The sequence below is a fragment of the Erigeron canadensis genome, chromosome 5 (assembly GCF_010389155.1).
Source record: "Erigeron canadensis isolate Cc75 chromosome 5, C_canadensis_v1, whole genome shotgun sequence".
In the NCBI taxonomy this organism is placed as follows: Eukaryota; Viridiplantae; Streptophyta; class Magnoliopsida; order Asterales; family Asteraceae; genus Erigeron; species Erigeron canadensis.
Genome location: NC_057765.1, coordinates 28,432,343 through 28,576,521, shown reverse-complemented (window position 1 = coordinate 28,576,521; position 144,179 = coordinate 28,432,343). Strand labels below are relative to the sequence as shown.

The window sequence follows — 144,179 nt, the reverse complement described above, 5'->3', positions numbered from 1 at the left end:
CTATGTAAACAGTAAGCATAAAGCTTAGTGAATATATAGAAACTAATAATGATAACAAGCTGCATACATATTAAACTTTAGGATTATTTACTGAAATGGTACCTAGACTATCCACCATATTACTGATTTCATACCTATAACTTTAAAATTACTCTCATCATACCCCCAACTTATCAATTCTGCACACGGACGATACCTGACCTGACGGGCGTCAGTTTGACCGTTAAGTTGGGGTATGACTACGGTAAATTTTAAAGTTTTAGGTATGAAACCAGTAATATAGTAGATAGTCCATGTGTCATTTATGTAATTAACCATTATTATTATTATTATTATTGTTATTATATTATTATTATTATTATTTCTTGTAAATCCTATTAATTTCTAATGGAAGTGATGTTTTTATTATTATTATTATTATTATTATTATTATTATTATTATTATTATTATTATTATTATGGTTGTTGTTGTTGTTGTTTTAACTACACAAAGTATTATTTAGGAATAAATAATTTTAAAAAGTACATTGATATTTTTTTTAAATATTTACTTTTATTTTATAAAAGAATACTTTATATTTATAAAAAATATTATAAATATTTAGTTTTTTATTAAAAACTATTAATCAATCAAATTATAGATCCATGATGATTTTATTTATTTCATATTTTTTTTTATTTAAAAAAAATAAATAAATCGGAAGTAGTACATTAACTTCATGTAAAACATTGATAAATGAACGTGAAGTCTTGAATGTATACCACCACATGGAGTTGATTAAATCTGTTTTGAGCTGATTCAAACCTTACATAGTAGTTGTACAGGTACTAATACAATACAAGAAATTATGATATTCTTTCTGGTTCACCCCTTTAAAAAAGGAAGATTGAAAAATATTTTTTATAAAAATAAAAACTTTGTACTAAAAATGATCTTTTATAAAAGAAAATATTATTTTATTAAAAAATAAATTTTATAAATAATAGTATTTGAAATATTAATAGTTTTTAATAAAAAATTAAATATTTACAATAATTTTTTATAAAAATAAAGTATTCTTTTATAAAATAAATATAAATATTTACAAAAAATAATATCAATGTAATTTGTGTAATTAAAAAAACAACAACAACCATAATAATAATAATAATAATAATAATAATAATAATAATAATAATAATAATAATAATAATAATAATAATAATATCTGGACTATCTACCATATTACTGGTTTCATACCTAAAACTTTAAAATTTACGGTAGTCATGCCCCAACTTAACGGCCAAACTGAAGCCCGTCAAGTCAGGTATCGTCCGAGTGAAAAATTGATGAGTTGGGATCAGTGCCGGTCCTGCTAATGGGCTATGTGGGCTCAAGCCCAGAGCAGCAAAACTGTGGGGGGCAACGGGCTTTTAGTTTATGTTAGTATATAATAAGTCCATGGTTTTCTATATTTCTGGCCCATATATTGCTCGGTAGGTATTAAACGAAGTTATAGAAAATTGAGAACGACAAAACTTTACAGAATATATCATGCTTACTTTTTTGTTTCCTCCTATTATTTAATTTAATATCTATATATATGCATTAGTTGAAAAAACTTTTGTTTGTCACTTTTCTAGCCACAAATTTTAATAATTTGTATAAATTGTTTGGTAAAAGGAACTTTTTTTTTTAAGAACTCACCATATAAATTAGTGAAAAAAAGGAATCATAGAACTTTTTTTAATATTTTTTTGACTTTTTTGGCTTAGTTTTAAGTGAAATCTATTTAGAACTTTTCATTGTCTTTTTACATTGCTTTGCATGTAGTTTAATATAGCACTACATTATTTAAATGTTTAGATTATGACAATGAAATTGGAGGTTTTACATAAAAAAGTACACGTAAACATCATTTTAGGTGATTTAGATGTTGTAATTTCAATTCAAAGTTTACCTCTCTAAATTGTAAACTTATAACTTTTTATTTACAAAATAAAATCAACGTACGTGGATATGAGACACATAAAAAGTACACCTTTATAAAAAATTGTGTCCTGTTATTTAAAGATTTTGAAATGGGCAAATTTTTGAGCAGCTAGCCCTAGGCATCTGAATTCTCAGGACCGGCTCTGGTTGGGGTATGATGAGAGTAATTTTAAAGTTATAGGTATGCAACCAGTAATATGGTGGATAGTCCAGATACCATTTCAATAAATAACCATAAACTTTATAATAAGACTTAATTGCAATTATATCAAATGCATAAATACATAGAGCCGCCTATAATGGATCCAATTCCTGCCAATATAATCTGTTAGTCTGCCATTAGTCTACCACTGCTCAATTACATGGAACTGACTACACGTATATAATCAACTTCCACATAATCATGACTGCCGGCTTGTCTAATTATGTTTGTTTGTATAAAATACTTTCTATATACTCACATGTTCGTCTTATGATCGAATATATATATACACGAGTACTTCCAAACTCTTAGCACCTAAATAAATATCACAATATCATCTCATTAACATGCTAAGACTAAATTTTCAGCCTAAATAAATTTTGGACAGTTGACTTTTAAAGTCAAAACGATCGCTTTCATCACTAGTTATAGCCTTAATACAAACTAGGCGATTTTTACCAAAATCAACCTTTAAGTTAGAACAAATACTTCCATTTAAACTTGTTCAACCCACCATAGTTATGAGTTAGCATCTACTTATCCCTATTTATCAATTACACATACAAACTCACTAGTTAAATTCAACTTTATATAAAATCTCTTGAAGAATCAAAATTAATGATTCTTAAATGTTTAATAACATCATAGGAGCAAAACCTATGATTGAATTTAACTAATTTCCTCATCTCATCCCCAAAATCCTAAAATCCTTTACTTTTTAACTATGAAAATCAAGAATAACAATTACCTTGAAATTATTGATGATATAAAATAGCGTGACATCATTTATTTTTACAAGTTTTTTAATTTTTACTTAAGGGTACATGTCTCTACATTCTATTTCAAATTCATTGTGACTTAAAAAATTAAAATGAAAATAAATCATGAACGTAATTTCTAGAAATTAATAGTAATCGTAGATTTATTCGTTTGCTATACAAAATATTAAACATATATATAAATTGGAGGCCTAATATAGTTATTATATCATCTAATATTTTTGATAATTAGCTTATCATTTTTCAAATCAATTAACATTAGCAAATGATTATTTATTGAAAAGCCTATAAAAAAAATCATAATAATACCCGGGTATCACCCGGGTTGATAAGCTAGTTATAAAACAAAAAGGCTTTTAGCACAAAAAATTTGAAATACTACCTTATTATAACTATAAAAGCTATATATATATATATCTACCAATATATATATAACAAGGTCCTAAATTCTTTTCTAAACAAATAGGAACCCTTGGATGGATTTCATATTTGATTTAGAACCATTAGATTAAATTTAATTATTTCAACTTTATTAAATGACGATATTAATACTTTCACTTTATATGATTAGACGAAAAATCCCCTTTAAATCTAAACCAAAAAATAAATATAATATTAAATGTGAGGCGTACATCAACTTTCCTTCCTTTATCATTATCTTGTGTAGTACCATAAATAAATTAATAATATTTAATATATATAGATGCCTACTTATATATTCTACGGCGATTTATAAATCTACAAACTCACGAGTATTATTTGCCAAGAAACCTTAAAAATCTATTTTATACTGTAATAAAATATGGATTGTTATCAAATCCATTATCTAATAAACACAATATTAGTCTTTTTCCTTTACATAATTAATATTTGTGTATTCAATTAGTATGAATGTATATTAATAAAATATACTCTTTTTGTTCCATTATAAGTGTCCTGCTTTATTTATTTACAGTTTTTATTTTAAACTTTGACTTTAAATATAATTTTCTGTATTATATAAACTTGATATAAGTTATATCTTAAAAAACATGTATAAAACACAACCAATTTATATACGAGTAACTTTTATTAAGTATTATCTTTTTCTTTTCTTTTTTCTTTTTTTTTCTTTGAAAGGTGAATTTCGCTTGAGATATTCATGTCGCGATTTGACAGTGGGAGGTCTAACATACGTTGTCTTAGTCGGGTCCGTGTTAAAGAGCCCCCTCAAAGGAGAAATGCTTATTTCAAATACCTCATGGGGGGTAAAACCCCTTACTAATCCGTCTGAAGGCACGACAATCAATATGGGTAAACCCTGCCTCCTCAGACTTGAACCTAGGAATACGTAAGCCAAGCCTTCATAGAAAGACTTCCTATGTACTTCCCAAGTCTTGAACCCAAGACCTTCTACTTGTAAGGCAAGTGCTCAACCACTTGAGCTAACTAGGAAGTACTTTATCAAGTATTATCTAACACAAATATAATTATTTAAAGTTAAAGTTTTAAATGTCAGACTTTAAAATTTTAAAAACATGACATTTTTAATGGGACGAATGGAGTATATAAAGTTGGAATAATAAACAATTTTAACATATGATACTTGTATTTTTTTATGTCAGTCTCATCAAAGTTAATATTAATATATTGTAAATAGACATATATTGTCATAAACTTTCGACTGACATCCAAGCTAGCCTAATTTAAGTGCATAAGTTGACTTGGCCTACAACTAAAAACTTAAACATTATTTGACATTGTTTGTTATCAAAAAAATCTAATTAATGACACTAGGACTCAACATGTATATCCTACTAAACAACTTCAATATGTAAAAACTTTTGAATAATTATATCCTCAAATTTTAACATGCCTTATCTATAACTACTAATTATGTTACTATGAAAACTTAATATGTTTAGTTTGTGCGTATTACGCGGAAAAAAAATTACATTATTATGTAACAATGGATATAACATAACAATAACATTATTAAAAAAACCTTAATACATAATTGGAAAAGTTTGGACTCTTAAATAAGTTTTAACTTAATATATAGATCTATACTCGGGAAGACTTAAGAATTTAAGGTTTTGGATTCAGGTCTAGGTATGTACAAAATGTTCTCTAGGCTGGAGACATGAGTTTTATTGGCAATAATTGAGTTTCCTTTGAAATTGAAGTTGACTTTATGAAGAGACGATGTCATTGAGCTCGGTCACTCAAAAAAATTAAAATGGGATACTACTAGCTGAAAAATGATGATACTACTATTTGAAAATGGTTTTTATAGTATATAAACTTTTTTTCCCAAGAACGAGTTAGTATTTATTAGTTAGTAGTTAGCATTCTAAACACCATAGTGACATCCAATTAGGCAGTATGCGGAGATCGAACCACACATGCCTAAGATGAAACCCAAGACTGTTGACCCCCCCCCCCCTAATAGTTTACTCCTACAACGTAGGAATTGAAATTCGAACCCTGTTAGATTTTCTCAAGATCTAAAATTTTATCAATGGGCCACCAACCCATACGTTTGTTATAGTTTTGTATAATAGTGATATAAAATTAACTACAGCTAAAAATGTTTATCTGATGTATTAATGAAATTTTTCAATAAACATATCATTCCATATATCTAACTAATAAAATAATTTGACATTCGCAATAAAGTTTACATTACAATTTCCAAGTCGATAAATTTACCCAGCTATCCCAAATAAGTATTCATAGTAAATGTCACATGCAATTATAGAAATATTTTTTTTTGCAAAAGTTTTTTTAAAATATAACTTATGTTAAAAAATATTATAGTTAAAAGAAATGAAATTGCGCTAATATAGTTGATTTTACATGTTAACTTTTAACTATAATTATGATATAATGAAAATTTAATATATTTATCTCGCGTATTACGCGGGAAAATAATCTAGTATATATATTTTAACATCAAACTAAATAAATTAATAATTTATAAAAATGAATTCAAAAATCTATCAAATTATATCTCTTCATAACTAAGTTCGTATAACTCATTATTTTAAATTTATCTAAAAATAAGACTCTTAACAAACATTCCAAATTTCCAACCAAACCAATAATTAGTTGTCTTCGTTACTTTTTTTGGTCTTAACATAATGTAACTATAACTTTTTTAATAGAAAATTATACTGTATTAGTTTAATTAAAATCTATAAAAGGTAAATGAGGTAAGCAAATCAATCCAATGGCTAAAATTAATTTTTTCTTTTTCATTTAAAGGTTATAGTTTTTTTTTAAAAATGAATTTAGAAGTCTCTATTATCATTATTGGGAGATATCACACTTTTTAAAAAAAAAAAACTATAAAAAAATACTATGGATTATAAAAATAGAAAACAAAGGTAGAAAGTTGTGAGGGGTTATGCACGAGACACTTTTCCACCCAAAGAAGTTAACCGTCAACAAATGTCTTCTCATTTTCAACTAACTTTCTACACTCAATATCTCACCTCTAGGGTGATGTACAATATGTCTCAAAATTCTGATCTATTTAAGCGACATTATGATTCCGAGAATAAAAGGTTCTGATTGAGAAGAACGTTTAATACCAGTCTATAATGATGATGAAGAATCGTTTGACCTATTTGAGCTTGTTTCCGGGACACAATTCATATCATCTTTTAAAGATGGTATAAATTGCGTCTTTTGTTAATAGTAAAATTGAGCACCATCTTTTACAAAAAGTTGTTTACCAAAGTAAATGTTGGATGGGATAGAAGAAGGGAAAAGATAGGAAAACATTCAAGGGCTAAAATTACTATTTTTGAACCCTTAATGGAGTTATTTTTAAGTTATTTATACTATATTATAAAAAGAACTAGATTATTGTCCCGCGTAATACGCGAGTAAATATAGTTTTATACTTACATACATCCAAAATATAATTTTTTTTAAGTAATAATTAGCGAATTAAAATATTTAATTTCACTTTATTAACATTTGATTTTTTGATCTTGAAAATTTCACAAACATTTATTGTATTGTTCATTAAGTTTTACTGATTCAATAAATTATTCAATGCCAAAAGTTATTGCTTATCCATATCATCACAAATATCTCGATGTCATTCGGATTTTTATGTCATGTCATGAAAAATGTGACACATGACACATTCTTTCGATAGTGCCAAGACATACAACCTTTTAAATTGAGTTGCAAGGTTGCCACCATTAAGCCAATGATCATTCCAGAATGTTTTCTTATTTTCACTCCTTCTTTAATAACATCTTAAGGGGTTAGCAATCAAGTGTGCCTCAAGGAATGAGGAACATATATTTGTCCATGTATTATTACCATTTGTTTTACATAGGAACACAAACTCAGAAACATGAATCACATGGATGATTTTAAACCTCATGGCATCCAAGTTTTGAACCATATGTCATATTCATGATATATAACCATGGATGGAGTCCGACTCGAATTTGGTACAGTGTAATCTTTTTTAATGGTATATTTGTATTTTTTTTTTCCTACAAAATATTAATAAATAAAGAATACATATAAACGTTGACTTTCTTGTCATAAGCCTTTTATTTGAAGTACATCACTTGGCTGTAAACATTAGTCTTGAGATAAACCTCTCTATTGGTAGAGTAAAAATTTTGAAAGTTTTGATTTTTAATAGAATAGGGAAAAAAACGTTTTTTTTTTGTTTGGGTAAATGTACACTACATTGATAATATAGTTGTATGTAAAAACGTTATTTTTTTTCAAATTCTTTTATAACAGTAATCACAATAGTCATGCATATTTACAAGCTAAATCATACATCATTAATTTCGATAATTTATTTTACTTTGTTAAAAAGAGCGCAACTTCTCCGTCACCACATGCTCCAAAATTGCTGATCAATGTTAAAAGTTGATGTTCACAAAGTTTTCACTCACCTAAGCTAAAATTGGCCTTCTCAACACTGTCGTTGATAATTTGACTAACCTGGACATTAGATATCAGGTGTTACGACATTATTAATATTCAATTTTACTTTATTATATTTTGAAATATAGCTTACTATTTTTATTAGTAGAAAACGTGGTGGTGGATTTTCCGGCAACATATTGAATAGAAATAAAGTGATGGTGGTGGCTATATATGGATCTGTACTTTTCATAGATACACACACATATATATACAATATATGTATGTATATATATAGATATGTATATACAAAGTTGAAAGATGAAAAAAGTAAAAGTGATTTAGATCTTTTCTTCCCATATATTCCCAGGATAATGTTCTTGTTTAAGTTATGTATAGATCTGAGAACGAGGATAATGTATTTGCAATTTTCGTCCCTAAATATGTTACGTTTTCCACTTTTAGTGCCTCAAATGTAACAAGGAAATGACGTTAATACTCTCACGTGTTTAGCATGTGCGTAAGTTAATGACAAAAAACGAACGTCGTCCAGATGAAGGACCTTGATTGCAAAATATTGCCAATTTCAAGGTTAAAATTGTAATTTTTTAACATTAAGGACGAAAAGTGAACAAACTGTCAACTTCAAGGACAAAAAGTGTAATTTACCCGAATCTAAATGATAAAACTTATTGTGTGGATCTTAATGGGCCACGTTACCCGCTAATATATATCGATATATCGATATCTCGATACAGATGGACAGATATATATATATATATCGATATCTCTATATATCCATTATTAATTAATATTAATATTCCGATTTATTTAGGGTTTCTTAAAGTGATAATCAACAACATGTCGTGACCGGTTAGGCTTGGTTGATTTTGTCAGAAAAGAAAACGGAAAGTGACCGTCAAAGGGTTGTCCCTTACAATCGTCCTAGGCTTATCAGAAGAGTCGACATATTATGGCTCCGATCACCAGGAGGAAGAGGTGCGATATTATATATATATATATATATATATTTGTGTATATGATTTGATTGATTTCCATGTCGAAGGTAAATAAAAAATTATCTGTTTTAAATGAATGTTTCTTTTTGATGTGAATGTGAATTTTGGTGAACAGAAAGGAGATGACTCCAGATATTGAGATTACAACATGCGATAAGAGCAGGTTCGGTACTTTGTGTGTATATATATTGATTTGATATAATTTGATTGATATTTTTTAAGTTAATATGAATTTTGGTGAACAGTAAGGCTGCTCTGGCATCATCAGATGAGAAGAAGCCAAAGATGCGGAAAACAGCTCAGGTGGGTATCTATTTTTCCAACCATCATTTTAGCCTGCCATAAGTACAGTATATATTTGATGATGATATTGGTTTTTTAGTTTCTGTTGCAAATATGTAATGGCTTGACAGAACACATGATTCAACTGTATATTTATATCGGTTTTGAAGTACTATTATTATGATAGTTGTTGGTTGATACTGAGTTTAACTATTTTACATCATTTTTACACACTTTGATTTGATGCAGGAGAAGAAAATAATCTTATGCGATAATCCAAGAGTCGACATGGCTCCGCTCACCAGCAGCAGGAAGAGGTGTGATATGTATATATATTTTTTTTATATGTATATCTATATATATGGTTTGATTTGGTTCATTTTATGTTAATAATGTGAATGTGAATTTTGGTGAACAGTAAGACGACCAAGGGTTGTCCGATAGTGCCAAAGAGGTGTTTAATAATTCCGGTGAGTATATATCAGTTTTTCAGCTATTTTTTAATTAGTATTAGAGATATTGATGATTTGTATTATTGTATTAATATCCCTTTTTTCGAGGCGTTACTAGTAATAATTATCTGCTACAGTAATCGAATGCAGAAGAAGGAAAGTTTACCAGTTGATGAGGAAAAGTTTGAATCTTTAGAAAGCAAGGACTCTATATTCGAACTCATCCCATCCAAAACCACGAGGCGTAAGATTGATGATGCAGGTACAGTTTCTTTAGTCTTATTATTATTATTATTATTATTATTATTATTAACTTATTATTATTGGTAATATATACACACACATACAGATGAGGAACAGGTAGTCACCAAGGATATTAATGTTCATATTAAAGCTCTCCAGAAACTTATTACCGCCAGTTTCAATTTCGTCCGAAATTATGAATTCTTAATCGCTTCTGCTAAAGAGGTGCTGCGCTTGCTTGATTGCTTCATCAAGGATACTGAGTCTCCGAAGTTCGACTGGGTGAGGTATGTTTCAAGCCTTTATTTGTGTGTTTGTTTTCTATATTATTTTCCTAGTATTAACCCCCATTTTACGAAAATAATACAAACTTTAAGAGAAAAAAAGTGTAGTTATTGCAACCTACTTTTTACTGAATTGATATTTTTATCTTTAATACTTTACCATTCACTTAACACTTCCTTCTCTGAGTTTTTATAATACTAATTTTTGTTTTGGGGTTATATTAGGATGTTTATTCCATTTTATCTTTCCCTTTAGCCATGGACATTATTTTTTGGAAAAATAAGATATTCTATAGTTTTTTATCCAACTTCTTGGTAAAATCTCGAAGCTTAAAGATAGAAAAGTTATTACCTTATTGATTTATGTATCTGTAAAAGGGTACATTGATGCATTACACTTTCTTTATACTATTAATAAAGTAAATTTGTCATCTCAAGTTGATATCATTTGAACCCATGTCTAATCTAATGAGTAATGCTTTATGGTTTATATATATATATATATATATATATATATATATATAGGATAGAGATCAAATGAGAAGGTACCTTAAGGAGAGAAGGGTGAGAAGATTCGTTTTTTATTTTTTTTAACTTGTTTTCTTGACTTTTATTCTTTTTTTCACATTTTTCATTCTCTCTTTAATTAACTTATTCCATATAAAAATTTTAAAAAAGTTTTTAAATTTTTTTTTTCCAAAGGGCATAGCCCGTAAGCTATAGGCGAAGCCTTTCGGCTTATGGCAGAGCCATAATAGCTAAGGGCGAAGCCCGTTAGGTAGATCACCCCATCACCGATCACCCCCTATGACCTATCATCCTCTATGACCTATCACTCCTACCCGCTACCCCTTATTAATATCCTGCGAAGCCCGTACAGTACCCTTACATGTATAACTCACTAACTCGGGTTAGAAATTTTTTATTTTTATTTATTTTTTAAAATTTTTTTATGGATTGAATTAATTTAAAAAAAGAATAAGAAAAGTGAAAAAAAGAATAAAAGTCAAAAAAATAAGCTAAAAAAAAATAAAAAATGAACCTTCTCATTTTAAAGTATAAACCAAAAAAGAACAGATCATGGTCGTTGCTTTCTAGAATGAACGGTTATATATTTTTTTAGGCAATTTAAGTATTATAATAATATTAAAATGGCAAAGATGGAAGGAACCCCGTGATGACCGTTGCATAGTATTCTTGGTCTTTCTTCTCCATATTTTCGTATTTGCAACTTTTTTGAACAGTCATCGATATGTGGAAGGATTGAGGCCTCAAGGAACATACACCTATCCCCCAGATGTAAGAACTGTTGTTATTAGCTGCTATGCTTTCTATATTTCGAATTGTTTGAAGTTATAAATGAAAAAGTGGATTATAACTATGATCCAACAACAATACCGTCAAACCCATGACGTATGGGCGAATGGATCTGGACACTCATACCTCTACTATATGTATGTATTTGTATACCTAAAGATATAGGAAATTATCTGTGCTCTGAGTCCCCATGTCACCTAGAAATATGTGACCTAGAAACATACAGCCATATAAAAGAATAAAGGCAAATATCTAGAAGCATAAGGCTCCTAAATCATCTAGAAGCATAGTAGCTTAGGGATTATGCCTATGATAGCATTAGTATAGTATTCTTCCAACCGTCTGATGAAATGTTGGTGTGTAAATCATAAGTATAATAACTTGGAGTTGGTCAAGTAGCACAGAAGCATAGTTTTTAGTTTGTTACTACTTTTGAGTTGTTTACCAGGGATTAAATCGAGGCGGAGGAGCAAAATTGTGGACTTCACTGACTAGAAACAAATTAATTCATTAAGAAATAAATCTTTATTGTATGTTTCAAAAAGTGTTTTATTACTTGTAAGTTGAAGGCTATATTTTTTTTTTCCTTACAATTATGTACGCTGCAATTTGGATATCATTTACCAGATTGCATATTCAACTGACTCCATATCAAATTTCATTTGATTTTGTTGTGCACACACCATTAAAAAGAGTATCATTATTTAACTTTTGGCATCAAGTTAATATTTGATTATTTTTTCAGGTTTCTGCCTATGAATGCAACCTTGCCAAGGGTGGTCGTGCAAGTGTTTATCCGATTTCTCCGATTTTTTATGAGAAATCTGCACCGATAGGTATTGATTTTCAAAATGAAAAAAATGACTGGTGCTTGGGCATCACAAGAGATGTTTGGATAGTGAAACCCATAAAAGCCTAGGTGGTTTACAAAAGGTTTAAACCATCGACAGCGTGCCCTTGGTAGATCAGTCCCTAGCGAAGGGACATGTTATGTATTCCCCTTTTTTAGTCATTTTCTTCTTGATGTGATGAGACCCATCTCGACTCATTATCAAATCAGTAATTAAATTTACCTAAATAAAGTTACAACCCTAATCCTTTACAAATTAGTAAAAGACATCTCTATGATTACCTAATTCTTAAAGCTTTGGTATCAATTAATGATGATAAAAAGGATGCTTACCGATAGTTTCTCGTATGTATGTCAACTTAAAGTTATGTCATAAATAAGATACTTATCATTTTCAATCTTCAAGTCGTATCATGATGTTACTCTTGGACCAACTATATACTAATACAAGTAAATGGATTTTTTATTTTATATCTTTGAATTTTGAAGCAAAAGCGATGCGATAAGCGAATGCTACAGTTGTTTTCTAATCCGCTGGGTGGTATTTGTAGAGTAATCATAATGTCATATTAGGATCTTATGCTACAGGATCTCTTCTGGTATTGTTTGTATATACGTGTGTGTGTGTGTGTATGCATGCATTGACCTGACCTGATATAAGTGCTCAAACCGGGCTCATGTGATAAAAAAAGCTCGAACTTCACTTGAAAGTTCAAACTCTTATTTTGAAACATTAACATAATACTTCAAAGTTCAAACTCTTACTGATTAAAAAAAAGCTCAAACTTAAACATAAGTGTTTAGAAACATTAACATAATACTTCAAAGTTCAATCTCTTATTGTTTAGAAACATAAACATAAACCACTTTAGGATCTTATTAAAAGTTATTAAATAATGTTACCTGAATTTTGACTCGTGTCAGCCTAGCCTTGACCGAGCTGTCTGAGTTTGACCAGAGTTGACCTAGGTCTAAGCTGGCGACCAATTTTAGTCTGATACAGCCTGACTCGACGCATGGGACCACCGATCCCTGATTCGATTCCAATTACTCAGCTGAAGTTGCCGAGTTTTGCAACCATGCATGTGAAAGGACTCTTTTAAATATGAACATACGTGCAAGTTTGCGAGTCTTGTGGTAACATCTATAAATGCACAAATATGTATACCTGCTTATATGAGTATGATCAAATAAAAGGTATTTTGAAGTAAGCATATTCTAGGAGTGACATTTGTCATATTTGTGCATCAGTTTTTTGTTGCAAGTACTGCCCAGTTTGTTAACATATGAGTTAGAATGTGGATGATAACTTGAGTTGTTTTCTCTTTTCAGATTGTATATATTATTCAAGTGACGGTCTTTGCCATTGCCCTTGTTTGAACATAGAAGAATACAAAATCTGGCGGGAGTTTGAAATGCTGGATGAGGGGAATGTATGTATATGATATCCATTTTTCAATCTGTTCTTCATGCTCAATACATGTCATTTATTACATATTTCATGTGTTTGGCAGCCTGAATCTCTAGTAACAAAGCGTAAGTTTTGCAAAGAGGAAGAAAAAAGGTCAATTGATCTTTCTTATCCCCTTGTTGGTGTTATTGGTGGCTTTGCGGTTGCTGCTTTCAACAAGGCCTGTGAGACAGTATGGACTCTTTTCACCTGTTTTCAACTTGCGGGGTGTTTTTATTGCTTACTACTTAACATATAAATTTTTTTTTGCTTTTAGTTCAAGAAGGTCAAACACAACCTCCATGATTTCGAATATATGGAGTGCAACTATGTGAAAGGTACCCAGGATTATACTTTCTACATGACCATAGAGGCCGTTGAAGAAGGGAATCTTGGTGTGTATGAGGCGATAGTTGTGTGTAGTAGGGATGGCGGATCGGACGCAGCTGAAGACGCCTGCCTAGTGCCGGACGTCGAAGGTGGTTGTAGAACATTGCTCAAGTTTGTCCTTACTTATCGTACACCAGCTGGTATGTAGGTTATTTTGAGTATTTTATGCCTTAATTTGCTTATGACATCCTTAGAACTCTTTTTTGTGCTACTAAGAAACATTGAACACGTCATATTTCTGAGAGGTTATTACACCAGTTTCAGTGTTTCCGAAAGTCTGAAATTCAATGGGTGAATGGGATCATATAAGTCTTATTATTTGTATTAATGTTTCCAATAGAACAGATTCTTCAATCAAACAGATAACTATATATTATTAGAGAATTAATACCTTTTTCAAGCCACCTGTATAAAAATATGCACCTGTTTTGACATTAATCAATTCGCCCCGCCTGCCAATATACCACCTATGAAAGTTACCACTTACTTTTTCTCATCTTTGTTTCTTTTGTGGTTTGATTGATACCTTATCTTCTTTCAGGTATGAAAGCAATGGCGTTATCTCTGTTTTCTCGCCTGAGATCCTTATGCAAAACTTTGAAATGTTAGTCTTCCATGATTGCTACATTGTTTTCCTTTACAAACGCTGTTATCGATTAATCATTATGCATTTTTTTTGATGCCCTTCTAAACAGTAAGATTAGGTGCTGGTTAAGTTTTATATTAAGAATGGGTATCTGTGCAGACGTGGTGGGGGAAAAAGAACATGAGATTTATCTGCAACAATGTTGTACGACTCGTATGCAACGTGGCATTGCCCTTTGGGAGATGGATTTGCTACATGCTTTTGATCTTTCTGTTATGAAAGGTTAAGATTCAACGTGATAGTACAGTCAATATTGTTGATTACAGTGGTTTTCTATATTTATTATATATTCACCCTCTAGACGAGAGTTATATTGTGTTGTTAACGCACTATAGGTATTCAGCAAGTGCTTTCTTTGAACCTTCAGTTGCTCTTTCTGCCAGATTGCACCCGAAGGAGTGTTCCAGGTTGCCCTAAGCTTACTCTGAATTATATTCATTGTTTGCTATTTTGTTGCTAAAGATTATAGATGGATTGTATGTATGGTAATCTTGTGAATGGGTCAATTTGTTTGTCTCAATTCTAATCTCTATCATACCCAATCATTTTGAGCATACTAATGATATTTAAGAAATCTATTTGTGTCCGTTTACTTTAAAAAATGACGAATTAAGTGTTTGTCGGATCAACTCCATGTGGCCACTACTGGCCTGTCACTATCAATTTTTATATCTTTCCACCTACCTTATTGCCACTCACTGTCAATTTGTTTTAAATTAGTTTTATCTCTTTACTATATGTTTCTAATAAATAAATATTCTGTAGATGATTGGTCTCTTCCTGGCATGTCATGCATGTTGCTTAGGAACAGTGGCAAGCCTTGTAAGGGTTATGACTATGACGCATACAGTCGGTGTCTCACGAGCATCTCACGAGCAGGTTAGTTGTTGATGGTGCTAAGTAGACAGGAAGTGTTGTAGTTTATCATAAATTTCAGGGGTGTTTGGCCTAGCTCTTATTTGAAAACTTATAGCTTTTTTAGCTTATTTAGAACAAAATAAGCAACTTAAGTGTTTATTTGGGCTTTTTTGGCTTGTGTCTTTGGGCTATAATAGCTAATTTTAAGAAGCCATGTTGACAAAGCTTATATAACAAAAGCCATGAAATCCAAGAATAAAGCTTTTTTTTTCCTCGTAAGCTAACCCAAACGCTAGATATTAGCTTATAAACTTTAGAGATATAAGCAAAAAGCTACTTCTTACTCATAAGCATAAGCCATTAAATAAAAGCTAGGCCAAACACACTCTTCATGCAAGTTTTTGATATTCATTTTTATTAGTGTGGTGGATTTGGTCATTGAAAGTGGTATGTGTATGATGTGAGTCGAGCTGTAAGCTTGTTGATCAAGTATGGATATATGGTGGCTCTATTTTGTAAATATTATTTACTTGTATGAACTAAGAGATAATATGTTACTTGTTGATTTTATAAGGGTCTTCTATATAGAGAGACCAAAAACATGCATGTACCAAGACCAAAAATGTTTTAGAGTTAATGACATGACAGTGAGGTGCTTCACTTTTTTGCCACAATGGTAGATGACTTATTATCATAATATTTTGAGCTCATTCCCTTATTCTTGTGGTAAGGGTTTTGTAAAATCCTCCAAAGCCAAATTGGCATTAAGGTAGCTGGTACTATAGATTATGCCTTTCTTATGATTGCTTTATGTTATACATCCCTTGAAATCTGCATATATGTTGCTCCCACAATGATTATCTTGTGTGACGATCTTAAACTTAGTGTTTGAGATGTCTCCATAGTCGTTGCTCTCACAATGATTATCCATCCATCTTAACCTGCAAATACTGAAGTTAATGATCTCAAGGAAAGCATCATAAATGATGGTATAAGGTCCTTCGCCATCATTTACTATCCATGTCTTCCCCTTTCATTGTAAAAATAGTTTATGGGTGTTAGTGTTGTATAATTTGCTTTGCTTCTTGTTATCAATCAATCGTATTGATGTTTAAGCCCCTAGTTTTACACTAGTTGGTTTCACATACTTGAAGAGCCTATGTCTTTTGTGGTGATGAGATTTATCTCCATTGAAAACAGTATTATTTGAAAAGTACAACCAATACTGTAGAAGTGCCAATCCTACTTGGCTACATTTTAATTTGTACTTTGGTAATTTTTTCATTCTAGTAACTATCACTTTTTGTGCCCTCAATGTAAGTAGGACTCTTATTTTGTTGTCACCTTGCCTATGAGGAGTTCCATATCTTTTTTACATTATCATGTTATCTTGTTCCTGGGTGCCAACTTAAATTTTCTTACCTGTTTGCAGCCAAAATTGGTCGTGGTGGTGGCTTTAGGAAAAAATGAGCAGATGTATGGAAAGGATCTTGAATAGCAGCTTTTGAAATCTTGTTAGATATGTTTACAATCATTTACTCTGATTGTGGTTAACTAATGGTCCTAACATTGTCCACGCTATTTATGTCCTCTTCTCAGGCATCGCCTCTTTGTTTAAACCCTAAACTTTATGTCAAAAATTGGCCGTGGTTGTGGCTTTGGGAAAAAATGAGCCGATGTATGGAAAAAATCTTGAATATCAGCTTTTGAAATCTTGTTAGATATGTTTAGTTTGATGAATACAATTATGAAATGACAATTTTTTTGGGACGGCAGAAAATATATGTAACTTCTGTAGTAATGGCAAAACGTATTAAGATTTGTACAAGTTCAATATTATTAGAGTTCGAACTTCTCAAAATGCACGGGTGGCAAAAGGGTTAAATAGAGATCCAAAGAGGTTCAAGAGTAAAATTATATATATTTACTGTTACCACAACAAAGATAAAAAAAATATACATAACTTTTGATCCACATGCATAGTTACTTTAATACACAAAACAATCTTAGTCTCTGAATTTAAAAGTTAAATTTAGCTATTTAAACCTGCGTTACTTTAATATATACAATTTCTTTATTTATGACATGCATTAATCATCTTTTTGTTTAATTTCAATTTCTTTTAGAATTAATTAGAGTAAAGCCCCGTGCGGCTAAGACAATTTATATCCTTTTTAGTTAAAGTAATATCTTCAATGTGTACCTCTGATTTGGTGGAAAAGAGTTTTTTTTATTTGTTGTGTATAGTGAGGTGAAAGAATCAGAGTACTTTCAGTTGCCATGTAACAAAAAACAAATATAAAATATATATAAAACATAAAAACTCGAAATTGTTGAAGGCCAAAGTGGGTACAATTATCTCAATTTAGTCAGATTTTACATATAATTCGAGGAAGATGGTACATTACACGATGAGTTTCAATCCATCTTCAACAGTTGTAGATAATGAACTAACAAGTTATACTATAAAAGATACACATGGTTCTTGTGAAAACAAAACTCTGATATATTTTAGTCGTCTGCATTTACATAAACCAAAAAAAGTGTATATATCAATATAGTTTAGTTGTGCACTCGATCATATCTAAATACTATCTAGATTTCCTTCTAATCATGCACCAACATAGTCTCACAAGCCATGGCGATGCTGAAGATTTTCTCCCACTTAAGTGTAGTCTTAATGTAGACATATATCGCCCCACATATTGTTTATTTAGTTACAGCCATATATATAGATAGTCGCAAAAACCACGATTCTTCTGCCATCTTTTTTTTTTAACAGTCTGTTCTTCTGCATCTAATGAGCAGTTATATATATTAAGGATATAAATGATAACTTCAAATGTAGACAGTTAATAATCGGTAAGAAAGCTCGAAAAGCTTGTCTAGCATTATGATGGTAAATGAGAACCGTTATAAATGACTCAGATAAATTCATGGTCGATCTCTAATTCTAATCCAAAACATATACAACTATAACCTATAGAACTAGATTAATACCCGGTCGTTGATCGGGTTACAAACAATAAATATATACTTAAAAATACACGAAACATGTTTAAATTTATATATGAAGATACAATCTATTAACAAACTGCATATATCCAACTTTCATTAGTATAACATAACACGTCATAAACCCAAGCATATAATAGTTGGAACACATTGAATTCTAGATTTTCAAACAAATAAATTGAAGGTGCAAGAATTGAAGTTCATAGAAAAGATATAAGACTATGTACTTGAAAACATTAACATTATTCTCACTTGATCCAAAACCAAATCATTTAATTTGTAAACCTAGCCAACCCGCCAACCCATTTTTATCGGGTCGACTCGGGTCTGGTCAACTTGAAAATTATGACTGGAAATATTATTCCGGGTTAGGGTTAGATGTTTTCAACCCGTCAACCCACCTGGATTTGACCTAATCAACAACCCTGTATTATCAAGTCGACCCTATACTATATGAGATTGAAATTTCTGACTTTAAAAATTAGTGAGTTAAGTTAAAGTTAAAGATTTTCAAACCGTCAATCTAAGTTGGTATTTACTTGATTAACAACCCTATATTTGTCATATAGGGTTGAACAAAATCTTTATTTAGCTTAAACAAAGTCTTATTAAAGAAAAACCATTTAAATAAACACTAATTGGAATTCTCTTAGTTTTGCTATACAAAAAGAAGTGGTGACGCAACTTGTTGCCCGTTTGACTTTTATTGATCTGTCTATATCTATCTATTTCAATTCAAACCATAAACACTATAAATGATTATACGTATAAACGGTTGTGGACTTGTGGTTCTTATTATATAAACCATAATAATGAATTTGAAAACCAATATACTTGTTTGGTTTTCATTATATCTAATCTGAAACTAAATAACAAAAAAAATCAAAACGGAATAATTTGTATTCCCATGTATGACGTAGTGACTTACCGTGTATAAGTTCATGAGGTGTATGTTTTGCCTATCAAAATAGTACATGGAATGGGAGAGTTCTTATCCGTTTTTTTTTTTCTTTCATTTGTTTGTATGCAATTAATCACAGAATTTAAATCTCATTGATTTTTAGTGAAAATAGTCCAAACACGTACCAGTGCATGAGATTTATGAATCGTCCTTAGCTCAGCTGAGAAACCTAAACAACCTTCAATTTTAATTTTTCATATCTTAACTATACTGTTATATTATCTATAATACCTTATAAAAGAAATGACATATTTTATATTAGGTAATTCTGCTTTTAAATTACCAGATTTGCCCTTGGACTTTTTTGTTTTTTTCTTTATGTAACTACCAAAAATCTCTAACAGACCGTTTTCCCCACTACTGCCGCCGCATTGCGCGGGTACCATGCTCGTATCTATATATTTATATCTATAACTATATCTATACAATTATACTACATTATAAAATATTTGTTTTCTTTTTTCCTTTTCAACTATCAACTAAGTTTTTGAAAACCCTATAATGTCCTATCCTTTATTCACTAATTTTAAATATTTTCACCTAAAATAACTATAATAACATTAACAAAAATATTTACAACATACATCCCTCAAATAACAACATTACACCCATTTTACATTAATTACGTTTACATCAATAACCACACCGCCACTGCCACCATTGTCGACTCCGCCGCCGTCGCCGTTACATATCGCCACCACCATCTCGTCGCCGCATCGCGTGGGCTTTTGGCTAGTAATTAAAAGAATAGACCCACTGTGGAAAATTACATGGTGGGAATTGTCTAAAATGTTCCTAATGATTAAATTTATTGTAAGTGCTTTATCTTTTAAAATATATCTATTAAAATTTACATCAATACGCAGCCTCTACCACCAACAATCACCCCGACCACCACACCGTCACCGCGTGTTAGTATTATCGTATTTGTATTAGTATTGTTATACTTATAAAAAATAGAGGTATTATTTCTAATTAAATTCTTTAAATATTAAATATTTAACTTAATTAAACACATACTCGTATTATACTATTCTCTATTTTTCATACAATTCTCAAACCTCACACAGACTTTGTGAAACACACAAACACATAGCACAAAACCATAAATGTTTTTCTTCAAGTTTTAGGATTTCATAAGCACTTTCAAAGAGCCCATGGTCGATGCCTGCCTCACAAACGACTCCCCACCGCCTATCATACAATCGCCGTCACTGGCTAACTATAAAATCACTGCTGCCCGTAGCTTCACAACTGCCATCGCCGACTGGTTTCCCAACCACCACCGACTGGGGCTATAAACGCTAGTACCACCACTCCATCCGCCGGCAACCAATGTAAATGCTCGGTGACCAACCCAATACTGCCGCCGACAACGGATTTCTTTTTTAGACTTGGTACAATCCATTATAATCGGATCTGAAATGGGATATTTGTTTGATTTTGGTACAATCTTTATATCCAATATTAGACCTATTGTGTTAGTGCTTCAGTTCTTGATTTGGAAACTAATTCGAAAGGTTTAATTTGTATAATCGGATCTGAAAGTCTAGAATTGGTTGGAGATTTACATTGTAAAATATGTTTAGTTATGAACATAGTGCAGTGCTAAGGTTTGATAAGCTAATGGATTCGGTTAGGGGCTGCCGGAATAAGTGGCTATTGGAATAGATTTCATATGGAAACGATGTGATTCTAAAGACGAAGGGGATGAAGAGGTGTTATAACTTGCGGTCAAACCATAAATTAACCCTAATTTAGTTTGACTTTTAGTTTAAAGGGTTGAAATTAATTTGATCATTAATTTGAATGGTTAAAATTAAAAATTAAGATTAATTTTTTCTGTCAGGGAACCATATATATATATATATATAATATGAAACTGAATTTGCTCAATTATTTCAATAGTTTTTCCAAGCGATACGTGGACAATTAACAATATGTTGGAAAGCTCAAAATATATATTTTTATGTTTAACATGGAAACAATGCCACCAACATATCTTATATAGATGTATTTAAAAAATTAAATAGCGGAAAAAATTCTTAAATCATGCTTAAACATTTAAAATCATAACGATAATGTTTGTATTAAGGTTCACACACAATCCCAGTTCCGCCACCATATATCCTCTTCTTTTTTTTTCTTTTTTGTAAACAACAAATAATATCTTTTTTTTTTCTAAGATGTGTATATCAGCTTACGTATATCAACATATCAGTGAAAATCTTTCATAATCTTTTCTTTTTCCTGTAAAAAAACCTCAAGAACATAAACTGAGGAACTTACAGATACCTTCACAAGACAACTTATCGATTGGTATATATACCCTTTTTCTTAACCAACAAAAAATATCTATCTTTTTTTCTTTTTTAACGAGATAAAGTATATATCTTCTTCTTACTACATAAAATTATTTTCCACCTGCATATTTTTTGTAAAAAAAACTTAATAATGGAGATGCGTGTTAAAATTGAAACTTCACACTTACATTATATAACAAGAAAAATACAAAATAGAATTAAATTTAAGTATATAAAATACATATATATTGATAGGGCCACACAACAATTTTTTATGGTTACGTAATTCTTGTTTTAGGTTTGGATGCTTCGAGTGTATATAAAATGTTTAGTGGAAACAAGAACATGCGTGTACCATTAATATTAATACTAGCTAATAACTTGACACAATTCCGTTCTAAAAAAAAAATTGACATAAGTAAACTAAAAAAACATAATTAAAACTACCTAGTCTCTTATTTTTATTATTTCTATGCTTTCAAGATCTGAGATATGGACATAACCAAATGTTGAAAATTTTATGAAATAACATAGAATATCCAAGTTAATAGATATGTTAAAAGGAGTTGAAAGAATAATTAACTAATGTGAGTGTGTCCCACATTGGTAGAAGAATAAACATTAAGTATGTTTATAAGGAGGAGTGTTGGAGTAATTATAATTCCTTATAAGGGGCTACACCCCAAGTGAGCTAGGAGGGTGCGAAGCACCCGACGCGCCCGCGCCCGTGCCCGGGACCGGGACCGGGGGCGTGGGCGATGAGGCGTAATGTGGCGTTTTGTTCTTGAAGGTATAATTCTGGGTTGTGGTTAACTCCGGCAGTACAATCTGCTTTGGCTGTTGTACCCTGGGAAACTGTCGGGTTCACTTGGGTGGCCCGAAATCAGTTTTAAGGGACCTTGGTTTAACCATATCCTCAGCCCGTTTTGCTTTTCTTTCTTTTTCTGTTATGTTCTTTATTTGTATTCTTGTATTGTTAACTATTACTTAATTTACTTGTAATTCGAATGTATCTTCTATAAAATTGTTGTTTTTACTGAATGGTGTCCAACACCAAATCCCCCATCCGCCCAACCTGTACCCCAGGTATTTTTCATGAGACAATAATCTTTTTCGTCATCCGTGTCGACGCCAACTATTAACATGGCATTTGCAACGACATCTTTTACTATGTGTCTAGGTTTAGGAGCTTGCGGAAGTGGATAAAGTGTCTGTTGAGTTGCATATCGGTCAATGAACAGAGAGCCGATTAGAGGGAGTTTTTTGGTTTCATCCCCGAAGTTGCTCTCTATCATAGCTCTAAACTCGGACTTGTCATGGTACTCTGTGACAGAGTCAGCATAATATCTCGGCGCATTTTGTTTATAAAGCTTAACCACGTCGAGAGCCCGGGGACGGCCTGATCCATGTAAATGGATAATCTTGTACTATTTGAAGCCCATAGGGCTCACTAAGAAACTGGCCAGCATTACTGCGACACCTAAGATCTATAAGTGTCTGCGGTGATAGTACCATTTTGTTTTTGAGAGGGTCATTCCTAAACTTCCGTCTATATTGTATTGACATTGATTCAGGAACATTTAAATCATAACAGATGCCATAATCCCTTTGGTTTTCGACATTTAGTGTTTCATCTTTTATGTCTATCTTCATTTTTTTTTGTTGCCGGTGGTGGTTGTAAAAAAACAATGGGTGGTTTGGTGGTGGTGGTTGTAAAATAACAAATGGGTGGTTTGGTATGGTGCCGTTGGTGGTAAAAGTGCTCATATATAAAGGAAAGGAATTGAAGAACAAATACAAATGAACCCATCTTTGGTTTATCGGTTACGTAATCCGGCCAGCTTTTCTGATTCTTATAAGAGATTTGCATATTTTGGTGAAAGAAACTAAAATGTTGATAGTATGCCAGGACGTTGAAAGAAACTAAAAATGGTGATAGTATCATGTCATGTTATATACGATTAGTATAAAGAGAAAATAAAGAGGTTATAACAAGATAGTGACCGGTCGCTATGTTGATGTTATGTTATAAAGTATAAAATGAAAATAAAGAGGCTAAGGCAAAATACTGACAAGATAAAATGGACAACATAAATATGCCATATGGATAACAAAATAAATTGAACCACTTAAGAAAGTTGTTTCTGTCATGTTTATAAAATTAAATGAGGACAAAACTTAAGGATAGTGACATATACATCTCTATTTCTATTGTTACATTAATGAAACAATTTTTTAAAACATTGCTTATAACTTTGTATAACTTTGTCAGGTAATTTTATACATTTGTATGAAATGTCAGGTGACATTTATAAGAATCAAATTGAGTTAAAAACAAATGTACTTTTAGAAAGTGTCATTAGTTTTATACAAAATAACGATATGATTTTGCAGGTTTTTATAAATTAAGTTTAGTAATAAATATGTTTTTAATAAAGTGACATTGATTTTATACAAAACAGTGATAGATTCGTATGATATTTTGATAATCTATTTATTATGTAATAAATATACTTTGTAATAAATGTTTCAACTATTATATATTTTGTATATCTTCTACACAAACATACAAACTAATCCAACCAAAAAAACAAAACTAGAAAAGAAGTTCGATAAAGTTGATCTTATAGTTTATGTAGATTGTTAGTGTAATTATTGTTTATGTATATTGTTCAATAGAAAACAAATGACAAATGAATCAGAATTTTTAACCGACCAGGTATGTATCGTCTTTCATCTTCTTTATATTATAGTTAGTGTAATTATTGTTTATGTAGATTGTTTTACATTATACATCAATAATACTTGTTTTATATTTATAATAACTATTCATTATTTTATCTTAATAATTTATATTATCATCGTAGTGTAATTACTTCTTTTTTTTAACTTTTAGGTGTTCTAAGATATTTGCATAATACTTGGTTGAACAAATATGAAGACAAGTTTGTGTCTATCAAGACAGACAGATATCTCAGTTTTGGAAATTCAACCACCAATAGGGTTGAGGGTCAGCATTCCAAAGTAAAGTTATACTTGGGTACATCTCAAGCAAGACTAGACACATTGGTTTCATTTATAGATAAGGTGGTGCTTTCACAATATACTTTAATCAAAGAAAGCATTGAAAGAAGCAGAATTTTTCAAAAGCACAAGATCAACCTTCCACTATTTCAAGAATTCTGGGGGCTTGTTTCACAAGTTGCTTTAGAAAATAATTTAAAGAACTTAACAGACCCGATGGTCTTGGTTTAAGTTTTGAGAATTGTGGTTGTCAGTTGAGATCGAGTCACGGCTTACCATGCGCACATGAGATAATATTGCATTTCAATGCAAATGAGCCTATTCCACTACAGTCTGTGGATGCTTTTTGGAGGAAGCTTGATCTTGAGCCGTGTATTGTTGTGGAAGATGTTGATCATGAATTTTGTAGGAAGGCTAATATTGATTCTTCAACAATTGGTGAACCCGAAAATCACAAAGATAACCGGGGACGTCCAAGCTTGAAAAAACCCAAACCCAAACCCAAACCCCAACCCCAACCCAACTTTTTTGATTTAAATGAAGAACCGGAAGATCAAGATCCAAATGCTTATATGTGTCTAGTTCCACCGTACGATGTAGATCCAGCCATGAACAATACAACTTTACACATTTAACCCTTCAAAGTTATAATAAAATCCATATAATTCACTAAGTCTGTTTTTATGACCTCACTCAAGTAGTTTGGCTTCCTGTTAAGTCTTCAACCTACTTTAACTAGGTCAAACATAAAAACGGTTCAATAACTATAAGCATATAATATCAATATATAGCATGATCACATTATCCAAGCAGATACGCAACTATCTAGTAGTTACTCAAGGCAAAACGAATAACACTAACAATCTTTAATATAATAGAATCCATACTAACATATGAACAAGTAATAAAGTCTTGCAAATAAGTAACCCTGACAATAATAACAAAAGTTATAAATAAAGAAGAAAGATCAAACAAAAAGGTATATGGCTAGTTGATGTTGAATCTTTTGTGTGTGTATATATATATATATGTGTGTGTGTGTGTGTGTATGTTTTAGGTAAAATAAACAAGTATTAAAGTAATACAAATAAAACAATAGGTTTCTCCACTGAAAATTATCGTGCCTCATGTATCTATTGCTTCGTGAAGCTTCGTGCTACAAATTAACCATAATCCAAGGGTCAAGATTTTGTCCTATATAGAGTTGGGTATTGTAAAACAATTATTAAAGTAAAACAAATAAGACAAAATCTTAATCCTTAGATCATGGTTAAATTGATGCACGAAAATTCACGAAACAATTGATGCACTATGATTTTCATGATGCACGGAGATTTTCAGTGAAGAAAAATCTATTGTCTTATTTGTTTTACTTTAATACTTGTTTTATTTTACCCCCAACCTATATATATATATATATATATATATGATAAATATGAACCAAAAGTGTAAAATTAATAAAAATAATAAAATCTTGTCGTTAGAGGGACTAAAGGTGTAATTATTTTGAAAACATTCAAGTAGCCGTTGGAAATTATTTTATTTATTTTAAAAAAGGAAACACATGAACGAGCTTCGTCCCCGGAGGGACAGATGAACCGAATTCGAAGAACGGACAACTCACACCTAACGGTGTGCACTCGTCCTCCAACATGGGACGAACGGACGGACGAGAACGGGGGTGTTGTGTGTCTTTTAATTGTCAAAATCACAGAGGATACAATTAATTAAGGGTTCTCATCTATATCCGATGGGTGATGATTAATTCTCCTAACTACATGGCCTAAAAATCCTTATAACAACGAGCTGATGACATGTGGAAAAATCAAAGGGCAAGATAAGGAAAGAGAATTAGTGGATAACACATGTCACCTTCTTATTGTATTAAGAGGATTATTATGTTATTTGATTAAGAGGATTTACCATTTTTCATTTCCGATTAATTCCAAATTAGCTCTATATATGTATTACATAATATTTCAAATTTTAGCAAAATAACCCTCTCGGACCACAATATATCTATATGTATGCGTATATTTCTATCTATATAATATAATAATATATGGTATTAGTATAAGGAAAATGTTTCTAAATATTAGTTAGTTCTCTTAAAGTATAAGATGGTGATTTGTGGATTTCATTAATTTTTTAATTTTATTTTTGACTTTTACATATATTTTCATTTATTAGTTAAAAAGATTTTTACATTATTATTTTAAAATGATTAATCTTTTCATATAATATAATGTGGATATCAGAGAGTTTGGTTCAATTCAATGAATGCTTAAAAAGTGATGCAGGATAAGTTTTAAAGCCTGACATATTCAAAAATATAAAGTTGATGCAGTTGAAAAAAAAAAAAAGAAGCCTGACATGTTATTAAAACAATATTATAAATATTGAAAAACAGTTCAAAAATATAAAGGGAGTTACTGATGTGATTTTCTTCAAACAGAGTTACTGATGTGATGGCTATGTCATATTATCATTATAAATATTATCAAACTACTTTCCGCGGCGACGTCGCCGCGGAAAGTCGAATAAGACAAAACTGGATGTTGACTATTACTGTTGACAGGAGATGTCTTGTTGATGTCGCCGCGAATAGTCTCATAAAGACAAAACAACACTGCAGATCAAACAGTATATTTTTAGTATATAAAGACCGAATTCCCATTCATTTTCAACATTCGCTTTCGTTTTCTATTGATCATTTACAACATTCGCAGGCGCTTTCGTTTTCATATTCAATATAAATATCCGTATGTATATATCTTCCTGCAATTTACAACATTTGTAATATAAATATCTATTTTCAGTAGCTTATTCAAAACAACATTCGCTTTCGCTTCTTACTGCAAGTCTTAATCTTCAGGTATATATCTATCTTATAATATAAATGTTTATATGTACATTTATAATATAAATGTTTATATATAGTATAAATGGTTTCATTTTACAAAATATATTCGTACATACACTTATAATATAAATGTTTATATATAGTATAAAAATATTAATAATACATATATATATTATTAGTAATATATTTCCATACTTTTTTCAACCTTTATATATCTATCTTACGTAAACATGTATCCATCTTACGTAAACATATATATATTATGGATATAGATATAAACATTATGTCTAGCCAACTAGCTACACCAACTCATTAAAAAACATCCCTTCTAAGTTAAATACTTTTGAATAACAATAAATCGAATTTATGTTTACTTTGTTGTATTTTCAATCTTTATTATAATGGAGTCATTTTTTACTTCGCTTCCAGCCAAAATATGATTAATGTTACCTGTAAATTGAAATTGTTTTGTTTTTGATTCAATCCTAGTCATTATGGAGCCAATTTACATATGATGTACTAATTTTCATTTATGAATGATTGTTTATTCAATTAAATTAAATCAATCAGTTATGTTGGTGGTTTTTTTTAATAAATCACGGTAGTAAATCATTAACCATAGTTATATTAAAATATGAAAAATCAATTGTGAATCATTGTGTATTTTGGACTTAATGTAAACAAAGCAAGAGTTGAAGGGTATCCTTACCGAAATAGATGTCGACTTGTTTTACTTGAATTGTTTCAGATGGATAGTTTGGAGGATATTTGGGCAGACCTAGAAAACGTACGTATTGAAGTGCCAGATGATGTGTTTGAGAGCCCTGATGCGGACGGGGATTTTGACTGCGAAGCTGGAGACTTAGAAACCGAGGAGGTGTTTGCTTCTGTCGAAGAACTGACGGAGTGGGCTCAAAGAACAGCAATGGGGTTGGGTTATGTTCTAGTCATACGGCGGTGAAACAAAAACAAGTTAAAGGTGGTCAATAAAGTGACACTAATATGTCACCACGGTGGACAACCCGATAAGAGGTCACTTGGGCCACCCAAACGGACCAACAACATAGGTTGTCCCTTTACTTTGGAAGGCCGGCCCGGGTATGATGGTGGTTGGAGAGTAACTGTAAAGGACTGGAGACACAATCATCATCCAACTACCGATCTGCATGGGAATGCCTACGCGAGACGGATGACGGATGAAGAAAAGGAATATGTGGGAAACCAATCGGATCGCGGTTTGTACCCACGTCAGATCCTGGTAAACCTCAAACTTGAATTTCCGGGAAACCTGACTCGAAGAGGAGACATTAAAAACTTTCTGAAATCGAGACGAAGGTCGGGCTAAGAAGGGCGTACTCCAATGCAGGTACAAACATCAAATTGGTGATTCTGTACTACGTTGTTGGAAGTGACATATTTACTATATCTTGTTCACTTTTCGCAGGTTATGTTCTCACTGCTGCAGGAGAAAAATTACTTTTACCAGTTTACTAGAAATAGTAAAAATGGACGGTTGGAGAACCTTTTTTTCATGCATCCAACATCAATGACTCTATGGCGCGCATTTCCCTGGGTAATTGAAATAGACTCCACGTATAAAACCAACATCTACAACATGCCGCTAGTTGAGATCGTGGGCGTGACTTCAACGGGTAAGACCTTCAGTTTAGCATATGCGTTTATCGTAAACGAGCAGGAGGCGAATTATCAATGGGTGTTACAATGTCTCAAGTCCACCCTTGTTGAAGGCTTTGTCGTTCGTGTCGTTCTAACTGACAGGGAGCTGGCCCTGATGAGAGCATCGAAGGTTGTTATGCCGGGAGCGAAACATCTGTCGTGTAGGTTCCACATATGGCAAAACATATCCAAACACTGCGAACCGACATTGCGGCTGAAAAAAGTAGACATTGAACGGCTTAACGTCTGGTGGAAAAGAGTCTATCAATCTCGGACTCTTGACGAGTTTAACTCTTACGCGAAGGAGTTAAAGAATAATCTGGCAGCTTTCCCAAGCGTATATAAGTACCTGAACGATAATTGGCTGTCCCCGTACCGAGAGTATTTTGTGTCATGTTGGGTCGATGAACACCTCAACTATCAGAACCACACCACAAACAGAGTCGAGGCCGAGCACCACCTGCTGAAGGAAGAGTTGAGGGGGAAATGCACGTTTACTAGAATCCTGCAATGTGTTGATTCTGTCCTTATCGGTCAAGAGACAGAAATAAGGGGGCAACTGGGGTACAGCAAGGGAACCTTGTTGTATATACATAACTACAACTGTATGAAGGCCCTGTTGGGAGAGGTTTCACATAAAGCTTTGGACATCATGGCTGGTGAAATCGTACGCTTAGACAAACAACTTCAAAGACAGTTAAAAAAATGCGGGTGCAATGTTCAGTCTAGTTGTGGGTTACCATGTGCTTGCAAGATTGCCGAGTACATGCAGCGTGGTTAGTATCTTTTATTACCTTTTTTTTCACTACTTCTTTATTTTAGGAACAACTCCTTGACACACAAGCTTAACATAAACTAAACATAAATTGAATAATGAAAATAACATAATTAATTTAGCATAAGGTTCCGTTTTCACACTGACTGACTTCGGTGCACATCAATCCCCACCGCTTGAATTCACCTTGTCCTCAAGGTGGAAGTCAGGATACGCCTTCTAAAAACGCCATTTAGTCTCCCAAGTAGCTTCTTTGCGAGGGAACCCTTTCCATTGAACTAAAACTTCTGTCTTGTTGCCCTTCTTCACCACCCTTTCCTCTAAGACAGCTTCTGGTTGTGGCTCGGCTGGTGGCAAGTCCTTTGGAGCAGCTTCAGACGAAACCGGCATGGGAGGATCACCTTAACATTTCTTTAATAAGCTGACTTGGAATACATTATGGATAAGGGCCTCTGGGGGAAGCTCTAACCGACACGCAATAGGCCCCACCCGTTCAATAATTTTATATGGCCCAAAAAACTTAGGCCCCACCTTGGTCGATAAACAAAATGCCACCGTTGTTTGCCTGTACGGTTGAATTTTAAGGTATACCATGTCCCCCACAGAAAATTCCACCTCACGCCTCTTTAAATCCGCTTTAGACTTCATCCGGTCCCTAGCCGCCATCAAGTTGGAACATAAGTCACGCAATAACTTGTCTCGATCAATCAAAAACTCCTCAATAGCTTGAACTCTAGTAGTGCCTGGAACATAGGTTAGAATCCGAGGAGGAGGACGACCATACACAGCTTCAAAAGGGGTCATTTTGGTGGCCGAATGAGTTGATGTGTTATAACTAAATTCTGCCCAACGAAGCCAATCAGCCCATTTTTTGGTCGATCCCCTGCAAAATAACGAACGTACTGCTCGAGGGTTCGGTTGACTACTTCCGTTTGTCCATCTGTTTGGGGATGGTAACTCGAGCTTAAACATAAATCTGTTCCCTGCAGTTTAAATAGTGCTTGCCAAAATGAACTAATAAAGACTTTAGCACAGTCACTTACTATGGTGGAGGGAATGCCATGCAACTTGACAACATGTGAAATAAACTTCTTAGCGACCGTAGCTGCAGTAAATGGGTGTCGAATTAGCACAAAATGAGCATACTTCGATAAGCGGTCTACAACTACCATGATGACAATGAATCCGTTAGAAGACGACAACCCTTCTATAAAATCCATACTGATGTCTTCCCAAATTCGGGTCGGAATTGGCAGAGGTTGGAGCAAATCAGCGGGTCGGAAACTTTCTGTGTTGAACCGTTGACATATGTGACATTCTTGGATAAATTTTTTCACCCTTTCTTTGATCCCGGACCACCAAAAACTTTTCTTTATACGAGCTAGAGTCTTGTGGAATCCAAAATGCCCTCCTTGAGGAGATGCATGACAATGTTGCAAGACTTTAGGAATCAGAGATGAAGTTGGGCTCAATAAAATCATGTCCCCACGAAACCAAATCCCCTCTCGCTGCACCATGTGAGAACTAATTTTTGTAGGCAAACACCCCGATAAATTATGGTAGTAAGTATCCTGCTTAACCTCTTGCTGCAACTCTGCCCACCAGCCCGCAGTCTCATGAGAAATGGCTAAGAAGTGCATCTCAGCTTGCCTCGATAATGCATCCGCCCCTCTGTTAGTCACCCCTTTCTTATACTCAACCCGGAAGTCATACCCCATAAGTTTCGGTAGCCACCTGGCTTGGGCCGGAGTGGAAACGCGTTGCTCCAATAGGTATTTAAGGCTGATGTGGTCCATTTTGACCACAAAAGGCCGGCCCACCAAATACGGTCTCCACTTTCTAACCGCTTTGACTATTGCAAGCATTTCTTTTTCATAAGTGGACCATGCCAACATAGAACCTTTTAATGGAGCACTATAATATGCAATTGGCCGACCTTGCTGTGTAAGGATGCCCCAATATCCACTCCACTAGCATCACATTATGACAGTAAAAGTCTTAGACCAATCCGGTAACCCTAAGGTTGGAGTGGCCGTAAGAGACTGCTTGAGCTGCTGAAAAGCATTCTTAGTCACTGAATCACACTAAAAGGGTTGTTTTCCCACCAATTTATGAAGAGGGGCTGCCATAGTACCAAATTTTTTAATAAACTTCCGATAATACCCTGCGAGGCCTAAGAACCCACGTACCCCTTTAGTATTCTTTGGTGTCGGCCAATCTAACACAATCTAACACAGCTTGACTTTGGACTGGTCAACTGCCACCCCAGAAGACGAGATGACATGGCCCAAATAATTGACTTTGGGCACCCCAAAACAGCACTTAGTTATTTTGGCAGATAGCTTATCGTTAGCCAAAATCTCCAAAACAGTAGACAAATGTTGCAAGTGATCATCTAATGTCCTTGAATAAACCAATATATCATCGAAAATGGGTCCGTAATAGGTCATTCATTAAACTCTGGAAAGTTGCCGGCGCGTTCGTAAGCCTGAAAGGCATCGTCACAAACTCATAATGCCCCTCTTGAGTCCGAAAAGCTGTTTTGCAAATATCCTTATCATGCACTCGTATCTGATGGTATCCCGGCCGAAGATCCAATTTTGAATAAATGGTTGCCCCGTATAGTTCATCCAGTAGCTCGCCAATGGCCAGAATTGGATATTTGTCTTTGATGGTGATATCATTCAAGGCTCGATAATCGACACAAAAGCGCCAAGTCCCGTCGCTCTTTTTAACTAGCAACACTGGTGATGCGAATGGACTATGGCTCGGCCTGATTAAACCTTGTTGTAGCAGCTCCCTGACCTGTTTCTCAATTTCTGATTTTTGGTAATAAAGGCTGGTGGTAAGGTCGAGAGCTTACCGGTCGGGCATTAAGCACCAACGGTATAAGGTGATCTTGGAACCAAATCGGTGGAAGACCCTTGGGTTCCTGGAAAACTCTGTCGTATCTCTTTAGTAACTCTTGGATGGCCAAGCAAGGAACGTGTCCTGTTGGGTCAGTCACACCAAACGGCTCAATCTGTAATAGATACGCTAACCCCCGTAAGCCCATTAGTTCGTTGTCGGGCACTGCTTGTGGCCTTAAGTCCTTGTAGGATATGTTTTGCCCCTGCTAACATGAACCCAATAGTAAGTTCCTGATAATCAATTTCCACCGGGCCCAAAGTCTTCAGCCATTGCACACCCAAAACAACAGAGCAAGCAGCCACAGGTAAAACCCAAAAATCTGTCGAAGTTGTATACCCTTGTATAAGGAGTGAAAGGTCTTTAACACGGCCTGGGCATAGCACCTTTTCCCGATTTCCCACTATAACCTCAAAAGTGACCACACGATCAATAACTAGGCCAAATCGGTCAACTAACGCCTGGTCAATGAAGTTATGAGTACTACCTCCATCAACTAGAACCACTACATCTTTCTTAATTTTGTCGGGCAATCGTAACGTTTGAGGGTGAATAGTACCTGTAATCGCCTGGAAAGAGACTTTGGTTTGGGTTTCATTGTAATCGGTGGCTGGTAACTCGTTGGCCGGAGGTGTCTCTTCGTCTTCTCCAATATCCTGTATCATAAATAACCGAGGCTTGGTGCATCGATGGCCTGGCGAGTATTTTTCATCACAATAGTAACACAAGCCTTTCTCACGGCGTGCTTTAGCTTTAGTGTTGGAGATTCTACGGGTAGGTGTGGCGCTTGGTAAAGTCAAAGTGTTAGCTGGGCCTAGGCCCAGTATTCCGGCTGAATCGTTGGAAGTTGGTCGACCCACAGAAGAAGTGGTAAAGAACCGGGTGGGCTGGGACTGTTTCCTAGCAAGGCCCAATTTCTCTTCCGCCATTCTGGATAGCCCCATCGCATCTATGAGGGATTTAGGTTTCTTCATCTTAACTTCCAATCTGACGTCATCCTTGAGACCCACAATGTAACATGTCAGTAAAATTCTTCGGAAAGTCCATCCACCTAATGAGACAACTTCTCGAATGACTCCTGATATTGAGCTACCGTCGTATGTTTTAGTCGAGAAAATGCTTCCGCCGGATTTTCGTAATCCGTTGGCCCAAAACGTGCCAACAACGCCTGGGAAAACTCCGCCCAAGTCACTGGTCCTTTGAGTTTGGTGAACCAATGGTGCCATTGTAAGGCGATACCTTCGAGATGGATCGAAGCCAAGGTGACCTGTTCCTCCAGAGCAACATTCTGAAATTCAAAATATTGGGAGGCCTGGTACAACCAACCGGTGGGATCTCCGCTGCCGAATCGAGGGAACTGAAGCTTGTGGTATTGTTTGGCCGCATCACCCGAGAGGATGAGCTTGCGACTGGAACCGGGCGCACCGTTGTTCCGTGCCTGCTTGATGGTTTGGACTTCCTTCATTGACTGCTGGAACATGTCGTTCACGTTTGCGAATTGATCTTGTGTCTCCTGCTGGAACTGTTCGAGTGTTTTCTTGTTGTTACGGGTTTCCATTGGATCACGACTGCTCTAATACCACTAATGTGGTCCGATCAATCAGATTCAATAGCCAGAAAATAAGAAGGAAACAGAGAGAAATTAAGGGAGGAGATTTGGGACAATTTTCTGAATAATCCATTAACAATCCAAACAATTACATATATAGGAAACCACACTTAACCACCACTCACGTGGAGGAGATCATGGATCACTACTCCTTCATTTTAGGAACAACTCTTTGACACAAAAGCTTAACATAAACTAAACATAAATTGCAATAATGAAAATAACATAATAAAATTAGCATAAGGTCCCGTTGTCACACTGACTGACTTCGGTACACATCAATTAGATGTAGGAAAAATGGGAGTATTCCTTGATCTTTGACAGCAATGAATTCCACTTTGCCTCCATAATTTTCAAGTGGCTTGCCTCCTCAAATGACGATTGCCAAAATCTTTTTGTATGTAGATCAATTCAAAGTACTTGGTTGTTTTCCTAACCCCCTCTAACAATTGGGCTTCTGGTGAAAGTCGGGAATTTATTGGTGTTAATGAAGCCAATTTGATTACAAGACATTGGCACCAAGTCATAGATAAATGCTTGTAAACTTTAGAACAGTTGCAATTTAACAATTGGCCTAAATTAAAACCCTCAGTTTTATTTGTATGCCTACCTATGCATCACAAGCATCCGACTTTTTTTTTTTAACCATCCTTGATCCAAGTCATTTTAAGGAAAATCTTTCTTTTTTCTTGATGAAAGCAACCAATTTTGTTCAAATCAGATCGATTTGGAACATATAACCTAGTCCCTTTTTATAATGATGATTTATTCAATGAGGAATTTCATCTTTAAAAAGCGTTTTAAATTTATTATCTTGTCCTATTGCAAACCCAGAAGAAATTGACATACATACGTACCACTTGTGTATCTTTCTTTTAATTTATACTTTCATGAATCAATGATCACAATTCTAAAACAACAATATCTCAAAATAGCAAGGAAAAGATGTGTAATTTTGGTGCAGAACAGAGGAGTATTCCAAAGCTGAGTCATTAAACCTATTTCAAAGCAATGTATACATTCAATTCAACCAGGCAACAACTCTTATCGAGAAAAACCATTAATGAACAGGACATATGGGCGTGTATTAAATCCAGTATCTATTTTTTATGTATGTATTTCAGTGATCGGGAACAATGTAAGCATTGTCTAAAATTCTAATAATATATATTGCTGCTGTTATAGAAACAAATAAAGAATTTAGTTAGGGATTTGTGCTTACCTTATTCAAAGAGATTAATAAATTCCAACTTAGCATCATACTCTCTTGAACTTATAGCAATAAAGAATACACAGACCATGTGAGATGAAAGATTTCTTCCCTGATTCTTCTTCGACCAACCCACCCACCATAAACTTTTGATGGTGGAAAAACCATTATATAGTTTGCAGATTCAATATCCTGAAATAGTTCCTGATTTCCTGGTATTTCTATTGAAATTAAAATTAGGAACAAAATAGATGGCTAAGTGGTAGAAGTTTTAGTTGTTGTATCTTAAGTTTCTTACTTTGCCTACAGTTTGCCTTCAGACAACGGTTTGGTGCAATTATGGTGTCCGATCAACACGCCCCTACACTCTCTGACGGTATGTGATCATAATAATTTTTCACACTATTATAATTTTTATGTATACTAAAATGCTATTCTTAATAGGTTTGTTCTTTATCGGATGATGCCAACGGTTTCAACAACTTCAAAAACGTTCATATAACACCGATACAAATTAAAAAACCTCCCAATGCTTTTGACAACATTGTCGATAAACTCAACGTCCGCAAAAAAATCCCTGATTATCGGTGCATGGAATGGATGGAAGGTACTATTTAAAACTACCCTTACCTAACTAACCCGACCCAAAATGGTTTGGGTTATATAGGTCACTTTATTCTTGTTTCAGTTGGATTGCTCGGTTTACCAGAACCCAAATGTGTTATATGGTTTGGGTTGCTCGTTTGAATAATTAAAGAATTTGGTAATTATATAACCCATGGCTATGTTAGTTTTTAATTTTTGAGAATATAGATGTGTTTTGTGATATTTGATATCTATCATAAACTATGTCACAAAAGTGCCACTAATAGAAGCTCCATTTCGTTTTTGTAATTCCTTTACTTTTCCTTTTTACTACCAATTTGGAAGCATTGTCACTCTCAAGTTACTTTACTTTGAAAAAGTTATGCTCCTTGTGTTTTTATAAATCGCAAGTTTTAAAATAATGGCATCTCTTTTTAAAAACTACGTGGTTTCTGCATCTTGCATTATGCATGCATGATTGCTAAACATGGCTACTTTTATTGTAAAAACACTCGAATAACCTGACCTGAATAATGAATGCTTGCAGATAATCGAATTTCAGTGGGAATCGGGCGGGCAGTACATATCTTCAACACCGAACAAGAGATATTTTTTTTATCCTTTTGAACATTTTTAACCGAGAATTCTACCAAGTTTCCACCTCGGTGTTTCCTGCGAAGTTTGTCATGTTTATTGTTTGTCACTATTGGAACATCTAGATTGGAAAGTGGTGGGAATTATGATACGAAGTAGTGTTAGTCGTATGTTGTCTTAGGCCCACTAATGGGCTAAATAATTCCTGAAGTTGTTATTAGATGGGCTGGACAGCCAGCCTTAATAATTAGGTCAGTTTTAGATTACTTGAGGAAGTATGTTGTCTTAGGCCCACTAATGGGCTAAATAATTCCTGAAGTTGTTATTAGATGGGCTGGACAGTCAGCCTTAATAATTAGGTCAGTTTTAGATTACTTGAGGAACAAGTATTAAACCCTAATTATGTAGCTTATAAATACTCATCTCTTGTACAGGTTTTATTATCACTCAATAAAAGAAAAACCCTAGTTGCCCCCCGTGGATTAGTTCACACACATACCGTGTGTTGTCAGATACCACGTTAAATCTTCGTGTTCTTTATTTTCTGTTTGATTTCCAGATTTCAGTTTTTTTTTTTTGTGTGTGTGTTAATAATCAGACCCGAGTTCCTAACAAGTAGAAGGCCACTTCCAGCCATGCTTACCAATAAGATCTGTGACTTTTGTAGCAATAGAGAAACCATCTTGAGCTATCAAACTCTTAGATGTGAATGTGCCTGACGGGAATTTGCACTTCGTTGATCAAACCACGCTGATGTGTCTCGTGCGTCTGGTGTGTCTGATCAACGAGAGAGGTCCTAAGATCACACTAAGTGTATGATTTAATTCTTCTCAGAGTTAACCATTTTAGAAGTATCTTTTATGTTTAGCACACATCCATTTCCATAATATTCTAGGAAGCCTTGTAGAAGGCTTATGTTTACCTACTCCAGTTGAGAGCGTTGCTTCTTTTATTTCACCATCTTGTAATTCTCTAATCATGTAATCACAATTTGCTTCTTTTATTTTTTTCTTAAACAATGCACGTGGTCTTTGGATCAAATAAGTAACCCCTTTTTTCCCCTAAGGAACTCCTCATAATAAGTTGGGAAGCAGGTACTACTTCACCTTCATACAATATTCCATTCACGTCCGTGTCCCTGATTGTCGGTGCGGGTTCAATGTTTTCTCCCTTTGATGGCTTTATGAAAATAATCTATATTACCATCCCCCTCTTTTAGCCATTGCAATTTTGATTGTTGCTTTAATAGTTGTTTTATGGTTCTTGGAAAGCTTTAAGATACAAAGTATGCTCGTCTCTAAGTGTGAAATTAATAGGTCTGTATCAAGTGCACGCCATACTTCATCAAGTTGTATTCGAAGCTTAGACACCCTTAAATGAATGTTTCCATGCTATCAGCTTAATTCTCTCATCGACTTTTTTCATATCCTTTAATTAGTTGACAACTTGATACATCATTTAGCCATGTTTTCGACAATTCCAAGTTAATTTAACTTTATCCTGAAATATAGTTTTGTTACTAAGCACGTTCATAAATTGAATACTTTTTGTTTTATGTTCACACTCGTTGAACGCTTCAGGATAGCATGACTGTGGTTAGAGACTCTGTTTGGGTGAAATGAAGCATAATAAATAGCTAAATCAGAATGGAATTTGTCATTCGCGGTCTGCCATAACCCGGGCTTGAACTGGCATTTGGTCTTTTACTCCACGTAAAATGCATGTCTATCCCAACACTATTAGTCTTTACACATTCTTTGAAATTGGCTACATAATTAAGGCTTGAAAACTTTCTCTCTAAGTTAGACTTAAGCAGAACTGGGCCTAAGCAATTGAGGCCCCGCCGCTCAGCCTAATCAATTAAGGCCTGCTGCCATAATAATCAAAAAACTCTGTAGCCTTTTAAGTGGGCCGATGATAACACAATACGCCAACACAGTCTCCTTTTCTGGTAGTAATGTCTTATCTTTTGTGCAGTCTTTCTCCATCATCTTGACAGGTATATATATTTGTAGATAGCACGACTTCGTAAAACCATAGAGGTAGCCAAATTTTTGCTATTCGTTTTTCTTCGAGAGTTTTTACCCATGATTGCTTTTTAGTTGACTTAAGAATTATAAAAAATCAATGAAATTGAAATTCTAACAATTGTTAAAAATTTGATCATTGTTTGAGAGAAAAATCACCCATTCAACCCATTGAATTTCAAATGTTAATCATCTTACTCAACGATTTTTAACTATTTGTAGGTGCATGAACAATATTCACTCAAGAAACGAAATCTAATAGGAGGGAGCAAGCATATACCGGTGAGGAGGAGGGCCGGCGATATTTTGTATTATAAGGTGGTCTGTTGTATTCTTGTAGATTTAAGTGGTTATGTAAAATAGTAGATTGTTAAAAATAACTGAAAATATAATATGGTGTATGCAGGAAGTTAATCGTAACTCAACCCACGAGGGTCCGGTGCTTGATGTTTCATATAACTCGACGCGGTATGTAAAGTGTTCTTAGAGCTTTATAGATACGGTTATTTTAATGTTAATTTCGCTGTAACATTGATACACAGGAGGCTCCTTGCAAGCTCAAGCACCGATTGTGTTGTCAGGGTTTGGAATCTACCGACTGCACGACGTATTAGAGATTATAAAAACCATACGTCACAGGCAAGTTCTATACACTATATGTGTTTTAAGATGGTTTGAGCTATTAATTAGTTATGTTTTTAAACTTCTCCAGGTCAATGCAGTTGAGTGGAATCCTATCAACCACGATTTTTTTCTTAGTGGTTCAAACAAAGAAGTAATACTGGTGACTGTCTTCTCTATTCTCTTGTAAATTGAATGTTTTATTAATGCACTTTAAAATGCTTTGAATGGTTGCTGAAGAAGAAAAGAATCAAATATATGTGAAAGGGTTGATATTTATTATTATCACGTATATGCCTCTATATATACATAATTGTTAAGCTGAAAATAAGGAAATACTACTTACTTCCCTCAATTATAGGGATATACAAAGTATCTTATTGATATACATGATATACAAAATAATTATACTACGGAAACAAATGTTAGGATTTGCTACACTCCCCCTCAAGCTGGGCTGTAGATATCTGCCAGTCCTTGCTTGCGAGTTAAATCAATAAATCCAGCCTTCGGTAAACTCTTCGTGAAAATATTTGCCACTTGTTGTGTAGTCGGTAGGTAGACCAGACATACATTGTTGTTATCAATCTTTTCCTTGATAAAATGTCTATCTAACTCCACATGTTTAGTCCTATCATGATGAACAGAATTATAATCAATATTAATTGTTGACTTATTGTCACAATATTGTTTTATAGGACCATCAACTGAAAGCTTCAAATCATCCATGTTATTCTGATTTTGCACTACTATGTACAACTTGTTGTTTTATGCTTCTCCATGTTACAAGATTCCCCCAGACATAAGAGCAATACCCTGGCATGGATCGTCCATTGATAGCACTACCTGCCCAATCTGCATCAGTAAACACCTCAATGTTTTTACTTACTCCTTTCTTAAATAACAATCCCTTGCCTGGTGTCCTTTCAAGTATTTGAGTATTCTATGAACTGCATCTAAGTGTTTCTTTTTTGGAGAGTTCATAAATTGACTCATGATACTTACTGCAAATGCAATGTCAGACCTCGTGTGAGAGAGATAAATTAATCTACATACTAGTCGTTGATAGGATTCTTTTTCTACATTCTGATCATCTTCCTTCAATCCTAGCTTTAAGTTCCACTCCATTGGAGTATGAGACGGTTTACATCCTAACATGCCTGTCTCCTTTAGAAGATTTAAAATGTACTTTCTTTGAGAAACTGTACCAGATTTGCTTCTTGCAACTTCCATTCCCAGTAAGTATCAACCGTAGTGTTAACTTCATCATTCTTCATTCCATTCATACGTGTCTACACCTCCCGCGATTAGACATGCTGCCTTTCTGTGATTCCAACATTTTCATCTTTACCTCATTCGGATCAACATAGACACAGTCTCACAAACACACACATTTCGGGATACATTTACAATTACGTTCGTGACCGGAATTGTAACTATATCCTTTCATACGTGTGCCCGGTAACCCTTCTATGCATCACCTACTTATAATCTTTGAAGTAACCAACATCAACTTTATTTTCAAACTTCGAATCCATGTCCTTTAACTAGTAGACTCGACTACATTGACTACCAATCACTTCGTTCAACTTCATATACATCATTATTCATCATAAACATTTCATTCAGCTATCACTTTCCATTTATCTTCATCCATTTCCATACACTTAAAGCATCACCACCACTAAAGTTGTAACACGATATTTACTCTTGACAAATAGGGGTACAATCCATAAAAATCTCTCCCACTTTATTACTTTATACACCGGTCAACACAAGAATGGTCATACAAACACGCTCGCGTCGTGATACGATTGCAACTATGTTCCAGACCATAATTGTAATGATATCCTTTCACGCGCGCGTTCGTTCCAACATTTGTGTATCACTCTTTTCCATCAACTCCTTTCACGTGATTTTCAGCACCCATACTACATCTCATTTCCATTGCGGTCCTTGTCACTATGCTTGTGGGTAAGACAACGTTGTTGGAATACCATTTCACCTAATTTCCCTCTTCCGTTCACTTCAGCTACTTCGCACATAGGTTGCATCACACGTTAATTAATTTCAGTTAGGGAAATGGCACATTATGTTTGAGACCGTCTATCGTAGCAACAGATAGTTTAGCGACGGAGAAGCGAGAAACAGAAGAATAAAGGCTAAAAACATAATCACATAACAATAAACATTAATCACATAGCCTTAATCCTGCACTCTCACTCATCTTAACCCGTCCTAAAGCATTTCATCTCAATGGCTAAGCATACCTACTTAAGCCTACATTGTTCCTTATCGGTTTAAGTCCAATTCCTATAGCATACCTATAGTCCTTGGTTCACTTAAACCATTTCTCTGATACCAACTTGTAACACCCGTCGTTTAAAAATAAGGATTTCCAAAATCTTTAGCCTAACGGCGTTAAAAGAAGCGGAATTAACTTTAAAAGTCCAAACCAGTAAAATCTGTTTGGTTTATTCATTAAATGGTGTTACTAGCCATATCATCAAAATAAGTCTAAATGGAAATCCATCGGTTGCCCAACATTAAACAACCGAGTACATTATCAGTACAAGTCATTAATATTTAAACATAAAGCAAATGTCTAAAGCGAGCAACCACTATGGGTAAACTATAGCTAGCTTCAAGATCATCTACCCATGCCTCACATCTTCTCACATCTACCTGCTCACTATTGTTGGACCTGAGGGCACAACACATTTAAAAGAGCAAGTGTTAGCTAACGAATTAGCTAAGTAAGATAACACATAAGTTATAAAACGTTTGTCCATTTAAAACATTATATAAAAGTCATATTAAATCGTTAAGGCAGATATCCTCAAACATAATATCACACTTACATATCATATCATCAACATCATTCATATTAAGATGGGTCATCCTAAATGTGCCTAGTAATCTTTTGCATCATCACATATCACATTTGAACATCTTTATAATTGTGACAAAAGTCACGCATCTCATATAACATATGCATCTCGTTAAGTGTGACATAAGTCGCACCCGACTAGATGAACCACCATTCAGTAGTACATCAATGTCGTTAAGGAATGGCAAGCCAATCCAGGAGTAATCCGTATGTTCAATGACAATGGGGCTGGTAAGACCTCCCGTATTACTCTTCACGTTGTACCATGTTGCAAGGAGCCACCCAAGCAACCACATCAACGCACTTAACCGGGCTAGGGCAAGTACGGGTTAAGCTTAACACTTTCACGTTAAATTTACGAGCTCGATTTCACATCACATATAGTTTAGGTGTTTACACAACCTAAACAATCATCACATATACATCATTACGTTTGGGCCCTTAAACGTGCACGTGTCATGGCAACTTAATAAGTCTAGTGAACTAGATGAACAAGCCATGTAATCATGCACATTTCACATATCATATCATCACATCGCATACATTGTTACATCACGTACATCGTCATATATCATTGCATATCGTATATCATTACAACATTGCATAACATTTATCATCTTAGATCGTACATCATTTCATATCATATCATCTATTAAGCATACATAACATCTCATAGCAATACGTATCATTGGGGTAGCATTTCAGGCTTTTATATGCATCTACATAGCCCATATCACCTCCCGTATAATCCCTAATACCCATAAGCAAACAAGATACCATTTGGGATGTTATTATATGAAAACTATGTTTTTGTTGAACCCTCAGCGTGTCAAAGTAGTGTATCTTATCTCGTAGAAGCACACAACAAATGATAACGTAAGTTACCGAGCTTTGCAAGTATTCCCGACTACCTATAATCATTAAACGACATAATGAGCTATCAATTACCCACTATTTATGGTCATGACTCAAGCCTAGATACCTATAAATATCACCCATGACAAGACTTGATGCATCGGAGGTTCGTTTAATACTTTAGAGCTTACATAACTCGATGGAACATGGAAATCACTCACTAAATTAACCTTTCTGTAAACTTGACATCATCCTCAACTTTAAAAAGCATTACCATTAGAAAGTAGACTCTCTCACGATTCCGTGGATAGCTTATTTCTCAAAAACGGAGTTACGGTTCAAAAGTTATGATCGTTTAAAAATGTTAACAAAAATCAGTCCCTAATGGGAGTTACGAAAATATGTAACTGGAGTTACAGGCATAACGGGAGTTACTAAAATATGTAACTGGAGATACAGTGTTGGTGTATCACAAGTTACCCAGCTAACGGGAGTTACACAATCGTAACGGGAGTTACGACGACCAGACGTGAAAAACAACCATTTAACCCCCAATAACCTAATTAAACACATCCCAAACGACCCCAAACCTTATGAACGACTCTTGTACCTCAAAATTCATCATTTTAAGACCATAATGATGCAATGAAATCATTGATTAGTCCATACTTGATTTGCATCACACAATTAAATGTTTTAGGTTAACGAATCAACCAAAACACTAGTTAAAGACATCAATTGATCCTCTAATGACCTAGATCGGTTATGGATCTGATTATCTGATTAAAATGATATAAAGTCAATGTTATTATACCTTTACTACCTGTAGATTACAAAAAGGATGCAAAAGGCTTGATCAACACACCCGAAAACGTATGAAGTCGCACAAGAATTGATCAAGGAGAGGAGGGACGGCCTAGGGTATGAAGAATGTGTTTTTGGAACTGAATTATGACAGGTATTAGGGTCTAATTACCCTTAAACCTGCTGTACACACTTTTCTAAACTTACATTCAAGCCCCTTCACTTCACATCTTTACATCTAAGGCTTAAACAACCTAACGGGAATACTTACTAACACTTTAATCACAATTAATCATCTTAAACACATTAACACATGAATCATTAAGGCTTTAAAACCTGACACATAATGCACATTAATCACACATAGACATTAAATCTCTTAGAGACTTAACGGACACGTTGTGTGGACTTAACGACTCAAGTCAACCATTAATTAAAAGTTCGGGATGTTACAAGTGGTGTGTGGAATGGTTATATGCAAACTCAGCTTGTGGTAACACCACATCCCACTGTCGCGGGTTCTTCCCTACAAGACTCCTTAGTAGACGATTTGTAACTTCGATCACTTTGTAGGTGATGGGCGCTGCTGAAATGAAGACGGGACCCCAGCCTCTTCCAAAGTGTTCTCCAGAAATGACCAGCGAACTTAACACCCCTATCTGAGGTTAATGATTTAGGCACGCCATGCAACTTAACAATTTTAGCGAAGTATATACGGGCAATTTGGCTAACATCATATGTCTTTGCACATGGCATGAAATGCGCCATCTTGGAGAACATATCAACCACTACCATAATAGAGTCTTTCTGTCTCTGAGTGCCCGGGACTGGAAGAGGGGTGTACAACCCAACATTAGAGTGCTGCATTTTTGCTATATGACTATGCAAGAAACATCAGCACTCATTTTAGGCCAAGAAAATCGCTCTTGTACCAGTTTTCGGGAATCTATCCCTCCCAAAGTGGCCCACCAAACCTCTCTGATAGTTTTCTAAGATGATAGCATCCCGTAGTGAACACTTTGGCACGCATACAGATTGCCTTTGAACCATTGTTGTTAAAAGCGAGCGCCCAAGCCGCCTAGGTGCAAGGCGAGGGCGAGGCAAGGGGTTCCCGCCTGAAAACCTAGGCCCAGGCCCACTAAGAATTTAGGCAGCAGACTCCTCTTTTCTATAAAACCCTTTGGTTATCAAGAAGCATATTAATAGTTTATATATTGTTCCGAATATCAAAATCAAATCATCCATCAGAGTATATCAACATCAAATCATCCTTCATCAACATATTCTCCCTTCAACTTCAAGCAAGTTTTCTTCTTTTTTTCGTAAAATTACTTTTTTCTTTTTTCTTTCTCAAAAGATTTTTTCAACTGTTTTGGCTTACTGCATTATGTTATATTTAGAAGGAATTTGCTAATTTGAATGTCATTTGGTTTGGTTTTTACTTTGGTGTGCTTTTTTTTTTCGGGCGTGCGCATTTTTTGCGCTTCTCGCCTTCGCCTCGTTTAGGGTCTTTGTGCTTTGAGTTCGCCGTCGCTTTTGACAACTAGCTTTGAACAAAAACCCATCAATCAACGAATATCTTTCCACTGGTGTTGTGTGGCAACGGCCCCATAAGTCAGCAAAGTCAGGGTCGTCTGGGTACAGCCCCCGAAACACTTCAAACCCTTCAATACTGATTTGCAAGGATGTAAGAAGTGTTCGCCGTCAACTTAGGGCATCAGCTACGGTATTGGTGGTGCCTGCTGTGTGTCGAATGACAAATGAAAATTCTTGTAATCGTTTGACCCATTTGGCATGTCAACTGTTGAGTTTGTGTTGCCCATTGATAAATCGAAGAGCTTGGTGATCAGAATACAATATGAATTCTCCCGGCAATAGATAATAACGCCAATACTCCAAGCTTCGAATAATCGCATAAAATTATTTACCATATGTGTTGTACTTTTGCTTTGCTTCATTGAGTTTCTCACTGTAAAAGGCTATGGGGCGGTGTTCTTGGCTGAGAACGCCCCCAATTCCATACCCCGATGCATCACATTCTACTTGGAAGGCCAACTCAAAGTTTGGTAATGCAAATACGGGAGCTTGTGTAACTCGTCTTTTTAATTCCTCAAAGGCAGTAGTGGCAGAGGCGTCCAACTGAACTTGTTTCCTTTTAAACAATCGGTTATAAGTGCTACTATGGAACTGAAATTACGAATAAAACGTCTATAAAATGACGCCAACCCGTGGAAGCTTCGGACTTTCTGGATCGATGATGGTGTCGGCCATGAGGTGATGGCCTCTACTTTGGACTCATCCATCCGAATACATAAATAGCCCAAGAACAAAACCTCCTTTGACAAAAACTGACACTTTTTCCTATTGGCAAATAGCTTCTGATCTCTCAAAATAGTAAAAACTTCTCTAAGATCACGAAGGTGTTGGTATGTCATGACTAAAGACAAGGATATCATCAAAATAAACGAGAACACATCGTCCAATCAACGGCTTAAACAACTCATTCATCAATTTCATGAAGGTGCCCGGGGCTTTTGAAAGACCAAACGGCATTACCATCCATTCATACAACCCGTCACGTGTTTTAAAGGTAGTTTTCCATTCATCCCCCGGTCACATCCGAATCTGGTGATACCCGCTGCGTAGGTCAATCGTAGAAAACACCGATGCTCCATGTAATTGGTCAAGAAGATCGTCAAATCTCGGTATGGGAAATCTGTATTATATAGTAATTTTGTTAACAACCGTGCTATCAATACACATCCTGTGGGATCTCTACGATGATGATGACGAGATGCTTCTCCACGAAAAGCCATAGCTTTAGTGGTCTCTGATACCAACTGATGCAAATCCTTTCAACTAAAGGTGGAACACAAATTCTCCAGAAAGCTCAAAGCCTAGTTTTCTTTATTCAGGAAAAAGTAACTCTAGAAAATACCAAATGTTCCATCGTATAAGCACAATAGTTCCCTTGAAAATAGCTAACCATAAGCTAATAATCATGGACAAGGAACAAGACTCAAGTTCTAAAAGATAAGAACAATTAGTTAAACTAAAATAACAATCTAAAATAATTGAGTGGGCCTCCTGGACCGGGCCTTAGACCATGTTATCTGCATCAAATCCATGGAGGGTAACTCCTGGCAAAGCTGAGTTTGGGATTTATCTACCTTTTGTGAATTTTTCCTTACCTAAACTTGGAGATTAGGGATGTCTAAGGGACTTTTGTTTGTTAATTCACCAGTGCCCAGATTAAGAGGATTGGGAATGAGCTCCTATGCAATTGGTAAGGGGGCAGTGGAGTTGGAACTTGAGGACGGAGGCTGTAGAGATAGTTCTGGTTCATGAGACTCTGTTTCTATTAGATTCTCCCCCTGAAGTTGAGTCGAGAGAAAATATGATTGTGACTCTAGGAATGTGACATCTTTGGACACAAACATACGCTTTAGGGTCGGTGAAAAGCACTTGTACCCTTCTTGAGTAGGTGAATATCCCAAGAAAACACACTTGGTAGACCTTGGATCGAGTTTCAATTGAATATGGTTATGAAGGTGTACAAAAGCTGAACACCCAAAAACCTTTAGCGGTAAGGAGCAAGAGGGAAAATTGGGATATGAAGTTTGCAAAATAGATATAGGAGTTTTGAATTTTAGGACTCGAGATGGAATTCTATTGATAAGAAATGTTGCTTTTTTAGGACTCGAGATAGGTCCTGTTGATATTAACGTCAATTGAATTAATTAGCCAGGCCATGACAATTGAATTGTTTGATTCCCATGTTTGATACATGGGATCATCTGATTTCGGCTTCTTCTCTTCTCCCGTTATGTAGGCCATCTTACCTTTTCCCCGTATAACCATGAGGATTGATTGAGACCACCGGCGAAAATTCTTTTCATCCAGTTTGTGATTTGTGATTTGTAGTGAGAGTGAGTCTCCATAGGGTGAGATCTGCTTAACGGTTTTGGATGAAGAAGAATCATCATCTTTGCTTGTCATGATAGACTCAAATAGCAAAGATGTAAATGGAATCAAAGCTGATCTGACAGCATCTAAATCTTGAAGAAAGACCAGGCCTTATGGCTCTGACACCATGAAGAAGAAAATAACCAAATATATGTGTATGGGTTGATATTATTATCACGTATTATGCCTCCATATATACATTGTTCGTAAGCTGAAAATAAGGAAAATATCATCTTCTTCCCTCAATCATAGGGATATACAAAATATCCTATTGATATACATGATATACAAAATAGTTATATTATGGAAACACATATTATATTAGGATTTGCTATAGTTGCAAACAGTTCTGGCCTTCTTGCTTGAAAAAATTTGCAATATCCAATACTCTAGTTATCTAATTTAAAATTTTTCTAAGTGGTTATACTAATTGAAGGGTATGGATGTGTTGGGAACGTTCCCATGTTTTTCTTTTTTATTATTTTTATTTTATATAAAAACTTGCTTAATGAACTTTGCAGGATGATTCAAGGGATTATGAACCCCCTAAAAGGTGGGCTACCAAGTCTGAGGTTAAAACGGTAGCATGGAATCATAGCAATCAGTATCAATTCATGGTTAGTAACTTTCCTGTGATCGATTCATAACCTGTTTGAGATAAAACAATCAAAATGACCTATATGTAAATAAATTTAACTTAACCAATATTGGTTTTATACAGTATGTACTGTTGTATCAAAACTAATATTATCAAAGCTAATTAGTAGATCCAAAAGTCATCTTAAATCACAATTTCCATCAACATTCACTATGAAACCTTGAAAGTAATAGCATCAATAATGAATCCATCTTTTTTGGTTAATATAAACACATGAAGCATCTTACACTTTACATATCTTAACACAATTTATTTTTCTATAAGACCTAGAAAATGTATTCGAAACAAATTTTAACTCTGGTTACCATATGTATGTTTATATATTACGGAGTAATTGGTGCATGTACACTATTCTTATTAGCAAGACTAATGAGATCCAGTTAATTTTTAATATACTCAATATTCATAAATTGTTTATGTAAACAAGGTGGATAACAGATTAAATAAGAGATTATGATGAACCCTAATCTGGCTGATGGGGTGGTGGCTGTGGTGGCTGGAACCCTAATCTAGGTGACGGTTGTGTGATATGTGTGAAACCTTGCTCCTGATACCACTTGTTAAGAATAAAATAATACACCCACACAAAGGAGAAAATAAGAGGATGAAGGACAAGAGAGATTTAACTTGGTATCTCGCACTAAAGTGTGTGAACTAATCCACGGGCTACAACTAGAATATTTTATTTAAGCTTTCTGCCTCTAATCTGTAAATGACAAATATATATAATACATAAATTAGGGTTAATAACTTGATCCCCAAGTTACCAAGCAAACTTCCCTAAATTAAGGGGCCGTCTGCTTTGTCTTAAACGTGTTGCCTGACTTCTAACTGGGCTTCTACCACCAAGTCTTCATAAACCCCAACAAAGTAGAATACCAAATATAATGGAGCACTAGCAAACTAAACATAGGAGGATGGGGTAAGAGAGTTCTTTCATTGATGTAATTAGCATTGGCCACTATTTATAGGGCTCTTAGTAACATTGTATACATTAATGTGATATAAGTTAAGAAAATGGATAGTCACATAATTAATGAAAACTACATTTATAGCAGCTTATGATAATTGTGAGTTTTTATTGTCAGATTAATTGTGCTGATGGAACTGCTTTAGTGCAAGATATACGGAATGGACCCCATCTCGCTGTCGGTGATGGAGATATCTCTGCCGTTTCTTACCATCCCACAAAGAATGTAAGCCTTTCGCTTAAACCTTTAAATTCTTTTTTATATAACTATTAACAAAAAAAACTTTTTCCACTAAATTCTCTTTCCAGGTGTATGCTATGGGATCACGAACGGGAATGGTAATTGAATTTTTGGATATTTATTACACTAACCATCTGTTTGAGACCGTAGCATTATATATTGGATTAATGTTATGTTTTCATTTTTCAATGACAGGTAAAGGTGTGGGAAGCTAATTCGAGTAAGGAACTACAACAAGTGAATCATATGTTTCGGCGGTCCGGAAGAAATAAAAAAGTATGTGACATATTTCCAAAATAAGATATTCTTTATCCTCCTTCGTGTTCCAATCCTTTGAAAATTAGCATCCTCATAATCTCTTGCATAATATCCTTTTTTTCTTATTTTTAATATTTTTTGGGCTTCTTCAGGCAAGGGAAAATATATGCATATCCTGTTTGTCATTTTCCCCTGATGGAGAAAATTTGGCATACGGCACTACCAACGGAACCTTTGGCCTCATCAAAGTGCAATCCTAAGTAAACTTACTTTTGATTAAATGCTTCTTTGTTTTTTTGTGTCCTAAGTAAACTTTACTTTTGATTAATTGCTATCAATGTCGGCTAGTTTATGAATGATTTTTGGTTTAGTTGTTAGTTGTTAGTTGTTACTATGTAAACAAATGTTATAGTGTTGTGTTGTAATCAACCGAATGTTAAGGATGAATGATTAGCTCTCTTATGTCTTAACCTTTTCCAAGCCTCTGTGACAGTTTTTCTTTCGTCCTGTCTAAATGCCCTAACATACCATTTATAAAAAAAATGACTACTGAGCTTCATATAGTGAACGAGGCAAATCCAAAGGCTTGCTCCATCCTTGTAGACTTTTTATATCTGAATGTTAGTAGCTTTAAACCAACCGTAGCCATCATGACATCGACAAGCTGATCTCGATACCTCATACGCTAAAAAGCTTCACATTGATTTTGTTTATTACGAAGTAAACAACCACTTTTTGCACCAGTTTAGAAACAATTCTAATCGATTTCTTCTTTGAATATGGTAGAACCCCGTTGATTATGAAATCCCAAGTTGAGAAATTGAGTTGAAGTTTAGCTTTACTCTAAATAGCGAACCAAACCTGTTGAGAAGAGTTGCATTTAGAAAACTGAGAAAATTACACTTTTAGTACCTTAAATTGGCAGCTTTTGCACTATTAGCCTCCAACTCAAAAAATTGCAGTTTTCATACCTAAAGTTTTGTGTTTTTTTCAGTTTTGGTACCACGTATATACGGCGTTAATTTTTTCCGTTAACACCCTCACGTGACAAACACCTGAGGGGTATATTAGTCTTTTGACCTCCTCTTTTTGAGAAAATTACACTTTTGATACCTCAAATTGTCAATTTTTTCACTTTTGGTACCTCAAGTAGACAACATATTTTTATTATACTCTCCAATTTTCATATCACACATTAGCATCTATCAAACAACACACACTCAAAAATCAACACACATTGCGATCATCCATATATCCATGTATACCTATATGGCTATATCTCTATACCATACCAAATCCAATACATAAACATGCGTAAATAAATTCAAATCTCTTATATGAATCATACACCACCAGAAAGGGTTACCGACTATCTCCTTCCCCACCAAGCACCACGACCTCCACCTTAGCTAGATATTCCGATCTAATCTTGTTTGTAGCAAATATATTCATCTGTAACAGATTCCGTTCAGATCTCGTTTGTACCAGATTCCAATCAAATTTCGTTTGTAGCATATTCCGATCGAGGAAGAGGGTAATTTAGGGTGAGGGGGTTTTCAATAATATGAAGAAAAGAGATCGATGGTGGGTGCGTATTCCGGCGACATGAGTTTTTTCCGCCCATCGATCCACCAATGCATTCGGTTCTTCCACCATCACCCGTAATTACACCAACAACATATAATATTTCAAGAATGGATACACACCATTGGGTGTTTTTTCAAGAGCCGTAAAAAAAAAAATCATGTGTGTTGATTTTTGAGTGTGTGTTGTTTGATATATGTTAATATGTGAGATGGAAATTGGAGAGTGTAATAAAAAAAATGTTTGTCAAAAGTGAAAAAATTGACAACTTGAGGTACCAAAATTGAAAAAATTGACAACTTGAGGTATCAAAAGTGTAATTTTCTCAAAAAAGGATGGGCCAAAAGACTAAAATACCCCTCACGTGTTTGTCACGTGAGGGGGTTAACGGCAAAAATTAACGCCGTATGAACGTGGTACCAAAACTGAAAAAAACACAAAACTTTAGGTATGAAAGCTGCAATTTTTTAAGTTAAAGACTAAAAGTGCAAAAGCTTCCAACTTGAGGTACCAAAAGTGTAATTTTCTCTAGAAAACAAATGGTTATGATAATCTTATTGTGTTTTATACAATGGGCAGTCGGCCTTGTAGAGTCTTTAGTCGCTAAATCATAAAAGTAAGTGTGGTTATCATATATCATGAGAAACTTCTCACATCTTATTTTTCTTGTAATGATTTTAGAAAATAAAAAAATAAACTGCTATTTTGTACAAAAAGTATAAAAAAGTTTAAATGTGAGAGTTTTTTCACTCGAGCTGGATGCGAGATGTGACACCCCAACAAGGCGAAAATATGAGGTGTCGAGAAAAACACAACATAACATGGGTATACATAGAGCAACGATCTAAATGAAAGAAAATGGTTACAACTTACAAGTGAACCAAGAATTAGGCATACAAATCATCCAATTCAAACATTTCACAACAAGTTAACCAATGCAACTAGTACAATCGTTTCAAAACAACAATTGTTCATCCCTCATAGTGGAGTATTTGTGTCATCGACCTCGAGAAATCATGCCCAATTAAGAAACCGCTAGCAAATGCGCATATTCAGATACATATCTAACATAAGATGCCCACTTCCTTGATTCCCATCCATATCTAGCCTCCAACTCTAATCTTGATTCCTAGCATTATCTAGGTTACATGAAATTTGTACTAAATCAAGTCAAAATCCACGGGTGTTACACAAGACAGCCTCATATTCACTTTCCCCTAATACAACTAGATTTATACCCGATAGGTGACCGGATTACACGGTAAACTTATACATGTATCACACGACTTATTATAAAATCGAGCATAATGTTAAGATAAACTCTTAACCCTTGCATTTTTGGCTAAAACATTTATATAGTCGGTTTGACATACATTAAGATTGTTAATACTTGACCTTACCTGAAATCCAACTTGAAACCGACCCGTAAAAACGGATTATGGTTGTGAAATATTGACCCACTAACTCGTCAGCCTGATTTTTTTATTGGAACCTTTTAAGTTAATAGACCAACCCGCCAACTCAAAAATGGTGTACTTGTTAAGCGTCCATATTGTGATAAAAACCCTATCGAAAGGCTTCATTTCTATGTCCAAATGAGTTATTATTCCAGAACTATTGGTACTTAATGAATCGTATGTTTATGCAGGTTCATGGAAGATGAGAGAGAGGGTAAATGGCATCAAGTAACTCAAGATGAAGTCCTATGAAGTTACAAGACACAAGGAAGTGATTCGGGAGTCAAACGAAGACGCACAAGAAGGAACAGCAACTCCCAGCCCCGCTGGCCAATCACCAGCGCCACTCCCGAAGACCCAGCACCGCAGGCAAGCCCAACCAGCGCCGCTGGGCAGCCCGGATCAACAACCCACTTAAATAACTATTTAAGCCAAACTAACCCTCAAAACCTAAAGAGGGATCCGATTAAGCAGCCCTAGCCGCCCACTATCAACCCTAGTTCGCAGTTGCAAATTCCCAGAAGGTTTTGGAGCTTCTAACGCCTTCCGATCTTCATCCGCGGTCTAGATATACTTTTTATTTTATTTTACTTTCAGTTTGGTAAACAATGTCTTTCATATTTTCAGACTTTGTTATTCCTTAAATAATGTCCGACTAGTAGGTTGAATACTTGTTTGGATCGATGTGATCATGTAGACGTTTATTGTTTTACTTATTTTGTTAAAATATGTTGGAGTGTGTTTTACTGTTTATCGTAGATCCATGTTTTACTAGTTTTTCATATTATTATTGGTTTTATATCCAAATATATTAGTTTAATTCTGATGGTTATTATGATCATACACTAGGACTAATATGCTATGACAGAAAACGACTAGTCGGTCTTTAAGTAGGAGTAAAAAGTGATTCACTTGTAACCGAGGGATCCAGAACCATAATATTTAGAATGAATAGAACATGATGCTTAACAATGTCAGCCGCGATCCTTTGACTTGGAAACGAGCACTGTGGTCACCAGAGAGAATTATTATCTAGCATGGCTTTAGAGCCGGGTAACTTAAAGATGAACTAGTAACATAAACTTTAGATCAATAATGCTTAAACAATAAATCTAGCGAGAATTTGTTTATAGGTTAGTGTGGGTCTAGCGACAACACTAGTAATTAGGCAAAGTAAATCTAACGAGAATCTGAGCCGTGATTAAGTTTCCAACAAACTAGAAAATAGGTAGAATAGTATTTGGTCGTATCATGAGATCGGAGATGCGAAACAAGTATTTTAATTTAATTACTGTTATTAGGTTTTTCCAATATTTTACGTTGTTTCTTCCGAACGTCCTGCCCCGGTAATACCAGATATTTACTTTTCAGTATTAGGAAACCGTGACAAACCCCCAAAACAAATAGAATTACATATATCACTAGATTAAGTAGTGCAAGCGTCCCTGCGAACGATCTCGTAGCTTACCACTAGACTACACTATATTGACTTGGTTCTCTGCCCATTAGTGAGTGTTTTTTGGATTGATACTTGTACAAAATATAAATTTAAAAGCAAAATAAAAACACACATCATAGGTTTTTGGCGTCGCTGCCGGGGACGTGACGCACTCTTAGTTTAGTAGTGTAATTTGATCTTACTTTGTGTTTCGACACGAAGTTGTTATTTTTCAGTATTTAGTTTAAGTCAATTAGGATTAGAATTCAAATTAGGTCAAATTAGGTTAAAATTAGGGTTTAGTTAATCTAGCTAGTATTTTCATCTTTTCTAAAACCAAAAATCCGAAAATATTTTCCCTTTCATTTTTAGTTTAAGTAGTTTAATATAGTTTTTTATTTCGTTTTTATTTTAGTGTGTTGATCTCTTTCTTGAGTTTTGCAGATTATTTAGGTAGTTGATGCGTTTGAGATCGGGAATGGTTGTAAGACGTGTTTCCACAAGCCTAAGTAGACTCAGACAAAGAAGAAGACTCAAAAGGTCAAACTCGACACCCGTAGGTAACTTAGCAAACCTTTTAAACCAAGAAGCCCCTTTAGGATCATCCGACACATCATTTGACACTATATCTCAACTAGACTCACCGAGAGGCGTAGTTGACGAATTTGATCGACCCATGATGGAAAGGACAAGAGTCGTTGCACCGACATAGGGATCGGCTATTATTCTACCAAACTTAGGAGATTCGTTTTCAATCAAAGGATACCACCTTAAGTTTATCCAAGACATCCAATATGACGACCGAGCCAAATCCGACCCCCATAAGCATGTAAGCAAGTTCACTAGTTTGTGCAAAATGTTCAAATACGGAGGAGATGTCACCGATGACAATGTGAAACTTAGCTTATTTTTGACGTCTCTCACGGGAGAGGCACGTGCTTGGTTTGATGAGCTTGATGAAGGTACCATCATTACATGGAATCAACTTCGCGAACAGTTCGTCTCGCGATCCTTTCCCCCAAGTTTAGCTAGGAAAATGCTTAATACAACATGTGTTACTAGATAAACGTAAGTAAGTTAGCATATTTTTATTTTGTGTATATAGTTCTTTTCTCTTTATTGGTAAATGACAATAGATGAATGAAACTATGTTTTTAACATTACTTCTCACCAGGTGGTACAAACGATTTTTTACAAACTCAAGGGTCTTTGCTCCCTGTAGATAAGATTTGGATCTTTTGCTTTCATGTATTAGCAAAACGACTAGTAAGCGTAAATTAGAAGTTACCACTTATGACATTGGAGAGAGAGCACGCAGTTGCCGTTCACATAGATATGCTTGTCACTTATTATGGGTTATAGCTACCTTGACAATGGTGACTTCCCAAGCGCCAAAAACTTCATGTGCGAAATCTAGCTTTAAAATTTATAAACACGATTTACCGAAAGACTGACTACTACACACTCACAGGCAGTGTACCTGATCGTATGCAATATAGTAAAAACTGGTAAGCCGAGATCGTTCATAAGGACTGTTTGTAAGCAATTGTCATAAGAAATGTGATTTAAGATTAAGGGGGGGGGGGGTGTGGCCGAATTGCCACGATGCAAAGTTAGTGAGATTGGTTAGTAATCCCTCAGGATTAATCGAAAGAAGATTTTGTAGTTTTAAACAATAGTTTAAAGGTCACCCAACTTGATTTCGCTCGACAACATGTTAAGATTGCACATTTGATGAAGTTCAAATTCAATTTAGTTGATTTAATAACCGAGACTCAAATTGATCTTCAACCCCGTACCCGTCAAGTTAACAACTTCATTTGACTCTCTTGTATAAACTAGTTCCATTATTAAGACCGGTACCCCGAGACGCCTATTTATAACTTCTCTAGTTCAACAATGGTTTTGGTCATTTCAGATAACAATTGTGTCTATTTATTGTACCCAACCATTAACCCGTTAATTCTTATTAATTAGTTTAAAGGTCACCCATCTTGATTTCGCTCGACAACATGTTAAGATTGCACATTTGATGAAGTTCAAATTCAATTTAGTTGATTTAATAACCGAGACTCAAATTGATCGTCAACCACGTACCCGTCAAGTTAACAATTTCATTTGACTATCTTGTATAAACTAGTTCCATTATTAAGACCGGTACCCCGAGACGCCTATTTATAACTTCTCTAGTTCAACAATGGTTTTGGTCATTTCAGATAACAATTGTGTCTATTGATTGTACCCAACCATTAACCCGTTAATTCTTATTAATTATTAATTACCTTCTACCGTACCCGTCATAGAACCAATCGCTTATAACCAAGCAATCAAAGTAATCTTACATAACCCGAGTTACCACTAAGATCATGCGAAGACTATCCGCAATTAATAATTAAATGACAAAAAATTAATAAATTAAGATCACGACACAACGTTAAATTAAATCTACTTAAATTATACAAAGAGTGCAATCTTTACATATTGTCTCACTCCATCAAGATGGATGAAAAGACGACTAGCCACTCATATTAAAATACGAATATCCAATCATATAAAGAGAATTCATTGTTACCGAATGATGATAAATGAAGACAATGAACGAAATAAATCCAATCGTAATCTTGATCTTCAAAGGTGGAAGAACCGATGAAAAGTCTCATTTTTGATCCTCAAAAACGGCTGGAAAAGATGGAATAGGGTTTTGGAATGTTTTTGCAAGCTATTTATATTTTCCCTAAACAATTACAAAATTCGTCCTGCACTGTGGCACAGTGTACACACTGCGGCGCAGTGTAACTGTTGACTGCTTTGACTTTGACCTTCGTTGACCGGATGGTTGCTGAACTCTAGTAGTACTGCAGCGCAATGTAAATGGCTGTGACGCAGTCCAATTCTCGTCCATATGACTGTTGCGCAGTCAAGTCACTATGGCACAGTATCTCTTAACAATTCCACCGTGGCTCAGTTAGTAAACTGTGGCACAGTTGAGTGTTGTACCACTCAAAAACTTCATATTCATGCCTTGTAAATCTTTCGTAAGCTCTCATATCACTTCAAAACGTCGTTTTCTTCAGAATCATGCTCAAGTACCTGTTAACACCTGAAACACTAACAAATACTATAAACGTACCAAATATACACGAAAACAACTCATAAACCTTACTTAAACAACTAACTAATCCGTGGAAAATGGGTATAAAATACGACATATCAAATCCCCCTACACTTAAGCTTTGCTTGTCCTCAAGCAACTCCAAGTTGAAAACAGATTAAACCTTGGCACATTATGGAACCACATTTCAGTAATCAAAAAGAAGCTCAACCACAAAATGGAATAAATGGTTAGGCAATTTTAATCTTAAATGAAAACCGGAATGTTTGACCATATTCGACTGATACACAAGCCTTAATAACACGACTAAGCACAAATGAAACGAATAAGTGATATTTTGCCTTTCCTACTCCATCTAACTTACTTTCGGGGTTGAATATTTGAATAATCACTCAATAGCCAAGTCATGATGCATAATCTTTTAACCATAGGCTTGTACAAGGTTCGCTCCTACATCGCCAAGGCACTCGCGCCCTATAACGTCTATCAGAAGAGGACTTTAAAGGGTTGTAACATAAGGTTAAACAGGGTACTTAAGCAAGGTAAGGAAATTTGGGTAAACAAATAGTGTTAACAAAGAACTAACACAACATTAAACAAAGTTTTCACATATAGTCTAGTCCAAACAAACCCATGTCATTAGTTGCCAACGGTCCAAATCCCAAGAAGTTCTCCCGACTCTACCCCCAATAGAACAATAAATACCGACACCATTGTGGTGTATACCCGTAGAATAACTCCTTCCTCCTAACTACCCATGTTGGCTTAAACAAACGTGCCAACTAAGAAAATTAAATCATAGGATATTGTATTTCAGAATCCTTTATTCGTTGGTAATAAAGATGTACCAACTAAACTCAAATGATTTGACAAAAAGTGAGAAATACCAACTGACAGCCCAAACTCTTTTTCAATTTTTTTTTCTTTTTCTGTGTTTCAATTCTTTTATTCTTTTTTTATATATATATATATTTTATATTTTTTTATTTTTTGTGAGCTACTTATACTCTGAGTAATTGGTATTCTCTTAATAATATTGAAACAATGACAAATCATTTAAAAATATGCTAAGATGAACAATCTAGACTTTATCCAAAAACCATGACGAAATCAAACTACCCCGATAAAATGAGAATATCTCAACCCGACATAATAAGACAAAACCCAAACCATCCACTAGCATAGGCAACCAATGACCCACCAGGACTTCGATTATCGGTAAGGCTAGGATAAGTGTATATTTGGGTGGATTTGATACAAAGAACAGACTAATGACAACATGTTTTATATTGTTTCTTGCACTAAAAGTGAGTGCAACATACGGGTTTTCAACGGGTGGTTCACTAACCAGTGTAGTTAGCGAGTAAGCACATTACAAAACATGCACATAGCAGATTTTTACGAACAAGGGTGAAACATACAAAGAACAAAGGTTTTATCCTAAATTTGTCTCTTCCTCATCTAGAAAACCACGGAACGATCAACCAGGACAAGTTCTAGAATCAACGCTATCACCGGCATACTCATAGCAAATGAAATAATCTGGAAATGGAAAATCAACCTCAAACTTGCACATCATAGTTCAGAGCTCTAAAAGAGACCCTTACTTCCGGATAAATCCAAAAGCCTATGAGAGGGATAAATTTACAAGGCTAATAATTCCAAAACCGTACACCTATCATACTAGCAATGAATCAATAATCTCACAATGTGGTGTTTTGGTGCTATAAGCATGCTAGCAATGTTATTAATCCAGAAGGGATTGCCACGTTAATCAGTCAAAACACATTCCACAGATTAAAATTTTGTACCAAGGGTATAGTTAAATTGCTCATTAATATCTATAATTAAGTAACAAAAGCAATTAACTACAAGGACAAGCATGCAAAAGTTCCAAAATTCCTCTAAAATACCCGATTTTTTCCTATTTACCACCCCCCCCCCCCCCCACACACACACACACTTAAGTTGGACAATGTCCTCAATGTCCACTAAACTAAGACAAACTATGGGAAATAGAGGAAAGTAAACAAAAAGAAAATCAAGAACAAGAAAAACTTGTCGGGTATGACGGGTGGTCCATGCTTGAATCATGCCAACAAGAAGATTGCGCTGAACTTACTGCCAGCATATGTATATGACAATCTTGCTATTCAACATGAACACGCGATTAACGGGTACAAATTATATAGAAAATCATGCAAATCACTATCCCTGCTTATTCGAAATGTAAATGAAAAGAAAGAAAAACACTAAGTCCCATCACCACGTAGGGTAGATACAACCAAACAAAGAAAAGAAAGTACTGAAATGGAAATAGTCCAAACAAATAAAAATGAAAGCCATCATAAACATTCAGACGGCACTCCTCATCATCATCTCTCATCATGCTAATCAGCTAGGAGGTGGGTGTCCTGGCATATCAACACCTGCGTCTGCATCTCCGCCCTGTGTACCTGCAAAAGAACCAAAAGTAACAGGATGCTCTGGTCCCCATCCCCCGAGATCGTGGGAAGGAGGCTGCTCAAACTGGCGCCCTGGTGGATAATAGAAACCACCAGTCCTGTGATCTGGTATAAAGATGCTGGGAGGCCCATAAGCTGGCAAGGGCTCAGGTAGGGTGAAAGTAGTCCCCCGATAAGTAGCCTCCCACATCGGCTGATACCTCTGCTGATCAAACATAACCCTACTCAAGCCAGAACCAAGCCATCGAAAATCCCGGTCAACTCTATTCTGAAACTGCTGCTGTGACTCCCAAATCAAGTTCACAGTGGTCTGTAAAGAAGTAAGGTCCAAAGAAGCAGGAGGAGCGGCGGATGAAGAAGGTGCACCAGCAGTAGTAGAAATAGTAGTAGCTCGACGCTTCGGACGTCGTGCTGGCTCTGGGGGCTGTTGTGGTGCATCCGCCATCTCCTCATCACCATCACCCTCAGGGACAGATCCACCAAATGGAATCAAGGCATGTAAATCCGGGTGCTGACTGGGTAAGAGCAATTTGTAACGGTTCAGGTCATTATAAGTGAAAGGCTTCATAACCTGCCAAGTCAAGTGAGTGTTCACCCTATCCTCAACACAACCAAAATCTTGGACCATTTTTGTAATGAAATGGCCACAAACTAAACCCGCATCTCGCATACCACGAGTGCCCATGTGCTTAGCCAAGACATAAGGGGCGCAAGCAGTCTTATATGGGTCACCCTCATCAAAAAACCTAAGCAACCAAAGATCTTCCAAATAAATTTTGTCCTGATGGTTAGACCGCTGGACAAAGAAATAGACCAACATCTTATGAAAGATCCTAAGAACGGGTGACTGAATAGTACTCGCCCCCTTAGCAGAGTCCCAAGTTTCTCCCCCAGAAAGCCTATGATAATAACCCCTCTGGTCATCAGCAAACCCCATACTATCCCTAGTAGCACCAATCAACAAATTCTTAAATGCAACATTATTATCTGTAGAAGCAATTTCTGAGAGGCTTTTATTGTCCGTCGCAATACAATTCTAGAGGCTGGTCGTGATGAAGAGAAGGCTTCATCAAGGTCGTGATGACGTCAGCACGAAGTCACTAGTTCGTGTGAAGGAGCTTAAAGCCCTCGAACGAGATTAAAGTCCAGCCCGTTTAGCAGCCTATATATAGAACACCTAGGTCTAGGGTTTGGATTAACGATCTTAGTTGCAACAGATTTCGTTCATAGCGCACGGGATAGAGATCTATACCCCGTGCCAGTCAGATGTATACTCAATTGGTGTTTGTACTCATATGATTAATGATATATTACGAGTTATGCATCTGTTCTTATCTCCTATTCCTCATGTAATTCGTGTATATATGTTCATGTTTAATCAGAAACCTCAAAGACGAATCTAAGTGGATTCCGCACACTTAGATGTTGTTAGATCGTGATTTAATCGGTCCAAACCGCACTTACAAGTGGTATCAGAGCCCTAAGGTTGATTACCAGAAAGTTTATGTAAAGAGGGAGTTTAACTTACAGCGTCAATGAAGTATGCCATGGCATCTCAGTATAAGGAAGTTCATCCTCAAGTCTTTCTTTGAAACAGCTACCATCTAAACTTTATAACAAAAAAAAAACCAAAAAAAAAAATTGATTGTCATCTACTCATCTCTTACGGAAACATACTCACATAATCTGTTAAAAGTTAATTAAAAGAGAGGGTAACTGTTGACAGTGAATCAAAGCTTGGTCACCTAAATGACCCATCCAGGGAAAGTCAATTAAACGGAATCCAACCCCCAAATGTAAATAAAAAGCAAATTCTGCTCAGTGTGTTCAACTCTTGTATTTACCCAAAGTGAAACACTTTGCAAGGAGAAATGAGCTCCAAGAATCTGGCCTATGGGAGGATCTACCCGTGTAGACAACAGCAAACCGTGACAAACAAGGTGATTCGAAACAAAAACAGACTTTATGGTTCTTTATAAACCGAAGGTACGGATGTAATGCCCTTGGAGTGCCAACACAAAGTCAATAGATAGGTGGGAAATAAAATGCTAAAAACTTGTATCACATATTTGTACACATATGCTGATCACATAGCCAAAATTCCTTATAATCAAATGTATGTCAGTTGAGCATTAACAAGAAGCTAGTAAGTTCCAACATCATTACCTTTCTATAATGTATTTCATACAATAATGAAAAAAAAGAAAACAACTCAGCACAGAGTTCTTTAAAGGGAGTATGGAACACAATATTCCATATCGTTTGGTAAAACTTGGCGAGACATCATTGCATAAGAGAAAAGGTTACAGGTAATAAAAAAACAAGCACTCCGATAGTTCAACAGAAGCCAGAAAAGAGAAATGAAGTATAATATCATATAAGCGAAATGTTCTGGCCGGAACTGTGCGGCATGTGATTCAGTAGTCCCACACAAGTGATAAACACCCTGCTAACTCAACCCCCAAAATGCTAACTCCATAACAGGTAAGACAAAAGTAACTCCGAAAATTTGTTTTGTGAATACTGATTATTATATATGGATCGTTATTGCTGTTATTAACGAGTGCAATAGTGCACAAGCAGAACCAGATACAGAGTTGTCCTCAATATAAGATATTAGTGAGGTTCACTTGACTCACAGAAAGGTCAACCTTAAAAAACACTTTTAGCTACTGATTTTTCATGGTTACTTTATTTAATGCCCTGGGCCATCAAAAGGTCGTCCTGTACCCAAGCCCAGTATTGTTCATTTAAGTATTTAACAATGTCATTGCTTTGCTTGACTGTGCTTCTATAGTAACACTACATAACATGAATAACTAAGATAAGGCACATGAGTCGAGTAATATCAAATACACTTATCCTAATATCATGTAATGACATCTCTTGCATGAAGCGTTTCAATGCTTGCCCTGTTCCCAAATGCCCCAAATACGTCGTATGAGCTACAACAATGTTGTAGTAGGTAAACTTGCAATTTTGATAGCTGAATGGTTTATGAGCCTTTTAGAGCCAATCCGGAAAAAGGCAAATAATCAGAACCTCAATTAAAAATGTATGAAACCCAAAGAGTGAGTGATTAAAGTAATTTGGAAGGAAGAATACACTCCAAGAGTACAAGCGACGGGAAAAATAACGCTTGCTTCTTTTAATCTTAGGAGAAACCAACAGACTTAAGAAATTCTGACACCAATATATGTTTTTCGGCAGGAAGCTTAAACGGATAAATGCTTCTAACAAGTCTACTATTCATAGGCAAATTCTATTCAGCTAGTGCTAGCTATCACGATGAAGACCTAATAGACAACCGATTTGGGGGTTACAGATCAACATTTTGAGAGAAGAAAGCATAACTTTATCACAGACCACAAAGCTAAAGAAATCCTACAAGTCAAAAAGTTGAGACCAGAACCATGCATCATGGTGATCAGCATTCAAGTAATTCAACATGAAAACACTCAAATTATTCAAAATTGCATCAAAATGCTGTTAAAAACCATCTACAAAACTGACAGGTTATTAACTATGCATGATTCTGCTTGAGCAATTAATTCACACAAACTGGATTACCAAGGAGCTAAATAATCAATGAACTCAAATCCAGCCATTAAAATGCCTTAAAAGTAACGCATATACCAACATGTCTATCCAAAACTAAAAACAATTTATCAACAATAAGCAAAATCAATTACAGAACTACTTCATTTATTGTATTTAAATGACCCTAGCTGACTTAAATCTAATGTGAAATGCATCAGCAGTATAAGTTGTACTTGCAGTAACATGGCCGAAAGTGACTTCTCTGTTATAACGCAATTAATAAAAAAGAGTTTAAGTAAACTTACAGCGTCATTGAAGTATGCCATGGCATCTCATTGCATAAAATTATGGTACAAATCCTTCATGTCTCCTTCAGTCAGGGAAGACACTCAAAGTACATCCTTAAGTCTTCCTTGTCATCTGAACTTTACAAAAGAAAATACTGATTTTCATATTTATAGAACATACACACAATTTTTGGTAACCATTAATTACAACAGACGGGAAATGGAAAGAATGAAGCTTTTGCACCTAAAGCATCCATCCAGGGAAAGTTAATTAAACATAACCCGGCCACCAAAGAACAGCAAAATTTATTCATGTATTGAACACTTGTATCCACCTAAAGGGAAATACTTTTGAACGACAAATAGGCTACAAGAATCTGAAAATCAGATACGAATTCAATATATAGGTAGGGAATACAAACTACTAAAAACTTCTAACATCGTTCATATTTATGCTGCAGATGGATCTGGCAGCTAAGATCCTTGTAATCAAATATATTTCCGGTTAAACATTCAAAAATAAAAATATAAATACAAACTTGTAAGTTCCAGCATCTTGTTACCTTTCTATACTGCAATTCAAACAATGATGACTAATAAACATCTCGGCACAGTTCTTTAAAGAGACACAATTTTCCCATTTGTTATATTCAGCGCGACATCATTAGGTACAGGCAATAAAAGCACAACGATAGTTCAACATACGAAAGCAAGAGAATCGGATTCTAATATTATCATGGACCACAAGACTAGTAACATTTTAATGATAGCCAAAATGCGGAGCTGTGCAGCATGCAATTCGATGATTCCAAAAATCTGAGTGCATAACACTAATTGAAATTGCAACACAAATGGTGTTAAAAAGCATCAAACATTTTATCAACCCAACTACATTAACTAATGTTTAATCATCCATAAGTAATAAATTTACATATATTAAAGCCACTAAATAATCAATAAATTCAAATTTTATCCAATAATCAGAGGACTTCTTAATCACAATTATTGGTAACGGATAGTCGGATATATATACACACACACACACATATGTATATAATACTGTAATGATAAATCATCATATATCTATATCTAATTAAGAAAGCAATATATGAACAAGAGACAAATTAAACTCAAAACAATTACTGTAATAACTTTCATTAAATGTATTAATCCAAAACCTTAACTTACAATTAATAAAAATCATTTAATTAATTATTATTATTATTACAAAGCATCAACAAGAGAATCAATAGCAACAGCATCACACATTTTGGATCTAACTGCCATAAGCTTCTTCCGTTGCGGACACCGCGGCGAGTAAAACCTAACCGGAAAAACCGGAAATTCGGCGTCACCTGTGGAGGCGTTTTCCGGTGAAGATGTAGGTGATGACGGCGTGGAGCGGTGGAGAGAGATCTGAGAAATATGTAATCGGAGATGGTGAGACCTGGCGGCGGCGGTGATTTTGGAGTCACGGAGTTGAGCTAGGGCGCCGGGACGGAGGTAGTTGGTGGTGGTGGTGGAGGAGGAATGTTTTCTGATGCGGCGGTGGTTCATGGTGAAGATAGGGTTTTTGATTAGAGAGAGAGAAAGTGGTGGTTTAGAGAGAGTGTGTGTGATGAAGGATATTTTGTGGGAGAGGGCGGGATTTTAAGGACAAAAGGAGCGGGAAAAAAGGTAATTTAATGAATTTAATTAAAATATATCCGGTTTTTTTATCTTTTGGTCAAAGCATCATTATTTTTAAAATTAATTACTAAAATGTACCTAACGTTTGTGTCATATTACTGGTTTCATACCTTTCTTTTCGAAATTACACTTATCATGCCCAACATATGCAAATCTCCACTCGGACCATACTGGAGGCTAACGCCGTCAGGTGACCGTTAAAACCTCCCCACATGACTGGTACGTGAGGGGTAAATATATAATATCGCGTTTCTTAATTTCTGAAATGGTACCTAACGTTTGCACGATATTGCTAGTTTCATACCTAATGTTTCTTAATTACTTAAATGGTACCTAATGTTTAGTTATTAATTTATTTATTTAATTTTGTATTTTTTTAATTTGTTTTATTTTTCTTGTATAAAAATTTTCCAAAACTTGTTACAATTTAATGAAAATAGTCATAATGAACTTATAATCAATAAAGTATCATAAAAACAATTTTAAAAAAATTTGCGAGGAAACAAATTAAAAAAACCACTAAAAAATAATACCTATTTTTTTTTTTTTGAAAAACTTCTGAAAATACCGCAATGGTAATACCATGGAATATACCAGGAATACCAGAAATACAAGTCAGTATTTACTGCGACACGAAGCTTAAAACAATGTTTTAAATACCGGTAAATACCGGCTGATATTTTTGGTATTACTGTTGCGGTATTTCCGAAATTTTTAAAAAAGAAAATTTTATTTTTAAAAAAAAAAATTATGATACCTTATTGCTATTTTTGGTTATTCGTGAACTTTAAAACTTATATTTTATTATGAAATAACTATTTGATATTTTTTTTGAGAGGATTATAGGTACAGTTTGACTATTTTCATTAAATTGTAACAAGTTTTGAAGAATTTTTATAAAAGAAAAATAAAACAAATGGAAAAAATACAAAAAAAAAAATTAATAATTAAACATTAGGTACCATTTAAGTAATTAATAAACATATAGGTATGAAACCAGCAATATCGTGCACACGTTAGGTACCATTTCAGTAATTAGGAAACGCGATATTACATATTTACCCCTCACGTGCAAGTCACGTGGGGGAGGTTTTAACGGCCACCTAACGGCGTTGGTTTCCGATATGGTCCGAGTGTGGATTTGCATACGTTAGGTATGATCAGCGTAATTTCGAAAGGAAATGTATGAAACCAGTAATATGGCGCAAACGTTAGGTACTATTTCAGTGATAAACTCTTATTTTTAATACTCCTTCCGTCCCATTTTAGTTGTCATGTTGACTAACTTTGACCGTAAATAACTTTGTTTGTACTATATGTTAGTTGATAAAACTTATATGGACGAAAAGTACATTAAAAAACTCAATCCATTCATATATTTTATATCAAGTTTTACATGACATAAACAAAATTATTTACGGTCAAAGTTGGTTAACATGACAACTAAAATGGGACGAGGGGTATGAGTAATGATAAATCATATTTATCATTTGAAAAATCATTATCAACCTTTTATATTCAAAGCTTAACATAAGTTATTATTTCATTAAAAAATAATAATAAAACAGGCCATTTAATTTATTTTTTGTTACTACTATTACATGAATCAAGTTTTGTTAAAGATTAATCACCCAAGAATTAGGATTCTCATGACTGGAAAAGTCGCTCATTTTTATAGTCAACTGTTCGTGAATCAGGGTTGAGGAACAAAGCAACCCATTGTGTCAAAACCCGACTGAGCCGCATCAAGTCAAGGTCAACACTATTTTAAGATGAACACGACAACAAAATAGTTTTTAAGTACCCATATATGACATATCCTAAAAAAAAGGAGACTTTCATCATTGGATAAAGTTTCCTTAGACTGTTGTTGATATAAAACCCACTAGTTATTACCATTCTTGAACTAATAAACCACCTATGGACTTCATTAACATATTTTCAATCAAATCTTGAATACAAATTATTAAAAAAAGAAAAGAAAAGCTGTACACATTTCAATTAAGTTTTGGTCAAAATACATTTTATTACTCTCAGCTTAGCTGATTAGATACTCTACCACCATCAATTATCAAATGTATAATATAATACCCTTAACTTGGTTAACAAGATCTTTTAGTCCTCTAACTGAAAAATTCTTTTCAAATTTTTATATGGATTAACTAATCTATAATATATATAACTAAAAGAGGGGGTTGGGGTACACTTGGCACCCCTAATCTACCTTCTTGAGTCTAATCCTCCCTCCTTATTAATCCTCAAATTTTTTAATATTAGTCTAAATTAATTTATAATTTTTGGTTTTCCATCACCAATTTACACTTTAATCCCAATATAAAACAATTAATTTACACTTTTTGGTTTCTCATCACCAATTTACACTTTAATCCAATTTTAAAATAATTAACTTACATTTTTTTATTTTTCATCACCAATTTACACTTTAACCCCATTTAAAAATAACTAATTATACCTTTTGGTTTTCCATCACCAATTTACACTTATAATTTCACCCAATTTAAAAATAGTTAATTTACACATTTCGGTTTTATTGGTAATTTATAATATAACTCACGTACGACAACAAAAAAAACTACGCTCAACTACAAAAGGGTTTTTCTCTTTATATACTTTGCACATAATTAATTATTATTATTATTTTTTAACATTGAATTCTTATGTTATTGTTATTATTATTTCGTTTAATTTAGTTTGTTATCCATTATAGATTCGTTATGGCTTTTTCTTCAACAACAAAAAATATGACCACATTAGTTCATCTTGAAAATCTTAATCCAACACATGTTAACCATCATTTACGACTTCGTGTTGTGCATGTATGGACTGTTTCGAAGTAGAATAACCAAAAGAAAATCAAAACGTTCGAGATGTTTTTTGTTGATGAATTGGTATGTATTTTTCAAATTATATAGTTTACACTTTTAAAATATAAGAAACTGTAATTTTTTTATTTAACTAAGGTTGGAAAAAAAAAGTACACTGGAATCAATATTTATATTGAGTTAATTTTCGTATGTTTCTTCTTTAGCTTTCGTAATGATTAACTTATGATATGACTTAACTAATCTAAATATTATATATTGAAATTTTTATTTGTAACATATATTAACTCTTAGGATCTACGATTATATTTTTCTATAACCTTTTACATATAAAGTCTAAATTTCCTATGAGTAGGTTGCTGATTACTTTAATATATTGACTTTGATTATTTTGATATCGTTTTGAAAGTAACTCATTAATGGTGTATACTTAAGATTTATGATTATATTTTTCTATAAGCTTTTAGATAAAAAGTCGAATTTTGCTATGAGTAAGATTATGATTATTTTAATATATCGACTATGATTATCTTGAATCTGTTTTGAAACTAGCTCATTAATGGTGTAATTTTTTAGCCATTGTTATTCTATCAAAGAAAAATGCTACATATTGAGATGGGTGTTGAATGTTTTAGTATGATTATTTAGCATGGTGGAACAATTCATCATTTTAGTTTGTGTATGACAGTAATATTTCGGATCTTATGAAGAGCATGATATCAATTTTAAATAATACTTTTAGATAAAACCCTTTGATACACGTTTATTTAAGATTTAACACAACGGGAGATGGCTTTGCAAGGTTTTTGGCTCGACTTTTATTTTTTTATCAAAAATTTGTTTCCCTATCTTTATTGCATTAGTTGATAAAATCATTTGATCGACGTTTGGAATGTCCTTGGTTGGGTTTTTTTTATGTAGAATAATTTTTCTAGATCTGTATGCAAATATGTTTATTCGATTCTTATTGTTCATTTGCTTGGGATTTATTTTTTAAAATTGGATTAAATACATAGAAACACACTAAGAGAACTTATCAGTTTCTTCCATGTTTTTTTTGCTATTTGCAGGGCACTACCATACATGGCTCGGTCAATGGTGAATGGGCGGAAAATTAGGAGTATTTTGATCGATGGAGTAGCTATTCAAATAGCAAATTTCCAAGTTGATTTCGGTATATTTATTTAATATATTTGAATTTCAATTTTTTAACTTTGATTAATATACTTTAAAACTAGTTGTCCATTGAACGAGCCTGAACACTAGTATTAAAATATATTTGATTAACCATAAGTAATTAAATAAAACAAAAATATATGTTATTTTAACACGATTATAAAATATTCAAACTAAAAAAATAGACTATTAAGTTATGTTATAAATAGGCATTATATTAAATCTTGTTCTCGCCCAGCCTTTTTTTTTTTTAAATCTTAGACTAAAGAAAAGGCTCATGAATCAGCGCAAGGAAAACCTCAAATTTCTGTATTACTTAATAAAAAAACACATGCCTTATTGGAAGTTATACAAGGAGATTTGTCTAATAATACTATTTTCACAACCCCCCCCCCTTTTTTTTCCATTTACAGTCATTCACACACACACGTAACCCTCTCTCAATATCTCCCTCCCTTTCTTTCATTTGCATCCTATTAACGGTACGCGCTGCAATATGCGGATACCATGTTAGTATTATTTTACTCATTGTCAAATATTGAACTTTGATCTCTACCAAAAAAGCAACAACTCTTTTAAATGGGCACACCTCACACTGGACAATTTCTAGTGACATATAGAGTAAATTCTGGTGTGTACATGATATAAAAGAAATTTTTTTGGACAAATAATTGTACTCGGTAAGTAGTCAAAATAAGGATATTTAACATTTTATTTTATTTTTACAAGTGAATTTTACCTCAAACGCGTATGATGTGTGCTAATCGCACAACGACAGGGTCCAGCACTCAGCGGATCTTAAATAACCTTTCTCACCATACCACCTCCTTTATTGGAAAATACCGTAGAAGAGAACCTACCAAGGCTCGAACTTGAGACCTTAACACATATGCTTCTAGTAGCATATAACTAAGTGCTTTTAAAGTAATTTTTGATAACAAATTTATATTTCTAGACCTCTTAACCATTATAAATATACACATATAATCTTTCATTTACATATGGAAGCACATAACTTATATCCATATCTATATATCCCTTATAATACGAATTGAAAATCTATTTTAAGAAATTTTAAGGTATTAGTATCTCAAAATGCAAACAACTGTATATGATTCTTATATCGTGTATCAAACTTCAATCATGTGCATTGTATGTAATGAACTTTTAAATTCTATGAATTGTATGTATCTGACCGATAAAAATATTACAAGTGACAAATTATATGGTTGTCACATATACGCGAGTACATACAATGTACATGATTTGAAAGTTCATTACATAAATGCACAGAATTGAAGTTAGATACATAGTATGACAATTCGTATAAAGTTGCTTACATTCTAATGTACTAATCTCTTTTCAATATCCCCATATTTGGCCCTAATTCACATATTACTTCTAAATCTATATTTCTAAACACAATCAGACAAACACCCTACCAAAATCTGACACACACTTACTTCTTTCTCTCATTCCTATTTACACACACGCATATTAATTCCTCCCACACTGTTTTGTATTATTATCACCGTTTAACTGCTGCAACGCATGAATACCAACCCTCGTATATTGGTTATTTCCATTTCTTAGAACACATCAGGTTGTCTCAAAATAGGTACATTTATTATGTCTATATAGTTTTAAAGATGTAAAATTATTATGAACAAATGATAATTTCAAAATAGTAACATAAATTGACTGCCTGCTGAGCTAGAAATCGTGCTTCGTTAAATCATTATTCATTGTAGTTTGCTTCCACAATTGATTGATAGAAGCAACTGAAGTAGCGGTGAGCAAAAAACTGAACTTCGGATCTTACCTCAATATTTTTGTAATCCTAGTAGTGAAAAATGATATCGAATCTCAAATGGTATTGATATCCATTTTTGATAGTTTTTAGTATCAATACGGTATACCGATACTGTAAAAATTCTGTCAACTCAAAAAAATCAATATCATATCGATATTAGTTCATATAAAACCAAAATCACTATCGAATCTTATTGATTTGGTGTGGCGCGATTCCATGTCCACTCACTCGTAACGAAGTAACTCTTATTTTACACCCCGACACAACATTACTTGGTCCAAGTGGTGTTCCTTTAATCTCTAGTTTAATATACAATGTCATCTGAAATGTTTTTTCTTTTTGCTTTTCCTTGCTTGTATTCCTAGCTCCTCACTAGTCTATACTCCATTATAAAACATATTGAACAACTATTTTAGGAAATTAAGCATTTTTTTCAGTATTCCCATAATACCGCTTACACCCTTACTTAAACATAAAACTCTTAATACTCTCTTTTCCCCATTCTTTCTAATCATTACACGCTCTTATTAACCTTCTATCACCCTCCGCGCCGCCCTATTTCTCCACCGTCTCCCTTTTATGTTGTCCTCGCCTTCTAGCCGTCGCAACGCGCGGGCACTATGCTCGTTTTGTATTAATAAGATTGAACGTTAAAAAAAAAACCCTTATTTTAACTTCAATTTTAGATTTTATTATTTTCAGATAAAATATTAGTGGTGAGTATGGGTCGGTTTAGGTCGATTTTTGTCTAAAACCGAAACCCGGACATATCCGTTCAGTTTTTAGAAAACCAAAACCATTGGATTCGGTTATTGTTCGGTTCGATTTGTCGGTTTTCTGGTTCGATTTGGCACGGTTTCGGTTATATATATATATATATTTAACATTTTTTGTTTATTATGTTATAAATTTTACTTTCAATTGTTAAGAAAAAAAATATGATAGACAAACTAAAATGTGGAGATACTTTATCATTACTAATTATATCTTTTAGGTGTCAAAATTGTTATAACTTTTATAAAACGAATTAATTTTATTGTATGTTTTCTAAACATACAATTTATATAGATTTGCACACTAAAAAGACAAAAAGTTTAAATATATTAACATATTTACAAATTATTAGTAATAAATACAAATGTAATATAATATAGATATAAAATAAATTAAAATATATTTGGTTCGGTTCGGTTCGGTTTTTTGCCATAAGAAACCGAAACCCGAACCGATCCGTTCGGTTTTTAGAAAACGAAAACTAAACCAATGGATTTCGTTCAGTTTTCGGTTTTTTCAGTTCGATTTTATCGGTTTTTTTCGGTTTTTGATTTTTCGGTTCGGTTTGTGCTCAACCCTATTAAAAGGAAAATGATTGATCCTCCTAAAACTTTAGCCTAATAATCTTCCTAATACCACAATATATGTCCTTTCGAAATGATCAAGTCATCTTCTTAACTCCCTTATAAAAGAAATAGCCTCTTTTTATTTTAGGTAATTATATATTTGAATTACCAGAATTACCCTTGACTTTTAATGTTTTGCCCTTAATGAATTATAATTTACATCGAATTATAATTTACATTCTAAACCTTTATTTAATAATTAACACTTTAAGTCCTTATCTTCTAAGAATTTATACTATCATAATTACATCAACCTACACCACTTGACACCGCCACCACCACCACCACCACCACCAATAGTACCATCACCGACACTAGACTGTCTTCCCCACCACCGCTGCCATATTGTGCAGGTACCATGCTCATTTTCTATATGAATTTTGATGTCATAGAGGATCTTAGTGGTATCTGATTATGGGAAATATGAATAGTTGAATACTGTAATGTTTATGAGTTGTGACGTGTGAGTTGGGTATGCTGGGCTTGTGTTTGTGAGTTGGGTATTTAGTGCTTATATATGTATTGGGCCATTTTTCAATATGTTGTAGCTTTGCAGGCAATAGATTTTAGGACTATAGTAGATGGAAAGAATTAATGTAATGTCAAATGTGTGCATTGATGTGGTTTGTTTAGTTATTCGAGTCACGCGAGCCCAGTAGCTTAACTAAAATGAATTTTATGAGTTTTTTAATTATAGGTTTTGTTTATTATGATCATACACCTCTTACCGCCACCATCATACATCGCTACCGCCGCGCACCACCATAAGCTGTCACTTCCATCACAGTTGCATCGTGTGGACATAACTTTAGTGTATATATATTTATACATCGCCGTGCATCGTGTGGATAGTAATTAGTAACCCTTCTAAACTTATAAATCTACAACTCCGTCGATTTACACATTTTGGAGTTATATATTTTTGGTCACACTTATCGGAGACAAAAATAATTCACTTTATATAAAGAAGATAGTCATCCAATGGAACCTAATCGTCTTTGAAAGGCTATGAAGATTAATTTTAATGCATATATGATCATATATACGATATACCAGCCTTTAGACGATATACCAGCCTTCAGACGATATACCAGCCTTCAGCCTTTGAAAAAAAAACAAAACAAAACCACAAAATTACAAAAGAGATTAAACTTAATGGATGACCATTCAATATATGTTACTCATTATTATCATTATAATAATCGATATAATATGATTTGATTCAATTGTTACACATACTATTTGCCAATGACAAACCAAGCATACAAAAATCTTGAGTGACACTGTTAGAAGTCGTGATAAAGGAAGCATGAGCACCATTTTGATCGGCAATACTTTGACAACGTGTAACTTCGTCTGAAGCAACCTTAATGTCATAACTAACTAAATCGCAATCGTCTTCATTCATACAAATTTGAAAATTAGTGATAACATTATTATAAGCGTCAATGCAATCTTTGAGAGATTTCAACACACCAGGAGGGCCTGTTTTCACTCCTCTAAAGTAATCTCGTGTCGTAGTTGAGTTTTTGGCTCCCAAGTCGACCGCGATCTTTGTAAGGGTCGTTATGCTATTAGCAAACTTGCTCCTGTCATCGGATTTCAAAACCTTAAAGCAAAAGTTAGAGTTGCTTTGTTTGCTACAAAATTTGTCAACCAAATCAAATGGTTTAGAAGAATCTGCATATGAAGAAGAGGATATCAAAATGATTGAGAAAATGATTAAAAGGTTTGTGAACGACAAACAAGGCATTATAGATGTATGTTTTCAAGAATATCAGTCTCTATGACTCGGTTTAACAAATCGTATGTATTTATAAGCCAAAATTGGAGCTAATGGCAAATCAATAAAATTACCAAAATATATGGTCTATAAATAGTATTAAAACTTCAACATCTAGATTGATGACCTTTACTTAACGAATATAATTTTCAAATGATTTTTACCCCTACTCTCTCAGGTGTTTTTAAAATCAGGATATATGACTCGATTGATAGAATGAGTAACAAAGTGAATGTATATTTATAAAATCCCAAATTGGAGTTAATGCCAAAATAATATCTTTCCCTAAATATATGGTCTATAATAGTATTAAAAAACTTCAACATATATTGATATTGATGACAAGTTGTATCGACACACAATATTATTAATTCAAGAAGATTTTCTAACAAAAATGGATGAAATTGATGGTGTTTCTTAAATTATCATTTTGTTTGATAAGATTTTAGGGAAATGCTAAATACAGCCCTAAGGGCTGTATTTAACGTGCATAAAATAACTTGTATCTTTCATATTAAAAGCCCACCCCTTGATTTTCATGGTAAATGTACAAATAATTTATGCACCTTAAACACATCCCTAAGGGCTGTATTTAGCAAACCCCAAGATTTTATTTTACATATAACTCTTAAATTAACGATTATTATTTGCACATCTAAAAATACAATGGACCATTATAGCTTAGTGGTTGAGCACCATCTTTATATGCTGGAGGTCTCGAGTTCGAGACATAAGAAGACATTTGAAAGTATTTTACAATAAAGTCATACAGTGAAGCAAGTTTGAGTCCTGGAGAGGAGACAGCCGTTGAAAGGATCTCCTCCCACTAGGTAGGTTTAGTTGGGAGTTTCTCCTCCAACTAGGTATTGAGGGTGGGGAGGCTCTCTAGAGCGGACCCGGTTAAGACAACGTAAGCTAGATACTCTGTTCCGAACAAATTATCCACACCTTTCAAAAAAAAAGGAGACGGGAGTGGGAGAGATGAGATTACTGGTGTTGCGGTAGTACAAGTGCACGCCGTTCTTTGGATGAAAGACGAGTAAAATCAAGAGGTTAGGAGATGAACGAGTTGTCATGGTCTCTCAATCCATCTTTACGGTCACTCATTTTATCTCTCATTCTCTCTTGTTTTTTTATTTTTTATTTTTTCAATTGAAAAAAGAAAAATTTAAATGGAATGAAGTAGAATAAGGAATGAAATATGAAAGATGGTGAGATGCGGGTATTTTTTGTAATGAGAGATGAAAAGAGATGCAAAATTTAAAAGAGAGTTTGAGGGATGAATGATAGGAGATGGATGCTATAAGTCATGTCTGTCTCAGAAATTTTCTAATATCCCAAATATTTATATTTATATTTGTACGCATGATACGAACCATTTTCCTAATTCGATTATGTTTAACGTTATCGATCTTCAAAAATGTAGCCCAAATAACCACACGATGGAGTACACTTGATAATTCAATAGAGAAATTAGATATACAAATTACATTTTAATAAAACGATTCTAGAATAAAAAATCAAACTAGATTATACCCCGCGTGAAACGCGGAAAAAACGTATAAAAAATTACATTTATACGTGTAAAAAGCTAGCAAAATGCTATAATAAATACTTAAAAACTATTTAGAAATGACAAATTAATAAATAAAATAATAATCATGAAATAAAATGGTTGTTTATTCATAAATCAACCATAGTATAAATATAATTTTAAAGACTAAAGTTTGACAACGGTTTCTCATTCACCTGACAAGTGTTTTTTAGTTTTATGTAATATTACAAATGATTATATTTTTAAAGATTATAACATATAGTGAATTGAAAGCTAAAACAGTTGGTCTAATGCATAGAGATAGTTAACTACGTATAGTTTAAAACTTATAAGGATTCATGGTATCCACAAAATAGTTAGATATGCAAATAGTAGTGGTTTTGTAGAAACTGATTTTATGCCTATGATCCACAAGCATGTAATCTCCTTCATTGAAGGCATCGATGTCAGCCATTATCGAATACAAGTTCATCTGCCATGATATTGTATATAGTGATATGGAAGCAAATATGTAATCTTTATTATGCTAATGTGTAGTTGATGTATAATATTCATACATTTTTCATATCACGATAATGACTGTTTGTCACAATATCTCCTATGAGCTATTTCGGCGCACTTAGCTCTAAACAATAAAAACCCTGTTTTTCAATCTTAATCATATATCATCAAGTGTATAGTTATCCTTCATAACATAAGGTTAATTTAAACCATAATCCAATACAAAACTATTTTGTTATTAATTATTTGTAAGAAAATCAAATACGGAAAATAAACTATGATGAAAGTTGTATCATAATATTACTTGACACAAATTAAGCAACTGGAAATATAATTACTAATACTTATTAGAAAATCAAATATTAAAAAAGTTATAAGATGGATCGACTTAGTTTTTGAAACAATCATTATTTGTTAATAAATCAAGAAAGCGTATTTTTATTAATAGATTAATCTATAAGAAGATTTAGAAGAAAAACAAATATGAAATCAAAAATAAAATTAAAAATGATTGTTTAATAAATAAATAATATGATTAGAAAAAAATATATAAAACATGCACCTAAACAACAAAAGATTCTACTCTTTTTTACAATGGTTACATTCGGCCTTTTTTTTATACCTAAATAAATATATTGAATTAAATTAAATTAAATTTATAAAAGGCAAATGACATAAGCAATTTGATCTAAGGGTTTTAATTAAATATTGAATTTCATCTAAAGGTTTAGATTTTTTCATTTCTAAATTAAGGTTTATCTGTTAGATATGGCCGGGGCCTTCTTACACTTTGGTGATTAGAGGACACAGATGTATTTTCTAATTTCTACACCTAAACAAACTAGCAAAAAGGATATATGTTTGAAACTTGTATTAGTCTTCCTAACATCAACTAATTAATTAGGAAAAATTTCATGTATGACACTAATAAGCTTCAAAATATCAAATATGTCTAATTAAATTTATAAATATAAAAAATGTCATTATTAAACATAAAATATATCAAACTTATTCAATAATTTTATTTAATTAAATTAAATGTTAAACATTATTAAAATTATAAATAACATTTGTAATTAACGATTATACCCTTTATTATAATCCAAATTTTGCATTGTCGTTCTTCTTTCTAATCCACACTTAATACATATATCGTGACAAACCAATGTGAGGATAAAATTATAATTTGTTAAGATCTTATGGCCTTGTTTACTTGTTTTTATTTTTGAACGGCCACCACCATATAAGGATTAAGCCATGCAATTTCTTTTTTCTCCCACATGATTTAAGAGCTAGCGAGAATAACCCCATTAATTTATCACTCAAAAAAGTCAGAACTTAAAATTTATGAGTAAACGAATGATGAAACAATCCTGGTATCATGTATTCATGTGTTGCCTTGTTAACATGTAAACTGTAACAAGAAAATTGATAGATTTATCATAATTATGCTTGTATAGTATATTATAAATATAATCTTAACTACCTTATAAAACATTTGGTCTTTTTATCTATATCTATATTATCTTAGAAAGGATGAGCATCTTTCTTTAAAAAAATATCCATCTTCTTTATTCACTAATTTAAACATCTCTACCTAATATACCCTTAAATCTCAACTACTCATTTTTTTTCTCTCTCCTCAAATTAACCACTCATTTTTTTATCTCTCATCTATAAATCATTTTATTCCTCTAATTCATTTAAAATCTTTAATCTCAAAAACCGTATATCAATAAATTATAAATTGTATGGGTGTTCTTAAAATTTCATGCTCTTTCATTAGATATGTCATTCGATATACTTTCGACGAATTTTTAAATCCGATGGCGAAACCCGTACAGCTAAGGCATTTGGCCATCACACTCTATGACTTATCACCTCCTATGACTTAGCACCCTCTTCATCTCACCGCTGTAACGCGCAGGTACTATCTATCGTTTTCTCAAAAAAGAACTTGATCTACCTAAACTACCCGTCTTTTTATTTTTTAATTTAAATATCTCTACCTAATATACCTATAATATCGTTAATGAAATTATTAATAACATAAATCTTTCAACCCTCAAATTAACTACAATACCTCATTTTATATTAATTACTTTAATATTAATAACCACACCGCTACTATCACCACCCGTCGTCGTTGTTGTCGCCACCAAAACCACCATTTGTCGCCGCCTCTACCATCACCGCACTGCCGCATCGCACGGACATATAACTAATAAAATATAATTTGTATCATGTGGTAAATTTATCAACTTAAGAAAAAGAAAAGATACCGGTTGTATTATTTCCTTTCTTCAATTAAATTTCTACTTAATCTCAAATTATTAATTCCTTTACAAAATGATGTTAATTTTGCCAAAAAAATATCCTTTTAATCTATCTTTACTCCCTTGCTAAAACAAATTGACCCTTATCCCTTTGCTAAATTCAAACTTCGAAACACTTTTATTGCCCTAAAAATTCAACATCCTCTTAAGTTCCACGTAATCTACACAAAATATCTATAAACCCTTATAAAGGGTATTGAGATCAAGATTTAAGCACTTTTTTTTATTCCCATAATACCCTCCTTAATTACATTGCCAATATTACCCTCGCCAAAAATTTAAACCCACAAAACAAGAAACCCATATCACAATCGACCGATCTCAAGCCTCCCTATCGCAACCCCTCTCTTCGCCGCCGGATTCAACACCATCAACAACCGCCATCTACATCCCCCCTCTCTCTCGTCGGATTCATCGCCCCCAACCATTGGCGCCGGATTCATCACCATCAATTAGGGTTTTTCTTTTTGTTTCTCTCACCGGATTCATCGCTACCGACCACCACCGCCGGATTCATGACCATCAACAACTAAATCACAACCCCTCTCTCTCGCCGGTATCAACAACCGCCATCTGCATCCCCCCTCTCTCTCGCCGAATTCATCGCCCCCAACCACCGTCGCCGGATTCATCACCATCGATTAGGGTTTTTCTTTCTGTTTCTCTCGTCGGATTCATCACCATCGATTAGGGTTTTTCTTTCTGTTTCTCTCGTCGGATTCATCGCCACCGACCACCACCGCTGGATTCATCACCATCAACAACTAAATCACAACCCCTATCTCTCGCCGGATTCATCACCAGCAACTGGTGGTAAAGTTAGTCATGCTTCTTTAACTAAAAGGACAATACTACATTAGAATATATAACGTGGTTTTGATCATTTTTTGTAAAGTGAAGTGATAATAGTATCACTAATTTTGATTAACTTACCACAATGTACAAGTTTTACAGCACACAGTATAAGCCAGTAATACGTAAATGTGGTAAATTTATCATTTGTTGTGGTACGGATATCAGTTCCCTTTTGTAACACATTGAATATATGTAATGACTTTATTGTTTTTAACTTTTGTTTCTCTGGATGACAATTAAATAGTAGCTAATGGGACAAAGTTGTTGAATTTATAGAACTAAGCCAAAAGAATCCAAGGTATCAGACTTACAAAATTTTTTGTTATATATCATTATCTTTTACTTTGTTTTAGATATGGTGTAGTTGTGAAGTTTCTAAGAAGTGATGTGCAACTCATGCCTATAATGGTGTTATATAAGTAACTTATCAATTGTTGCGTATAGAAACTAGGAGAAGGCTGTGATAGGGGGTGTCATTAGCTGCAAACTTTGAGTAGATAACCTTGGATAACATTGTTGCTTTTCCCAATCCATTTTGTGATGTCCTAAAAGTTACCCGCGTTGACCCCATGGTCACTAATTGACCGTGTGTTATTTTTGCTTTTACTGCGGGTAAGGCTGTTCACCTTACCTTGAATGGTAGTGAATGTATAAACATTGTAGTTTCAACTTTCATTAGATTGGTTGTTTTCTTTTTCGAAAATTATCCCTATAAGTCGCTAAAAATATTGTGAACCTAAACTTTTTAAAGAATGGTATATTGCAAAAGAGAATGTACTCTGCTTTATGATATGTATAAAGTACTAAAACTTACATATTAAAAATGCATTTTTTTAATTATTATGACCTAGAATAATTTCTTATGTGCAGGCCTTGTATTGTTGTTAAACCAGATTGTTTTGAAGGCAGTAACAACTATGGAGAGGTGTTTCATATGCAGATTTTGGTCCTTGATATAAAAGGATTGCGAATCATGGGTGTGCAAGTATTATGCTACTGGTCACAGGTGGTGATGTTTATAATGTGTGGTTCAAATTATGTTATGTAGTGTAACTTTTCATTTGAAGTGTGATATTAGTTTAGCAATTGTTGTTAGTGATAAGCTTTTATAATTGAGTTATTAGTTGTATATATATTTCAAAATTTGTATTATTTATCAATAAAAATAAATGAGGTACCATCCTCTTCCGGTAAAGAAAAAAAAAACAAATTACACACTTATGTTACATAATAACTATTTACTTTTCATTATAAGAACATTTTTGTAGGATTCCATTTACTATGAATCATGTATAAAATTAAATAGTACGGTGTAATGTACTGGTTTTTATGCACCGTGGCAGTAAGAGGTTATATGTCGGATTTTATTTTGTGTATTACATTTGTAACAGTTCAATCTACCTGCTTATTTTCAGGTTACTATGTTTCCTTCGCTTTGTAGAGATGAACAATGCCAAGGTCGTTGATGTTTCTAGCCTTCCTTTACTTCAGCAACCGTCTTATGTGATTATTTACTTCGTTTTGAAACTATTATTCTAATCAACTTTCATGTTCCTTTTGTTTGTTGTCGACATATCATGGTAATTTTTAGAACTTAGTACAAGTGCATGATTTGCAATTATCGTCATCATCTCATATCGCTCATGTTTTATATTGAAAATTGCCTTTTAGCCGCCCCAACGCGAGAGTACCAGGCTAGTCCTAAACAATTTTAACCTATATGACCTCCTCAAACCCTTTTGTTCAAAGTAAGTAAATAAACACTCAATGTCGTTTTTCACGGGTTTTGGGTCTCAATACCTCGACAGAGTATATGAGGGAGGTTGAGATGTAGACAACCTTATCCCTACCACGACGGTGTAGAATGTCTGCTTCTAAAATACCTCATAAAACGCAACGATGTTTCGAACCCTGATATGTAGTTAAAAACTCTCCATGCCTGAGTCCCGTGCAATTACTAACAATGTTATTGTAACTTTTAGTATTAACAACTCACATGCAATATCGTCGTTTAAAAAAAGAACAATCTTACACAAACTATTAATAACTTTAAACGTAACTAGCATGGTGTCCGCGCAATGCGATGGTGACCGGCGACGGCGGCGACGATGATTAGTGTAGACTATTGATGTAATTGTAACTGATATAACCATTAGTATAGTTATTACAAAAGTTGATTGACTCGTGTATTTATTTCATTTAAGGTGAAAACAAAGAAAGACATTTCACAATCATCATCATTTATCGTCAACTCGCAGAAAAACATTCAAAATTCGTCCCCCTCCCCCTTCCTTTCATATCCCACAAAACAATTCATCACAATTTCGACCGCAATGAAATTACCTTTATGTTAATAAGCACACCATCACCGTCACCGTTACCATCACTGCATTCCGCGGACACCAATCTAGTATATTATAAAGCAAATAACCCATGTCTAACATTTTAAGTTTCAACATTTATTTTTTTAAATTAATCCTTTTATCTATTATATATTTATTTAAAATAACTATAATTCTCATAGAGAATATTTCAGTTACTCGTTTTCCTCTCTCTCTTCAAATCTCAACCACTTATTTTTTTCCTCTTTCCTCTATAAACCATTTTATTTATCTAATTCATTCAAAATCTTTTATCTCAAAAATCGTACATTGATAAATTATAAAAATTATATGGGTGTTTTTAAAATTTTATACTTTTTCATTAGAGAGGTCATTCGATATCATTCGACGAATTTTTAAATATGAGGGCGGAGCCCCTACGGTAGATCACCCCATCACCGTCACCGCCGCCACCGCCATTACATCACCACCCCGCCATCATCTTTATCACCGCCGCAACATGCGAATATCTTTCTCTTGTGTACAATAAAAAGAAAGGATACCGTTCTCTTGTGTACAATAAAAAGAATAAAGTTTTTAGAATTAAAATCCTAGACTTCTTTAGTCAATTTTACATGTTATGTTTGTTCATTGCCCATGTATATCAAAATCACTCAAATAAAAATCTTCGTTCTTTATCATTGATGTTTAAGTTTCAACTACATTTGGTGCAGATATTTTAAATATGAACATGCCATCTAACATAATGCTTTAATCACTAAATAGCTGCATACAATAATTCTTTAATTGCCTTATTAAGATAGTCATTCTGGTTTTAAATTAACACTCATTTTCTTGGTCCATATATAAACTACTCCATGCCTTTCCAAAAAAAAATACGAGTATAAACTACTCCATTTAAAGCTCACTTTAATTTCAAATTTCAAAACATAAATATTGATTAAATAAAGTATATTATTACATGAAATAAAGACAAATAATTTCATTTTTATTCCCTTACCGCCCTCCCACTTTCATTTCCCGGTCACTACTCCACCTCCTGCACACAAAACAATCCACACACATACTTTCTCTCTCTAAAATAGATACATTTTTTATATCTAACACACCTTCTTCTCAAATCTGAGAGAGCTTCTGAATCACTCAAAAATAATGCTCATTTTGCTTCGTCATGTGCATCCTCTGACAATCTGACACATTCTATACATATATAATTTATATCTATATCTGTACATTTATACCTACATATATATTTATATGTATATATATATTTATTTAATCGTTAATTAATTTTGACCTGAGTTGAATCGGTCAATGGCAGCATCCTCATCAAGAGGAACAACAACAAACAGTTCATCAAATTACAATAACAACAAGCCTTCAAGTCCATTTTCATCATCTTCATCTTCTTCATCATTTAAGCAGCAGCAGCAGCAACAGAGTAGTGCAATTCATCGATCTTCATCTTCCGGTGCGACGTCGTTTTACGGAAACACGAGATCTGATACTCTTAATCGAAGTACTTCCGATTCGATGTACGGCGGAGGCGGCGGCGGTTATGGAGGAGGTTATCAGTCTGCTGATGACATGATTGATGAGCAGCAGATGGATGATGTGTCGAGACCGGCCGGTGGCGATAGCATTTCGGTTACTATTCGGTTTCGGCCGTTGAGGTAATTTAACTTGATTTGAAATTTTGAATTTGTTGTAGATCTTGTATTGGATTGATTTTATGTTTTTAAGATAATGTGGTGATGAATTTGGTGAATTTGTGGTGAATGTAGTGAGAGAGAATATCAGAGAGGAGACGAGGTTGCGTGGTATGCCGACGGAGACAAAATTGTGCGAAATGAGTATAATCCAGCTACTTCTTATGCATTTGGTACTAATTGACAACTCTCTTGATTGTTAATATAAATAGAAACGTAGTGGATTTGGAAGTTTAATAAATTTTTGTTGTTACTTGTGTGTTTTTTGTGTAATAGATAAAGTGTTTGGATCGTATGCGGAGACTCAGGACGTGTATGAAGTAGCTGCTGGACCTGTTATAAGAGCGGCTATGGAAGGCATTAATGGTAGTGTAAATCTAGATTCTAGATTGAATTTATAATCTTGATTATATTTGTTGGTTGATAGATTGTTTAGGGATAATATTAAATAAAGAATTTGGCGCAATGCTAGTTGGAGCTAATGTACGAATATGCTAATGCAGGAACTGTGTTTGCGTATGGTGTTACAAGTAGTGGAAAAACCCATACAATGCATGTAAGTATGGTTTTTAGTTCGTTGATATTGATTAAAAAAATATCGATTGTAATGCTTTTGTGGTTATTTGCATATTTTGACTGCATTGTACGCCATTGTTTGGTGTGTTATAAATAACATGCTGTAATAAGCTTATAGCTGATCTGTCCTTCAAATGAATATGATAGGAGCTTCAGGTCTATAGAAATGCATCCAATATATGCTGCTTATCAAAATGTGTAATCAATTCTACTAAATAATAATTATGCAAATGTAAAGCATTCTAATGACAACTTATGCCAAATGTTGTCTTTCTGTTGCTAATTGACTAGTACCAAACTATCAAATGTTGAGACTGAGATTGGTGTGCGGCCTCTTGACGTAGGGATATGATTAGAATTGGGACACATGTGAGATGGCTGGGAATCTGGGATGACACAGATTGAGAAGTTGGGGTAACTCACTTGGAAGTGGCTTTTTACTCTGCAAAATATATCCTTAGTCCTGAAGCATAAATTGGTTACAGAGTAGCTGTCTTTCTTGTTGAAATTTAGACATTGTGTAGAGTAAAGCATATACATACAACAGTTTCGACTGTTTTGTGAATAGGGAAGACATCATATTGCTGGAGTTTGAAAATAACTATAAGGAAGTGAAGTAGATTATATTCTAAACAGAAAATGGTAGTAAAATTTGTGGTATAATTTAGGGTTGCCGACTCCGATATTAACAGGATAAGGGGATTAGATAGAGTTGCCATTGTTTAATTTATTCGGTTTCAGAGCTTATAGTGGGTAAGTAGGTAACCTGCATTGGTAACGGGCAAGTATAGTAGCTGAAGTTTCTTTTTCAGTAAAACTTGAGTTTTCTGTTTCCTCTTTACATATTTTGTGATTTAATGTTTCACAACGAAACAAGCAAAGACGTACCCATATACGGTTAATGGTTTAGAATTTCTGTTTGATCCACTTATTGTGAACCTCGTATATATTAATTGATGATGGACATGGTACGAAGCAACTTCATGGCGATATAGTTGTTCACTTGTTTGTTTGACCCTTCACATTTATCTGTAGTTACTGTATGTTCAGTGTTCTTTATACTTCTTAATTGTCTTCACAGGGTGATCATAATTCTCCAGGAATAATTCCGTTGGCAATAAAGGATGTGTTCAGCATTATTCAGGATGTAAGTATATGTTAATTATTGCTTTTATAGTTTTGCAATCACAAGTTTTCATACATCATCTGCTTGGCCTAATATGTTGAAGGTTGACAGTTTATACATATTATATTTATGCATTCATGTCTATAGATACATAGATACGTGCATATACACATAAAAGCATGCATATACACACATTTTATGCGTAAGTCATTGTATACGTATCATGCAAGTTATGTATTATTTATGCTTTGTTCACATATAGGTTTATAGATAATGAACACCTTGTATTTACATTTCAGACACCAGGAAGGGAGTTCTTACTACGTGTATCATATATTGAGATATATAATGAGGTAAGCCATCATTGGAATTGGCAATGTGTAGAATAAAGGGATTGCATGTCTAGTTCTCTCACTTGTTTTGACACCAATATATATAGAAAAAAGCACCTCCTTTTTTAACTTTTTTGGTTTTCTTATTACTGCTTGTATCCACCTATGAAGCTATATCTAACTGACATTTCCACCCATTTTCATAGTGGCTGTTCTCTTCATTGAGCTTTGATTAACCACACTGCTTGAACTTCTAATATCAGGTGATCAATGATCTTCTTGATCCAACCGGCCAGAATCTGCGTGTTCGAGAAGATGCTCAGGTCTCTGCACTAACTTGCTATGCATCTTTCTGTCTTATTTGTGTACTCTGTTATTTTGTAATTTCTCATTCCAAATTTTTGTTCACCTAAAAGTTATTATTGCTTATTTAATACACATTAAGCTGAATAGTAGATTTATCATAGTGTATGAATATAGGAAGTTAATAGCTCTAGTTAGTTCTATGGGTTTGTATATTATGGTATATTGGTATAACCTTTTATTGTAATGTGGGGCAACTTTTATATCTTAAATAATGTGTTCTGATTGTATTTTTTATTGATAGGGCACATATGTTGAAGGTATAAAGGAAGAGGTGGTTTTATCTCCTGGACATGCCCTTTCTTTCATTGCTGCTGGTGAAGGTATTACTATATCTCTTCGTGTGCTTATGTTTTTAAGGTTACCTAGGATAGCTTTGAGCTGGGCTGTTGTGAGTTATTGGTTGCAATGGGCAATTGAGTTGAGCTCAAATCATGACGCGTATATAAATAGGTTGGGTTCCTTAAAAGCTTGATTTAACTCAATTGATCGATGAACAGCTATTTATTCGACACTTAACCTTCAAACTGATAAAGAGAGATAATTATTAAGAGGCAAGTTATGCTTCATCTGATAGGGTGGAAATAGTGTCGGAGTAGAAGTGGTATTTCAGAAATTAGATTCATGAGACTAACATATTTTGTTACATTTGAACTTAATTTCGTCATTGCTAGGATCTTCTGTCTACCATAACCCTGATCATGTTACTAAAACGGAATTGATAACCATGCATATAGACTTCTTCAACCCAATTTATCATATATGGAAGATCCAAGAGCAGACCCTGTAATTAGTTTTAGCACTCCTTCAACCCAATTTATGGTTGGTTCTTGTGTGTGTGTGTGTGTATTATTTACATTCTAGATTCTCCATTTCATGGTGGTTAGTTGGGATAGCTTAGTCTTTTTGGAAGGCAAATATTTCACATATCTGCATGCTTGTTGTTAACGGAACTTGAACCCGCAACATCTTGGTTTCAGGGTTATCTTGTATTCTGTTAGACCAAAGGCCCTTTGGTTCGTTTAGATTAGTTCTTTTGTGAAGTTTTATTAGAAATTTTGTGTGTATGTATCCAACATTTCACAGTTCTGTAGAGATTAAATAGTTTGGGAGCATGTTATTATCAATAATAAAAATATATATTACAAATTTGATTAAGAGGGCAAGGACTACAACAGAAATGACAGAGTGTTAAATATTGTGTATAATGGAGAGATAGAGCATGTTGTATATTGTATTTCTTCTTGTGTTAGTGTGAATATGTATATTAAGTACGTGGGAGACAACACTGTATGGGGGATGTACTATTCTACATTCTACAATAGTTGAAAAAAAAGGGTTTGGGGGGGGGGACCAAAAAGGGATACTGGTTCCATAAGTTACCTTGTATTGGCGGAAAGTGACAATGAGAGTTGATGGGTTGTGGACAGAACTACTAGCTGTACTGCTGTCATAGATACCATCTAACTCTATTTTACCTTTGCGTTTGCAGAGCACCGACACATTGGTTCAAATAACTTCAACCTTCTTAGCAGTCGTAGTCACACTATATTTACACTGGTATGTAACTGACCCATATCTAACATCCTTATTTCTAATTTTCGTCTCTTTAAGAGCCTATATTTGTGGCGATGAGTCTAATTTCATCATTTAGACATTTCAAATCTGAGCATTTGCTATTGGCTATAATTCTTCAAACTGCTGTATTGATTTCGAGGAACTCTCTTGCGGCTTGATTTTCCAGCAGTTTGTTCCCAATCTGTCGTAAGTTACCAAATTGGCGTGTTTTCCTTACCTCTTCATAGATAATCACATCATGGGTTCACCATTGTGGCTAGTATGCAGAGGACACAATGGTGTGACCTGAGAATATCCATTGTGTGATGCGGATGTGCAAAAGAATGACTCTGAGGCATAATAGATGGTTTAAAATGACATATCCTAGTGGTAAAAACTAAAAAGACTAATAGTCAAGTAAATAGTTTATAAGTGTAGAACACTATAACAGAACTACAAAAGTAAGCTAAAAAGTTAAAACTAAAATAACATCTAGTTGCTGAAAATAACAGCTAAAATTACCAGCTAACAGCTACATTAGTAATACAAACTGAACAACTAAATGTTTTAGTAACTGCTCAAGTAAACCATTTAACTTTCAAATTAACTACCTGCTGAAGGCTATAAGCAAGTTAACAGATCAAACAACACTAAAAATGTAACAAATGCAACAACTGTACTAAAAATTAAAATTTCTAACCAAACAAAATTCTTGCAATCTATGAGTTCATTTATTAACAACTAAGCAAAACAAAGTTGAATTGTGTTTTCCTATTACTCTTTAAAGTTAACTGGCACCAAAAGCTTGCTACTGCTGATACAAACTGAGTTAAAGACCAAACAGAGATACTGGTTTGCGGGCAGCCATGTGTGAAGTTAATAGAGGGAGACGAGATCGCAAAAGTGAGAATAGACGCGTTTGAGTGAAACACTGAGTGAGAGGTATTGTTTGCGGGGACTTGTGCCTGTGTGGAAGTAAATAAGCGTGGTGCAGAGGAGAGTGGCAAAGTGTTTTTCTTAAAGAACTTAATCCATTGAGATTGATTCAACTCATTGATATTGTATATGATAAATCAAGTTAGTGGAAAGGTTTATTGAATTCTAATAAAATCTACTGTATTATTAAAGGTAATATAAGCTTGTACAAATAAATGTTGGGGTTGTGATTATAGAGATGAAACTTTTTGGATGAAGGTTTTTCCAAAATCATGCTTTTTTACTACATATTTGAAGATGTCCTTAGGGTTTATTTGTTGCTTCATTCAGTCCCATCCTCTGAATCTCTTTTCATTGGTCTTCCATTCGCGATATATTTCTTGTATGTGTTGATTATAAGTTAATATGTTATCAGTCATTCAGTTGTCATAATCACTTCCTTGACAACCGCTCGTAACTGTCTTTACATATATTCAAACGTGCAGATGATTGAAAGTAGCTCTCATGGTGACGAATATGATGGAGTCATATTTTCCCAACTTGTACACACATCTTACTTTACTTCTCTCTATTACATGAACCAATTTTTGTTGCATATTTTATTTATTAGTTTTTTATTGTGTTTCAGAATTTAATTGATTTAGCGGGATCAGAGAGCTCGAAAACTGAGACAACGGGATTGAGGAGGAAGGAAGGATCTTACATAAACAAAAGTCTGCTAACCCTTGGAACTGTAAGTGAAGTGGTTGTATACATTTTAACAGAATTCCCAAGTTTCTGTAAACTATACAGTATTAGTTTCATATGAGATTTGGTAAACAGGTCCTCACTTGTTGCAATAGTATATCATTATGTGCTCTATATGTGTATGATACATTATTGTAGTTAGGCTGTCATGCTGTGCTAAGTGCTGCAACTAAATGCAACATTTTGTTTGTTTTCCACTTATATGAATTTATACTAGCTCATTGGCGAAATCCTGCCAGACTTTATTAATTCATATTCTGTTATTTGGATTAATGCTGACAAATGTATCCAGTCATGTGATGATTTTATTTGGAAATTGTGCCTGGAATTATAGGTGATCGGAAAGCTTAGTGAGGGAAGGGCATCTCATGTTCCTTATAGAGATTCCAAGCTTACCCGTATTCTACAATCTTCATTGAGTGGCCATGGTCATGTTTCAGTAAGCATTTACAAAGCTCAAATCTTTAGTTCTGATCATCATTAGTCTAATATTCCTACTCTTTAGTTCACTGGAGTTTATATAGGCCTAAATGTTACAACATCCAACTTCTTTCTCTTTCCAGCTTATCTGCACTATAACTCCGGCATCAAGTAGTATGGAGGAGACTCACAATACATTAAAGTTTGCAAGTAGGGCAAAACGCATTGAAATCTTTGCCTCTCAGAATAAGGTTTGCTATAAAATCTGCATTTGATTAGTATTTCTGTATGCTTAGAACAGACATCAATCTCACTGCTATATGTTCTTGAAATATCCACTTTGCAGATTATTGACGAAAAATCTTTAATTAAGAAGTACCAAAGAGAGATATCAGCTCTCAAACTAGAGCTTGATCAATTGCGGAGGGGGATGCTTGTAGGTGTCAATCCAGAAGAGATATTGACCTTAAAACAAAAGGTGCTATTTTCTTCTTATTCTTTATCACATGCTGCTTTTATTAATGATGTGACTTATTGGTAGGTTTGTATTTCATTTCAGCACATCTTTTTGATGGAGTTTGCATTAAGTATCTTTTTTGCTATATGTTTCATAGTTAGAAGAAGGACAAGTGAAGATGCAATCACGCTTAGAGGAAGAGGAAGAAGCCAAGGCTGCTCTCATGAGCAGGATTCAGAGACTAACAAAGTTAATACTTGTTTCCTCAAAAAATACAATTCCTGGGTTGACTGATGTATCAGCTCAGCAAAACAGTATTTCTGCTAATGATGATGAGGTATATAAATCCTTGATTTATATTTTACATAACACAAGTTCTCGTATTCTCCCGATGGAAGTTAAATCTTAGCATCTTCATTATATCTTATGGCTTAGAATCTCAAAATAGTGACAATGAGATATGACCTAATTATCATGAAATGTGAGGTGCTTAACTTCATAGGCCATAGCCTGTCAACGCTGCATTGCTCGTCAAGTCTTCCATACTTTTTGTGTGTTTATTCCATCTGGCTTTTGACAAATCTCTGTTTTTGTTCTTTCAATTGATCTATCCACCTGAGCTTGACATTCCTGCTCGTTGATGTCTTTTGTTTCAGAATGGTTCCCTGCTCTTGCACAGTGACATTCAAAATGATTTATCAGCAGTAGGTAGCACTATTACCGAATCTACTCAAGCGGGTGAAGTTTTTAGCCGTTCTGCCAGCGGTGTGAAGCTGCTAACGGTATGTTTAATGACATTCTTTTTATTTAATGATTTTCTGATTACAAGTTTTTAGTCCTTATCATATGTCACTGTGATACTAATCATCTTATTTCTCAGTGGGTAATCTTTATTTACTAAACAAACTCTATTTTAGATATATTTTATGGTGTTTATTATTATTTAGTTTCTATTTATTATCAAAAGCCTGCTAATCAAGCTATAGATTAGTGTTCATAGAATATTAGGGTAGTAGTTTTTATTATGGTATGATTTTCTAAACATTTCTCATTTTCCGTCTTGCACTCCTTTGTGGCCGGAGGTCCCTATGGAAGCAATCTCTCTACCTTTGTGTAGAGGTAAGACTGTCTACAGCTTACCTCCCCCATACCCCGCGCAGGGATTGGGTCCTTTTGTTGTTGTAGTTTTTATTATGGATGAATTTAATTTAGTCTTACATTTTTAGGAGACCCTTGCTTCTCGAATTGCAAAACCCTTTTATTGTTTTATTTTATTTATAATCAATCAATACAAATCCAGCCAGCTTCATGTCACACTGCTACATTTTGGATTGCAATAGGATTTATTTCTTAGTATGGTACTTCAGAAATATGGCAGTATTATGTGAAGATTTGATGCAACACAATGAAATTTTCATCTTTTGTTTTTTAGGTAAGCCATTAAGTTTATTCATAGACGCTTTTCTGCTTATACATTAAGTTGTTTGAAAATTTGTGTAGTTTATGCTACACACCATCAATTGCCAGTCTTTAAAAATATTATGTATGAAAGGAATTTAGATTGTAGATTTTCAAATGCCCTAAAATATGCAGGGTTAGGTAACTTATAACTGCTTGGTTACACATTTATCTATGCACAGTGATAATTTTACTAGTATTCAGCTGAAGTTAATCCAAAGAAACCATCAGTTAATCCATATCCACTTCAATATTATGGTCTTTTTTCAGTTTTCGTTTGTTTAAACTAAACAAGGTAGTAACTTTAGTTTTGGTATTTGTCATATGATATATTTTGTTTTGCTACAGGGTGGACTCTCACTAGATGAGATGGACCTTCTTGTGGAGAGAGTGAAGATGCTTGCTGGAGAGATCGCATTCAGTACGAGTACCATGAAACGTCTAGTGGAACAGTCTGCAAATGATCCTGAGAGCTCGAAGTCCCAAGTAAATCTTTGCTCTTTTCTCTCTCTCCTTACACATACCATGGTTAATATAGATAACAGTAGTGGGAATAAATTGTTTTAAAGCTGGCTTGTGAACGAAGTGATGTTTTGTAGTACAACCATTGAATGGTAGTTTGGACTTTGGCATAACCACCGGCTTTAGTTTCCATGTCAAACGTGCATTACCAAAATTCGTACTTTGATTATTGTAATTATCCAACATATCAAACGTGATAGATTACTTATAAACGTATGCCGATATCCAGATTGATCAGTTGGAACATGATATAGAAGAAAAAAGAAGGCAAATGAGGGACTTGGAGAAACAGATTGTTGAAAGCAATGAAGCTTCAATTTCTAATACGTCTTTGGCTGATATGCAGCAGGTGTTCTTTCCTACCTCCTCCCCAGTTTCCGCTCCTATTAGTTATTATTTTCAAGTTTGTATTTTTCTCTATTGTCCACCACCTGTGCATTTTCAAATGTTGATGTTGTCATATTTATTCTCTAAAACAGACAATGATGAAATTAATGACACAGTGTGATGAGAAGGGTTTTGAGCTAGAGGTGAGTACATTTACTGAGATACACTTGATTCTATGTGATAGCGGTAAACGTAATAACCTTTTTAACCTGCCCTAACGTAATTACAATCCCGATTCTGATTTGTTACATGATGTTGATACTTTAACCCAACTTGTGATGTTAATCATTGACTGTTTATCATCATATGTATCTCAGATTATGTCTGCAGACAACCGAATCCTCCAGGAAGAATGGAAGAACAAGGTATTTTTATGGATTGCAAAGACGTTTATTTGTTGCATCGTGTCTGTCTCATATACCTTTTGGTCACACTTGTTTTCTTTCTCTTTGCTATACATATCCGTATATCATCGTACACTATAATTTAGGAAACATTTTAACGTTACAATTTATGCTGTCAAAACGTTTTCTTCATTTATGGGTTACTAGCGATCTATATAGTTTTACAAGCATGTGTAACTTTACCTTCCACCTAAAAACAAATGATCTTATTCTTTGTTCAATTGCAGTGTGCAGAAAACAAAGAACTGCAAGAAAGAATTATACTGCTTGAACAACAGCTGGCTATGGCTAATGAGAGGCAATCACCACCATTGGATCATGGATCCAAAGAGTACATCGATGGGCTAAAGACGAAAATTAAAATTCAGGTTATCTTTGCATTCCTGAGGAATAGAGGTGGCTTTTAGTTTATTATATAATGAATGGGTTGCCGTGCTCGATTTCAAATCGGTGATTGCAATTTACAACTAGAAATTAGAAGATTATCAAATATTAACTCAAATATTAAAGAACTAATTAGAAATTAGCTAGAAAAAATTGAATTACAGAAAGTAATAAACCCTAATATTTGATTAAAAAAACCAGTTTTTTTAATAAAAAAGTGGCCAATTTTTTTTGACCGACGTTGACCGATAAGTGCTGAGTTTGACTGAAATTTGACCAAAACGAGAAATTGCCCCGATAATCCATTTTTCGTATCAGTGAAGGCCCGATAACCGACATATCGCCGATAAATCCGATATACAACACTTGGTCAAATAAAAGATCTATTAAACTTGAGAAGTGGTAGATTAAAAGTTGATAGTCACCCAACATCTGTATTGTATTTCTTCCGAGTGAAAATGTTATATGATGTTAACATCATGGTGCTGCACTCACACCAATTTTCACACATGTTAAACAGCCCCCCTAAATTTAAGGTTTGTGAGGAAAACATCATATAACTTTATGATGATCCCACTCGGTGTTCCTTTTCCATTTGCTTCCAATAGTTCGACCTATCCAGAAAAATTGTCGGTAACATCATATAAGTTATCCCCTATAACTGTGATGACTGTATGCATTAGAAATAGACTTTGGGCAACTTTCAACATGTTTTCCCCATTCCCTTGTTTGTATCAACCAATATATAGACAATGGCTTGAGAATTCGCCTCTTGTTTCTAGTTCGAGTTTTGAAGTGATAATATGTATTTGCTGACTTGTTCTCTGTTTGCTTTTATTTTCTTTTGATCAGGAAGTGGAGAACGAAAAGCTAAAACTCGAACATATTCAAATTCGAGAGGAGAACAGTGGATTATATGTGCAGAATCAGAAATTGTCGGAAGAAGCCTCTTATGCAAAGGAATTGGCATCTGCTGCTGCTGTTGAACTCAAGAATTTAGCTGGTGAAGTCACTAAACTTTCATTGGAGAATGCAAAACTCGAGAAAGAGTTGATGGCTGCTTGTGAGTCGGCAAATTCCAAATCTGCAAATGGCGGTAGCCGCAAGTATGATCCCGTGAAACCTGCTCGTAAAAACCGGTCCTCCGGGAGAGTTAAGGATGCGTATGATGACTTTGACTCATGGAACCTTGACCCGGAAGACTTAAGAATGGAGTTACAGGCAAGAAAGCAACGTGAGACAAGGCTAGAGGCTGCCTTGTCTGAGAAAGAACTCATAGAAGAGGAATACCGGAAAAAACTTGAGGAGGGAAAGAAAAAGGAAGCAGCTCTGGAAAATGATTTGGCAAACATGTGGGTTCTTGTTGCTCAACTGAAGAAAGAAGCAAAAGGTGTGCTTCCTGAATCAAACAGTAATGGAAGGAATACTGAGAGACCGGAAACTGCGAATCACCAGAATGTAGTAAATGGTGATCGCAACAATTTAGGTGTTAAAGACATGCAAGTTTTGGATGTTTCACAAACGGCCGCTGTGGCAAAGGAAGAGCCCCTTGTTGCGCGTTTGAAGGTAAATATGTTTCTCTAGTTTACCAATTAACCTAAATCAGCAAGCAGCTTGAGGTGGCAGTTTTGGCCCGTTTACTTATGAATGAATGCTGGTTATGTTTTGTTTCCAACAGATAAAAGAAGTTTAAATTGTAAATTGGTTTGATGAGTCAAAGTTTCAAACAGGTTAAATATCACCCCCAGTGTATCTATATTTTCTATATTTATCTTATAAAGCATTTTGCCTCTTTTTTTTTAAGAAAAGATGATTTGAACTACCTAAATCACCCTTTATTTACTAATTTAAACATCTCTCTTACTAATTTAAACATCTCTCTCTAATATACCTAATATACCCTTAAATCTTAACCATTCATTTTCCTCTCTCCTCGAATGTCAACCACTCATTTTTATATCTCTCTCCCCCATAAATCATTTTATTCCTCTAATTCATTCAAAGTCTTTTATCTCAAAAACCGTATACCGATAAATTATAAAAATTGTGTGGGTGCCGGTGTTCTTAAAATTTCGTGTTCTTTCATTAGATAGGTCATTCGATATACTTTCGACAAATTTTTAAATCCGAGGGCGGAGCCCGTACGACTAAGACATTTGGCTATCACACACTATGACTTATCACCTCCTATGACCTATCACCCCCACCATCTCACCGTCGCAACGCGCGGGCACTATCTCTCGTTATGAATGCATAAAACCTTCTAACTTAATAAATCAGGCAGAATAGGCTATAGGTTATGACAGAATAGTTCTATGTTTGTAAGCATATATGATAGTTTTGGACAAAGTGTTTAGGGTCAACTTAATCTGATTTATTTGAAGTAGTACCAGAAAGTTGCCTGCTTTGACCTGAAACTGTTACCCAGCCCTCCAATTTTTACTATGTCTAGCTGATACTAGACTTTGAAGGAAGTTTTAGCTCTAAAAAGGCTGTAGTTGTTCCTGCGTAGTTTTTCATGGTTCATAATTGACAATGTTCCCAGGCTCGAATGCAAGAGATGAAGGAAAAGGAGGTTAATTATATTGGCAACGGAGATGCAAATTCTCATGTATGTAAAGTATGCTTTGAGTCACCAACAGCAGCAATGCTTCTTCCTTGCCGGCATTTTAGTTGTAAGCTTTGTTATATCACTTTTAAATTGTCGATATCCACATAACCTGACTGATGATATTAACATTCTTTATTCCCCAATCTTCTTTTGCAGTGTGTAAATCATGTTCACTTGCCTGTTCCGAATGTCCAATTTGCCGGACTAAAATTACAGATAGAATTTTTGCCTTTGCCTCTTGATATTTGCTCTTTACTTCCCTCAAAATGAAGGTACAACAAGGTTATTTTTTGTGTTAATGCCATAAGTATGAAACATTCCTTTTTTGAACACATTGGTGAATTATAATCCTAGACTTAAATAACCTATGCATGTATCGTAATTAACGTTAATCATTTCGTTTAAAAGATCCTAAATGTGAGAAAATACCAGTAAAACTGTTCAGAGCAATACAATATTAGACGGTTAAATTTAAAGTAGTCTATTACTCGGGAATTGATCGTTCTGACGATCTATGAACACGGTGATTCCAGTCTAGAAGATTTTTGTAACACAAATATGTAGCCACTAATACTAGCTATCCTGTCGTTTATGTGTCTGCAGGAGATTTTTTGATGAAGGATCATTAAATTCAACTGCTGGTTATTTATGGTCCCATGTCATTCCTTGATTGTTCAATCTGTATGTAAGCGTTGTCTAAAAATTATAGTTCCCTTTTCTGTATGTATTTATCTATTTATTTTCAAACTCAAGAGTCAAATGTTAGAACCGCAAAATTATGGAATAGAAAAGAACAGGCTGAAAAGTGGGCAGAGAGATCAGAGATTTAAGATGAACTCATCAATCTTCCGACTATCTGTACACCAATTGATGGGTACAAATTAGGTATCTCAGTTTTCCAGATCAATAACACTGTAATCACTTGTATATTGTATTATTGTTATTGAAAGCTGTGTCTTTCCTTCATTGCTTCTGGTTTCCCGAAATTGCCTTCATTGCTTCTGGTTTCCCGAAATTGCCTGTCCTAAAGTAGCATTTTTAAGTCATTTATGCTTCTAAATTGTCAGTAGCTTCGTCAAAGATCGCCAATTGCATATGGCTTTCTGATATTTCTGAGACTTTGTAAATATTTAATGTGCCTACTGTCTGTAATTATATCAAAAAAGCTACATGATGAAAGATAACTTACTTATTTTGTTTTCTTTTTAACATTAAGGTGATGTTAATAATATTTATGTTATATCCGTATTATTTTTGTACTCAACTTTTTGACATAGACCTGTCAAACAATTTGCAGAGTTGATATATTTGCATGTAAAAGAATAAACACTGGATGCTGTTCAAAAAAAAAAAAAAAAGAATAAACACTGGCTATCACAATTCACAAATGCGCAAACACAACAAAAATTCTCGTATATAATTTGAAAGATCGCAACTAATATTAAAAAATAACGAATCATGAACTTTTTAATATATTTTTTTCAAAAAAAAAAAAAAAATTAGAAGAAAAGAACAACGAATAGTTAAGGTTTAAAGGATTTTAGGATAGTGACAAGATTGTCATTTGTCAACATCTCACTTCCCCATACTTGCTAATCCAGGGATTGAGGGTTGTTCTACGATACATGCGTAGATATTCACAAGGAAACAAGTAGATATTTACAGGAAAAGAAAAGGTTAATAGCCTAAATCGCCTCATGGATAAGTAAACAAACAATTTCCACCGTTGGAAGGTATATTACATGTTTGACCAATAATTGATCGTTTTCATAAGCTACCTGAATCCAATTTTACAACAATCAACTTTAACCAAATAAACAGCATACATCAGACAGTATTCATAAATTTAGCTTGATAGCAAAAGCTAATCATAGACGTTCAGCACATTAGGCAAGAATCTCCTCCATGTCTGAGTTGATTTTTAGAATGTTTTCATCACTCAGTTTCCATGTCTTGATACGTCCTAATGAATAGGGGAACTGGGAAGCATACTTGAAACCTAAAGAGTCTTGTTTGTCTGCCTTTTTCAAAATAATACAAAACCGCAAATGGGATATGAAAATTGATGGAGCTAAAAGGCCTTTTAATTTAAGTTTTTCATTACATTGGGAACATTGACTGGAATTTGACATGTCATGAAACTGAGACAGGTAAAAACATACATTAATTAATGACCATAGCTTCGGAACTCCCGGCAGCATCTTCAACGATGTTTTTGTTCTCATAAAGCGTCATTCGCATTTCTTCCATCATACTCTTTTGATCTTCCTCAATGGTGTTTTGTAGCTCATCAACCTACATCAAGAAAAAAAACACGAGCATCAATAACACAAAAAATAAAGAAATTCTAGAATAAAAGTGACTAGTCTTTTTTGACTAGTGGCTAACTATGAGAAAGTGACCACTAACCAACATCGTGAACATTAATAAATGAGAGAACCAGTATTCAGGTGCTTTGGCCTTTTGCAACAGGTGAGTTTGATTATGCAGCTATATTATAATACTAAAAACATTCAGAAGCATTAAGTGATTTTCTGCATGTGGTATTTGATCTTCATTTTCCGTCAAAAAGGCTTCGCGCAAAACCACTAAGAAGTGTAGAAATGTGTCTCTTTTGCATATGCATAAAAGGGATAGTTAGGCATGTTTTCTAATATGGGCACAACTCACCTAAATTATTCAAAAAAATTACCTAGTAAAGTATACAGATTATCAAGATCTTCTAAGGTGATATAACAAGTTAGATATGGATTCAAGAAAGAACCTCAAGCTACAATGTGTCATTTGAAAAAAAAAATTAGATCTTATCAAAACCTACTTAGAGTATATAATCAGGAAACTATTTTATTTTCAGGCATATCTATTTTAGTCAAAAAGAACAACAAAATAAAATTCATTAAGATATGTACAGCATATAGTATATCAAATTACATTTTAAAAAATGAAGAAAGTACATACCACATGCAACAGAAGAGCAAATTGCTTTTTACGAAGCTCAAGTGTGCTGGAACTTGCAGTATTCTCGGCTTCCAAAGCAGCGATCTCCATCTCCAATTGATTAATCAGCTTCTGTGTATCAGATCTTGGCGTTTGAGCAGCAATCAACTTCCTAATCGTCTCACATTCCTCCTTATGCTTCCTCTCAACCTTACTCGCCTCAAGTTGCTTTTTCAAATCTTCAATATCATCTTGTGCTTCCACTATCTTCCTATTAATCTCGTCATTCAACTCATTAAAATTCTCCTTTTCTCTAACATTTGCATCAATAACCGCCTTTGTCTTCACCAACGGAAGCTCAAAAGTTTTCAATTCCTGTAAAAACACCTTCGCAAGCCTCTCACAATCAGCGTAATTGTCTGCATCCTTTTCGGCTTCAACAGCAAAAGCTGTAAACTTCTTTTGAAGTTTTCTCAACGGAGGTTCACCTCGTGTAGTTGTTGTTCGAGTGAGAAGCCGATGTTTAATGATTAAGTCATCCTCTAAGGGTCCAAATGCAAAATGTCCCATTGTTTCTCCTCTGCCGCTAACTTTCCTAGCTTTCATCGTTTAGCTCAATGATTTTCCACTGAAATTCAATTACACGATAAAGGTAAATAAACGAACAAGAACGTGACATCACATCAAATGAGTCGATACTCAAATCACTTGTAACAAAGTTCGAGACGGTATCCGACATTATAACGTAACCGAATCAACTTAAATCATCTAGCAACAACAAACCTAACTTCTTCCATCATTTACAATATAAAAGGAAAAAAAAAACAAAAACAGTTAACTAATTAATGTAAGAAAACTAATAGGTAAGAATAAAATGCATCTAACTAACTTCTAAGAATCAGATTTGACTAACTAAATAACTAATTTTCAAAAACCCTAAATTAATCACATACAGAAATACAGTTATAATAAAAACATATTGTATATATATACATAGAGATAAAATTTAGGGTTTGAAGAATAACAAGCAGTTAGTTAAAATGAAATATATATTTATAATATTGATAAGGAAGGTGGATTGAATGAAAAGCTTACCTCCGATGACGGAATGAGGGGAAGTCGGTGGATGAAAAAAATGGGATCTCTCTGTGTACGAGTTCAGGTCGAATTTACAGGTCTTCGAAATTTCGTGAAGGCCTACAACACAGTACGGAAGCTCGACACTTTAATTTTCAATAATGTATAACTTTGTTGTTATCTTTTGGTACATTCAAGTATTCAACAGAGAAAAAAATAATAATAATGAAGCGATTTTAAGATAAAAAGTAAATTGTATTTTTAGTCCCTGGATTAGTTAAATTTTGCATTTTCTATACAGGCAGGTTATTTCACATAATATTTTTAAAGGAATTGGAATTTGTCAAAGAAATTAGAATTTAAAAGAATTAGAATCTGAAAATTTGGTTGACAGAATTCAATAGAGTTCACTTAAATGTTAAATATAAACTTCATCAAATGACAAAATTAATCTTTGGTATATTTTTATAATATGATTTCCTTTTCATTTCAATAAAAAATATTTTCATTTTATACTAATAAAAATAATATGCAAATTAAAGTATATAATGGACCAAACACATTTTTTTCACAAGCCATCTACATCTACACATCTACCTACTTTCTCTACACACACAACAATAATCTATCACGAAGTTTCATTAAGAAGGCAATTAGTAATTCAAAAAAAAAAAAAACACATACGTTTCTTTCTTTCGACATACAAACAAACAAACTTACATCTTTCAGCCAGCAGCATCCATTTTCATCGTCCCTGAGCAAGAATGGCGGCAGCCGAAAAAACTACAACGGGAGCCGGAATATTGGTAAGGAGCAGAGGTAACCGGAATACGCATCAATGGTGGTGGTAGATGATGACGATGGTTAATATCAGACGGCACATCAAATCAAATTTTAAAAGCAAAAGTTTTATTTATGTTGGTGTTTATTTGAAAGGGGGCATTTTGGTAAACAAAAGTGAATTCTTTAGGGCGTGTTTGGTTCAAAAAATATTTCTGTAAGGAATGAATCTATCAAAGGAATTAGATTCCGAATGAATGGAATTTGATGGAATATTTTTTGTTTTCTTAAAATTCAAGAGAATGAAGGAATGAAATTCCATCTAATAAGCCCAAGGAATAAAGATTCCGTCAAATTCCCATGGTATGAAATTCTATCATCTTTTGACAAACATACTACTGAATGCAATTTAATTCTAATTCCATCAAATTCCATCAGAATCTGTGAACCAAACGCGCCCTTATAATGTTATAGATTCCATCAATTTAGTGAAGAAATTGTGAATTCCATGAATCAAGAAATTTGATGAAATTTTTTAAATTCCAATTCCATTCATATTCTAACCAAACAAAGGAAAAGAATGGAATTTAGATTCCAATTCCTAAGATTTCCAAGGAATTCCATGAATCAAAAATCCCCTTAAAGTCGGCTAATTCTTTTAATTGTGGTCAATACTCGTAATTTACCCACGTATTTTCACGGGTACACTTTTATACGACAAAAATTTGGATACAAATAATCTATGATAGTATTAGAGCAAATACATTTATGTCAAATTTTCAACCAAATTAAGAAAGGGCAAACAAATATATAAAATTAAGAAAAATAATATATAAGAACCATAAGAATAATAAGACATATAAAACATAAAACAAACCAATAAATATATTAATGCATATAATGACATTCTGATAACGACAATAATACAATATGGTATCTTACCTATAATATTACATTAACGTAAGATATAATAATGATGAAAGTTATTGTAAACTAAAAAAAATTATATATAACGAAATAGAAGAATGAAAAAGATACTGTTTTATTAAAAGGGATAGTATTTATACTGCCGGCAGTTATATTTTTCGTAACTGCAAGCCTTAAATTCATGGGGTGGGGGCGGTTATTTATTTAATCATGTGATAAACAAAGAAGAGGATGTGAGAGCAGTACAATACTTTTTTACTGCCAGCAGTACTGATCATTACCCCTTTATTAAAACATAAGAACCCGAAAAATATGTGAAATTTGTTTAATAAAAACATGAGAATCAAAAAGTTTTGTGTGAAACAAAAGTTAAAAGATTGAAACTTTAAGAGTTAAAAAATGAACAGACACAAAGTCGTGTTAAAAGTTAAGAAGTTAAAATTTTAAGGTTTAAAAATAAAATTGATAGCGGTAAAAGAAAATGTTGTACTTTAAGCTTGAAAACTTGTATTATTCATATTGCTTAAGAAAGTTGTACTTTAATGGAATAGTTGTAAATTTCATGTTGTTTTTTAAAAATATATAATGACATCTAATTTTCTCGTACATTAACATTGGGCAATAAGTGTACCTCGTACATTTCGTCACATTTTTATCTACTCCGAATGTTGGTGATGGTATGACAATAAAGTCTTGAAACATAAAATTTCACCCTCTCATATATTTTCTTCAAATTGATTGTAAGATGAAACTAACTTTCACCCATTATGATATTTCATCTTTGATGTCCCTTCCTTGACTTCAAAACAAGTACTAGTTTTCAATGTTGATGCAACTTGGAGAATCATTATCGTATTACGCAGGGACGGAGCCAGAACTTTTTTTGTGAGGGGGCAAATTTAAAAGTCTCTTATTATATTTATTAAAGTTATCTTTGATGGGAAAAAATTTTTTAAACAAAAATTAACTCTCAACGAAAAATTTAGAAAAAATGGACCCTTAAAATAATTTCGTCTGAGTGCCAGTTATGAGAACATTTATCTTTAACTTGAACATTGTTCTTTGCAATTTTAGAGCATGTGATAAATTTTGATACAATTACCCAAACAAATAAAACACTTTTTTCAACTTCTTTTTTTCAACTTCGTTAAAAATCAAAATAACCGAAGATTTTTACTTTACCGATAGAAGATTTTATCTCAAAACTAATGCTCCCAACATAAGTAACATACTTCCAAAGAAGAGGCTTATGACAACGATGGTGACATTTTTATGTATAATGTATTTTCTGTTTATTGTTACGAGTATTATTTAGGAATAAAACTATAAATATACCTCTAAAAAATTACACTGTACCAAAATTGGAATGGGGGCAGTGCCCCCATTGTGGTGCCGTCCCTAGTATTACGATATCGAAGGAAGTATTCGGTTTGATTCAACTTAGACAGTTATAATATGACCCAACTTAAAAACAAAAAACCTTAAGTAATTTTCACACTATTTGTCTTCAATAATTTAAGCTAATACATTCTTTTGTCAGCATAAATATAAACTTTAAGGTTATTTGTAAAGTTATTTGTAAATTCATTATTACCTTTAATAATGTGTTAAGTTGTTATCATTTTCTAAATCGATAACTATATATATATATATATACGGGGAAAGATCAGGTACTGCATACAATATCTATATTAAGTAAAACAAGGGGGATTATGTAAAATTCAAGAGGAGGTTAAATAAAATCCAGGGAGTGCCATGTATGTTTATCAAATTCAAAAGTTTAATTTGTAAGTTTTTTTAAAGTAACAGTATCTAAGCTTAGGTAAAGTCTGCAGTATGAATCATTTTCCTTATATCTATCTATCTATCTATCTATCTATCTATCTATATATATATAAATATTAAAATAGTAGTTAAACAAGCCTTTTAAAGCATTCTTCAAACTTAAAGCTATTCTAAAAAATTGCCATGTAGGATTCATCCTATGTGCCATCTTCATAACTTTTTAAACAATATTTATCTTACTTTATGCAAAAATATATAAAATTTATTAAAAATAATAAGCATTTTATAAGAGATTAAAATGAAAATATGATTCCATAATCTTCTTAATATTATTTCTAAAAGTAGGAAATCTCGAAAACATCAATTTTTCAAAACTTGAACTTTTAAATCTCCATTATTTTAAAAAGATTTGTTCTTATTCATTCACAAAATATTTATCTATATATCTATTTAAAAATGTTTTTTACATGTATAAATACCAAACAGGTTCATTACTTTTTATTCTTTGAATTTTGATATTTTGCTTTTTATGTGTTCTTTATTAAATTGATGTCCTCTTTTGTTTTAGAATAATTTTGATTACGACCATTAAAATTGTGATTATATATTTTTCATATTTTATGTATTTTTTTTCATTATGAATACAAGTTTTTTTATGTTACTCTATGTTGAGGATTTTAAGCCCACGCATTAAGATTTATAGTTATATATAACGAATTGCAATTTAAAATGTTTGTATCAAACTTTTACTAAATGATTTGTCAACAACTGCGCATCGCGCGGGTAACAAACCTATTATATATATATATAAAAGAAATGATTAATTCTCTTAAAAATTAGCTTAAAAATCATTCTAAAAGCTTTAAAACATGACAAATATTATCCACTAATTTTGTTTCCTAATTTCATCCCATGATTTCGTCACATGTCTCAATTTAATAGTTAAGAGAATTTTTAGGCTATTGTTTTAGAAAGATTTATCATCACCCATATATACATGATAAATATGAATATAAATTTATAAATATAAATAAAAAAAATGCTAATTAAAGCCAACATGTATAAAAAATTGTATATTTTCACATAAAAACCCTTAAATTTTATGATAGGTGTATTTAAATAAAATTTATTTATTTTTTTGAAATTTTGTTATAAATAAAATAAATAATAAATAGTGTGAAAATAAATCTGGAGAACGTGGCTGCTGAAAACACAACATAGAAATAAGATAGATAGATAATAAATATAAAAAAAGACACAGACAAAAAAAAAACCCAATCAAAATCTCCCTGTTTGTGTCGTCTACTGCTGCTGCTAAACTTTTGATTCCGATCAGAAAACAACAAGAAAGGGGACAATGGTGGGCTGTTGTCCGCCGATGGATCTTTTCCGATCAGAGCCTATGCAATTAGTACAAGTCATCATTCCCATCGAATCTGCTCATGCTACTGCTTCTTACCTCGGTGATGTCGGCCTCATTCAATTCAAAGATGTATATACATATTTCTATCTCTATCTCTATATATTTCTTATCCCCATTTCTAAAACTTATACTTCTTGTTGGTGATATATATATATACACATAAATTGATTCATTAATTATTATTATAATATTATATACATATCACTTGATTATTAGAGATATAAGTTGTGTTGCCAAAAGTTGTGCATAGAGGTTTTTTTTGGATAAAGTTGGGAACTTGGGTGTGTGCATCACATTTTCGTGCACAAATGAAAAGCCATGATGAAAAAAATGTTTTTTTTTATTTCTTGGGTGAGAAAACCGATTAATCGATGCAGAAACAAGTATTTTCGATACGGATTTGGTTCATTGGACTTATGATGATAATAATCATTTCTAGCGGAACGCACCGCTATACATATTGAACTTGTATAAAGTTGTTAAAAAGGTTTTTATTGAAAATAAGATGAAATTATTCTTTCTACGTTCTTAGTATAGTCCTCAACGAGGATATGTTTTTGTTCATAGTGTGGTTCTAATTTTTTTATTTGTTATTGTATAAATACAGCTGAATGCAGAAAAAAGTCCTTTCCAGCGGACATATGCCGGCCAGGTAAATTCCTTTTTTCTATAAAGGTTTTAAAAAGCTGCTGATTGGTACCGTATTGAGTCTGAAATTAGATTATATGATTTGATATATGGAAGTTAGTTATGAAAAATGTAACCTTTGATTAAAATTGGCATATAACAGTATACACCAAATGCTAGAGATACAAACATGTTACGAAAAAATATATTAACAAATGCACGGAAAACTTTAGCTCGGACATATGTTTTTTTCATTGCCTCTCTTTTCTTTAAGGTTTTAACTTTTAATAAGATGCTTATTATTACAACCTGCTAAGGTTCAAGTTATATGAATGCTTTGTCTTTTGGAAATTGTAAGGTTTGGAATTGGTATAAATTAGCTTCAGGCTTGTTAATAATCGATGCACTAGACTCTAATTTGATATAGCAATATAAATAGTTGCATATCCACTTGACTTGAGAATTTCCTAACGTATAATACTATAATGTAATGGAACCATAGGTAATGTGGCTATGCATTTTTCTTTGCATATTTTTCTTGTCTCACATACAAGGTCTTTTTTGTGTATACAAGTAGCTTAGGTTTAAGATATGTATATGTTTTATATAACACGAGAAGAATCTGTGATAATTGTACTACTATGTGACAGTTACAAGTTTAGACATGGGAAGAAACAAATATATGGACTTTCTTTGTAATGTGATACAACTTCACCATCAACTTTAGCGAGTTTATATGAAAGATTTGTTACACTTTTCTGACATTCATTCTTGACAGAATTTGTAAACTTTTGTATCCATGCGATGTATAACCCACTGATTGACATAACATTATTGTTTATTAAAAAAGTGTCTAAGAAAAAGTATTTTGTAATATTATATTGTTATTAATAAATAATTATAGCCAGAATTAAAATCTTCCATAATTATAGGAAATGGAAATATGTTGCGGAATAGAATTATGAATAGGAATGGCAAAAAATTGGACTAGATTATTGTCAACAGGGAAAAGTTTTAGGTTGAGTATGGGAGAGAACATGGTAATGATAATGTACCCGTGGGCTTAATGGGTTTGGGGTAATTTAGAAGATTAGATTTGGCTGTTGAAGAAGATAACAAGGGATAAAAGACATAAATTTCTTTATGAGATCATCACTTGAGGGCATTTAACGTAAAGTTATTAACAGAGTTAGCCTATAACCTGTAATCGGACAAAACGACATCTATGAGGATGTCTGTTGTAATCAAAATTCTTGGGGTGGTGAAAACTGAAAAAAGGGCAAACCACAAGGACGATCCGTCTAATGTACCCTAATTATATTATCTGTGGTGGCTTTTGCATATACAATATAAAATTATGCGTATAAATTGAACTCAAGCACACACTTGTCATGTGTATCAGGTCCATTGTTTGAAATCTTGTGTCAAAATGGTTTGGATGGCGTATTTGTTTAGGGATTATAGTTTATATGTTCCCGTTACTTTGAACTTATAATAGTGGGAATCTGATTTAAGTTGCTTTTAATTGTGAAGATCAAAAGATGTGCAGAACTGGCTCGGAAGCTGCGTTTCTTTAGAGATCAAATGTCAAAGGCAGATGTTAAACCATCAGCAAAGTCTGAAGGCAAAATTGACCTTAATCTGGATGACGTGGAGGTATAAACAAGTTTTTATATGCATGCGTAAATTACAACTATGTATATAACTAACATATTCTTCTCTGTTCTAATTTGTTAGGTGAATCTTGGAGAACTTGAAGCTGAGCTTGTTGAAATCAACGCAAACAATGAGAAGTTGCAGCGTGGCTATAATGAGCTTGTAGAATATAAGCTTGTTCTGCAAAAGGTATATCTTACCTCTAAGCCGCAGAGTCACAGACTTGTAATGTTATATATTTCATATTTAAGAGAAAGTTATAAATAGAGTTCGCTAGGTAATAGTATGAGCGCTCAATCTTGCTGTTTCGCTAAGTTCAAACTGTGTCACAGGCTGGGGAGTATTTCAAAGTGGCTCAAAGCCGAGCTTTAGCTCAGCAGGGAGAACTTTCATCAGATCAGACTGCTGAAGAATCTTTGGAAACTCCTTTACTGAAAGATCAGGTACATACATCAATCTGATATTTGCATTATTGCGATAGGCTCGACAAGTAATTCATTCTTTGTTATTTTTATGTGTAGGAATCAACAGTTGATCCAGGGAAACAAGTAAAGTTGGGGTTCCTTACTGGCCTTGTGCCCAAAGGCAGATCCTTGGCTTTCGAGAGGATTCTGTTCCGTGCTACAAGGGGAAATGTATTTCTTAGGCAGTCTTCCGTGGAAGAAGCTGTGACTGATCCTAGTTCAGGAGAAAAGGTTCATAATATGTTACTTTACATCTTTAATATCTGACATTATTTTTCCTGATTTTTATGGCATATATGTTGTTTCATGAAAGTATATAGGGCTTTGTTAATATTTCTCATGTTCATGATATCTGCTGAAGATATAGAGGGTATATAACTAAAATTAGTTTTTGGATCATAAATTTATTTTCTTAATGCACAAGAGTACATCTGGCTATAATTCTATTAGTTCAAACCCAAGCGTCATTTTTGTTATCCCCTTTTCTATTTTCGTTTTGTATGCTGAACTGAGCCCATATCATTCTTTATTGACACTTATAAACGATTACGTTCTTCTTGTAGAAGTAAAATAATTTGTAACTTCTATGTCCACAAGTTACATATATTCCACACCTGGTTGCAGCAATTACCTAATACTGACATCTTACACAAAATCTATGATGGACTTGTTAACTTTTCGTCTTTTTGCTTAACCTTTGACAAGTATGATGTTAGCATATATTCATCTTTTGATTATATTGTTAGAAAAACTGTCAGTAACACGTTTATTCGGTACTTCTATTAAAACTGACTACTGTTGTATAGGTTGAGAAAAATGTTTTTGTGGTATTCTTTTCTGGAGAAAGAGCCAAGAGCAAAATTCTTAAGATATGTGAAGCTTTTGGAGCTAACCGCTACCCTTATGCAGAAGATTTGAGCAAACAGGCCCAAATGATAACTGAGGTACACAACATTTTTCCTCCTCTCATTCTGTTGTTAAATATTAAATTTTATAGGATTAATTATTGCATAAGAAGGTTAAGCAGTTGGAACATTCTCTCCTTTATACAGTGTTCTATATTCTTTGCTGGACCATGCTTTTATCAAATATCTCTAATGTCCAGGCTTACGTTGTATATTATGTAGTAAGTAATATATCATGACGAACATATCATTTCATTTTAAAGGATTTAATATTCACTCTGATTGCTTGTTCTATTTGGGCTACATAAGACATAAGCTAGTTTAATTCTGTGGAAATAGTTTGTTTACTGTAATGGTCTAACAAATATATAAGGGTATACCCGATCAGTCATATCTCACTAACCTTGCATTAGACATCAGCTTTTAAAGAAACCCCTTTGTGGATGTTTAATGCCTATCATCTGCTTAAGTGGCCTACATGGAGACTTTTAGTTGCCTGATATTTACGGATTGGATTTCAAACTTTCGTCTCTTGAGAGTTTGGTCTCATCTAAAACTGACCTGACCTTTTCTCATATGATTGGCTCTCAGGCTGTCAGCAAATACACTGATGATGTAAACTGTCACTTTCCAGGTATCTGGAAGGCTATCTGAACTAAAGACAACGATAGAGGCTGGACTTTTGCACCGCGGCCAATTGTTGGAAACTATTGGAAAACAATATGAACAATGGAGTGACCTGGTATGTTCAGTAATATTCTCTTGTTAAAATTTGCACGTGTCTGTGTGTTTTTCTTGTATGGATAACTGAACTTCCTTATGTTGCAATTGCAAGGTCCGGAAGGAGAAATCTATTTATCACACGCTAAACATGCTTAGCTTTGATGTCACAAAGAAGTGTCTTGTGGCTGAAGGGTGGAGTCCTGTATTTGCAACGCAACAGGTTTGAGTCTATACCTTATATGCTTTGTTTATTGAGGTGGCAATAGTAGCCCATTTACCATAGCTGTGCTGGTTTGGATTGTTTTGTAATGGGTCAAACAGGTTAGCTAAAAGATTTAACCAAAGGATATGGTCAAGTGGGTTGAACTGGTCAAAAATCATCTTAAGTGTTGTAGAATGCATAAACCGTCCATATTATTGATGAATAGTTGAATTATCATTGTAAACCACCTTTAAGGTGGCCTAGTGATTAGGCATCCTAATGTCCCCACAAGAGATCTCAAGTTCAAACCTCACTAGGTAAAAATCTTGGGTGGCGGATTTTAAGTGCGGTCCTTTTTTGGCTATACATACATTTTCACAAAGAAACTGCCCAAGACTAACGATTGTAGATGCCTCTTCACAACAATTGTAATGCAGAAAATACCAATTCAAATTCTTGAAGAGGCAGAGTTAAATAGAATTTCTTTTTTCTTGTGATTTCTGTTAATTATGTTATATCTATATCTATTTAGTTTAGATTTCTAGATATTTTCGGAAATGGTCATGGGTATAGCCCTGTTTGGACACGTATATCCGAGTCAAAGACTTGCCTTTCCCGGGTAGCTTAGAACAAGGAAAACCTCGTCCGTTTACCTGTCTAGTTGGATCCTCTCATTGTAATTATAGAAATCTGCAATCATGCTGTTTAACAGTTGACTAATTTAACATCCAAAATAGCAGGAAGGAAAGTGTTCCAGATCAGCCAATCTAACCCAACACATTTTGGCTGCACTTAAAAGTTACCAATCTTGGGCTGAACCTGTTCAGAGTCTTACCTAGCCCAGCTATTAGTCAAAAGTCACTTAACTGTTTAGTTGGATCAGTATATTGTTGACCTGGTTGCAGCATGAATCAACGTAATTTATCTTAAATATATTTTGCCAAGAAACTGTTATTATATGTCCCTTCCCTTCCTTCGTTTTTTGCAGATCCAGGATGCACTGAATCAGGCTACAATTGACTCCAAATCACAAGTTGGTGCCATTTTCCAAGTTTTGCACACGAAAGAGTTGCCTCCAACCTATTTCCGGACAAATAAATTTACCTCGTCCTTTCAAACAATTGTTGATGCTTACGGGTAAGTATCCTCCGGCATCTTACGTGTCTGAGATTCATGAAGAATTTCTTCTTTATATCTCTGCAGTTGTTTTTCTTTTGTTTTCCATCCTTGGTGAATAATTTGCCTCATACATAGACACATAGTATGAATCTAGTACATCCTAAATCAGTAAGCATTTTATCTAATCTTGTTGCAGTGTTGCTAAATACCAAGAAGCAAATCCTGGAGTGTATACTGTTGTTACATTCCCATTTCTGTTTGCCGTAATGTTTGGTGATTGGGGACATGGCATATGCATTCTGCTAGCGACATTATATTTAATATTCAAGGAAAAGAAATACTCAAGTCAGGTAACTAGTATTTGCTGTTGGATGTCAATATTTATTATTTACAGACATAGATGATACTTATATCTAAAATTTTTTGATATAAAGTTGTAAACTTTTACATTTAAAATAGCTACCAACTACTTTTTGCTGCTGTTATGGCAAAAGACATTATCCTAATTCCTAAGTTGATGGCAAAAATCTTATGCATCTTTAATGCAGTAGTAAATTCATTAAGATGAAAAGTTGAAATTTATACCAACAAGCAAAACTATTCATCTATACTTTTGCCTTCAGTGATCTTTTGCATTCTGCTTGAAGCCTGAATTTAATGTATCTATATAAATTCAGAAACTTGGAGACATAATGGAGATGACTTTTGGGGGTCGCTATGTTATATTGTTGATGGCACTTTTTTCAATCTACACGGGTTTGATTTATAATGAGTTCTTCTCAGTTCCATTCGAGCTTTTTAGTCCCTCAGCGTATGCTTGTCGTGATGCTGCATGCAGGTACAATCCCCCTAAACCCTGTTGCCTATTTTATTATTTGTTTGTTGCAAGACCAAAACAAGAGAGAAACTTACTGTAACCTACAACTTTCTGTTGGACTAAAGAAATATACAAAGCTCATTCACATAGATGTGCAAGTGCACATACAAAGAAAAGGAAAAAGAGTTACATACTTACCACTGATTGTTTTCTATATTACATGTACTGTATATTCTCAAAACATTGTAAATTTGTTTAGTATCACTTTCTTTTCTCTTTATGGAGACAAGGGAGTGACCATTTACTTCAATCATCTTATTAGCTTCTTAATTTTCTGTTCACTCTATTCATATACGCCTGTTTTACTGCAGCGAGGCCACCACCATTGGCTTGATAAAAGTGCGTGATACATACCCATTTGGTGTGGATCCTGCATGGCATGGGAGTCGCAGTGAATTGCCATTTCTCAACTCATTGAAAATGAAAATGTCGATCCTCATTGGGGTTGCACAAATGAACCTTGGAATAATACTCAGCTTTTTCAATGCTCTGTACTTTCGGAATCCCGTTAATATCTGGTGAGTTTAGATTCCAAATTCATTTATTTATTAATGAATTTGTATCTAACTGACTCGTGTTAAGGTTTCATAGATTGTTTATATGATACCAAGTTAACAGATATCATTTTCAAACTGCTCTAAAGTTGCTAGATTTGTTTGTACCCACCCCTCACCTGTATATTATTCACTGATGATTTTTTTCTAAATCTGCAAACTCCAGGTTCCAATTTATTCCCCAGATGATCTTTTTGAATGGTCTGTTTGGTTACCTTTCCCTCCTTATCATTGTAAAGTGGTGCACTGGCTCCAAAGCTGATTTATACCATGTAATGATATACATGTTCCTTAGCCCCACTGATGATCTCGGTGAAAACCAGCTTTTTGCAAACCAGAAGACAGTTCAGGTTTGATTCTTCTATCCAAAGTAGTTTTCTTTAAGAAGTGTAAAGATGTGCAGGCCAAGCTGCTAGAGTAACAGGTTTAAACGGGTGTTCTATGGTATGGTTTATGTGCACCCAAAACAATGGTTTTCTACTTTTTCTGTATTTACTTTTAAATAAGTTGTGTGCTTTGTATCATAATATAATGTCAATAAGTTAAAAGAAGGTATCTTGTTGTTGGCACATAAAATACGCTTTGGGCAACTCTCAACTCGTTTGACCTGTTACCTTTTTAGCAAACTTTTATATTTTACCAATTTGATCTGTAGAAATATTATACATTAACCCGTTTCTATTTGAATGGGTTGATATTGATACCTACACTTTATCTTGGCATTTTTTGGATGTTTGATGTATGTATGCAATAGTGTTGGTATATACTTAGATCTTAATAACTGATACTAATTGTTTCATTACCAGCTTGTGCTACTACTGCTGTCCCTAATTGCTGTTCCATGGATGCTGCTACCTAAGCCTTTTATTTTAAAGGCACAACATAACAGGGTATATCTTGTTTTCTACACTAAAGCATGTTTCTCTGTTTCTTTTACAAACTGTGTCTGACAATCATACTATTTAACACCTATCTTTTCCACTTCGTTTTCATTTCCTTACAGACACACCAAGGCGAGTCCTACACACCTCTCGAAAGCACAGATGACTCCCTGCAGGTGGAGGCAGCTCATGATCCACATGATCACGAAGAATTTGAATTCAGTGAAGTATTTGTTCATCAACTCATTCATACAATTGAGTTTGTACTTGGGGCAGTTTCAAATACAGCTTCATACCTTCGTTTATGGGCACTCAGGTATCTTTCTTAATTGTGTTACTGCTTTAAAGCAAGTGATATAGATACTGTGAATGTTTTTGTCACTATACACATTTGTCCACTCGATCTTTATTTTTTGGTTTCCCGAGATTCTTGAGTACATCTGCTGCATCTGACATCATATCTGACTATGAGAAAGTTCGACGGATTTTGTATTCTGCATCATTTTTTAGGGGGCCTTACATTGTTTATTAATTAAGACAATTTTCTGTCTTCGGTTTTGATTTTAGTTAGTAAATTACTTCGCATAACTGGTGTTAATTTCTAAATCTTATGTTTGATACTGATTACCAATATCATACTGCAATTATACAAGCTTAATATGATCATCTACTTTTATGTAGTAATGTTTACAGTTAATGCATTTATCTTTCAGCTTGGCACATTCGGAATTGTCAACTGTGTTCTATGAGAAGGTTCTTCTTCTTGCTTGGGGGTAAGTTGTCTCTTCTTTTGACTACCAATGGTTCTAGCTGTTTTTCGAGTTTGTCCAATAGTTCGGTAGTCTTTTTTCTGCTCAACTTACGTAGTTTGGATGATTTGTCGATGTTCATTGAAAATATGCTTTGCGGACAAAAAAAATGAATTCCAGTTCTGTTCCAGATTTAATGAGCCTTCTTAATTCAAATCTCCATCCTTTTTTCTCATATTTTCTTACTAATGTTTAATTCCACATATCTTTCCTAGTGATGAATCAGAATAACCACTCTTAGTAAATTAAATTACTGCCTTTTAAAATGGGTGGGCCAAAGGCTTGTCGATTTTTGGGGAAGTAACAATTCGCTCAAGGAAAAATGCCAGTTTGTATGCATCTGTTCTCACAAAAGGATATTTATAGCATGCCATACTTCTTTTGGTTGTCAGTGATTTATAAGAAATCCAAGATGGGCTTTTTGTAGTCAGAGCTTTGACATTTTCCCACTATGGGTTCTGGATTTTTTTAGGGGGGGTTTAAAACTTTTACCCTTTTGGTCTATTCTAGCTGCTGTTTATATATATATATATATAGTTATCATATCACATCATATCATATCAATTGCTTCAGATCAAGATATTTTGCTAAAAGGATTACATGTCAATGGGAGTGGGTTAATTGGGTTGGAAGTCTCCAAAAGTCTACCTTTAATGTATTTAAACTCCCAAGTTGGTTTTTGTTTCAGAAGATTTAGATTAATGTTGTAAATATTAGACAGCATTATCATCGTAGGATTGTAGGAACATATACTAATGGTGTTTTATATTTATTAAAATATATAACTTTAATCACAAGTTAGTTATTTATGGTTGGATGAGGAGTGTTTGCTAGTTGATATGACCTCACCCGAAACTCACTGTACTAAGAAATGGTCAACTTTGAACCTAAACCCATTTTGATATGTTACCTGAACTACCCAATCCCAACAAGCACGACAAAGATTTCCAGACAATTTTCTTTACTCGACATCTGTTTTTCACACACAGGTATAACAACGTGATCATCCTTATCGTGGGTATCATCGTGTTTATCTTTGCAACCGTTGGGGTGTTGCTAGTGATGGAAACACTCAGTGCCTTCCTACACGCATTAAGGCTCCACTGGGTGGAGTTCCAAAACAAGTTTTATGAAGGAGACGGGTACCTGTTTGCTCCCTTCTCATTTGCGTTACTAGGTGATGAAGAGGAATGATCATATACCATCTTAAAATAAAGAAAAGCCTCATCATACAGCAGTTTGCTGTTGTGCATATTTGCATTTGTAATTTTCCTTCTTGCCCGTTCAATATGAACAATATTTATGTAGATTTGAATCGAGATGGTAACTAGATTGTATTGGGGAAGAGATTTCGCAAGTGAGTGATCATTTTAGCAGCATCGTCTGCTGCTTCCACCATTTTTTTTACCAATAAGAAGCGTTTCAGTGAAAGCATGTGGCTTGAGGCTAATGTGAAGTGCTATAACAATTTGTATGATGAACTTTTAGTAATAAATATTTGTTTATATAAGGAAAGTATTTCATGTCTCGAACCAACACCAAGGTTTTTGGTTGTGCAAAGTCGGTTTTATTTCTAAGAAGTCGAGCTGCAGCAGCATTTCCAGTCCACATGTTTGTTCAAGTCTATGTCGATTTTTTGTTGTTGTTGTTAATATCCATTGAAATGGGCAGTAAATTTTCCTAGCATTTCTCAGTTTTTGCCCTCATTTTTATCTTATTTTATCTTATTCAAAAATACCCATTATTTCTAACCAAACACATTCATTTCACACAAGTGTCATCCTAGAACTTATTTTTGTAAAAAATAAATAAGTCTACGAAATGACCTGGCCAGCTATATTGTGCTAGTACTAGTGTACTACTACTACTTAGTCGACTTAGTGGTCCCGAACATCCGGTCCAGAGGAATGAATGAAAGCTTCCTTTTCACACTTCTGTATTAGCAATTCAAAGTTGACTTTAGATAAACCTCAAAAGTCAATTATCTTTTGGAATAATATGACACATTTGAATTGTCTCCATCTTCTTAAAAAACAAAGTTGAAGCAGTGGCATGGAGAGTGATGGGAATCAGGAAGAGCTTGGGCACCATGAGGTCCTGCCTTCGAATTTAAATCCGGGATTTCTCTGCATACGTAGGGTGTTCGTCCATGCCCAATTGGATAGAGTTGTGCTCGATTTCGAGTAAATATGTGTAGTAGCATCTTATTTCGCCTTTTTAAAAAAATAACAAAGTTCCATTCTCCTTGTTGGCATGTATTCATTAACTAGTTGCAATAGATAAATCTATTAAGACCAAAAACTAATTGTAAGTAGAAAAAGGTAACATCTGATTTAATAAGTGCCTCTCATCATGTAATATATAAGGTTATCTTAGCATGTAGCTATTCTTCTTCTTCTTCTTCTTCTTCTTCTTCTTCTTCTTCTTCTTCTTATTATTATTATTATTATTATTATTATTATTATTATTATTATTATTATTATTTATTTGAACAGTAGCATGTAGTTCTTATTATTTTGTTATTAGTAACAATAAGTAGTTACACCATATACAACTATCTAAAACACGAGAAACCCTGTTTATAGATAATAATTTTTTGTTAACAAAAGTTAACAATAAATTGATTTAGTATTTTTACATCAAACATGCATATATGTATGCAAACCAATTGTTTATAAAGCTAGTAATCATAAATTTCTCTTTGGTTGATGTGACATAGTGACTATGTGGGGCGTATGTCGTTATCAAGTCTTTATTACGGAGTACTTTATTTTATTATTTTGACAGCAATTTACAACTATATTCCGTGATATCGAGCTTCATCAATCTTGGAAGTTATGAGTAAAGTTTCACTTGAGAATCGTTATTATAAATACATAACAACATAAAAAACTTCAAATAACAAAAACAAAACATAAAAATAAAGTTTTTTAAATAAAATATAGTTGGATCATTTTTTAAATAAAATAATCTATGTGATATGTGTGTGTGACCACATCTAATAATCTATCATTTTGTTCATTCAACTCGTGATTATATTGTTTCTCTTCCTTGAAACCAGGGAGTATCTATCTAGATCACGGAAACTAGTTAACAGAAACCAATACTAAATCTTCTTCTTAATCAGTACACTATATATAGTTAATTGTCATCAATCTCGTTGACTTATTAATATGGGAATATCTTGTTTGCATATTCCTTTTTCGTTTTTTCAAACCTCACCCTTAATTCACCCTATATATACATACGATAAAGCTCAAACTAAAGATATAGAAATATATTTATAGTAAGAATAAAAAAAGCAGGATAAGATGGACAGTGTAACATGGCGCAGTGTTATTTTAATCATGGTTATGGTTGTATTGAAATCATCATCAAATGTTGTTGAAGGAGGTTTTACAAGTAGTTTTATTAGGAAAACTGAGAAAACAATTGATATGCCTATGGATTCTGATGTTTTTTCTACCCCTCCTGGCTATAATGCACCTCAACAGGTATATATATATATATATATATTTATTTTTTGCCTCTGGCTATTATGCATCGTTGTTTCTCAAAATTTACTGAATGTGAGGTAATATATAATAAAAACTTTATAGTTATCGTACATAACAATAATAACAAAAATATTTTTATACAGTTTTACATTGCGTAGTATAAAGTATTGTAGAATGTTTCTTTCTTAGTACTATTAAAATTGGGCCGGCAAATGATTAAAAAAAATGGGGTCACGAAAATGTTAAAATATAAAAATATCATGACAATTGTTATAACTGTATTCAAAAAATAAAAAGTTGTTACAGTGAATCTGTAGGGTACATGCCAAGATTCTCCACTGATTGTAAATTTGTAATGAACTTTATGATTTTTTTTGTGATTTTAATAAGGTTCATATAACACAAGGAGATCATGTGGGAAAGGCCATGATCGTGTCGTGGGTAACCATGGACGAGCCCGGTTCAAACACTGTCGTTTATTGGGCTCAAAATAGCAAGAGAGAGTCGAAAGGTGAAGGCATGCTTACTAAATACTCATACTTCGATTATACTTCTGGCTTCATTCATCATTGCAATCTTACTCATTTGAAGGTATCAATCTTTTAATCTTTATGGTAATATTTGTATCATTAAATTAAATTTAGACTTTGCAATGTGTTGGTTTTTATAATCCCATTGAGTCGTTTCGTTTGAATATTGCAGCATGATACAAAATACTACTACACGGTTGGAATTGATCATACGCCAAGAACTTTCTGGTTTACAACTCCACCTGAAGTCGGACCAGACGTTCCTTACACTTTTGGCCTCATTGGTATTTTTTTTTTTTTTTGTTGATTCTGTTCAATCATTTACTTGTATATTTGTCAATTTGTGTTTTGGAGGACTAGTAAAATAATATACATGGAAATGGGCCAAATTATACTACTTACAAAAGTACAAGATATATATGTAATCAGCTTGGACAAAAAGTATTTTGACAGTATAATCGCCCATTTTGCCACTTCTAGTCGAAAGAAAACACTTTTTGAATCATACCCTTGAAGCATTGTCTGTGAACTTGCAGGGGATCTAGGCCAGAGTTATGATTCAAACCTGACACTTACACATTATGAAATGAATCCTGTGAAAGGGAAAACATTGCTGTTTGCGGGAGACCTTTCTTACGCAGATAACTATCCTAATCATGATAACCGAAGATGGGATTCATGGGGACGGTTTATAGAGCGAAGTGCAGCATATCAGCCTTGGATATGGACTGCAGGAAATCATGAACTTGATTATGCACCTGAAATTGTAAGTTTCCTCTGTCATTTTTGTTTTAAGATGAATGTTTGACTTGTCAGGTCAAACTTTAGACTTTCAAAATACAAGTAGACATCGATTATGTCCTTCAGTCCAAACCAAAGGTGTCCTAAATTGTTGTAGTTTTATGATCATATTCGTTAGTATCGATATCTATGAAAGAAGGTTCAAGTTTGCACTTTATAGTTCAAGTTAAAGATGAGTCTATTTTGACTAAAAGTTTCAACATTTACCTTTCTTTCACCTTCTTAAATCCTATCTGAATCATAAGGTGTTGATAATTCCATTACAGGGAGAGTTTGAACCTTTCAAGCCTTATACTCATCGTTATCCTGTCCCCTACAAGTCATCTGACAGCCATACTCCCTATTGGTACTCCATCAAGAGAGCTTCCGCTCACATCATTGTTTTAGCTTCATATTCAGCTTATGGTGAAATACATACTCGAATTCCATATTTATTTATATTTAACTAAATGAAAATCATACCAAGTAACGAGAACGAAAAATTTGTTAACATGGCATATATTACTAGGTAAATACACACCTCAATACAAATGGCTTGAAAAGGAACTACCCAAGGTGAACAGAACAGAAACACCATGGTTGATTGTTATGCTGCATTCTCCATGGTATAATAGCTACAACTATCACTACATGGAAGGTGAATCCATGAGAGTAATGTTTGAGGCATGGTTTGTAAAGTACAAAGTGGATGTCGTCTTTGCTGGTCATGTCCATGCTTATGAACGCACGGTAAGTTCTCTTATAAACAGGATGAGCACATCCAAGCACTACTTTCTATTACAACTTATTACCGTTTTTAAAGTACGCATCCAAAAACCCCCTTTTCTTCGTTGAAAACTATATTTTCATTGATGAAGGAACGTGTATCAAATATTGCTTACAACATTGTTAACGGGATATGCCAACCTGTAAAAGATCAATCTGCGCCGGTTTACATAACTATTGGAGATGGCGGAAACCTCGAGGGATTAGCAACCAAGTAATGTTTTTGAACACTTTACCATATACTATATATACTTCTAATAATATATGCACATTAGTATGCTTTAACATCAGTACAAAACATCTAAGTTGACATTATCTATGGTGATTGCCAATGTAGCATGACAGAGCCTCAACCCGAGTATTCAGCTTTCAGAGAAGCTAGTTATGGACATGCTACATTTGACATCAAGAACCGAACCCATGCCTACTACGGTTGGCACAGGAACCAAGATGGGTACGCTGTGACAGCGGATACAATGTGGTTTTACAACCGATTTTGGTATCCTCAAAATGAGTCTACAAGTGCCTAAATAGTACAACTACGTACTTTTTTTTGAATTCTTTGGGAATTTTTAGGGAGTTAGTTCGTGTATGTGTGTTTGTGTGTGTAAGTTAAATAATGAAGACATTATTTAGATTTGAAGTTTCATTGATACATGCCAAATTTATTTCTCACCTTATTGTATTTTACCCTTTTGCAACATGTATCAGTATCAATGATTAAACTCTAAAGCATATGCCAAATTGACTAGTTAATTCTAGAGATTAGTTTTCTGGAATGTAAGAAACTTTGAACGAATATCTATAATAGGAAATAACTAAAGTCGTGTGTATTGTATGTAAACAACTCGAAATAATGTTTATTGTATGTAAGAATTTTTTTCAACCAATTAAAATCTGACAAGTGACACTTGTATATGGTTGCTACGTATGTTTTTTTACATACAATAAATATTTTTTCGAGTTGCTTACGTACAATACACATAACTTTAATTTTTTCCTATTATAGACATTCGGTCAAAGATAATTATATTCCAAGAAACTAATCCCTTAATTCTATTACCCAACCACAATTGACCAGGCCCACTTCCATTACTACTCCCAACTATTTCTCACACACAAAAGCCACACAAGAGATATTTTGGGGTGTGCTTGTCTTTAATTTATAAGTAAGAAAGTGCAGACAACAAACTAAAAAAGGGAGAAAAACGGAAAGAAGCATTAGAGCCATAATTTTATTTTCAATTTCACACAACATGACTATAACAAAAACCCTCTTTTTCTTCTTCAAAATCATCATTCATTTCACCATCCATCTATCACCATCTAAAAATTCATCCACATCTCATCTCCATCACTCTCTACAAAACTTACTAACCATTTTCATCTATAGAGCGAAGAATCATCAATTTTTAGAGATTTTGGATTTTAAAGCATTGTAAGGGTTGAAGAAGAAGAAGATTGTCATTCCACATTCATCCATTGATTTGAATTTGCATTTTGGGGTGTATTTTTCTTACTCTATTTCATTTTAGGGGGTGTTTGGCCTAGCTTATTTACTGGGATTATTTCCTTTTTAGCTTATGTTGGACTTATATAAGCTAGTTTTGAAAAACCATTCAAACAATGGTTTTTCAACACAACTTGTAAAACATCCTTATACCATTGTATCACTCAGCTTTCTTTTATTTTCCCATATCCCACAAACCTATCCATCTACCTCCTTTTCTTTTTTCTCAGTTCTGTTCATCCTCATTGCTACACACAGGTATGATTTTCATCCTTCTTTTTCATTATGTTCATCTTGCTTTCATTCTTTCCTTTACATTTTTTTTTTATCTTTTATATTTATCTAGACTTATGCATCTCTATATTTTAATGCATCCATCACTATTTGTTTTTTTTTTTGTTTTTTTTGTTTTTATATATATATATATAACTATTTTGTTTTCATTCTTTTCTTTCTTTGCATCACTATTTCTCTTTATTTACCTTGTAACTTACATCAATATTGAAACACTCCTAACAAACATGAGTATATAAATTTGATTACATTGTGTAAATTATAGCTACCAATAAGCTAATGATGAATTACATAAATAATACGTTGATAATCAAAACTGGAAATATATTTAGTAGGTAACTATGTTAGTAGGTAAATTTGTTGGTTGTTTATAATAAATGTCATAAATGTAAGAACTCATAAATTTTATATGTGTAAGACCTCATTATTGTCATAGGTGTAAAGCTTAAAAACATTATAAAACTCATAAATGTTTCTGTAATGTTTTTATGCAAAGGCAAAAGTGCCTTTTTAGTATCATTAATTTCATAGTTACTTTTAAAATATAAGTTATGTGATAATGGGTAAGCATACCCTTTCGGTCATTTTAACATATATAAGCTTGGCATCAACTTTTCTTAGGTGAAAATTCACGTAAGAGTTTAATATGAACATTGTGATGTCCCAATCATTGTTATTTGGTTACATATATACATTGTTATAGATTTATCGAGTATCAACACGTACTGTAATCCATAAGCTAAACATAATGCTATAAAGAAACGGACTAATAACTCATGTTTAGTAATAATCCAAGGACTAAATTTGTTATTCTCACGAATAACAAAAATGATGACATTACAAGTGAAAATAATTCAATTCTATACTGAAGATGTAACAAAACAACCTATTTAATTTAATTCTACAAACATCACATCAGACATTTGCTTCCTACCAACTGGGTTGGATCAGTGGTTGGAGCTCATGCCTCTGGAAACAGAGGTCATGGGTTCGATCCTCATGCCCAGCAAGGCTGGAGGTCCTTTTCTACTTAGGATGGAACATGGAAGCAGCCTCTCTACCTTTGGTAGGGGTAAGACTGTCTACATATCAACCTCCCCCATACACCGTCGAAGACGGTATTGGGACCCAAAACCCGTAGAAGACGACATTGGGAGTTACTTTACTCCTATCTAACATTCTTTTAACACTCTCTTCCTATTTTCTTCTAAACGTATACTTCTCGATTCTCATACAACAAATAATACAGAAAAAATGCAATTAATTCTCCTTGTTCTTACTTGCACATACATCAACTTTCGTACAATCTGCTACCTCAGCTGCTCGTTGTTTCATCTACATTGCTTATTGCTGAGTCAGTATTACAATGCAACATAAAATTGTGATCTTCAACAGGACGATCCTCATTTGCCTTGCAAGCAACTAAAGTAGCAGGGGTCACTGTCTCTCGTCCTTGCAACGAAGCAAGTCCCTTGTCAGTCGTCACACTTAATTATGTCAGGCTTGGAAGCCAACATTTTAGATTCGGTTATAGTAGGGTCCTCATTATTTGAATTAGTCGATGGGTTACCCTCTTTTTGAGTGGAAGTGCCAACCACATCCTCTTTTCGAGTGGAAGTTTGAAGTATTTGACTGAATATGTCAATCGGCTGATAACTTGGCACAACACTAGCTACATATAGATGTAGGCAAAATGGAAGTATTCCTTGTAGAAATAATAAGAGAATCTAAGCAACATCACAACTTCCAAATTTTCTTATGGCGTTCTCTTGATTACAACTTTCTTGATCTTTGACGGCAATGAATTCCACTTCGCCTCCATAATTTTCAAGTGGCTTGCCTCCTCAAATGACGATTGCCAAAATTCTTCTGTATGTAGATCAATACGAAGTACTTAGGTTGTTTTCCGAACCCCCTCTAACAATTGGGCTTTTGGTGAAAGTCGGAATTGGTGTTAATGAAGTCAGTTGATTACGACACATCGGCACCAAGCCATAGATAAATGCTTGTGAACTTTAGCACAGTTGCAATTTAACAATTCGCCTAAATTGAAACCCTTTGTTTTATTTGTATGATTACCTATGCACCACAAGCATCCATTTTTTTTTAAACCATCCTTGACCCAAGTCACCTGAAGGAAAATCTTTTCTTTTTCCTTGATGAAAACAACAAACTTTATTCAAATTAGATCTGTTTGGAACATATGTCGTTCCAGTTAGTTGAAGAATTCCAAAATTTGAGCTTAAAGACTTTAGCTGCGGTATACAGACATTGAAAAAATAAACGGGCATGGGTTTTTCTTCTCCGTTTTACAGAGAAGGCATTTGTTTAGTTGTTCAATGTATGGAGAACTCCATTGTTGTAGTCTATCCTGTGTGCTTAACCGACCTTTAATCACAGGCCAAAGGAGGAAAGTGTGTTGGCGTATGCTTTGAGGGTACCAAACAAGGTCATACCATGGTACATTTTCTAGGTGAGGCATGATTGTTTCCACGCAACATTAACCGAGAATTCTACCAAGTTTCTACCTTGGTCTTATCAACAAAGATTGTCTTGTTTATTGTTTGTCACTATTGGAACATCTAGATTGGAAAGTTGTGGGAAATATGATACCAAGTAGAAGGCCACTTCCAACCATGCTTACCAATAGGATATGTGACTTTTGTAGTAATAGAGAAACCCTTTTGATCAAACCACGATGATGTGTCTCCTACGTCTGGTATGTGGAACAGAATGTAAGGTCTGATCAATGAGAGAGGTAATAAGACCACACTAAGTGTATGATTTATTTCTTCTCAGATTTAACCATTGTAAAAATATCCATTACGGATTGGCACACATCCTTCTTCACAATATTCTAGGCAGCCTTGTAGAAGGCTTATGTGTACCTTTTCCAATTGAGAGCATTGCTTCTTTTGTTTCACCATCTTGTAGTTCTGTAACCATGTAATCACAATCTGTTTCTTTTACTTTTTCTTAATCAATTCACATGGTCTTTGGATAAAACAAGTACCCCCCCTTTTCCCCAAGGAACTCCTCATAATGGAATATTGTATGCAGGTGAAGTAATACTCGCTTCATAGCTCATATGAGGAGTTCCTTTAGGAAAAAAAGGGATACTTGTTTTATCCAAAGACCATGTGAATTGTTTAAGAAAAAGTAAAAAGAAGCAAATTGTGATTACATGGTTACAAAATTACAAGATGGTGAAATAAAAGAGGCAATGCTTTTAATTGGAGAGGGCACACATCAACCTTCTACAAGGCTGCCTAGAATATTGTGGAGAAGGATGTGTACCAAGCCATAAAGGATATTTTTACAATGGTTAACTCTGAGAAGAAATAAATCATGCACTTAGTGTGGTCTTAGTACATCTCTCATTAATCAGACCTCACATTTTGTTCCACAAACGAGACGCACGAGACGCATCAGCGTAATTTGATCAAGAGGGTTTATTTGTTACTACAAAACTCACGGATCTTATCGATAAGCATAGCTGGAAATGAATTTCTACTTGGTATCATAATTCCCACAAATTTCCAATCTAGATGTTCCGATAGTGATAAACAATAAACAAGACAATCTTCGCTGGAAAGACCGAGGTGGAAACTTGGTAGAATTTTCGGTTAATGCTGCGTGACAAACAATCAGGCCTGATGCGGGCCCGAATGATGTCGTTTGAAAGTCAACGGGCCACTGTCAATAATAAGGGGAGATGGAAGAATGAGATGAAATGGATGGAAAGTCAAGAACTTGACCAAATACAAAATTAAAGTATATCACATGTATCACTCGAGTGTCGACAAGGAGGCGGTAAAATGAAAATCTTATGCGAATTAAAATGATGATGATGCAATGCACTTTGTTAAGCATAAAAAGAGAGATTTCATTGATTAACTAAACTACAAAAACGATATGCGACCATAAACTAAAGCAAGGAGAGTAAAATACGCAATCAAAATTTCACATAAGTGCTTGGCTAGACGGAATCCCCCATCTCATGGTGACTATGGTTGACTAAAAATAAATAATAAAAGTTGGATGATTAGTTGTGACTTAGAAATCATTGATTTTTACTTGAGAAATGACGTGACTTAATTATCCGACTCAATTAACTAGACGGTCATCTACCATAAAAGATTTAGACATTAAAATCACTAAAAACAATAGAAATAAGTATTGCGGTCACAAGTATTCCCCATTTCTACCGTTGGCACGAAAAACGACTCAAGAGGCTTAGATCAAAATACAAGTTGGTGTCCCTTTATGTATCCAATCCAAGGTAACAAGTTATAAAAACACTTAGACGATCATCTTTTACTGCAACTACATCTTATTAATTTTACGAATCTTATTTGACCAATTGACTCCAAAGGAAACATATGGTTTTACGTTCATAAACACCATGGTCAAAAATTACCAACATATACAAGTTCATTCAAACGTTTATTTGCAAAGCACTAATACATGTCATGTTAACCAAATTTATCAATTAATCAAAGTTTGACCATACAAAGTCAAAATCAATCCAACACACAAGTAACCAACTTTTCAACCATCAATTAAACATTGTCACCACAAAATAAGATTCATCATAATGTCTAGCCAAACACTAATCCAACTAGTCACAATCATCATAATAAGACAAACACAAATAATCATAATATGAATCATAAAAATCATGTTTGTTTACAATAAATGAAAAGAGTAATAGAAATACAACCCAAACTCTTGTGGAATGAATGATGAAAAGAAAGCCCACTTCTTCAATCTCCAACTAGCCCCACACCCAAATTTTCAATTTTCATGATCAAATCTTTTAAAATAAAGATGAAGTAGGTAATCGGTTTTGTTTTATGATGAATATGGTAGGTTTTATTGTGGATGAATGAAGTGTGTGTGAAATGTATGATGAGAGGATCAAACATATTAGAGACCGCACTTGATATTTTTCACACACTACACTCTCAGGAAAAGATTTTTTTTGAAACAGTCGTTTTTCAAGGGTGTTTTGTCAAACAGGTTTTCAAAATTTTTTTTGTGCAACCGGGTAAACCGGTTTTGCCACTACTGGTTTGGGATTTTTAGCTCGAACCCGGTCTTCGCATTACCGGTTTCAGGAAAAGTAAATCAAAACCGGTATTAGCATTACCGGTTTCAGACGTCGTACCACCTTTTCAGAACAACAGTAAACATGAAGAGCCAATAGTGGTTGATGTGACATTTGACTGCGAACCCGCTATTGGGAAAACCGGGGGGAAAAAGACAACAACTTCAGCATTTCACACTGTAACATTCGCGACTTTTGACCTATGTTGACTTGTAACGAAATGAAATTTAAGGTATGATTAAATGATAAATTCCGGAACGTTTTGACATGTTTTAACGTAACGTTGAGTTAGATTATGTTTACGGTTTCGTTTTAGCGTTTAAATGGGTATCGAATAGCTATTGGTCGAAGTTAGCGGAGTGGGAGCCACATTTGGACCTCTATAGGCCGGCCCCCAACTCCCTCTCCCCCCTTCCTTTCCCTTTTCATTTCTTTCTTCCTTTTCCTCTCCAAAAGTGAACACCAAAACACCTCTCCATTCCCTCTAAATTCTTAGATTTTTCTATTATTGTTTGGGCTAGATTAGTGATAAATACTTCATCATCATCATCAACTAAACATCATGTCAAAGGGTCAAACCTCCAAGCGCAAGAAATCTCCATCTTTGGGTCAAATTCGGATTCAAGGGCTTTTGGAAGATTTGGTAAGTGAAACTTAACTTAATTTCTCCATTTCATGTCATTAAACATGTTTCCTAGTCAAATCTTATGGGTTCTTGCTTGATTTCGGGTCAAAAACGGATTTGAGTCAATTTAGGGTTTCATTAGGGTTTTGGTTGAATTTGAGGTGAATCTGGATTTGTATGATGTTATGAATCGAATCTATGATAGGGGTTTTGTTTGTTTATGTCAAATGATGTTGGTTTGTGCTTCAAAACATGTCTTGAACCTTCCTTGGTTGACTATGGCGTCAAAATGGGTGTTTTTGGGTCGTTTATGGTGATGAGTTGCTGCTGTTGGGTGCAGATTCTTTTCACTGCAACGCAGTGGGAAGGGTCAGACCCCACTGCGGCGCAGTGGCATTTTTCTGGTCATATGTTAATTTCAAACGCTTATAACTTTTGATCTGTACGTCCGTTTTAGGTGTATGACCTATCGTTGGAATCATAACAGAGTCTACTTTATCATGGTATAATCCTTATATCTTGAATCCACTGCCATTTTCAAAAATGATATGATAAAGCGTCCTTGTTCATATTCGGTTGAACCAATAAGACACTTTAGGGTTATGACGTAACCGAGTTAAGTCCCAATTGTCCTCTAAGGTTGATTTGCTTCTCTAAAACCTACTTAGGGTTTGACACGTGATTTGTAATGTATATGTTTATAGGTGGTGCACGCTAAGCGATTGTTGGACGTTATAACTCGATTATAACTTGTATATAGCTTGCACATCCAATCAAGGTGAGTTTCGTAAACCCTCCCGACTTAATTGAGATTCGGGTTGAAAAGTGTACGTGCTGGTTTGATTGTTGCTTAATCGATTGATTGATTGTTCCGTTGACACATTGACTTGTTGCTGGGTTAACTATGCTTTCGCTTATGAATACACGTTGTGATTTGGTTAGTTGTACATACATATAAGACGATCTTACTTTCAATGAGTTGGAGATGTGGTGGGAAGGCTGCGGGTGACCCTATATATAAGCATCAAAGGTTCCTTGAAAGTAAAATCGTATGAAGTGTATGTGCATTGTGTTGTTGGTTGATGGAAAACGTTTTGATATGGAACGAGACATAGGACATTGCATGATAATATTTCCCCTATAACGTATTATAGATTTGTGATTTGCGATAACGATTAAGTCTATCTTGATGGCATAACGATAAGTCCCCGAATTGTGGTATAACGTTGTTGTTAACGATATTGTTTAACGTGTATGTTGTATATGAATGTTTAGTTGAAACGTAACGTGGTATGACACATTTGAAATATATGTAAGTCGTAACGTGATATGACGCATTTGAAATATATGTAAGTCGTAACGTGATATGACGCATTTGAAATATATGTAAGTCGTAACGTGATATGACGCATTTGAAATATATGTAAGTCGTAACGTGATATCGCGCATTTGTAACATATGTAAGTCGTGCCAGGAACGTATTACGCGCATTGTTTATCATGTAAGTCGTGCCGGTTTATCGCGCATTTGAAACACATGTAAGTCGTGCGAGGAACGTATTACGCGCATTGTTTATCATGTAAGTCGTGCCGGTTTATCGCGCATTTGAAACACATGTAAGTCGTGCGAGGAACGTATTACGCGCATTGTTTATCATGTAAGTCATGCCGGTTTATCGCGCATTATTTATTATGTAAGTCGTGCCATTATAACTGTGATTGAGCGTAAACGTTGACTTGTATCGATTTGTGATAACGTGGAACCTTTTAGGGTTTCCTTGGACGTTATTAGGTATTCTAATCCTCGTATATCGTTAACGGTTGATATCCCGACACACTTGTTTCCTATTACTTGTCCCTACGAACTCACCAACTTTATGTTGTCCCGTTTTAGTACAATTTTCAGGTGAACATGTTAGCTCAAAGATGTATTGGATGATTGATTGCTTGATTAGGCTAGATTTGGATATGGACTTGAACTTCTTGGATCCGTGATTCATTATTCTCGATTTGGAGTTTATGCTTAGATATGACCCGGTTACTTGCACTACTGAATGGTTCGTATGGATTTACTTGATCCTTTATGCATTTAGTTTTACTCTACATAATTTTCATGTCGTGCTGTGCTTTTCTTGTGATACCCCATGATTCCGCCTTGTTGGGGTGTTACAAACACAAATGTGGATATAATATATATATATATATATATATATAGACACACACGAACAAAGCTCATTCTGGGCATTCAAAAAAAAGTATAGCAACTAAATTTTCAAAAAAACATATCTAAATAGATGGCAGGCCAATCATCTTCTGGTGGTGATTCATTCCCAAATATCACATAGTTTGGAGCCTCAAACAATGTTTGGAGTCACATGAGTGATGATAACGAGCATAAAGATGCAGTGACATGTTTAATCGGTCGTTTGAAGGCGGGAAAGTCAGAGTATGAGGCTGAGATTGCAGAACATGCAACGGTGGTCCAACCCACCAAAATAGACAGGAGGTACGAGGCCTACATGTAGCAGAAGGTCCAATGGTTGCAATTAACCATTAACCATCTTACTTTTGTCGAGTCCTCAATAAGAAGCACGATTCAACATGTGTATACCTTTACTGTTGAATCTTGCTCAGTTGGTAGTCGCCCTGATGGTTACATTACTGACCCGGGAGAGGAATACGTAATAGAAAACCCTGAAGCTGCACCCCCAGCCTATTATCCCGGTGAATACATTCACCGTAATGATGGTGATAGTTCATTCGACTCCACTAATTCCCGTTTTGTTAATTCGGATTTTGATTTGTTTATGTAATCGTTTCGGTTTTAAATAAAGTAAGTCGTTTTGCCATATATGTTTTTTTTAAAGTGACAAGGATATCTAATAACAAAAAACAAACATAAAATTAAAGCATTAATAGGTAGCATACGAGCCTTTCCAAGGATATTGTTTTGGCATTCGGCAATTGTTTAAGGGTTGAGTCACTCTTAAATTAGTAAGGGTTTAATCTTGTATGAGAAAACGTTAATAGATGATTAATAGGGTGAATATGGGTGATTTCGTACTTGCTGGCGGTTCCCTAATGGTATGAGGATTATTAGCCTCACGCCACCAAGTGTAGAAAGAGAGGTGTTTTTGTTTCTAGAATGCATTAGGGTTTTGATGGGTTTATCAAGGGGTATTTATAGGCCCCTTGAGAAGGATCTAGATGGCTAGAGGCTAACGGTAACGTTAGACATATGGCCGTTAGCCTTGGACAATTGTGCGATACATTATGGTTCCAAGGTACAAGTACGAGCTGTACGTATAGAGACACGTTCTGCCTTGTACTATTTGTCTGTAGGAAAAGCGTAGCCTTCGGAGGCTATCTCATACATAAGTAGTCTCCGCCCTTAGCCGTTCGTAAGCCTAGAAGAGTTTAGCCTGTGTTTAGTATTCGTAATCCGGAGAGTCCTGAGGGTTAGTGATGGTACATCATCAAGCCCCCCAGCCTAGCATTATGTTCCTTCATAATGGTAGGATGAAGCTGAATGTATTACAATAACAATTTTTTAATTTTTTGCTATGATTGTGGCGGAAGCTGAATTTCAGAGCCTCTTGTGTATTATTATACACTCACTCTCCTCCAAAGAAACAAAAATAATAAAAATAAAATAAATAAAAAGAACTAGAAAGTAAAACGGTTTTTATTTTATGTTCCCTGTATCGTTAGTGGGAACCACGTGTCGGCTTCCGACGTCCTGGCAATAAATGTTTCCTTTTTGGAGTTAGTGGAAGACACGTGCTTCCTTCTGACGCTGCGTCTTCCTGAAACGTCTCTTCATCGGTTGCTGTAGCGTTCATTTATTCCTTATAAATAGTTGCCTCTGCTTTTTATTTTTTACTTTTCTCCCTTTCCTCAAATTTTTTGCACTCTTTTTTCTTTTGTCCGTAGCTTCCGTAGCAGTCGTAACTTCTGTATTCTCCTTTATTTGCGACCTTCTGCAGGTGATTGTTTAACCTCCGCTTTATATTTTATCATGGTTAATAGGAAGGATTTATGCATTAATTTTTGTATCGTCAAAAAAGACGAGTTAGTAAAGTTCTTATCCGATTATAGATTCCCCCTAGGGTACATCATCAGCAATGTTTGTCGTTAAGTTACCCAAACGACGAAGTCCCGAGTCGTGCTTTAGAGTCCACCTATCCAAAACAATGTTTCTCAAATACGGCTAAACCCCCTCTTCTTCACCTCTGACTTCATCCACCGCCCAAGAATACTTAGATTGTTGGGATGTGTAACCGATAACCTAAGCCAAAATTTTGATACGCCTGTTCTTGAAGTGCGCATTGACATTGCTACAAACTTGCCTCAAACAATACCTTTGATGCCACCCAATTTCGTTCACTGCATTAATAATGCCTTGGTGACGGTCTGAAACGATACACAAATCACCCTGCTGTTGTGACCCGACATGCTCTTGAAAGAGATTTAAAAACCATCCCCAACTTTCATTAGACTTTACATCACCAAGGCAAAAACGACAGGCAACAATTGTCCATTGGTGTTCTTCGTCATTACAATTGCAACTTACCCTTATAGTTGCCTTTCAAATGAGTGCCATCGACAAAGATCACTGGAATACAACGTTGGAATGCCCTAATTGCTGATCCAAATGCCCAAAATACAAACTTGAATGTTTGTATATGGCTTGAACTGGTTGGAGAATGGAGCCATTCTACAATAGTGTCTGGATTAACACGTTGTAACTCAACAATATACTTCGGCATGCATCAAAGTTACTCGGCCAAGTTCCATACAACCTTTCAATTGCTATCCTTCTTGCATTCCACGCCTTGGTGTAGGTCACATCGCAATTGAAAGTTATTTTTACTTGCGCCTGGATGTGTTTGACTTTATAAGTTAACACTCCCGCACCTGGGGCAAAATTTCAAAAGCTATCATACTTGCCGTCATACATCGGTTGTTGTTAGATATCAATTCTCCATAGCAATTGTGACTCTCCACCCATTTTGTGACCTGAAACAATCCTAAACTGTTTCTGCTAGATCCAACTACAACCCACCTACACGGGTCCCAGTCCATAACACCACGATAATTCTTCCCCCTGGTGATGCACTGTGCTTTCCAAAACTATAGCCTCATATCTTGAACAATAAGTTCTCTGTTTTCTCTTATGTTCCAAATCTTAACAACATATACAAGTTCCTCCTTGCTTTGAAAAACCATTCCTTTTTCTATCACATTTCTTTCTTTTGACCAAAATACCACATCTTCTTGAACTTCATTGAATGGAATTGGACGATCTTCATCATCATCGTCTAGATTAAGATGTTGTTGCTGCTCCAAAGGACCTTGTACATGTGCCCCTTCATCATCTTCATCTCCAGAAACATCCCCATCGACGTTATATATTTGTCGATGGTATCATCGCTTGTATAAGATGCCTCATCACCAGATCCATCAGCTATTGGGTCAATTTCATCATCTTCAACATGTTCATCGTCTTCATCATCGTCATTGTCTTCATCATCTTCGTTATCTTGTGACTAGTTACCCGCTTGAAAAAATCATTGACTTTGAGTCAAGGTTAACAACTGGTTTGTAAAAGTAGGCTCAAACTTCACTTCAAATTGCGTTTCACCCAGATGATAAATCATTTCCAAAGTATTATCATCCGTAATTAAATTTCTAAAGGGAACACCCTTAAATTCATACCATAAATATAATTGCAGTTTAAAGTCTTGTTTTGAAACACCAAAACAACTGTAAGTGACATCACAAATTTCTGAATAAGTCATTATGTGAAAAAGAGGAAAACTTCTTCTTTTTGATGGATCTGCATTTTGCAGGATTCCATTTGCGAATGATACACAATCATCCCATCCCATATTAACTGAACCACAATTGGGTTGAATGATGAAGATGTCATTTTTTTGGAAATATAGTTAAGTGTATTATTATCTAAAAGTATTTGTTATGATACTGATAATGGCTAAAGATAACATCAATACTACATATATATATAGGTTTACAAAACAAAACTAGGGTTTCACCACGAGTTGCCACGTGCGTAGGGTTACGGCCGAACTCGGTAGTGGCAAAACCAGGTTCAGGCTGTTTTGTCATTACACTATTCCAGTCAAAGATTCCCTGTACGTTTGTCAGTTCACTCTGAAACCGGTAATGCAAATTTCAATTTCAATCGTCTTTTTTTTGAAACCATTAGTGCGAATACCATGTTCGGGTCAATTTTTTGAAACCGGTAGTGGCAAAACTGGTTTACCCGGTTGCACAATTTTTTTTTTTTTGAAGACTTGTTTGACAAAACACCCTTGAAAAACGTTCGTTTCAAAAAAATTTCTCTCAAGAAATCATGAACTTGATTATGCACCTGAAATTGTAAGTTTCCTATGTCATTTTTGTTTTAAGAAGCAAATGTTTGACTTGTGAGTTCAAACTTTAGACTTTTCCAAATACAAGATGGACATTGATTATGTCCTTAAGCCCAAACCAAAGGTGTTCCAAATTGTATATTTTTACAATCATATTCTTAAGTATCGATATCTATAAAAGAAGATTTAAGTTTGCACTTTATAGTTCAAGTTGAAAATGAGTGTATTTTGAATATAAGTTTCATCAATTACCTTTCTTTCGCCTTCTTAAATCCTATCCAGATCATTAGGTGTTCATTAGGTGTTCGAATTTCATTTCACGTAGAGTTTGAACCTTTTAAGCCTTATACTCGTCGTTATGCTATCCTCTACGAGTCATCCGACAGCCATACTCCCGATTGGTACTCCATAAAATAAAAACCGTACCCGATGGGGAAATCTGAAACCCGACATTTTTGGGCCGGGTTCCGGTTCGGGTATGCGGGTCTTGGTCCGGGTATGTGGATGATATTAATTCTTTATGCGGGTCCAAGTCCGGGTCCAGGTCCGGGTATAGTTTTAAATTAAAATGTAACACCCTAAGATTTTTGAGATAAATAAATTAGCCCATTTTTGTAGTTTTAATATTAAAATAATTTATGAGTATTTTGTTTTTGGATATGACATTAATTTAGTTGGAACTTTAGTGGTTAGCGGATATTTTTTCCATCAAATATACATATAGGGCGTGGCATCCTTAGGAGATGCTAACCATGTTTCTTTTGTTTCTTTTACTCATTTCTCCATATCAAATATACATATAAGGCGTGGCATCCTTAGGAGATGCTAACCATGTTTCTTTTGTTTCTTTTACTCATTTCTCCATCTTATTTTCTTAATCAAGTTCTCCTCTCAATTTAATCTTATCAATTTCTTACCTTCAATTAAATCATGCAATCTTTCAAGTGAATAATAATAACAATAACAAAAATCTTCAAGTTAGGAGAATTTGTGTGTCTGTAGCGTGTGTGTCAACACACATGGTGAAGGAGGAAGAAAAGTGTGATTCAAATTCTTAGTCTTTAACTCTCTTAAATGTAAGGATTTCTATAACTTAGTTTTGATTATCTTCAAAGATTAGGGGTCATGCAACTAGTGAATTTGGGTTTTGGGAGTTTTTCATAAAAATGAGTTATATGGAGTAATTTCTGTTTAGGGTTCTTGAATTGGTAAGAATTGGGGGTTTTCTTAAAAATAGGTTATTTACTTAAAATCAAGCTAAGGTTCATAAACATTTATAAATTGGGGATTTCTAAATAAGTTGGCTATGTTGTAATGTTTTCCTAAATTCTTACTTGCATTGACACATATTGATAAGTAGTTGCATGAATATTTTGATAAAAGTGTTTTTAGTGGTTTTATGGTTAAAGCATGAAAATGAAGATTTTGAGTGAAAATGTGGTATGGACATATAGAAGTAATTATGAAAAGATGGAGAAATTGATTGTTGAGTAAAATGTTGTAGGACTATATTTCTGAGATAATGAAATGGTGATTTTAGTATTAAAATGAATTATGGTCATGATGTTATAAAAGTAAATTGAGATTTTGGAAAGAAGCCAACTCTAGAAGATGATGAGAATGTAAATGGGTTAGGTTTTGCTAGTGAATATTTGAGTTTGGCTATGGTTAGATAACCTTGAATATGATTAACGACCTTATATGCGTCTTGAATTTGATGTGCTAGATTGAAAGCTTATAATTTGTGTTCTTGCGGTCATCATGGATTCGGTAGACACGAAGGAGGTGAGTACTCTAGCGTACGCAGAGCCGGTCCTGCATATGGGCCAGATGGGTGTAGGCCCAAGGCAGAGAAAACTTAGGAGGCAGCAGGCTAATACTCTAGACTTCAATACTTATACATTGTAGCCACGTTTCTCGACTTTTAATCCTTTAATTTTGTTAACCCCATCATATGAAACATAAGTATAAACAATTAAATAATTCATATTGGTCATATTTCCATTGACTTTTCACTTTCAAAGTTTCAATCATGTTGGAATAAAACAAAAGAGAATCGACATAGATCATCACAATTCGCAATCTTAATCAAATATGAACTCTTTTCCGCTAACAATTTAAGATTCCAACTTCAAAGGTGACGTCTTTCCAAATCTTCATTATATTTATATAAATAGTTTATTTAATTAAATTTTATTAAGAGTTTAATATAATATCGTATCTTTTTTTAATATTATCTTTTATAATTTTAATTTGTTTATTTGTTCAAATAATTTTAGATAAGAAACTAACGATTATGTTTACAAGGATTTTTAAATAGGTATTTCGTTAGGCATGAAAATAGTACAAGTAAAAATAAATATAGTGTTACTACTAATAGAATAGATAAATTAGGTAGACACTTATCTTGGTCATGTTATATAAGTAAGCTACGAAATGGTGATACCATTGATAGAAAATGGTTGATAAATTTTTATTTTTTTATTTTTTTACCTTTCAAAAAAAAGGTTCCAAATTTTTATAAATATTGTGTTGTATTATTCAAAGCTTTTACATGGGCATAACTTCAACTATTAAGCCTTGAGCATGCAAATTATCAGGACCTGCTCTGGGCATACGATTATATGTACGTTGGGTTGATTACCATATGATGGTGAATTCCATGTATGGTAATCGATTCGGCGTTAGGGCCCAATTTGAGGCCGGGGCCTAAGAACCCCACAGTTGAATTGAGATGAGGCCTAAGAACCTCTTGATGTATTGAGATAAGGCCTAAGAACCTCTTGAGTATATTGTTTAGCGTATATGGATCCATGTATGTTTTGTTAGCGCAAATGTGAGTATGCAAGTGATGGTATGACGATGCCATTGGCTACACGTGATAGTCCTTTGTATTTTTGCCTTCCTTCGTGTGTATAAGCATATGTAATGGTATTCACTAAGCTTTGACTTACTTTTTAGATGTTTACCCTTTATAGGTTGTCCTAGAAGTGAAAACAAGATTTAGTAGTTTGAAGAATATGGATGATTTGAATTGTGAAATCTTAACTTTTGCGGTAAAAATGGTTTGAAGCTAGAACCCTTAGTAGCCCCCTTTGAACTAATGGCTATTGGTACATTTAGTTTACTTTTGGTAAAACTTGATTATGTATAAATATGTAAACTTCAGTTGTTTCATAGTCTTTTGTATCAAAATTATGTTCTACTTGACTTGAAGGATGACAAATTGGGTAAACGACCCATTTGGTTGTAAAATGAGTGTTTGATCAAATAGATACTTTTGCTATGTCTATTACTGTGTTTAAAACATGTTTGAATAAAAAATGTTGTGTCAAGAAGTTTTGAAGTAGAGTTAGAGATGTTTGCAAATGGTTTCAAGTGTCAAAAATAGTTTTGTTGCTATCAGACTAGAAGTTGCGCCGCAACTTTTGGTCTTGTCAATTTTTATTGACCTCTTAGGTTCCCCGCAACTTTTTCCCGTTAAGCACAAAACCCGAATTTTCAAACGACCATAACTTTTAAACCGTAACTCTGTTTTTAACGTGTTAGAGTCTACTTTCCAATGGTAATGTCCTCTAACAATGAAACAAATCTTGTTTTATTATAAAGTTGGTTCAAAGTGGATTGGTCAAGTCCCGAATATATATATAAAATTACTCTTATATTTGGTTCTAGTTTTTTCAAGTGGTATCAAAGCCGTGGTTTAAGGGATTTAGGTATTTTATGATTATAAGGATACCTAGACTTAAACCATAGATGTGTGTAACACCCCAACTAGGCGGAAACATGAGACATTAATAGAAAAGCTCAGCGTGACATGAAAATTAAGTAGAGTAATCTAAATGCATTCAAGGATTGAGCAATCCATACATAATTCACTTACGATTACAAGTTTTGGATCAAATAGTGCACAAGGAGCACAACACCATCAATAGTTTACAAAATTAGATCAAATGATGGCTAACGATCCTAGGCATAACCCATGAATGGGGGCAATGAATCACGGATCCACAAAAGTCCAAGCTCAATCCTATCACATGCAATGCAATCATCGATCACGTCTTTGGTTCACTTGATTACCTGAAAAGTGTACTAAAATGCGTCAACATAAAGTTGGTGAGTTCGTAGGTTTTGATTATAAGAAACTAGTGTCAAGAATAACAACGGTTTAACCTTGATACAAACATAATTAGATCATTAAATGATCATATAACCTTGAAACCTTGATTTGAATCGATAGACGATCACACAACCTTGAAACCTTGATTGGGTCATTAAAGGATCTCATAACTGGGATCGTTAAAAGATCACCGAGCCTTGAAACCTTGATTGGATCTTTTAATGAACCTTATAACCTTGATACGAACATATACAATCACACAACCTTGACTCACAATTCAAACGAACACATAAACTTGATAAACTAGCCGAACAATCATACAACCTTGATTCATAATTCAAACGAGTACATAACCTTAATAAACTAGCCAAACAATCATACAACCTTGATTAACAATTCAAACGAACACATAACCTTGATAAGCTAGCCAAACATTCATATAACCTTGATTACTTACATAAACGAACGCATAACGATCAAACAAAACCATGAAGCACGATGTACACTTTTCACCCCAAAATCATATAAAGAAAAGGGGCTACGAACTCACCTTAGCCTTAGAAGTCGTTAGAAAGAAAGTAAGCGGGTGAGCGGGGAGCACAATGATCACAAACCTAATGCATCAACATTTAATCGTCACATTATAGTCTACGTTACATTACAAGACATCCTAATTCAAACCAAGACACCGCACAATCAATAAATGAAATATAAGTTTAATTACGTTGTACCGGAAAGATACACCCTGGGAAAGATGCGGTGTACCCTCCAAAAATACGCGGCGCATGTTTTGGCCAGAAGAGACAACGATTTATATGCGGCGCATATTGTCAGAAAATCCTCAACATGCGGCGCACCCTCCAAAAACATGCGACACATTTATTAGTCAGAAGGGACAAAGGATTTGTATGCGGCACACCCTTGGAAACATGCGGCGCATTTCTGGGTTGGATGAAGATTTGAAGATATTTTCCAGAAAAATGACCCGATATGCGGCGCATGTCACCTATATGCGGTGCATATTGCCTGGACTCATACCAAAACTCTAATTTTGATACAAATCGATCAACCTAGAAGCCAATTCAAGTTACCAAACTTTGACACAATCAAATTCTAGTATAATCAAGTCACAAAATCATACTTTTATGTAAACCCACTTCTAAAATCTCAAGATTCATTTCCAAACACAATTTGGGGCTAAAACACCCAATTTACGTCAAAATCAACCACCAAACGTTTAGATTCCCAACGGGGAAGTATTCTACAATAAACAAGGGACGTTTTGAGCTATAAAACACTTACAATTCTAGACCAAACTTCAAATCCGTTTTTGAGCCCTAGAGAATGGATGAACACTTGAGACTTAGAAATTCTTGGATTTTTGATGGATATTATTATTAGGGTTGTAAGATTTAGCTATTTTAACAATAAAGACTCAAGATTAATGGAAATTAAATGGGAATTTATGATGGATCTTTTAGGTTGTTGATGAAATGAAAGTAAGAATAAATGAGAGGTGAGAGAGAGATATATAAGAGTAAAGTGTAAGAATTGAATGGATGGGGTGGAAGACTTGGTTGGGTGGTTTGGGATAGGGTTATGGGTATGGGTCTAGGATAAGGGTTGACCCATGGATAATCCTTATACAATACTAACTAAATTTCACCATAAATAAATCTTAAACCTTTCATTAAATCACTAACTAAAACTACCAAACAACCTTGACTAGTCCACGAACATAATATACTCATACGATCATTAATGCACATAAACACCTTGAACACGATTATATCACAAGCAACTCGATCATATAACACTTAATTAATACCAATTAAGTAAAAAGTACATATATTTAACGGGTCAACTAAAGTCAAATTTCGCGAAATATGACTTTCCTTATGTGTATAGTTTGGCTTCTGGTGACATATGAAAGTATTTAGCAAATTTCACTTGAGACATATTATAATATGTTATCATAATAATGATTGCGGCATTATTATGATCGTATATTATAATAGCTTAAGTTAAACCTATTAAATTTGAAAGTATGTTAGTATGAAGCCATAGGTTGGAGACCTTGCTTGGCAATGTGATTTAAAATGTGACTTTGCTTGTTGATATGTGAATATGATAGAGCATTAGTTTTGCTTGAATGATTGGTTATGAGATGGTAAAAGTGAAAATTTGAAATAGTTTGCAAATTTAATATGTCGTTAGTCGCTTGTAAAGAAAAAGGTATGATAGATACATGGTAAACATGGAATGTATGCTAATGTGTTGTGATAATTAGTTGGTGTAAGACCATTGGGTAGTGAAACCCATGACATCGTTATTATTTAGTGTAAGATCATTGGGTAGTGAGACCCATGGTATCGTTATTTATTTGGTGTAAGACCATTGGGTAGTGAGATCCATGACATCGTTATTTATCTGGTGTAAGACCATTGGGTAGTGAGACCCGTGACATCATTATTGTGGCGAAAGACTATACGAGTTATGGTAGTGAAAAGTAATTGTGTGGTAACATGTTTAAATTGGAAGTTTGTATGATGGATGCATGCTACATGTTAGTATAACGTCGTAGAAATTGAGACCTCTATTATGATGATGATTAATTAAGTGTATGTTAAAAGACTATCCAAGTTCTGGTGATGAGAATCAGTTGTGCAATAATATGATTTAATTAGTTGATTAATGTTTTGAATGCACATGCTATGGGTTAGTATAAAGTTGTAGAGCTTGAGACTCTAGGTATAAAAACGATTGTATAGATGTTACCATACGAGATATGGCGAATGTGTTTGATTATAATTGGCTTGTCTTCTTAAATGAATATTTGACTATATGAGGTATGATAGAAAGAAATTATGAATGAAAATGATATGTGAAAATTTGAGGATAATATGGTAATTATGAAATTAGAAACCTACCCCAAAATCTTTTGTGAGAGAACGGATTACCTAAGCATGTGTTTCTTTCTCTTTTCGGGAGCGCTCGATGCAATGTTGGAGAACGGATTACCTAAGCATATATGATGCCAGTATTTTGTGAGAGAAAAGACGGGTTATTTAAAGATTCCTAAGAAAGAGGGTATAGAAAGGGATATTAGATTTTTTTTGTGTTTGTTTTTTCGCTCGTGCGTTTAATCATTCGTGAGCTCAATAAAGTAACAATTGAAAACGAGTACCCGTTGTCAAGATTTGATGTTCTATTCGATCAATTGGAAGTAGTATCGTATTATTCTAAGATGGATTTTCGTTTCAGTCATCATCAACTTAAAGCGCGTGATGAGGATGTTCCTGAAATGTTATCCATATTTGTTATGTGCACGTTGAATTCGTAATAACTCTGTTATTGTTTTCATTGACAACGTTTTGTTTACTCTAAAACTCAGTCCGGCCACGAAATTGTTTTACGTGAGGTCTTGGAGATACTATGAAAGGAAAATTTCCATGTCATTTCGTTGGATGAGCATTCTAATTAGAAGAAGTAAAATTTTTCAATCACGTAATTAACAATGGAGGGAAGGCGATTGATTCGGCAAGGATATCTATGGTGATGAACTGGAGTCAACCTACTAGACCAACAAAGATTAGAAGTTTCGTGGTTTGGCGGGTTACTAATGTCGTTTTACTTTCGGCCTTTTCGAAAATAGTTTCGCCATTAACCAGGTTAGATAGAAATGAGGTGAGGTAAGTTTGAAGAAAACAAAATGAAGTTGAATTCCCGGCAGTCACGAGAAAAAGTAAGTAAAGCCCTGATGCTCATACTACAAGAAGACTTGGAGGACGTGAAGGTTTGTTGTAACATTTCAATAGATGGTCTTGGTTGTGCTTTCATGCAAAGGGGAGAAGTTGAACGATGTTACGAAGCATTAAAAGAAATCAAGGAGAATCATTCCTTTCACAATTTAGAGTTCGTCGGAGTTGTTTTTGCTTTAAAATTTGGCGTTTTTACCTATATAGTGTCAAGTCTATTAAAAGTTTTCGATCATATGAGCCCAAAGTATTTTCTATTTCTTATCTATCAATGAAATCTCAACCATCGTCGAAGAAGTTGGTTAACTCTTTTGAAAGATTACGCCTACAAAGTTTGGGTGTCGCCCCGGCAAGCCAATGTAGTGGCGGATGCTAATAGTCTGAAAAGTCTTCACCTCTCTTTTTGTGTTTCACTCGTGTACATGCTAATTGATGATATACCCCTTTGGAGCTCTACCTCCGTATGTAAATTTGCTATTATGAAGGCTGCTTAAGGATGATTTCTGCCAGAAATACGGAGCTCACCTTAGGAGAACGGAGCCCACCTCCGCCAGAAGGGAGCTCATCCGTCAGAACGGAGCTCCGCCAAATATGGAGGAAATCTCTTATTTTTTTCCTCCTAAAGAAAAGGTATGTTTCCATATCCCTTTACTATTATAATATATTATATTATATGGCATGTGAATCTCATAAACATGTCCATCATATCTTTTCCTAAACATTAGGGAAAAAACCCTAAACCTAACTTATTCCCCAATGTGAGTTACCCTTATAAATAGAGGTCCTCATCATGGGATGGAGATATCTTCTCTTCACCCTAAAAACACATACATTCATCTTCTCCACACAAAAGGTTGTCGGCTTCTCTCCCATGGAGAATCGTCCACCGCCAACACAAACATTTCCGATAGAATGGCGTAAAGCGGCTCCGTAGCCTTCTGACTGGAAGAGAATCGCCGATAAATCACCCAAAACCCCTCCTTGTTCCCAATCGAAGGTCAATGCAATTCTTTGATCAAACAAATTGGCGTCATCCGTGGCACATAATTTTTTCATGTCTCATCTCTGCCGTTGAGTTAGACTTCTAGCGTCGATCATCATTGTTAAAACCCTTTCTTTTTTCACCATCACTAAAATCCCTGCCAGATTCTCTTTCACATGTCCGATCTATCTTTTCTGCCAAAAGCAAATCAAAAACTTGTTTTAAGAACCCCTCATGCTCCATTATTAATTACAATACTGGCATGATGGAGGTTACATGTCCTTATGGCATTAAAAAAAAAAAAACAGCAATATTGAAGAAAAAAAAGCCACGCAATATTTATCCTGAACAACCGACCACCACACAGAAAGATGATGTTTGATTGGTGAATTAATCATCAAAACGTGAATTCCTCCCTGGCCAAACATCATACTCTAACTTTTAGATAGAAATTATTTTCTACAAGATCAAAGGTTTTTGATCTCGATTGAAACAATAACAAAAACTGATTTTGTTTCCAAGATCATGATAGCATCCATCAGCCACCACCAAGGGGGAAGCCCAAGGACAAGAACGAAAAATAAACAATCGTCCTAAAGTGACTCTCGATAAACACTATGATGCTAAAAAGGGTTTAAATTGGGCGAAAAGGATTTGGAGTTGGGGTCGCGTAGCCGCCAAGCCATTTAAAGACAAGTAATAGCCATAAAAAGGCTAAGCTATTACCAAGACGTTGAAGCTGAACTCAAGAAGGTCGGAAAGGATGTAAATACCAAAAGTACAACAACAGAAGCCGCTATTAGGATAGAATAAAGACACATGATGAATGAAAACTTGAAGATGTGAAGCATACAAAGTAAGAACGTGATAATTAATTGACAAGTATAATTAAGCTTTTCTCTTTCGCCGGCCAATTTCCTTTCACCATGTCACTACAAATAATTGAGGTCGAAACAATACACGCGGCCGGCCACTTTGGAAGTTGGACATAGGCTGACCACAATATCGCCATCATCGACCACCATCAGCCACCACTGGATTAGTGGCTGACCACGACAAAGCAACATATGGGGCAGTCATCCTATTTGAATTTATTGTAAAAAAAACTACATCTATTATATGGCATATTTTTCGGAGTAGATGTAACTAGAGCTGACAATTTCTGACACGGGCCTGTTAGCACAACATGACAAGACCTGATTTTTCGTGTTTTGTGTTTGGCCTTAACGTGTTTCGTGTCTTAACAGGTCCGGACCTGTTAAAACACAAACACTATTTGTGTCTTAACTGATAAGACACGATAAGAAAAGTACTATATATATGGACACGTTAAGACACGTTAAAGACATGTTAAAGACCCGTCAAAGACACGTTAAGACACGATAAGATATGTTATCATCTCCCTTAACAGGTCCCTTATCGTGTACCTTTTAACAAG

The 144,179-nt window shown here is 34.1% G+C and overlaps 7 protein-coding genes and 1 long non-coding RNA gene across 11 annotated transcripts; 7 read left to right on the top strand and 1 right to left on the bottom strand.

The window, feature by feature from the left end:
- Window positions 1-8,607: 8,607 nt before the first annotated feature.
- On the top strand, window positions 8,608-17,432 carry LOC122601963. Of its 4 annotated transcripts, none has more exons than XM_043774695.1 (17): window positions 8,608-8,839; window positions 8,975-9,022; window positions 9,105-9,162; window positions 9,391-9,458; window positions 9,560-9,611; window positions 9,744-9,855; window positions 9,943-10,123; window positions 11,365-11,419; window positions 12,183-12,273; window positions 13,620-13,720; window positions 13,802-13,930; window positions 14,015-14,267; window positions 14,669-14,731; window positions 14,873-14,995; window positions 15,109-15,180; window positions 15,539-15,652; window positions 17,064-17,432. In XM_043774695.1, exons 1-17 carry the CDS (start codon window positions 8,814-8,816, stop codon window positions 17,099-17,101), a joined length of 1,584 nt encoding a protein of 527 aa, XP_043630630.1. In that variant the 5' UTR covers window positions 8,608-8,813; the 3' UTR covers window positions 17,102-17,432. The 4 variants fall into 4 exon arrangements, with proteins under 4 accessions (XP_043630630.1, XP_043630628.1, XP_043630631.1 ...); XM_043774693.1 differs by having other exon boundaries at window positions 9,391-9,467; XM_043774696.1 differs by lacking the exon at window positions 8,608-8,839 and having other exon boundaries at window positions 9,082-9,162; window positions 9,391-9,467.
- Window positions 17,433-34,402: 16,970 nt separating this feature from the next.
- LOC122601498 lies at window positions 34,403-37,187 on the top strand. The gene is made up of 4 exons (XM_043774253.1): window positions 34,403-34,590; window positions 36,285-36,351; window positions 36,420-36,582; window positions 37,108-37,187. The coding sequence occupies exons 1-4, from the start codon at window positions 34,403-34,405 to the stop codon at window positions 37,185-37,187; spliced, it is 498 nt and encodes a 165-aa protein (XP_043630188.1).
- A 1,553-nt stretch (window positions 37,188-38,740) lies between these two features.
- Window positions 38,741-50,914, top strand: LOC122601497 (transcription initiation factor TFIID subunit 5-like). The gene is made up of 10 exons (XM_043774252.1): window positions 38,741-38,767; window positions 39,404-39,502; window positions 39,588-39,649; window positions 39,724-39,820; window positions 39,894-39,965; window positions 48,839-48,934; window positions 50,064-50,171; window positions 50,255-50,284; window positions 50,382-50,462; window positions 50,597-50,914. The coding sequence occupies exons 1-10, from the start codon at window positions 38,741-38,743 to the stop codon at window positions 50,702-50,704; spliced, it is 780 nt and encodes a 259-aa protein (XP_043630187.1). The 3' UTR covers window positions 50,705-50,914.
- A 32,691-nt stretch (window positions 50,915-83,605) lies between these two features.
- LOC122599188 (kinesin-like protein KIN-7D, mitochondrial) lies at window positions 83,606-97,575 on the top strand. Its single transcript, XM_043771650.1, has 25 exons — window positions 83,606-84,293; window positions 84,405-84,502; window positions 84,606-84,695; window positions 84,833-84,885; window positions 85,987-86,052; window positions 86,331-86,384; window positions 86,627-86,686; window positions 86,971-87,049; window positions 88,219-88,286; window positions 89,705-89,761; window positions 89,848-89,952; window positions 90,301-90,405; window positions 90,530-90,637; window positions 90,733-90,864; window positions 91,001-91,180; window positions 91,500-91,625; window positions 92,650-92,787; window positions 93,053-93,172; window positions 93,303-93,353; window positions 93,528-93,575; window positions 93,842-93,982; window positions 94,851-95,564; window positions 96,544-96,673; window positions 96,766-96,881; window positions 97,213-97,575. The coding sequence occupies exons 1-24, from the start codon at window positions 83,935-83,937 to the stop codon at window positions 96,849-96,851; spliced, it is 3,168 nt and encodes a 1,055-aa protein (XP_043627585.1). The 5' UTR covers window positions 83,606-83,934; the 3' UTR covers window positions 96,852-96,881; window positions 97,213-97,575.
- A 715-nt stretch (window positions 97,576-98,290) lies between these two features.
- LOC122599957 (THO complex subunit 7A-like) lies at window positions 98,291-100,815 on the bottom strand. The gene is made up of 3 exons (XM_043772579.1): window positions 100,642-100,815; window positions 99,568-100,174; window positions 98,291-98,904 (listed from the first exon to the last, which is right to left on the bottom strand). The coding sequence occupies exons 2-3, from the start codon at window positions 100,150-100,152 to the stop codon at window positions 98,773-98,775; spliced, it is 717 nt and encodes a 238-aa protein (XP_043628514.1). The 5' UTR covers window positions 100,153-100,174; window positions 100,642-100,815; the 3' UTR covers window positions 98,291-98,772.
- Window positions 100,816-105,346: 4,531 nt separating this feature from the next.
- LOC122599772 (V-type proton ATPase subunit a2-like) lies at window positions 105,347-115,870 on the top strand. Its single transcript, XM_043772340.1, has 18 exons — window positions 105,347-105,607; window positions 106,146-106,190; window positions 107,699-107,821; window positions 107,903-108,010; window positions 108,154-108,264; window positions 108,343-108,516; window positions 109,092-109,229; window positions 109,825-109,932; window positions 110,026-110,133; window positions 111,104-111,252; window positions 111,431-111,584; window positions 111,912-112,072; window positions 112,423-112,629; window positions 112,832-113,015; window positions 113,472-113,555; window positions 113,669-113,862; window positions 114,260-114,319; window positions 115,345-115,870. Exons 1-18 carry the CDS (start codon window positions 105,473-105,475, stop codon window positions 115,547-115,549), a joined length of 2,448 nt encoding a protein of 815 aa, XP_043628275.1. The 5' UTR covers window positions 105,347-105,472; the 3' UTR covers window positions 115,550-115,870.
- A 1,558-nt stretch (window positions 115,871-117,428) lies between these two features.
- LOC122599773 (purple acid phosphatase 2-like) lies at window positions 117,429-120,623 on the top strand. The gene is made up of 8 exons (XM_043772341.1): window positions 117,429-117,849; window positions 118,243-118,443; window positions 118,555-118,666; window positions 118,919-119,148; window positions 119,450-119,588; window positions 119,692-119,912; window positions 120,041-120,162; window positions 120,286-120,623. Exons 1-8 carry the CDS (start codon window positions 117,667-117,669, stop codon window positions 120,476-120,478), a joined length of 1,401 nt encoding a protein of 466 aa, XP_043628276.1. The 5' UTR covers window positions 117,429-117,666; the 3' UTR covers window positions 120,479-120,623.
- Window positions 120,624-121,253: 630 nt separating this feature from the next.
- Window positions 121,254-135,877, top strand: LOC122600616. Its single transcript, XR_006324077.1, has 2 exons — window positions 121,254-121,716; window positions 135,608-135,877. It is a non-coding gene; the product is annotated as an uncharacterized LOC122600616 (long non-coding RNA).
- The last annotated feature ends 8,302 nt before the right edge of the window (window positions 135,878-144,179 follow it).

Excerpts from the sequence above, each read along its gene's own strand:
- LOC122599773 (XM_043772341.1), top strand. The coding sequence starts at position 117,667 with ATGGACAGTGTAACATGGCGCAGTGTTATTTTAATCATGGTTATGGTT. Across the intron at positions 119,913-120,040 it reads TCCATGCTTATGAACGCACG|GAACGTGTATCAAATATTGC; the intron begins GTAAGTTCTCTT and ends TCATTGATGAAG. Across the intron at positions 120,163-120,285 it reads CTCGAGGGATTAGCAACCAA|CATGACAGAGCCTCAACCCG; the intron begins GTAATGTTTTTG and ends TTGCCAATGTAG.
- LOC122601963 (XM_043774693.1), top strand. The coding sequence starts at position 8,814 with ATGGCTCCGATCACCAGGAGGAAGAG. Across the intron at positions 9,468-9,559 it reads AGCAGGAAGAGGTGTGATAT|TAAGACGACCAAGGGTTGTC; the intron begins GTATATATATTT and ends TTTGGTGAACAG. Across the intron at positions 12,274-13,619 it reads TGAGAAATCTGCACCGATAG|ATTGTATATATTATTCAAGT; the intron begins GTATTGATTTTC and ends TTCTCTTTTCAG.
- LOC122599188 (XM_043771650.1), top strand. The coding sequence starts at position 83,935 with ATGGCAGCATCCTCATCAAGAGGAACAACAACAAACAGTTCATCAAAT. Across the intron at positions 84,503-84,605 it reads AGCTACTTCTTATGCATTTG|ATAAAGTGTTTGGATCGTAT; the intron begins GTACTAATTGAC and ends TTTGTGTAATAG. Across the intron at positions 89,953-90,300 it reads GTCTGCTAACCCTTGGAACT|GTGATCGGAAAGCTTAGTGA; the intron begins GTAAGTGAAGTG and ends CTGGAATTATAG.
- LOC122599957 (XM_043772579.1), bottom strand. The coding sequence starts at position 100,152 with ATGAAAGCTAGGAAAGTTAGCGGCAGAGGAGAAACAATGGGACATTTT. Across the intron at positions 98,905-99,567 it reads TTGCTCTTCTGTTGCATGTG|GTTGATGAGCTACAAAACAC; the intron begins GTATGTACTTTC and ends TTCTTGATGTAG.
- LOC122599772 (XM_043772340.1), top strand. The coding sequence starts at position 105,473 with ATGGTGGGCTGTTGTCCGCCGATGGATCTTTTCCGATCAGAGCCTATG. Across the intron at positions 112,630-112,831 it reads CGGAATCCCGTTAATATCTG|GTTCCAATTTATTCCCCAGA; the intron begins GTGAGTTTAGAT and ends TGCAAACTCCAG. Across the intron at positions 113,863-114,259 it reads CTTCGTTTATGGGCACTCAG|CTTGGCACATTCGGAATTGT; the intron begins GTATCTTTCTTA and ends TTTATCTTTCAG.
- LOC122601497 (XM_043774252.1), top strand. The coding sequence starts at position 38,741 with ATGACTGTGGTTAGAGACTCTGTTTGG. Across the intron at positions 39,650-39,723 it reads GTTTCATATAACTCGACGCG|GAGGCTCCTTGCAAGCTCAA; the intron begins GTATGTAAAGTG and ends ATTGATACACAG. Across the intron at positions 39,966-48,838 it reads CAAACAAAGAAGTAATACTG|GATGATTCAAGGGATTATGA; the intron begins GTGACTGTCTTC and ends TGAACTTTGCAG.
- LOC122601498 (XM_043774253.1), top strand. The coding sequence starts at position 34,403 with ATGGATCGAAGCCAAGGTGACCTGTTCCTCCAGAGCAACATTCTGAAA. Across the intron at positions 34,591-36,284 it reads ACCGGGCGCACCGTTGTTCC|TTTGCCTTCAGACAACGGTT; the intron begins GTGCCTGCTTGA and ends CTTTGCCTACAG. Across the intron at positions 36,583-37,107 it reads GTGCATGGAATGGATGGAAG|ATAATCGAATTTCAGTGGGA; the intron begins GTACTATTTAAA and ends GAATGCTTGCAG.